Raw genomic sequence first — 144,179 nt, forward strand, 5'->3', positions numbered from 1 at the left:
AGCGCAGTCGGGGTTCCATTCAATTTCTATCCATTAAAAAAATATCTGCAATGAAGAAGAAACACATATTTTATTCCAAGCTGAGCTCTGTGCAGAGCACATATACAAGTGTATAGGTATTTTAATTTCATTTTAATATACCTTATAGTGTATGGGCATGGATATTCATATTTTATGTGAAGCTATAATGTAGACTGCGCTTTAATAAATAAAGATGACTCCGCGCCCCTCTAATTGATCCCGTATAAATCTCTACTCTAAACTGGAGCATGTCGGGTACATAATTGAAATTGGTTTAGTACCATGTTCTTGTCAATTCTGTTTACTAATATTTTATAGTGATTCAGTCTAGTACTTGTTTATTCAAGTCATGAATAACGAGTAGTGCAAATTGAAAGACCGTTATACATTTTTTAGTAGTTTTCTTTATGTTGGCACACCTAGTTAGTATAAACAAATTAGATATTATTGTAGAGTGGTAAAATTCCATTCAACTTTATGCCAATCAGTTATACGGAGGTCACGCAGGTCTTTGAACATTTTGTCTACTGATGGTTTTGTATATTGACTGCAGATATTATTACTTGTGGAAATTTTGCTGATTTTTGTGTTACTTATATCGTCATAGTCGTAGAATACTGACGGATCTATATACGTAATATTTGTCAGATCCGTCCGTCTGTTCATAGGCTACGGTAAATACTTACCATCAGGTGGGCCGTATGTTTGTTTGCCAACTCAGTGGTATAAAAAATCTGTCAGTATTCTACGACTATGACGTTATATTTAGTGTAATAGGTAATCTACTAAATATATATATATATATATATATATATATATATATATATATATATATATATATATAATTTGTATTGGTAGTACATTCTTACAGAATCATAAGAGTAGAAATAAGTGACTATAAAAATACGTGAATGATCTACAAATTGGGAAATATCCGTGAATCTTCAAGTTTTTAATTATTATACTTTCTTGAACATCATTATACACATAACATTGTCTCACACATGATACATGTATCATAAGGAATATTTCAACTTTGCTATCAGCTCTATGCAAAGATAAGGTAAATAGTAATACTTTATCTTAAATTCCATGGGTATTACGACATGACAACGGGTACTTTGGACGCTCCCATGAATTTAATAATAATGGAATGGCACCGTGACAGACATCATTTGTACTATATAACCACATACCGTATCGTGCGAATGTATCACCAATCTAAGGGGAAAAAGTAATAAACCGATTAAGTTTAAAAATAAATATATAGAAAATAGGTTGACATTTACAAGAAGAATAATTAAACAAAATAAAGTGTGATAATTAAAAATGTTATTTTTTATTTTACTCTTTATTAATGACATTAAGTGTGCTGTATAAAAGAAAGGATCTGTCGTGATTGTGTGATTCAGGAAAAAAAAAAGAATACAAAAAAAAGGAAAAACAAATTACTACCTATTTATGTTGTAAAAGTGTATTTTAAAACCTCAAATCTCTCCGCTTTACTACTTTTAGTGAAAATGCATGTGTTGGCAGAGACGTAACGAGATATAATGCCTACAGGTAATTGCGCCGGAAGTGATTATTTCACTATTCAGAGGTGTCTCTGTTTAGAAGCAGTTTTAAATCCATTACGCTTCAGTGTCGCACGGCAATTTTCCAGTAGCTAGTTTCTTCGTCGCCCACACACAGTCGTGTTTAACAACTAAAAAGAGCTAATAACTATTATCCGAAATAGTTGAGGCCGCGTCAGTGAAAATTATGATTAATATCTGTTTAGGTAACGGTATTATCCAGAGGTGGGTACTGACGTGAGTCGCTTGGTCGTAACAAATCTCGCACGCTTGACCATTGTGTTTCTACTTACTCTTGTATCTATTGAAATGCTTAAAGGGCAACAATTAGTTGATCTATATCGGGTAAAAGTAAGCTCGGATGATGCGTTGATGAGAGGTTATTTGGTTTGACGATTGAGTTTCTACTTTCTATCATTCATGACTTCTTATGTGGGCTGGGTCTTTTTTTTTATGCAACTTGAACGGTAAACAATCTGGCGGCTCACCTGATATAAAGTGGAATCGTCATTTATAAATAATATAATAATAATTATGTTTCACAGAGTACATATTGTCTACAGTAGGTATTTTTCTGGCGTTGGCATTCTTAAGGACTTATTTATAATTGCTTTGTATAATGTGATATAATTTTACCACTTAACTCTATAGATAGATGTAGAATTCTATTTGCGTGTTCATGCTACTTTTAAGTCTAATATTTCCAATACATTCAAATTGCTTTACATTCACACGTGTCTACAATATATTATGATAATATTATTTAAAATACTAATAAGTACCTATATTAGTTTTAACTTATCTTTAATATCTAAAAAAAATGTCATGGATTGTTGAAACAAAATTTCTTTTTAACTTTTTTAAGCGTATATTTTAAGTTAGAAATTCATAATCATAAATTCTGATGACATTTATAGCTCATAGGTGAGGACGTTTTAGTTCCGGTTCGATTATCATTGTGGTCAATTTAAAAAATTAATATTTATGATTATTTCTAGGGTTGTATATCTAAGATACATACTATTTATACATTTTGGGATGAATCGGTTAATGTATAAATCATTAATGAGTATTTCTAATTTTATTATGTAAGTATAATATTTATTACTATAATAGAAAACTAAGTCTAAAGATACGTAATGTAACATAAACACGGGTACAGATAGACATGTCCTAGATAATCTTACAGCTTTTGTCACGTTTATCGTTAATGTAAGCATTATCCATTTGCCTGTCCGTATAATATTCAATTTGAGACGAGAAGTCTTCGATAGATCTATCTTAGTAATTTAGACTAAAATATAGCCATTACGTTTGTGAATGGAGTAGGACTTATACTGTTTCTTAATTTAAAGAAATTTGGTGTGTTAACATTCATTTCAATATTATATAAGTAATCGAAAGATTTGTTTTATGTAAGTTAATAAAATGAGACATTTCGCAACATTATCGTACCTCTGTCCAATTCGTGTTTCAACCATGAAGCAGTTGTATTTGTATGGCTGTGTTTCGGTTTGAAGGGTGGGATATGGCGTGAATTTACAGGGTACAGAGGAATAACACCTGAGTCCTCAGGAATGGCAACGCATGGGGTGTATCATGGGTGAAACAGTATACTCTGTTATGTCCATGGTACTGCTCATGTCTATAGGCGACGGTTACCACTTTCCATCAGGTGGGCCATCAGCTTGTTTGCCATTCTTAGTCGTATAAAAAAAACATTCTGCGTAATGGTACAGTATAAAGTAATTTGTGTGAATTAAAGAAAAACGGATCGCGAATTTGATTCCAACAACAACTAACATAAAGTAACAAGCACACGTTAATATAACAATCGCATGGGAACGGGAAAGCTTTATAATACAATTTATTGACACACAACAAGTCTCCACCGCGGAACATTTATCATGCCATTAAAAATAAACATGAATTAACTTCATTGCGTCGAACACTTACAACTTTGTGGCGGACACTGGCTGAGAACACGGCGCGGCCTGGAGCACTGACAGGGCTCTATTTAATAATAATAGTTCTCCCTAGAAGATTATCTTTGCCAACGCGTCCGCCCTGAGCGGCCAGTTGGTAGCCCTGTCCGCCGTCATTATGCAATTGAAAGTTAGTGAATTATTACGCACGATAATAATCTCCATAAATAAATAAATGGAGCGACCACGCTGGGCGGCGGGATTATGTTCCGTATTCTCTCGAGGAAGTCTCTTGCTATAATGTAATACTGTTGGATAAAGAGAACATGCCAGGAGCATACTACTGGGTATTCAGTGTAATGGGTGTTGATTTATTGAAAATTGTATGTGTATAAGTGGTATATTAGGTACACTATCAAATAATAATGTATAGGATTATTACGTTTTTTGTATTGCTTTAAATATAGTATACTGTATATAATTTCTGTTTTGTCCGCCTGAATAAAGTATATAAATATCATTACCAATTGTTGCCTTCGTCCGTTCAGGAATCTTCTTCTTCATAAGCCTGCTCATTGTACTGGCTTCATTTCTTATTCGTTCACTGTTCAAGCTATTAAACACTGGAACACACTCCTGCTTGACATAAGATCTACCCTGAGCAAGCCGGCTTTTAAACACAAATTGAATTGCACCTATTTCTTAGTAAAATTACTTTCCCTTTAAGCTTCTTCTGCTGGTACTCTGTTTGAGTCAACTATTTGGTCTTCTATTGCAGTTATTTGATTTGTTATATATAGTAATATGTATTTATTTATGTATGTATGTATTTATTTATGTATGTATATATTTATTTATATAATATATTATGTGTATGTTTACACTATATGAAATTATCAAGTATTGCTTTATTTTTCATCTATTTAAAAAGGCATCGCCTACGTATTTCTCGGTTTACCCAAAGGTTGACTGACTGGTAGAGAACACCGTCCGGTGTTAAGTCCGCCAAATGTACATAGAATTTTACTGTGCATTAAAGTTTAAATAAATAAAATAAAATAAAGTATCCTATGTATTAAACTAGGATATAACCTACTCGTGTACCTACTTTCATTTAAATCCGTCCAGTTGCTGAAATTTGTTTGAGTTACAAACATCTAAATATGCCGATATTCAAACATCATCATACATTTTTATATTTATATTAAAAGTAGGGTCTATAGAAAATATTGTAGTATACTTTACTTATATTAGAAGTACATATCTGTAGTTTCGAAAATTGATTTGAAAATGACTATAGTATTTGATAATCTATATACTCTTAACAATGATTGAAATCTACGTGCTTCAGGGCCTTGAAGGTATTATATAATTATTCACATAGCTCATTTATCAACTCACTAAATTTATTAGCTTACAATTTTGTCCCAGTGAAATTATATAGTCACGCCTTGGCTTCTTATACGTTATAGTTCAGTAAATTTTGTTCTTGTATTTTTTCTCAATATAAAACACTAACCGTTATGAACGATTTTGCATGTGCAAGTTAGAATAAATAGTATAATAGAAGATATGTTGTATCTATAACCAAAATTTTACTGAAATCTGACATAATATCTTCTCAAATTTTCACGTTTATAATATTAGTAGGATATTTAAACTTTTTGCTACGATAGCAAAAGTAGATACTATTGACCGGTTGAAAAGTTCGATAGACATGTAATATATAATATTTACGGAATTATTTTCTGTAATAAGCATATAACATGTTAGGAATATGGGAAATTGTTTCATAAATTAAATCGAATACTCGTGATTGGACTGTATAGTAATTGGCGTGTAATTTGGTTTCAATGGATATTGCATTCCAGTGTTTCCAGCTATAACTGTAATATGTCCAATCTTGTACTAGATAGTACTTAATTGTTGTCCATAAGACACCTGTAACTGCACTAAAGTGATGAGGCTACACCTGCATTAAGGACGCAGATGTACTCGTACCTAAGTAATTAGAATTAAGGCGAATCGAACTAATATAATAAGGACAAATAATCACATCTGCTTATGAAAAAAAAATCAATAATTATAATTGTGGAAATATGATTTTTATATTTCAATAGTAGCTCTAGAAGAATAAATATTTTAAACCTCTACAGGAGGTAGGCTTTGTACAAAAATTTGCTACATATGTAGGTGCTTCTGTGTCATTTGTTTTTTAGTATTTCGTGTTTCAGTTTGTAAGGTGGAATACAGCGGTGAATTCACGGGGTTCGGAGACATAACACCATAGTCCTCTGGATAGTTCATTAGGATACTATGTGCGCGACAATATATTCTAAGATGTTCACGTCTTTCTACTTTCCACCAGGTGGACCATCAACTTGTTCGTCATTCCAAATTAAGTACATAAATAATAAAGGAAACGAAACTACATTAAATGAATGCCTATATAACGAAGGGAAGTACAGAGAAGGAATAATGTTTATCCTCAAAGAAAGAAATGAATACTGAGATGTAAGTTTGCATGAAAGTTGGTGACGATAAATTACATATGCGTAGTTATCTAAACACAAATTAATTTACGAGATGTTTGCAAATCCAGCAAACATTAAAATTTGAAAGGTATAATTTTATGAGTGTGTAGTTAAATATGCACAGTAAACATAGAGGTAGATTGCATTGAGAAATCTAGTCAAAATTACTAGTGATTAAACAGCGATTGAAATTGGTAGGTAGACTGCGCTCTAATTGGACCTTACTGGACTAATTTCATGTTTTGCTATAGTGTTTACTTACGCTGAAGGGAAGCAGTGTGATTTACCAATCTCTATATTTAAGAAATAGCGAATATTCCTTTAACGTTAGAGTATAGTTTATAGAATCGCTCATTAAACATTGAATTAAAATGTATCCTGTAAAATGTATTCTTTTACAAAGTATAAAGGTAATTACAAATGTTTGTCAGTAATTAACTTAAATTACGACTAGGTATTATAGGTATAAAAGATAAACATGATAAGACATATTTAAACGAGGCTATTATTATGTGTCATATCAGCCATTAACTGTGTACTGCTGAACATAAGTCTCAACGTATGGGGCGCTTTGCCAATAGTTGTTTCACTTGGCAGGCAAACTGGATTGCCAGCTTAGCAATTAGGTTTTGGTGATATTTTAAGAGGGACGCTGCTGCCCATCCCTCGACCATTAAGTTTCCTTAGTCGCCTCTTACGATACTTATGGGAAAGGAAGGTGTGGCCAATTGTATACTGGCACCATACGGCATTATATATATATATATATATATATATATATATATATATATATATATATATATATATATATATAATTTATTTGATATATATAATTTCATTGTAAATAATTATACTATTGGTGTCATATATATAAATACATCAAAAATTCGTCCAAATACTGAATAAAAGTTTCGTACAGTTTTACAGTAATGTCACAAACCTCGAGAAATATATTTTATCTATAAAATTTATCTATTAATTTTTTTGTTTATATTATGATAATTTATCTTTTAACGCGCCACCTCCCTATTTATGCTTTAATTCTTTCTACCCAAAGGTTGTCTGGAAGAGATTGCTTAGCAATAAGACCGCCTTTTGTACTACACTATACGTATTGAAAATTGTTTTAACAAATCATGTTATGTTGGTGCAATAAAGTGTTAAATAAAATAAAATAAAAATAAATAAATAATTTCACCCATTTGCTGTTTACTTACTACAAAACCCAAGTTTCCACTAAGAGCCGTATTAAGGAAATTGTAATACATTTAAAGTCGTCGCTTTATCTGGTAGGGTGTCGCACTGCACTGCATATGTCTGGGCGAGATCGCCATTTCAGATTATCAATCGTTCAGTATATATTAGTCACTTTAGTTTTTTTTAATTTTTAGATATAATTTTTAGATTTTATTTATGATTTTTTCGCTTGAGTTTGGATAGAAGTTAAGTTATAATAGTTATAGTAAAAGAGTTAAACAGTTTATTACAAATTTCGTTTAACCGTTTAGAATAATAAATATTTCAACTTCTATACAAAATTTTAATATGTATAAATATTAATAATATTTGTAGATTGCTACATTAGAAATAATAGTATTACAGTAGATGACATGAGATTTTTAGGGAATTATTTGTGATGCGGAAGGTATATTCACTTTATATATATATATTTAGCTGTCAATGAAGTATAGTCACAGGGTAGTTGAATAATAAATATCATTAATAAAATGGAGGTACAATAAGATTAGACGGTGACAGCAGACGGCGTGTTTGGAGAGGTGGACTAAAGAGAGTTGTGATGTGGTTTAAGCAGACCTATTTAAGTCTCGTTATTATAATATTAGTGAACAGAAACAGTATTTAAACATAAATCAGTAGTTCAATTTAAACATAATTAAGTGATTTCAGATGAATATATACAAAAGGGGTAAATTCAAACACTTACAATTTGATATACCTAATTATTGGTTATATGAAACACATAATATCACAGTTAATAACTATATATCTTTATTGTTGTAGTCCAAGTCCTTGATTGAATCCTGAAGTTACACGTAAAATATGCCTGCGTATAGCAGTGGCTTGATTTTGGCAGAGTTCCGTAAGCGATATAAAAATTCTCCTGGCGTCCAAAATTAGTTTTAGTCAAATATACATTTAAGTTGTAGTTTAAGCTATCAGGCAGTTCGTCTATTATATCAATTTATACTAGTAAATGTTCCTTTTATTTGCAAGACAACACGTAACACATGGAATTCCTGTGCAAAATATTATGTTTCTAAACCACTTGGTTTGTCAATTTCTATTTTTTTTAATAGATTTAATTTCACTTATAAAACATCTTATTGTTAACTTGAATAGTATGATGTATGAAGTTTGGCAAAAGGTCTATGTTCCGTGAAGGTCAAATAAGACACCGTTAATCAAATTATAATTAATATCTCCCCTTTCTTAGTTATGAATTAGCAATTCGGGTAAAGACGTATTTATTCCTAAAGGGTTACCCGTCCGATCAATTATTCCATATAGTTACGTGGCAGTGGGAATAGTGCTGGGCAGAGCTGTTCAATTCTAATTGAATTTATACAGGATACACGGCGATGAAATAGTTTATTGCTAATTGATCGAATATTCGTACTAGTTTATGATATGTAACGTTCGATTTTAGTCCAAATTCCATTATTTTCTCGATTATTCTATAGGGATTATGGTTGTTAAATAATAAGTTTCAATTTTAGATTAAAATAAATATTTTGAAATAGTTCTCAGAAATAGCAATGCATGAAGGATACCATAGGCATCACAGTGTATTCTGTGATACCCATGGTGCTATTTATGTCTATAGGCGACGATTTTATCTTTCCATTAGGTGGGCCGTCAGCTTGTTTGCTACTTTATTTTTTTAAGAGGGGGATTTTTGTGACTTTGTACAAAAGACGTTTGTCCCATTTGTGTTTCTGCCGTGAAGCAGTCGTGTTTGGGTTTGAAGTTATGAATAGCAACGTATGCAGGATATGTATGAATCTGTTATGTCCAAGTTACTGTTCATGGCTATGGGCGACGGTTGCCGCTTTCCATGGGTCGTCTGTTTATATGTCATTCTAAGTTGCTTAAAATAAGAAATAAAAAAGATACATATTTATTTATTTAAGTAGATTATTTAACAACGATAAATATTTTTTAGTATCTAAAGATTCCGGAAGAAATGTATACATTGAGAAGAGTTTAGTATTTAGGGGTTATTTAGTATGGAATAGGTAGTAAAAAATCAATGTTCACAAGAGGAAAAAACACGGCTTGCTTTTAATTAACACTCACTGTACAAAATTGACTTACGTTGCGCCAACAGACAAATAAGCATCAATAAGATCAATGGCGTCGTGCGGGTTACTATAAAAACTTAAAAGTTAATTACTAATCACTATAAAGCAAACATTCAATTTACAAGGCGGGTTAATTGCGTTGGCCCGCAAGATGCTTTGTAAAAAGTCAGCTAAAAAACCGTATCTTTACTTATTTCTTAATTATAGACCAATTCGTGGCAGAGACGCGGGCTTCGTGCTCGAGATCGTGGTTCTGTAATTTAAATCATATGGACCTTAACCAGGATGAAATAAAGTGGAAATTTCTTTATTAAATCCCAGTACGGTTTAACATCGGCCGTCTTGGCAAATGGTATCTCCGATAATTATATGGTTCAGATAGAGGTTATCATCCTTTTAATGCCATGTATACTATCTTTATCTATGGATCTGCACTAGTTTTATAGGTATTTTGCCAACGGAGAGTTTATTAGGCAGAAAATATCGGTAAATAAGTTTGGATTGATGAGCTCCAAAATCTAAGGATAAGACTTTCATTGCGGTTCGCCTTTGCTCCAATATTTGAATTTAAAAGAATTATTGCGATGTTAAGAAGAACAATCGACCAAGAATGATATATTTTTTTCTCAAAGCAATTCAGTATATTTTTAAACTCTTTAGATTTTTCTAAATTAAGTATTAAACTGGAATCTTTCTATTACCATATTATTGAATAATTATCACTTCTTAAAAAATACATGCAAAGTAAATAACTAATATAAAAGTAACGGTATGAGTGAACATTTTTTTATTGTATTGTAATCATTATATAAAAGGAAACTACTAAAAATAACATTCAAATTTTAATATGGAATTTTTTTATGGTTTTCAAGGATATTACATATTAAAACTTGAGTCCATCCAAGGTCTCGCACTCATACGCGGTAAAAAGTTGAAAGATCACATGTAGAGCCAAGACAGAGCGATTTCTTTGTTGTGGTAAATGGAATGCCAGGTTTTGCTCTACATGAGATCTCGCAACTTTTTATGATAAAAGAAGTGAGACTTGGCATTAATTATATTATACTGTATATTTTTTATATATTTGATAATTTTTATACTGTTAAAAGGATGAGTAAATAACTTGAGGTTAAAACTATTTTAAAATTAAAACACTCTCGTAAATATATTAAGTTTTTTGAGCCTGTATGCATAGTTAACATTAGGGATGTGACAAATAGCAAGCATAAAAGGGTATCTGTAGACGGAATTAAAGCAGAGCAATGTGAAAAAGCCAGACGTATAAATTTTGGTCTAATCCCACAATTGTGTGAGAGGAAAATTGGACGCAATTTTGTACGCACTCAGTTGCCCTTTTGGCTGCAAATCGGCACGGTTTATTGCGTAATGAGTGTAGGACGACAGCTAAAAGGCTATTTTGGATATGTAACAAATAGGAATATTGTTACTAGGCTCGAATTAACCAATATAAACTTCGTTGTAATTATATAATATAGGTTTCAGGTATAATAGCATGTTAATGTTGACTTTGGACATAATATAGTCTAGGCTATTTTAAAATTATAATTAGACAGTATTAGTTTAGTATATTAATTCGATAATATTTCAACAGGGTGCGAAATATTATATTACTTGGAAATTGGAGATAAATAAATATCTTAAATAGTTTGATAACGTTATCATTATGCCGCTGCTGAACATAGGTCCACCCTATACTATCCCACCAATAATTGTCACAAGTTACGCTCTGGGTTACCTGCAGATATAATTTCTTATATAACATTTGACATCGTTGCTCTATCTAGTGGGAATCACCCTACCATGTACTTACTACTAATGGTCAGTTACATTTTTACTAAAAAACCAGTTTTAATTATGTTCCAATAATATTAAATTAAAGAAAGAGTTACATATATTTAAACCAAACAGTAATTACCCTCTTAATTAGCTGGAAATCGTATTGAATTCTTTTTATTAGATCTGCTACGTTTATCCAACATCTTTGCCATTTGTCTTTGCGAAATGCACATGAGTGACAAACAATACGGCCACTGTGACATAATGCTGTGCCCTCGGCATCGGCTTAACACGGCCTCTTGTGTTCCTCTGTTCCCAGCCCGCCGTCCCGATGTCGCTGCAACAATTCCACTGGTTAGTACGCACCGTAAATGGTACAGGAATATAATGTATTGTAATTGTCTTCTCATAAGCGCACATCGTAAGTTGAATACCACTTACGATGTTCGCGATTGAGTTAGCGATACACGAGTAATTGACGTTTCAGTTTTTGCGGTGTTTCTCATTGTATTATTGTTTAGGATTTATGTCAACTGTGTAAAACTATTTTACATGTACGTATATTGTATTATTGCATTGTAACTACTTGTATTGCTTATTATATAAGTACATAGTATTAAAACTACATCTATTTTCCATTACACCGCGCCATATCTGTAAGTTTTTCGGTCTTGTATGTTAATGTGGGAATTACTACATTGATCTTTTTATAGAGCAGGGAAAAATTCAATGTCTTTACACATGAAAATAAAAATAACCATAAGAATTAGATGGAAATTAGGTTAAGATCATATTAAGTACTTTATTTTTTTTTATAAGTGCAAGCGATATCCTGTATAGTATACTTCAATGGCATTACTATTAGGAATAACCACAACCGCTCTGCTAAGAGTAAAGAAGAAGAATTAAAACAACATCGCAGGGGCTTAGAGAGTAGCAGAAATTTCTTTTTAATTGTACCAATTCCGATTTGACATGGGTTTGCAATTAGGACTAACTGCAGAACTTTGTCTAAAGGCATTTAGATAACATTTATTGTACAGTTGACTATTACCAGATTTCGGGTCAAAGTTAAAGAAGATAAGAGCTTAACGATTATTGCAATACCTATCTAGAGAACTAAAAATCTAAGTGTAAGTTCAACGTTGTCGACCGTTTTTACTTTCCTTAATATTCAATATAGAATCTCACGTACTAAATAGTTGTAGGTACAACTAGTATTGATGCTTTCTTTTGACCTGGAAACGAATAACGATGTTTGAAATTGGTCACCGTATTTTCGTGGTGGAGTGGTAAAAAATTGAGCCGGTAGCTGACATGCGAGCGTTGCGTGCTATGTGTCGATTTACGCTACATTTTTTAACCTCTAATATTTAGATGCTACTGCTGTTATTTGTAGCAAGTATTCTGTCCTTAATAACAAGATGCACGTGGAAATGGGCTTGACGAAAGAATTTTGTGTGTAGAGTATAATTTTTGTAGAGGATACTATAATAAGCTATAAGATAATGAGGATTTGTTTTTTTATATTGTTAACTTTCTGATGTATTGTTATACGTATTAAAAAAAGAGAATTGGTAATTTAGTAATTTAAAAAAGAAAGTTTTAAGGATACAGGTTTAGGCAATTTTTTTTATTAGTCGTGTATTTATACATGGATTATATCAATTATAATTAAATTTGGTAGACTTGTACTCGTAGTAGATATTTGGTATAAAAAAACAAATTAATGAATATGTCTTAGTGACGTGAAAAAGTCGCAGGCACAGTTTGTTAATAATAAATTAAATTTGTAGCCGATACTTAAGAGAACTTATATGTTCATACATATCTAATAATAATAATAATATGCATTGCTAGACGTGCCACTTAATGCATTGTTAACATTCCTAGAAATTTGTAAGTACTAAAGAAGTCTGGGAATATTCACACTTGTTTGCCAGTATCAAGTGAGAACTTCGCCTATTTGAATTGGAAATTATAAAGGCAGATCGTATTATGCATAACAACATAAAGTCATTAATAATAATTAAAACTTTATATACTTTTTATAAATATTGGACTTTTTCCATCTTGTTTATTTTTTCATACTAGTTTATTTATAATTTTTTTAATAGGGATGATTAAAAAAAAATTCAGACATTGAAAAATACACAGGATGTGTCGAGAGTAGGTAAGTAATTTTTAAGTCTCAAATTATTTCTATATTTTTTATATTTACTGCTTTTTATAGGGCGTTTCAATAAAAGTATACATAGTAATATAAAAATATAGTAAAAAAATACTCTCTGTTTTAGTCGTATTTTTCTTTATGAATCCACGTAATTTTTTATTATACATTTCTGTAAAGTAGCAGCAACATGACATTTCATTATTTACGACTGTATTTACTAATATGTATCCCAATCTATTAATATTAGATTTATAAATGTAAAAGTTTGTAAAGATATTTGGTTATTTGTTATTCAATCACGTTTAAACGGCTGAACATATTTGAATAACATTTAGTACAAGGCTAGGCTATATCCTAACTTAACACAGAAGATAACTTACTCTATACATGTATTAATAAACTCGAGTAAAGTCGCAGCAAACAGTGCCTTACAAAGGTGAAAGTGAATCTCTTTGTTAGAAATTGCAGTGTACATAATTTAATATCAAAATAAGTTCAACGTTATCAGTTTATATTAATTTACGGAACTGAATAAATATAGGTATTTATATAAAAATGCAATCAGTCAACGATCCTTCACTTATCTCTCAATGATAACGTTTATAATTACACATGCACACTGCACATAATATAGAATATGGTAAAAACCCGCAATATAAGAAAAATAGATAACAAATGATGATATAAGATAATGTATGAGTAGGAAGCAGATTATTTTGATGGGATGGAACTGCCTGTGCTATAGAGATACTAGTAGAGGTTGAAATAATCAGGATGAAGTTGCCTCATCGTGACGGATTCACTAAGAATTTAGCATAACATTTTCCAGGAGGATCGAATCGAAATTTGGCGATCGAATGGACAGGGTATTGCTAGCAATAGGATCGCTAATTTTCACTATTCGCCATTCTCTCCCCCAAGCTGGAGCCAGAAAGTAGGTACCAAGTTGTCTGTTTGGGTACTTCATTTGTGTTTCTTCCACCAAATAGTTGTGCAATATATATTTCCGTTTGAAGTGTGGGAATGAAATTTGAACGGTGACATAACACCCTAGTTCTAAGGAATAGTAATGCTTATGAGGTACAATTGACATTATGTGATGTAGATGGTATTGTTCTCATCTATCGGAGACTGTTATCACTTTCAACAACTTTAATGATACATGAAAATCTTTCAGGATCTAACCTAACAGTAGAATTTGTAATATCTATGCTGTTTATTACATAAGTAACATTCATAAGGCAGCAGACAACAATATGATCTGGTTATAAGACATTTACAGTTTATTAAGTTATTTACAGTAATTATGTGTGCATCGTCGATTTAAAAAAAAAAAAAAAAACTTCATGTGAATTTTAAATATCCCGGAGATTCTTTCATAACCAGAGTATTCGCTAGAGAAGCTTCCTTAAAAGTGCGTCGTAATTTCCACTGAGCATCGGTTGTTTGTTATTTCTTTGTAGTAGTAGACATAAAAAATGTGGTAACAATCTCGACATCTAATTAATTTGATAAGACGTTAAGATATTACAGATGGATGTATTAATTCATAGTGCACAACGTTTATCAGATTGAGATCTTATAAGATGGAACTTTGAGCAGACTCGCCTAAAAAACATGCTATAGTTCGCCTTCGCGTGCTATTTGACAAAAGACCATAGTCAGTCCCAATTCGGGCCGCTCGCGTGTTTTGTTTTTGCTCATTCATTGCGATCGTCCGATGTAAGCATCAACCGAGGTGGCAATTGTCTTTATTTAAGATTTATTTTATACTTTAAAAACACACTGCTTACGTATTTAGATTGACGTTATCTTTTTGATTTATGAACTGATGTAAAATCTAAGAGCCGTATTACATCTAGTTATTTTATGTTTACCTATTCATTAAAAAAACCCGTACATTGATGTTTTTTTTTTGTAACGAGAACATAAAAAAAATGAGTATGTTTTTCACTACTCTTGTTAATTAGTCAGAATTACATTTCCAATTATTTTTTTATTCTTATAATAAAAAGTCAATTACATCTTTTTAGTTCTGAAATATGCATAATTACATAATGCAAGGATAACATAACAACGCTAATGATTTTTTGCTCTTGTAAGAGGTTCGTTCACATCGTTTGAAGTGCATTGGAGCGTTAATTAAATTAAAACGAAATTATTATCGAGTAAAAGCAGAACGAGTGACGGCACGCAGCGATTTGTCACAGACGTGGCTTACGAATCTCTGTGTTACAATTCCCGTGAACGCGGGACTTTGGGACTTCCGCCCGCTATTCACAAATGACCCGGGATCGAATATCGGCCGTCATTCATCACGAAATCGATCGAGAATCAAATGTTTGTGGTATCGATTACCACGGACTTGCTTTTGTATTATCTGTATCTATTAAAAAAACTGTTCCGTCTCCAAAATGTAGATTATTGTGCACCGACAAGCGTAGTCGACGCTTTGATACGCATCATCTGTACGTAGGTACTCTGTTAGCACATAGAAAAGCAAAAATATTTTGAATCATAACACCGCTTCGCGCTCAAGAGACTCTCTCTTGACCACTACAATATTTTATATTTACTCATTTATTTGTACAGAAGAACTCGTTCCGTCTAAATGAATAAAATTGATTGCTTATACAAACTGTGCGCCCAAATACTCAGCCATCACAATAAATAAGGGCTTTAGAAGAAAAAAAAAGTATGGAAGCGTGGACTGTGCATGGGCGATGCGGAGGCGCGGGAGGGATCCAAGGCGGCGAGTCGGACTCGGGCCGACCTTGGAGCGCTCAAGACAAGTCGATTTTCTTATTTGTTTATATACAACACTACCTGTTCACGGTTGGAGAGGTGTGGTGTGGTGCGTGCATGCACGCGGTGGCACGCACACACCACGGCGCGGCACCTCGATAGCCGCGGCCGCGCGTCTTCGCTCTCATCCACCTCGAATCGCTCAGGTATTTTACGGCGATTTCTGTAATGAACATCGATTTATTGCGCCTACGGAATGCCGATCAAAATTTACTTTATAGACAAAACTTATGGGCGTGATTACAATTAATTTTATTGAAACAAGACACGCAACTGATGTAAAAAGCCAACCAGTATTAATACACTTCTAGCCAATCAAAAATAAAAACCGTAACACATTTTATGTTTAACATCATGCAATTTAAAACAAATATTTATGGTTTTGATTTTATAACTCACGTGCGCGTTACGTTTATCACATTTATAGTTATGAAATGTTAAAGTTTGTGTTTCATAAGATATACGATGATGTTTGGTAATAGAAAAACGTAACTGGATCCGAGAGAACATTTGTAGCCACGGAAGCCGATTCAAAATCCCATAAAAATATTTCACCTCGGCCGGGCATCGGCGCTACCTGATAAGGATACGCACTCATTTGTAGTAGCCTCGTGATCTACACTAGGTTCGATTCTTCTCACAATTCTCGTGTAAAACATTGTCAGTTTTATCAACTTAATGGATTTTAAGACACGTAGGTTAGATATGAAACTGAGATCAATAAAATAATGCCGATTTTTAAATTGTATTCCATATTATAATGCGATCGAGTGGTTTTATCCCATATTCGGATAAATCCTTTGACTTAATATATTGACGGCCATAAAAACAATCGAAGAAGATATGCTCAAAATTTTGGCAGGCGACAATATAAAAAAGTGACTCGCTTTATAAATGGAACGCGGTCGACTTGTGCTTTTTTTCTTTAGGGTTATATTACGCTGTTAAATATATATAGAAACGATAAATTGGTCTCTGGTTAGATTATTTTAATGGAATCAATTATCGTTTCTAGCTAGTTCATTGTAAAATTATATTAAAAGTGCATGCAAGTGCAGGGTAGGCAACGCGCGCGTAATACCCCTGGTATTGCAGGCGTCCATAGGCTACGGTAATCATTTACCATCAGGTGGTCCGTATGTTTGTTGCCACCTCAGAGGTACCACCTCAAAAAAATATAGTTTTATAACATGAAAAAATGGTTAACTGTTTAATAAACGCCTTTGTTTTATACAAAACATAATAGATTTTAAAACATAAACCGTTGAACCTTTTTAGAAGTATATCAATATTATTATAATGTAATGAGTTATATTTAGGGCAGAAACAAACATTTAAAACTAGAATTTTAATAAGAGTATATTAAAATCAAAGTAAATTGATTTAGCTATAAGATTTAATATATTTCACAGTGTAATATAGCATAATGTATTTAATAAATATAGCCAAATAGAATGCTTCGTGACCTCTCTTTAAAATAACTATTGCGATTACGGCTAGTGATTTAGACGGTCATTACTGGGTCGCCTCCACAGATGGGTCGTAGTTGAATTACAGTCTTCCCGATCTCTTTGTTGGTTTTGTAGCCGCCGCCGTTAGCTTGCCAGTAATTATGAGATCATGTTTCATGGTTATCTATTGATTTAGAACTCTTCCAAGTCTCAATTATGAATCATCGATTATCGTTCATATCGAGAGTTATGTGCGACGGTCCTCTATCATCAACGTTTTCTTCGATATTAGAGTTCATTAGCCTTTGCCTTCATTCTTTTATGTTTATAATATGTATTTTTATATTATTTATTATTCATATCTTTTGAATCTGTATTATTTCAATTTTGTATTCTGTCACAAATAAAAATGGTCTCCACCAACTTTTGTTTAGTGAAATTTTATTGTTTTATTAAAAGTAGTAATTGAGTCGTCATAAAAATAATATTGCAAACGTGACAGTTTGTAATGATGTGTAGATGTTTGGACATTTGATACTCAATTACGTTCTAATTGCTGTATAGATTTAAGTGAAATTTAATACACAAGTGGTCCAGATGTTAAATTAATACATAGGATACCTTGTAATAATGTAATAACATGTTTTCCGTCCATTTGTTTTTCATAGTAATTATGTCTCTAAAATGTCCAAAAATGTGTATTCATCGCACCTCTCAATTTTATAACTATCTGCTGTAGCATGTAAAAAATATAAAAAAAAGTTAAGTATATTTTATTGAATAATTATAATGCAATTAATTTATGTCAGTAAAAATAAGTTATTTCATATTGTGCTAGTATTAGAAAAAGAGTGATAGTGAATAAAATTTGTAGAGTTGCAGAGAGATCTATAATTTACAATTCTGATATCTCATGCCAGATTAGAGAACGGCTTGAGAAATATAAGGTGAATTCCTAAACTCGCTGTTATATTTCACCCTTGCTTACTTTGTTTGTAAAGGTTATGAAAGTATAAGTAGAGGTCAGCGTAACAGTAGAGTAACAGCGCTACTGTGGCATGCACATTGTGCATCACAGTAGCATTAAGCTGAATCAGGTACCCATTAGCCTCTTACTGTCAACTTAATTTTTTTTTTACTTTTTTTTACAACACAGTGGCAAACGAGCACGCGGTTCACCTGATGGTAAGTGACTACCGCCGCCCATGATCATCCATAACACCAGCGGCATTGCAGGTTTATTTAATTGTCATTAGCATAATTGTATAGTGACCGAAGCTATTTCTTTTTCTTTATTTATTTTGTTATTAACTCTTATACACTAATACATTCGCGAATAATTTAAGCATTTTGAAAATAAAAGCCGACTGATTATAATGTGTTGGATGAATTTCAAAGAGGAAATATTTAATATCCCCGAGGCTAAAACTCTTATTGAACAAGCAGTGCAGGGTCCTTATTTCTTATGTATACTACATGGTGTAGTGAGTACTGGCACAAGTGTAGAATCGCTCGCGTGACCGGTCGGACACGACACGATGCGCCCGCGCCGATCATCCTCTGACGTTCTCACGACACATTTTGACATTTCACTGAACAAATATAGAAGCCATTTTTGATCGGATTGTCAAACATGCGAAGTATGCGAGTAAATCGGCTCCTTCATTTTGCCGCGTTTACAATGCCTCTGCGTATATACGTGTGATCAAAAGGTCACGTTTATTGAGATTTGATGGAGATAAAATTTTACAGTTAACACGAAATTTTATTGGCGTTCCATCAATGTCAGTGTAGCGATGATAGAATAAGAAATGCTCGTAAAATCAGTCAAAAGGCGACCGCGTCTGATTTAAGCGCCGCTACCGTTGGACGCGCTGTCTATCCGCCGGGCAAGTTATACACGAAAAACTCAATCAATGCCCATGAAGTTTACAAGGCAGATAAAATTTAATTTAATGTTTTATCGATGAATGTGGGGTTGTGTGTGTGTATCTGTACACAGTAATTATGCGGCGGATCGGCCGGCGCGGGCGCAGCGCTGGTGGTCCATTCGCCCCCCTCCTTGCCGCTCCTCTCGCCTCGCTATAGAAAAGCTCTCTGCACCTGGGAACTCACGGCCGGACACTTAGTAAAGAATAGTGCCAGTATTGGTTTTCGACTTCGAAATATCGTAGAAACTTACAGACCATTGTTTGACATTTATAAACATACTTCAAGAATTACGACGTGTTGGTGTAGAGAAACGAAAGTATTTGTTTACAGACATATTTTTTTTTAGTTTACCAGTCATTTGAATAAACATCAAACCTTTCAATAAAGATATATCAATAAACAAATTACTTTACAACAAACAGATCTACCAAGGCTTTATCTGCCTGTTTGATGAGATTGTTATATTCTGCCTTTTTAACACCTCGTGTTTTTGCCGAATTTCCAATCCAGTTATTTAATTATCATGGATTATGAGTAGATTATTATTTAATTGATAATTGAGAATTCTATTAATTTTAAGGGCCTTTAAGAGAAATTACTTTAGTCTTCAGAAGGGATAATCGATTCCATAACAGGTACTGTTTCTATGTTTTTAACCTGTAATATATAAGGCAATGCCTAGAAATTGTAAAAATATATATTTATATTTTCTTTTTCTAAAAATTAAATAATATTAATAAGCAGGAAATTCCCTTAAAATGCTATAGAGAATTTTTGGTAGATTATACATATATTCGATACTAATTTTTAATAATAGTATGTAGGTATCTCCTTGTATTGGAAATTAGTATCGTGTAACATTTCATAGTTTAGACAGTTATTCTATCGTTGTTATATCCTGTTTGTTTTAGGAAAGTGTGAGGTATTACCTGCAGATTTTGAGGCGGCTGTGACAAGCTGTAGTTGGCGTCGGCTTGCTATGGCCCTTTTGTCTACTTTTATTTGCTGTCAGTCAAAACGTCACTCGGATGGCAAGTGACGACGTTGTAATGTTTTGTGAACGAGTTTAGTAGAGTTACCAGTCAAACTATATAGAGTTAGTCATAATAGTCATACCAAGTTATAAGTCATTAATAGTAAGCATGACAAATGAAATTATTTTTTTCATTTTACCATGTACATTTACTATATATACAGAGTAAAGAGTTTTCATATATACAGTGTAAATAGTTTTCACTAAAAAACGAAATCGAAATTTGAAAATAACTGTAGTTTTTTGTGTTAAATTGATTAAGTAAGCGTACTATTTGTCTAAAATATAAAAAAAAAATCATTTAAGGTTTCTTAAATACTGATACTGTATTTCAGCTTGGTACCTCAATTAAGTACCTGTAGGTAAGTATTTTAAGGTTGCTTTAACTTCAGTTTTACCTTTTAGCTCGACTTTGTAAAATAGTCGTTGATATACGAACTACGCTCGCATGGCTGTGTTTTAGTTTCAATGTATATGTTATTATGAATTGCTAATTAAATGGATTTTATTAAAATAAATATAATTGAGGTATATTTGAAATATATTTTATTATTATAATCAAACAATAGAAAAATAAACAACAACAACAATAATAATAAAAAGACTGCAATGAAATTATAAAGGGTTAAGATTAAAATTAGGTACTTATTACATTAGGCACATATTGTATTAGAATTTAAAAATAATAAATAAGAAGAAGTTTTCGCATTGTTTTTATTACGCTTTGCATATTGCTATTTTATTTATATGTATGATTCTTATGGGATGATTTATGGCTAGGAGGCGCGGCAGGATGGTTATAACTGGATGGGAAGAGCCGAAGATTGCGCTCTATGGCGTGCTGTGGGAAAGTTTATGTCCAGCTGTGGACTGCAGTAGTCTGATGATGATAATTATAATGTATCATTATTATAATCCATAAGTATCTCTACAGAAGCGCACAGTCTGCTACATATATCCCCTTTGCAAACATAAATAACATTAATATATATAACAGAGGTGACGAAATTTACCCTGTCATATATAAAACTATGTGTTTATATAGAATATATCCAGTATAGTGTTTATTGTTGGCGGAATAAGCCTTAGGTCAGTGGAACAATTAAGGCTCCCATTTTTATTGTTCGTTTATTTGTTCTGACAAAGGTTATGGCAATTAAGTATAATTGTTTTCAAGACATTTATTTGCTTTTGGTTTACTTATCGTAATTACACAGAGTTCATAAAAGATATTGGAAAATAAGTTAGTGAATTAATAACATATGCAATAAATAAATTGAATTGAATTGAATATGTGATTCTATATTCGATTAGAGATTATATACTAGTTGTAAATTGATATACTCGTAGGACAACCACATGAAAAATTTTACATTTATATAAATAGTACTATATTTATACAAAAAGTACAATTAAATAGGTTTTATGGCAATAGACAGAAGGATATAAGTATCTAAAATTATTGCTAACGCCTAATAAAAAATAAATAAAAAAAAAAAATATAAAAAAAAAATTAAACTATTCAACCTATACTACTGTTAGGTCTAGAAATACTCACAGGATACTAAATTCTGGCGTATTCGAACGTGTGAAGTTAGCTTCTATAATACGAGCAATATGAGACTGTATTAATAAATCTTTTTAATATATATGCATATTAGTCAGAATGATTAATGTATTTATATAGTGAAGTGGTATAATCGTTGATTTAATAAAGGTCGCAAACCAAATAGACCTGTTAAATTATATTTTTTTTTGTAACATTCGATCGGTGTCCATTAATGGACTCATAATAAAACAGACCTCATAAAACCGTCCGCTATCTCGTTATTGGTCTAAATTGGAGACTGTGTTCGCTGTTGGCAAATTGTCGAATAAACAACCACATAACATAACGAAAATCTAATCCAAACGACCTATATAGGCATATAAATTATCTAGACTAATGCCAATCTATTCCATTTTTTGTATAAATATGAAAATTTGTGACGATTTTTGTTTATAGGTATGTTTAATAAATGGCTAAACGGATTTTGACATTTAGCATATAAAGAGCATGTATTAAATTCAACCATATGATGATTTTATCTCGATAATAGACGTCCTATTACGAAGATAAAATCACGTACGAGTTGGTACTATTTATTTTGATTTATTATTTATCTTTGCTTACCAAGAAGTAGGAGCAATAAACACCCAATTCTTCTCCTTCAATATAAAATTTTGCATGGCATGCTTTTGTTCTGGTTATTGCGATTTTTTTATAACTGTCATCAGGCACTTATTTTAAAGAGGTTTACAGTTGGTGCAATAAAATAAGCAACCCTTCTAAGGACTTTAACGGGTTTTTGTCTGTTTACGTTTGCACAGAATCGTACTGGCTCTTTTGTTCGTTCCATTGTTTTTGTATTTGCAACTCTTTTGGCAATATGTATTGTGCTTAGGTAACTTATTACCCGTTAGTTTCCAGTTTGTCGCATTACTTTGTTTGTTGTATAGTTACAAGTAATGACTTGTTATAAAATTAACGTTTATCTTCAAAGAAGATAAAATTTGGACTGCGCATTATTTATTTTTCAGTAAAGGTTTTTTGCGTAAATAATAGATTTTTTTAATATGTGAATAATGTTTGTTACTAGTTATTCATAATTTCTTTTCACTGACTTTTATTTTCTTTTCAAATTGGATAAAATTTAAGAATATATTTTTTACAATAGTTTGACATTTTTTTTATACAACTTAGAATGGCAAACTAGCTGACGGTCCATCTGATGGAAAGTGGTAACCGTCGCCTATAGACATGAGCAGTACCATGGACATAACAGAGTATACTGTTTCGCCCATTATACTCCCTATGCGTTACTATTCCTGAGGACGCAGGTGTTATTCCTCTGTACCCTGTAAATTTACGCCATATCTCACCCTTCAAACCGAAACACAGCCATGCAAACACAACTGTTTCACGATTGAAACACGAATGGGACAGAGGTACCCAAGCAAACGACTTTTGTACAAAGTCTCTCTTTTAAAAATGTATGTACAATTAAAGTACAACTCTCCGAGATAGAGGCTCATATGGAAAAAGGATTCATAATATTGAGTGTTCGAAGATATGTTTGGAAATAGCGAATATAAAGTGTTTAAATCTTAGATTATATTATAAGCGTTTGTTATTTTCTGAAGTATATATTAATTAAGGTTAAAATGTTATTGCAAAAATTTCGTACGTGCACATTTTTACTTAGGTTATCTTGATTAAGGGTCCCGGATGATCGAAATACTTGTCAAGTATTCTTAACTAAAATACACGTAAGTCAATTCAGTTAGTACTTAAATAAAAATAAGGTAATAATTTCTATAAAACCATACTTTATTGTTACAGATTCCATATTGCTCTCGTATTCGCCTGATAGTAATTATTTTAATATTGCAGTTTGTAGTTTGTTGAATAAAATCGTAAATTAAATACGATATAATAATTACTTATATTACTATTTGACTACTAATATATTTTAAACAGTAATTTATTGCATTGTACTGTAAAATCTTCATTGTACGTAATTCATACAGAATACATTAAAACAATTTAATATACAATTTAATTTAATTGTTATTAGGAATTTTAACTGTGTTTAATATTTTTTTTTTCTTTTTAATAGTTAAATTTATAAATAAATAAAAAACATTTTATTTTTAAGTACATTCACTGAAAGAGAAATCCGTTTCTGTATTTATTTTAACCTGGTAGTATAGTTAGTGGGCATGAAAATTATTTAGAAGTTCAAGTTTACAAATTGTTTTATTTCCAAGTTAAACATCATGGCTCATAAGTAGAACAGAATGGGAGTTATCATAGAAATGTTTTCCAAATATCTCCGACTGAGTTTACCAACCATCTTGACTTTGGATGCTTCATTAAGTTTATACCAAGCCTATATTTGTGTTCAATAAATTCTGAATATAAACATTGAACTTAAAGATTGAGAGATTCGAAAATTCAATATGTATATACATATTTATTAGGTACGTAGGTAGGTATATATTTAGAGATTCGTATCGAATTTTAGTAGATGCAATAAAGTTTATAACTTTATGTTATAGAATCTATAGAAATATTTTGTTACTTTTAGAATATTGTGCGTATAATTTTAAATTATTCTAATTTCGAAGTTTAGGTATCGTAAAAAAAGAACAATATTTTGTTTCTATTTGAAAGGTTTTATTTTGATACAGTTAAATAGGTTTAGTTATGCAATTTTCTTCAAGGATTCTATCCAGGATCATATCATTAATCTCTTTAAATGAAATAACACTTAGTTCTTATTTTCTTCTTTCTTATATGTTTTTTGAAGTTCTTATGTTGTAAAATACAACTTTGAAAGTCTAAGATCTCAGTTCCTGTATTGATATATGTATTTCAGATTACAATAGTAGTTTTTAAATGTATATTTATCGTTATTATTGTTAAATCAACTAATTTTATACGTGTTCGTATACATTAGTTGGTATGATATGTGTATTTTAGTCGTAGTATGCAATTACGCAAACAATATAATGGTATGGTGTCAGCTGGGATGATGTCCAGGCGGGCATATTTATGGCTGCCTCGTATCACAAACAAAAGAAATGTCGAGATATCTTTCGTTATTATCATGTCGGAATTGCTTGCTGCAGTGTTTGCTGCTGTGGTACAAGTCATGCAAGTAAGAAATACACTAATAATTATTGTACAAAGTTTATCAACCGACTTCAAAACAGAGGTTCTCAATTCGGTTGTACTTTTTTATGTTTATTACCTCATAACTCCGTAAGTTCTAAACCGATTTGGAAAATTCTCTTATTATCTGAAAATATATACTTACAGATTGGTCCCGTAGAAATTTTAACAACTTTGGTTTAGTAGTTTTGTTTTAGCTCAAAATGACAATTGTTAATTGTCAGAAATGAAGTTGGTTTAATTTGTTAGACGCAGTCTATAATTATTTATTTAGTTTCAATTGTTAGTACAGGATCTGTTTTTATCAGAGGAAAACTGTATACAAAAGTTGTGTACATGAGTACCTCCGTTCTATTCTAGTTCTTTTTCCTAAAGCAGCATGTTTTGGTTTAAAGAGTGAAATTATAAGGTGCGGAGGTATAAGAATATAGTACTTAGGTATTGCAACGTAGTAAGGGCACTTTGGATGTCACAGTGTCTACGGTTTTGCTCATGCATATAGGTTACAGTTACTATTTGGTGATATATATTTAGGTTGACGGTGAACTTGTTTGTCATTCTCAGTTGTATAAAAAACAGTTCTTACCGTGGCATTTTTCCCTATCTAAATTCTCCTGCAAACCAAAATTAAGCAAATATCTTTAACCGTAGTAAATAATCGCCATAGCGTAAGAAGTAGGTTCACCCGATGATAAGTCTACCTACCTAGGTGGTAAGTCCACCTGAAAGTCACCACAGTGTATCAAGGTTTGCAACGACAGTTGTACAAATTGCACCTGCATATAAAAGGTCGCTTTTTTAATTAGCATATTTGTTAATGTATCAGCTGTTATTAAGCTTATCGTACCGGCCTTGCTACAGCCGCATATATATATGCCACGTGTAAAAGAAATAAACTTACATAATTACATAGATGAAGATTACGCTACTGAATGAATTCTGTCAATGAATATGTGATAGATGACTCTTTGGACAGCTGTCATTTAGAAAGATGCATGGTATCTAGTCTGGTCACACCAAATTTCTTTCTACCTCTCCGCAAACGGGTTCTGATTGTGTACAGATTTCCAAGGAGACCGACAGACTCAATTCTCTAACCGGCCTTTTTTAAATTTTAGCGTATCACGAAGACAAATCTCACAACGGATACTAGAGCCTGCTCTCACCGGTTTCTTTATCCTTTCCACAAAGGACGTAATAACCATATCAAACAGCGTGTCCCTTCGCTGTGTTGCATACATATAGCCTGGTACGCGGGACAGTGAGGCGACACCTCTATTGTATATTAAAATAAGTAAAGAAATACGTTTTGTTTCCGTCGGGGCGAGATTTCCATACCTAATGCTTGTAGCGGACGGACTATGAATACCTGACGGCATCTGAAAAAGGTTACGGCAAACGATATATATCCATTCTTATTACAGTGGGAATAAAGTTTATAATAGTGTATTAAAATTTATTACTGAAACCATATAATATTCTTACAATACACTTTCGAATGTTTTTTAGGGTTGCCTGTTGGATTTACTAGCACTTATTTGTTCCTATTCTATTTAGAAATCTCACAATGAAATCGATAGAGTATTTGTAGCGATATGCATAAATATGGTAATATATATATATATATATATATATATATATATATATATATATATATATATATATATATATATATATAAACATACTAATCAGCAATATTATTACATATATATTTATTTAATTATTAAAATGTTTGTTGTGAACGTTTGCTGCGCGGCTGCACGCACATAGGTAATTGTACCACGATAATTGGATGCACCCAAGGATGTGGCTGCTTCTAATCGCAGTAGCATCAGCTCATAAAGCTAATGCTTCACTATGAACGGCTCATTATTTCGGAGTTGGTAATATTTAAACGTCATACAACAGGTAAACGTCACAGAGCGGGCGCGGGTTGTACGTGAGGGGCATGAGAACCATCTATAGCGACCCCGCACATAATTTCAGTATTCTCCTTTGTGCTGCAGTCATTGTTATTAAAGTAATCACGGCCGCCCTCCATCATACTCCAATCGAAACATTATGGGATATAAACAAAAGAAAGAAAGAATTCAATGAAAAGCCATTATGTCGCCATGAAGGGCACTCCATAGTCTGTTGTCTCAATATTTTTCTTGGTGGATGGAGTTGACGCGTCATTCTCTCGCGTACGCTCAAAAACGCCGCGTGGAATTTTGAAGGGCCCTCGATAATGGCCGATATTTACGGCCTTTAGATAATGTTATTTAAACGGTGACTGAATTATTGAAAATGAAACAAAATGAAATGTCGCTGTGGATTTATATTTAAGTGGGTCGGTAGGTTTTTTTATTATTTATGACTCGTGTATGAACAATGAATATTAATGAGATACTTACACTGAAAGAGGAAAATAGCAGAGAATTTTGGAATCGGTTTTTAGAATTTATAAATTTAAAAAAATTTGTAATAACGTTAAATAATAAAGTTTAAACTAATTATTAATACCTGATGTATATTTAATGTAATGTGTGTAGAAGTTGTTTTTTAAATACATAAATAATAAAGAAGGATGTTGAAAGGGAAATCCTTAAGTTCCGTTTCAGTCTTTCTGCACAACTAAAGCTATCTTACAAACTCAGGAAACTTTTAAGCGCCGTCATACATAATAAAGCTCGCAGTTTATATTATAGAAAGCAATAACAGCCATATTATAAATATGTCAAACAGAACTGCACCACCATTCCAAATTTCACTGTTTGATGGTTGAACATCCAATGGGGCAAACGAGATTTCAATTCTACGTATTAAAACGTTTTTTTTTATAAGTGATCAGACTCTCTATAAAAATGTGAAATTTTAAAGTAAATTACGTGTACATAAATTGAATCAATTTTAGCAGCATTTATTTAATTTCCTACTCTCAATTTGTTTTGAAATTTTCGGAAAGAGAACTAAATAATGGATCGATTCTCGTTTAGACAGGATTTAGATATATGTCGCGGTATTGTTACCATCAACTGTCAGTCGGTTAATGCATTTATGGCCGGCCCTTTTGTGTTAGCATTAGAGAACTGGTAGACTTACGTGGCCGGATTAAAAAGGGTTTCTTCGGCTATTACACGCAATGCGACGATGATAAACTCATTGGAATGTGTCAAAAAAATGTATTATTGATTTAAAGAGCGGCACTTTATTTGAAAATCCTATTTACATTAGTCAGATTGCATTAACAACCAGTGGATGTGACAGTCACAAATAATTATTTAATATAATTAATATAAAAATAACACAAAAGTGAATCCTGTCTATTGCAAAATAATTATCGACTTCTTTTTTTATCTTCAATGGCAGAAGAAAAAAATAAAAAAACACTGACAAGCGAATTAAAAATCTTTTTTTTAAGTCGTTTACTTTAAAAATCGCTTTATAAGCCAGTAAACTGTTTATTAAACGTATTTGGTTTCGACAATTTTCACAAGTCTGGTATTCACCTAAATACGGTAATAATAACTATATAATTCAAACATTATCTTTCGACAGTCATAAAAACTTACAAAAGCAGCAAATTAAATAAATAAATGGTTAATTACAATGGTTAATTGAACTACATTAAAAATAAGTAACTAAACTCACTATTCTACATAATTAAACGTTTTAATGAGTAACTTCATAATATCTATGCGCGTTTTTTTTTAATAATTCTCATGTTATTCTCATATAAAAAACGATAGTGCAATAAAAATGTTAAATATATTCACAGAAGCAGCTCGGTTTTAAATGGAATGGTCATGTTTTGGAACTCATAAGAAAATCGTGCCCAACAAAAATGCCGTTTGTTGTCGGGCGATGAATTCTCGAGGATCTAGTCGTAAATTGGGAACGGAGTAATTCCAGATAGTATCGTTTGTAGGTAATTCAGACTTAGCCGAATTGTTTATTTGTTTTGTTTCTTTATTTATTGATTACACTGGTCTCTAATGATGGGACAGTTATTTATAAAATTCAATCATTGTGTTTGGTGTATTCAAATTCTAAATTAATTAATACGACAGAGGTATCTCTGGAATGATATTTCTTTTATTATTTTTATGGACAAAGATCGATAAATATGTTTTATTATATTTATTTATACTAATACAAAATTTTATTAATCTAATCTGCACATGTTAATAGATAATTCGTTGAAATCTGGTAAATGCTACATGTAATTTATAAATGTATATAATTTCAAATATTAATTAACTTGTTGATTCATTTTGTAATATAGTTAATATATTAGGAGCTCTAGATAATTCTCTAATATTAGATATAGAATTCTGATTTTATTTTCTTATTTTGGTAATATTCATTACCTAATTATGTTACATTTTGTAATATGCTTAATGTACCTATAAAATTCATTTACTACTTGTTATGTAGATATGATTAACAGTTCATACTAAGTAATAATTAATGCTATAACTTTCCTTTTGACGGCGACGGTAAATATTTATCTAGCTCTCCAACTAAACTACAGTTAATAGGTTTCTGAGTCATCCTTCATTGCGAAATTGCTCAAAGGGTTCGAATTGACAAAGACGTTGAAGTTTGTTAAAGATCTGCCACTATTTATGTTATTGTTTACAAGAAACAAGACAAGCCTTTGTTCTATGATAGAACAATTAAGTTGTAACACGAGTTATTTATTACTAGCAATTCCTTGACGATATCGTCATGCGAATTTCTACTGATATTAGTAGGTACGTGAAAATTTTAGCTGTTAAAGAGTTGATTGTTTTATTGTTTGATTTATTGGTAGTCTCATGTTATTGGTTGGTGGACCTCGAAAATGGTTCTGTGCTCTTGTTTAGCGACATGCAATAAACTCTGCGAACAAGGGACGTAAGTAACATGACTAATTTATTCGTTTTTGTTTGAAAGAGACTATGAGTTATATAGCTTTTATTGAATTTAAATTAGGAACGTGTACTCTATCGACGAGACGAAAAGATGACGTAAAATAAATTAAATCTTCAACACATATAGTTTTGAAATATAGATCAAAACTGGTATTTACTCATTATTTCTTCTTATTCCTTATAAATACTCTTCAGTATCCCGGTTTGAAGTATGTAATTTACTTTTTTTTTGTTATAAATTATTGATGATCGCGAAAACGATAATAAAGTTGCGATTTATATAATTTATATTATATAGTAAAGTGAAAAATTGCAGAGTCGTCTATTTTAATATAATAAATAATAACATAAGTAGAATAATAAGTATTTATATTAGTTAGATATATTATCTAAACTCCCAAATATCATTACAAATCATTGCCACATTTGTATTAGTATGTCTAATGTGGCAAATTATAATATACCTTTTATAATTTATAAGCTATAAAATGTATTATTTCAAATTATCATTATAAAAATATATGTCTGAAATATAAAATTTTTATGTAGACATTATTTAGTGTTTCTAATACCTAACTCCATCTTTACTGTTTATAAAAATACCTTATATAATTTACATAAAAAACGAACAGCGTCTAGTATTATCAGTTAAGATCCTCCAATAGTAGATATGTACGTACGGCGTGCTTTCAACTCTTCAATGCCAATGTCTAATCTCCATAGTGCAGCCATCTCAGGCTGTCGAGGTTGTATCTTATGGTTTGATCAAAACACGTCAAACAAAGCTTTATGAGTGTTTGGGCCTAGTGATCTGGTATACACGTTCATGTCTGTTATAAATAAATATTTATTCTCTACATTTGATCTAAACTGAGATACGTATTCGATATTTGCTACACTAATGTATTACATTCGAAGTTTGTACTTAATGTATATTAATTGGCGTTTATTTCAAAAGCAATTATTTTATGACAGTAATTACATTTGGGAATAATTGAGTTATACTAAACCAATCATATTATGTTGTATCATAGCAGGGTTTTAAACCCCCAGGATATGTTTTTATATGCATTTCAATAAAATCTAGTAGGACTTTAATTCTAGAAGCTATATAAGCATTCAATAAAAAATAAATATTGGATATTATCAGGTTTTTATACTCAAACATGTGTGATATGACTAACTCAACAATAAAGGGCTATGACCACAATTCAGAACAATTGAAATCTTAATGTAATAACTACCGGTTTAACTTACGTGTACCAAATTTTTTTTCGGTACTATTCGGGACTCTAAGTCAAGTTTAAGATTAAGAGTCTGGAATGGTCTCGAAACTAGTTGAGCTTTCTCGATCAAATTACATGTAAGTTAAACGTGTAGTTATTATATTAAAATATAATGTGTATTTATGAAACTTTTAACAATTAAAATCTTGGTCATTTAGAAATATTACATTTGCAATAAATATTTGTTTCCAAAATTACCCCTTGACTCAAATTTAGAAGATCATTAACAGAAAGGAGCATATACTGTTGCGTCATTAAGTTTATAAGTATATCGTAAACACATATATCTCTCTTTAATCTTTCAGACGATGACAGGTAGACAAACTCGTTAGATGTCTACATACATCTTCACAAACAAATAATTGAGCCAATTAAGATCAAAACGCACAAAAGAAATAATTTGAAGGCCAAATATTAATCAAATTCATCATCATCTCAGCCTTTAACTGTCCACTGCTGAACATAAGCCTCCCCCTTTGGAGGGTTTTGCCAGTAGTTGTCATTAATCAATAGAAGATGTAATATTCATAAGAAATATGAATAAGTGTTGAAACTCTCAATTACTTGACTGTTCCTTTTTTAAATATCTAATTTTATTTTAAAAGTTTTCGACAGGCATTATATTTATTTTATACTATCATTATGTATCGCACTGAAGAGAGGGGGTTAATAAGAATATGGTTTACCAATTTCATTGCTAAGAATACACTCCATCAGGCCGAATTATATCCGGGTCCTTCCCGGAAAACATTGTGGTTAATTACTGGTTAATTTGTCATGATAGGCTAACTGACTCGACTTCATCTTTACCTATAATCTCACTGTGGTACTCTGATAGCGTAAATCAATAGCACAGGCGGGCTTACATTCCATTTTTAAGTATTAAAAAACGATACTCCGCCTATTAAAATTAATCAAGCCGTTTAAACTTCGATAAAGATCCATACATCATATATATACGCCCTAAAACATTATTCTCCTTTGACAGTCGGGTAAAACGCCGCGAGTACCGTGTTGTTTTCAATTATACGCGTGGGTCTTACGACTAACTTGTCCATAATGTACGCCTGGCCTTGTGATGTACCGGAGGTTCGAACATCACTATGAGTTTCATATCAAGTTTTCTGTACCGTACACAAGAGTGCTGACTAATGCACTATACGTGTTCCTTTAAAAGACACGTGTAAATATTTGTCTATGGAATATATTATACGGTATTGTTTTATATCGACACCGTCGCGTCGGTCATAAGCGTCGACAAAAACATTGTAGGTATACAGTTACGAAACTAATAGATGTTTCTGTAATTAAAAGCATAATAAAATTCAGTCTATAACGAATGAACGAGAAATTTTATTAGCATTAAAATGTGAAATATTTCTTGTGATAGAATTGAAATGAAGTGAGCAAAATTTATGTTTCTCCCTATATCCATAAGCTACCGTTTCTTCTATTTCTTATTAGATGTTATTATTATTGCATTTATATTATCAAGAAATGTGAAAATTTATGAAGATGTTTGGATGCTAAATTTCCAGTCTGACATATCATGTCAACTTAATTTAGAATGTGGTCTATTTCTCCAATGAAAAGGAAAAAATGTGGCCTCCAGTGCGAAAAGCTGAGGATCGTATACGTTCGAAATAATTGGGGAAGGCTTATATCGAGCAGTGAATAGATACTGCTGAAATGCTAATGATGATGGTCTATCTATGTACTAAATTTTATCTAAATTAGTTCAGCGATTTAATATTACAAGGGTTGCCCGTCAATTGTTGAATGGATTTGTACGTAATTTGGCAAATAGAATATTTTAACCCAACATACGCTAACAGGGTCTCGTGTGATAATCCAATTCCATGCAACCACGGTCGTGAGTATTCGCTAATATTATTATAGACATGATTCCACAATCATTCTTCTAAGGAAATAAGTACAATTTTCTTTACAAATAAAAAAATATGACTGCTAAAAATCTGTTAAAAACGAACATACAAAGCGACACTGGTTATATTTTTTATTTAAATATAGCCAGTGTCATTGTAGATGGTGTAAGGATTCTAATATTAACATACCTCTAAATTTCTTCAAGTTTTTAAAAATTATAGTAGAATAAAGAAACCCACATACATATATACATAAACCCTAAAAACATTACATTCCTTGTTTGGGCAATCGCATAAAAAATGCTCACACCTTTTTTCCTCAAAAATAGGCGCAGGCCACAAAACAACTTATTACTCATTTCCTGATTCACTTCTTTTGCTTCTTTAATCAATCAATATCATTTATTTGCTCAATATACTTGTACGTTACATGTATGGTAGGTAGGTTCCCAAATCATTGAAAATTCTTTTTCTTTTTTCTTTGCTGTATGTTAATTAATTAAATTCATTGTTTAAAACTAGTCTCAGTACTCGTATTTATTAATGAGATCTCAAAATAATTTTGTTTCCTATTGAAAAATATTTTTTATTAACTAAGTCTAAAAAAATAATAATAAAGTACTAAAAAGAACAATTATTAGATACAAGAGACTAAGAGTGTTTAAAGAACTAATTTATGAACTAAATAACAATTCTTCATGATTAAGACACCGAATTCAATGATTTAGTCTTTAATTCGATTATAATTTTATACTTCACAATCGCTACGATAACGAAACATTGTTTTTTTTTTTTATTTCTCATTCATTGATTATTTCTGTTGTGTTCATTATTTCTCAATTTATGAGTATATGTATTTAATGAGTATAAATGTTGATGAGCAAGATATAATAGAGATAAATTATTTTAAAAATTGCATCCGTAAAGTTAATAATTACTTGCGTTAAATTTAATAGCCTAAAATTGAAATACGACGTGTATGTTGTTCTAACAGATAGTATTTTTATATGTGACTATTACGAGCATCATAAAACTGGACCGCTCAGTCTATAATTAAAACTGGTTTTCAATATAAACGAATAACTAATTCATAAAACTGTCACTCGCTTTTAGTCTTAAATCAATGTAATTATATCTTTAAACGTCTGTTATGGTTTATCCGCTGAACCTCTGGAGGCGATTGTAGTACACTGTCTATAGAGTTCTTTACTATGTAACCGCAGAACTGCTTCAGGCTACTAAATGCTACTATAGACATAAAATATAATGCTTTTTGTGTCTTCACTACCATCAGATCGAAACGCTCAATATTGTGCTTTCACTATGCGCAATAAGATCGAAAATAGTTTGTATGGAAATTTGAAAACTACATTCAATTTGTTAGGGAGAGTTTACACAGGACCCGAAGTGCAACGTCGGGACAAACATTAGGCTTTGTGCTGCTCATGGAAAGGGTAAATATTGGGCCTTTACTTCGGAGAAAAATGCGTTTTGGTAACTTAAGGGCCGATGTGTACTGTTTTCGTTATAGGAATTAGGAGCGGTTCGTGTTGTGTGCACGCCGCTTTGTTGTTCTCTATTATATAATGTGTTGTTTAAATTTGGCTACGTTTTGATCGACGCCGACGGCGAAAGCCGACAGAACTATAGGAAATTGATCGAGCATTAATTATCGGGCCGATAAAAAGGCACTGTTTATTTTGAACGGAAGCCGCTTGTGATGGGCAATTAAGTATTTTGTGATGAAAGCTTTTACGTGTGTCCTTTTAAAATATTAAATCTTTATATATGCACTGTAATTTGATAATTATCATTAAATATAAATTGTTTTAGTTATAAAATTTTAAATACAATATTAGTGTGAACAAATAACTGCATCCTTTTATCTACCATGTCTGGGATAACTGTCGAGATAATATTTTTTTTCAATAGCTATAACTATTGTTAATTAATTATTATTTTAAAATTTTCTGAAATCATCATATGGGATTACAATTATAATCTACCATAGATATAATTCTTGCTTTTAACTTATGTTTCATTGTGATATTGTTATAGGTGCGAGTTAATAATTAAAAAAAATATATGTGTTAATACTATGTTTTATGTAAAAATGATATCATATTTTTTTTATATATTTGTAACTATAACATTAGTTGTCGAGTTATTTATTATTTTAGTAAATAATACTTCCTACTTATGGATAAGCATTAAATAAAGTCTGAGCAGTTAAGTTTTAATTAAGCGATCAATGGTTACAGTGAGTGCATAAAAGTTTTATATATCTATAAAACGCGGTGTAATACCTATAAACTGCAAAGTTTATAGTCTAAACTTCAAACTTTATTTGTGAAAATAAGGATAAGGAAGCTAGTATACATAGCCCACGGAATATAGTGTTATTGGATAATAAACTCTATTATAAACATGTAAGGTATATTAATGTGGTCGTTACGTGTGGTCCTTCACACAGCTTACTAACCGCGCTGCGTTTACGCAGCTATTGCATAAACATGCTAAATGGTTGAATTGTTATCCACAGTAGGGTTACTACAGTTGCGCTGGAAACTGAGACATAACGACTTCATCAGCGTAAGGGGTCGAGTTACGCTTTAATTGTTATGTTTCTAATTTAATTTGATACCCGGTTTTTCTGCTTCTTTTATTGTAATTTATTATTATAATGCTAACGTTAGTATATTATAGTGTCAATTTATTTGAATTTTTGCTGATTTATTCGAAAAAGTTGATTATAATATAGTATTCTTATAGTATATTGTTTATTCAAAACGTTATCTGTTGATATGTGTAAGTAATTAGATATGATGAATAGGTCAGCTAAATTTTCTGACAACCTCAACAAACTTAATAAATAATTATTCAAATTTAAATTAATATTTTAAACTATATGATTATTTTATAGTATGACGCCATTCGCATCTTCTCAAATAAAATCCTTTAAAAAGCTTACCGCTCAACCAACGTTATTTATACTCTACGTGTACTATATGGAGAAATAAGGTATTTAAATAATTAATAAAATAAATTCCTTTTTTTAATATGCTATGTAATTTATCATGGGTATACAGCCTATAGGCACATACGTAAGCTTGGTTACAAGCCACCTTTCACTGTTCATAATAATATAATTACTAGGTATATTTAACTCTTATTATTTGCATTTTATTGATACTTACAGCAATTTTGAATACATATTCTTGTCAATAATGGTTGTATGTATGTAATTTACCACCTTGTACTAAAATATAAATAATTTAATTTTTTAAACTACCATCGAGTATCTCTGCATATCCTAAAGGTTGACTGGTTGCGAATACCTACAGCATTAAGTCTTCTCTTTGTACCACATTTTATTGGTCAATAAAGTTTAAATAAATAAATAAACTTTTTTTTTATATTGAGAACATTAAAAAATATACTTTAAATGAATTGCGCAACGTGAAAGAGTAATTGGGTGTATTATTAAAAAAATATCCGACCAATTTCATAAAGACAACCACCTTATTTAAAGAGTGGAGTAGCACCAATATCTCGGCCATAAAGTCGGCCCACTTTTTGTGTTAGGAAAATAAAAAAAAAAAATAACCATTCACACCATCGTCTTAAAATATTTATCCACTACTGAAGTTTAATAATAGCTATAATTCCGTGGTAGAATATGAATGCTACCTGAATATACAGGTTGGAAGATGTCACATCCTAAACTCACTAATTGTATTATTACGACTCTTATTGCTTGCCGCATTTATATTATCTAGTTGGATGGTTATGTGAATTGAATTGGAATTCGGAGGTGTTGATATATTACCATAAAGATTGATAACGGTCCAGCGACTGTCGAGTTTGTTCTTGCTGGTAGAGGCAACAGAACTACCTATTCAATTTTTTCTTATGAGTATTGTAAATGTTGCTTAGGATACTTAGATTACTTATAGGATATATATATTGTCAAGATTAACCGCCATATTTTTAAGAACTAAAACCTTGTACAAAACTATTTTAACTATAACACTGTTTTTTTTTTAATTTACTTTCTTTCCAATAGTCCAATAGAGAAATCAGAATAAAAAAAGAGACAAAACAGTTAAATAGCTAAAATAGCATTACGAGAGGTTTTTTTATTTCAATATATATTTTATTTTATAAATAACTTTTAGTTTACTGAACTCTCACATTCATAAAAACGTCAAACCTCTCGTTTTTATTATTAATTAAAAAAAAGTTTTATTTGCGATCAATCAGTATTTAGAATTAATCTATAATGCGAAATATTTAAATAGATAAGCGCTTGTCTTTCATATTTGTTGAGAATAATATATATAAGTATAAATATCGTGTATTAAAATGCAAATTACAGAAATACGAGTATATGTTTTAGCATCGATAGTTAAATTAATTATCACTACATAACGAATTAAATTAACGGGTGAAATGTACACCTCAGGGTTTACATAATTTGTTAATTAATTAGTTTTTAACACTACTCAAGTGTATCACGTAGTTGCGCTTGCGCATAATATATGTTAAAATGATAGAATATTAACACATTTACAGCATTCCTAATCCGCTATCAAATTTCTTGAGGTGTTAACCGCTCTAATGGGGTCCGCGATAAATCAGAGTGGACTCGTTGTTGACCATTTTAGCATAGAGGCACATCAAAACATATATTATAAAATGAATTTATTAAAAATAAAAAGTTTTTTTTTCCGATCATGAAATCGATAAACGCAATAAAATTCAAGAGTTACGCCTCAAAGCTATATTAAAGGAAACACCTTATTAAATTTCAGAAATGAAGTTATAAATTTTTTCAATACCTACGTATTAACATAAATTTTATTTTGCATTAATGTCAGACACAGATCGAATTGGTAATTGTTATTTAATATTGTGGTAATAATTTGTTTTTAAATGAATTGAATTCAGACATTTAAATAACGTGCTCCATGCTAGAAAAATTATAAAATCAACAAATTTAATTTATTTACTCTTATTATTTACTAGCGATTCGCCCCGGCTTGGCACATATATAATAGAAAGATAAATTTGTATTTTATATTATTACCTCATGATAATTTATCTAGGGCTCTAATATTAAGTCTGTGTTCATCGCTGACAATGTAGCTTTCTATAGGTGAAAGATTGTTTAAAATCGATTGAATAGTTTTTTTTGTAACAAACAAACATTTATTAACAGAGAAAGAATCAACAGCATCGCTTTTTGTAGTATTCTACCGGTGAATTTGTATATTTACCCCAAAAGAAACGGGAGTTGAAAAATGACAAAAAATCCAACCTATCCGTCCTGTTATTACTTATACAAAATGGAAAAAAAACAAGTCTCGCTATATTATTATAGTGACATCCCTTTTTGTTTATTTTTTTTCAATCCTTTGTATTGTAGAAATAATCCTAAATTATATAAGATATTGATATCAGACTTATAGAAATGTATATCTAATTTTGTCGGCAAAATTTTAGAATATAATTGTTGCTTTTACATTTACTTACTTACTTCTTATTACTTAATTCCGTGTCGTAACCGTTACACTTGTAATTATTTTTTTATTATTTAATTACAGGTTACCATAAGTACTTTTTAATTTAACTTTGTTGCATAATGTCCTCTCGATCCACTGCCGGCAATGCGACAGGCGTGGACAGGCCTTCCTTTTTCCGGACCAGAGTACCATTCCCACAAAGCGACATAATTGTATAAGTTTTATGTATAACAACGTCACAGTCACTGGTTTTTATTTGTTAGACTCAACTAACTATATATAGAAGGGGTAGATTCTAATTACTAATTTTTGTATAATATAATATCATCAATATAAATTGATTTTCAATTAATTCACTTCACTTTCTGAAGCAAAGTGACACTTCGCACAAAGATCGTCTGTGAGAACGTCTATATTTTACAAATAAAATTACATGGTATGAAGGCATAACATTATAGTTCTCAAGTTCTGTGATGTCTATGGCTCTGTTTATGGTTATAGGCAACGGTTATTCTTTTCCATCAGATGAGCCGTTAGCTTATCTGCCGATATGACAGATAGACAGATAAAAAAAGCATCGTCATCAACATAAAGTGTGATTTTAATTATAACATTATCTGTATTAATCAGATCTAAAAATTGAATACAGTGTCTATTAATTCTTAATGCAATTATTGATTAAGCAACTTATCTAGTATTTATATTTAGGTAACAGCTGCGACAATGTGTCTGCGTCTGCGCACACAGGCCTGTCACCGCTCGGCGCCTCACTCATATGTAAATTTATCTTCAAAGTGCGTCCTCACACTAACATATCGCTGGGCAGATCTAATACGGCGTTGCCGAATCGTTTATTTGTTACATCACTAAAAATAAAATCGTTTTATACTGAAAGCTTAGAGGTTTCGAAATAGATTGCATTGTACTCGTAAATTGGTTCCGTATGGCGCATGATCACAATGAAATTTAACATTTTTGTATCCAGTTTATACAGGAGTGTTGTTTTAATCTAATTTTAAAGTACTTTAAAGTAATGCTTTTGTTTTTATTTGTTTTATTATAACCTCAACATGGAAGATATCTTGCATTCATATTAAATATTTAGAGGCGCAACATTTGTCATCATTTCACATCAAAAATAGATCGAATGCGAAAGTGTCTAAAAAACTTTGGATGTTTGTTATTTAATCACGCTGGAATATATGAACTGAATAAAATGTTAACATACAAACAAACCGTTTTTTTTAATATTGATAATTTTTATTTTATTAATATGAGAAAGAGACTTAGCATGTATTAAATTTCATTTAAATTCGTTTAGTTGTTTAAAAGTGTATATATAATAAACATATAAACCATTTTTCGAAATTTACACATTTATACTCGAAATATTAGTAGCATAGTTTACTATTCCATAGAATTACAGATTGATATGCTTATATACATTTATGTTACTAAACAGCATTTATTTCTGGGATCTACCATGAAAAGAAATTCTGAATTTTCGGACTCAATTTCGTGTTTTCGTTCATACCGAAATCGGCCTAATAAGCGTTTAACATTTCTTTCATTATAAATATTAATATATAAATCCAAAGAAACGATATATTAACATTTTAAATATTTTTAAACACCATGTAAAATAAGTAATTTCAAAATAAAATTTGTCTTTTGTTCGGCACCGAAATTTCGGAGAACATTTCATGGTAGGCCCTCTGAATATATCGCGTGCTATTTGACGATCCCTACTGACACATTTGAGTATAGATAATTCTCATGAATAAAAATTTAACCTCAACTGTCGACAGTCGGTAGTGGACTGAGATAATAGGCTACAATTTACATTTCATCCGCTCCTGTTCTTTAAAACATATTTCATTTTAAATTTTAAATACAAACTTGGAGAGACTTTCAATGTTTACTTGTAGCGAGTTACGTGTAATACAAATAAGTATGTAAGTAAATAGTCAAGTAACGAACGTAATTATCCTTCCGAGAAGCGAGATGCGCCTTACAACGTGGGCCAAAGATGATCGTCTAGCATATTTTTCACTTGGAAGTTTAATTTAAAAAGTTGACGGGTAAATAATGGTTGCGTAACCTTTAAAAAATTCGACATTATTACGAGTAAAGTGGCCACGTTCTACGCTCATTAATTACATAGTCATTTATGCATGTAGAGTTGGACTTGGTCCATCGTCGCTGCTCTTTAATGAATTTTTAACAAAAACTTAATTAAAAATCGTATCTCATGTTCGAAGGAAATAAACTCATTCTTTGAACTCGCTGACTGACGGGCGAACTGACGGACCCGTCATTATGAGGAGCGACCATTTTAGCTTGACCCCCGGTGCCCCTTATTGTTAGGGTACGAAATTACAACCGCGGGCTAAGTGGACGAGCGCTAAAGGTCAAATGTGGATGGTAAAGTTATTTGTTTTCGAAATTTTGTAGTTGACGGTGCATGCCGTTATTGTTTATTAGCTAATTATTAATTTATTATCTCACGTGACGTTCTATGTGACAGTTAATAGGCATGTGTAAGCATGTAAAATTGACAAGTGTCTTGAAGTTATCTATTTCGTAAATAAAAAAAAAATACTACTAACTCGTTATTCGAAGAACTTTAAGAAGTAACAGTAGGTAACGATTCAATACTAAATGGAATTTTTTAATGTCAGATACTCGGCGGAAGCATCATCTTTTTACATGTTATTCTTTTTTCAAGCAAATATAAAGAAGGCGTTCTAATTGCTACGGCCATTTATTTCTATCTCAAGCCTAATAATTTATTTATTAAATTCAAGGTTGCCAAAGATCCGGTTAAAGAATGGAATGATTATTTTTAATTGTCACGATATTGGTTGAAATAATTATTCTTTTAATTTACGATTGGATTTGTTTAAATTGAAAATTGTATAATGGAGGATATAGAAACTACCTTCAATTTTAATTAATAGTATTTTTTTTTCAAATAAAAAAGAAATGAAGGTATAACTGGAAGTAACGACATAAAACTACAATTCATAACAAAACAGCCGATTTAGAAATATTCTTTTTAATTCAATTACAAACGAGTAGGTATACTCGTAACATTTTTTCACGTGCATACTAGTATTGTGGCAAAAAGTGTAAAAAGCCTTAGGTATGAAGATGCTGGCTTCAACAAAACCAACACGGGGCGGCCACAAATTGGCGGTGCAGCGAGACGGGCACGTCGTGACTGCGCAGGCGCGCCGCGGGCTGTCATAGCACGCATGGTGACAAGCGGAGCGAATTACCTAGCGGAAGATGTAGTTAGCGGAACAGACCCTCTAGGCAAGTGGCAAGTGAATCAATTGATGGAATTGTCATTGATAGTATGTCTATAGATAGAATGAGATTGCAATGACCAATATCTCATTCCACTCATGGTGTCGCTTCCGAAGATTATTCCATCGATGGATTCGCTTAACACTTGTAGGACTAGTTTATTTATTGGAGATACTTGGCGAAATGATCTGGGTGGTAGTTATAATTATTAGGAGCGTAGAATTTAATATTGAAAACTTTATGCTGAGTATACAGCTACACTTTAGAAATTAAAAATTAGACTCTTTTTAGATTTAAAAATAAAATAGAAGTGCTCAAAATAAATGATAAAATTTCTATTAAAAATTGTTAATGTAGTGAACGTACGCACTCGATATAGTTCAGATTCAGCCTCCTCTTACATATGTGAATATTTAAGAGATATAATGATTTTAATAATAAATAGATTTGTTTGTCATTTGTCTACTGTTGTTATTAGTGATACTGTGATTATATTTTTTACTGGTATTCTTCCATCATCGGGACTAAATAAACAGCCGACTTTAAAAGGAATGTTTTCTATTCGGTCGTGTTTATTTTTTTATAATTGTTACCTCATAACTCCGTCAGTTGTAAACTGATTTCGAAAATCGTTATTTCATCTGAAAGAATTTACTTATAGATTGGTTTCATAGAAATTTTGTCAAAACCCGTTCAATAGTTTAGTTTTTAAATCAAAATGGCTGGTTTTGGTATAATTGAAGTCGGTTTTTTTTGTGAAATGTAACTTAATTATTGTCAGTCAAAATTATTTTAACAGTGACATACTACTAACAAATTATATTAAAATGTTTTGTAACATACCTACAATTAAATACACCTACACTATTTAAATTTTGTTATTTATTTACCTCATTAGCTATATTGTAATATTCGCAATATTATGTCTATATGTGCTGAATTACAAGGCGTTAACTTTGAACAATTAATATAATTATATAAACATATTAATTTTAAAAGATCTATATTGTATATATTATAAATATTTATATTATAATATAAATATTGAACATTTACAGTATTAATAATGAAGTCCGCTGTTACAATAACAGCGCAACCTTATAAGTCCGGTACGATTATTTGCTCAGTAATGGTAGAAATCCATTAAACAAGCTTCTTTTAGTGATTGAACAACACAAAGACATGACTACAATGCATTTTTGAATTGCAATCGAACAATTTTCTGACACTAAATTGCGTGGATACGTTGGTAATATGCCATTTTTCAGTTTAAACTATAATCTTCTAGTTAATTTTTAGAACAGCAATAATAATCTAGTTTATCATTGCACCAGCGTATTACAAAGTAACGTTTACATATTATGATTTTATTCACTTTGCGATCTATTAAGTTTATTTGAAAGGTAATGAGGTATAAGATTTGAATACTCTATGAAATTAGTACTCTTCTTTAATCTTTGTATATGCACATATAAACTCCGAATGATGTTCGGATAGGATCCTTTTAATAAATACCACAAGTCAAAATGATTATAGATATTACATACCCACGTATAGTTGATAAAAATATGAGTGATATAAAAGTATTTGCTTGAGTGGGACCTTTTTTCTTTCTTGGAAATTTCGGGAAATCTATTCTTACCAACATTTTCTAAGAAATGTCTATGTGTAAACTTTATTTAGTTTCAGTTTATTTAGTTACTATTTTTAGTAGTTATGTTACGTTGCGTTGATTGTCAGTCAATCAGTCAGTAGTTTAATATTTCATATTTATTTCACCTTTTCATGTACACATATGACATAATTTATATCTACCTATTCAACATTCATAAAACTTAAGTGAACTAATTAACGGTGAATAGTAAAACTGCTATCTTAATTTAACTACTAAAGTTAAAATTGTTGCATACCTGTACTAGCATGAACTTTAAACTTTGAGCCGTTCCCATGTAATGCACTAGATCACGGGACTTGGGTAAGTAAATAACTTTGATATTAGAATATGTAACACTAAATAATACAATATATATATATATATATATATATATATATATATATATATATATATATATATAATATGTATACATATATACATGAGGTCTAATGGCGCAAATAGCACGGTTGTCAATTAAATTGGTGACGTACTGGAAAAGGCCAACTTTATAAAAGTATTCGTAACCAGTAAACGTAAGTAATAGAAAATTGATAACAAATTCATGAATGTAGAATTCATGCATCTGAGTATTCGTTATCCGTGCAAATACAACTGCTTTACGGTTGAAATACGAATGGGACAGATGTACCCAAGCAATCGACTTTTGTACAGTCTCCCTCTGGATTTCGGATTGTCCTTTTTGTTAGAATCTTTAATCAAATTAAAACCATTGTTAAAGAACTATTTTATTTGCATTATTACGTAAGTTTTAATTAGGATAGTTTATTCTTTATTATGTGTGATACATACAACTATTTTTTCCTTTGTACTCGTGCTGAGATCAAGCAATATTTATTTAAGTAACGTCATTGACTAAATGAAAATATGGCACAGAAGGCAGACATAATTCTAATAGCATTCACTAGCAGTTAATATGTTATAATATTTCTGATATCAATCATTATGATGTCTTTTTAATGTAACGTCTCTCTCTCGGTGTAGGGTTTTTAAAGTTAATAATGTTTAGTTGGGGGGAAAGGGATTGTTAGTATGGAGACTAAGAATCCCATTGCTAGCAATATACCCAACCAGGTCGACCTCCTCGCGGTTCCCCCTGGAAACTATCATGGTTAATTCCTGATGAATTCATCATGATGGGCTAACGGGCCTGTTTTCATCCTCACCCTTTCACCCTTCACTGGTGCTCCGTCAGCGTATCCCGTTAGCATAGGCGGAGTTACCATACCATTTTCACCCATCAAAAAAAAATGTTTAGTACCTCCTACACCGTGAAATACCGTTTCCAGAACACTCGTGCCGTCATCGGCCATACATATTGTTATCTGTTTAGAAAGCAGGTAAGATAAAGAAAACATAGGCTACTGAGATAAAGCTGTTTTGGATTATAAAGGTCATGTTTGTTTTTAACACCCACTGGAATTTAATTCTGATATTGTTTATAGACGCTATTTGATAGAAATATCATATGATTAGAATAGTTTAATATATATTATATATATTACAGTGTTATTATTAACTAAAATAAAATAATTGCATTAATCATGATCTAATTAATGTTAATTTTGTATTAGTTTAATTAATTTTATATTAATAAGTAGCAAATATGCAAATCCTTTAGGTAGGTACAGCGTCTTAGTTTAACCAAGTTACATTCTACGTTAGTTCCAAAGTTGGTTAAGGTATTTTCCCAACATTGCCTCTTGCTTGTAAGTGCCTAGTAATTTTGCCAAATATGTTACATGACATGAACTGCTTACATTCGAAGGGAGTAGAAAGTATTTGTTGCATAATACGCTAGGAATTGTCATTTATGTTGAAACAAATTTATAATTTAAAAAAATACTTAAATAGATTTTGTTTTCTTTAATTGGTAATAATGGAATGATAACCACATTTGCGCTAATGGTATACACTGGCAGAGCGCCAGTGAGGGTTGATAGAGGGTTTTCGGGGGGGGGACCACGTGGAAGTCGACCTGACAGGGTATATTGCTAGGAATGTGACTGATAGTCCGCATTACTAACATCCCTTTCCCCCTGATAAAATAGGTTAGAGGGGCGGGATATGACAATGAAATTACAGGGAGGTATGATAACATAACCCTCAATAATGGAAAGATGGCAACCCATGAAAGATTTAATTGGTTTTATTACGTTTTGTGACGTACAAGGTGTTATTCATGTCTATAGGTGACAGTTACTAGTTTCACCAGGATGTTTTGCATTTTTAAGTAGCATAAAAAAGAACCATAAGTCCACTATCATTGTAGTACTATGTATTATCGTACTTATCAGAATAACACATATCTGAACAATATATTCGTGTTAATGGACATAGCTATATCACACTGTTATCATGGACATCATTACTTTTATGTTTACATTATTTTGTGTACATTTCCTTACGAACGGTGACATTATTAAAATAAATTCGACGTCGTGTTATGTAGACAGGCCCATCATTCCGGCGGCGTTAGTAATTTTTAACGATGATTTTACAGCCCACGGAGAGCCTTTGACCTTACTATGCCTAGTAAAACAGTAAAATTTATTGTCGATCAAAACGTTAGTACAGGAACAATGATATTTCTGCGGAATATTTTGTGTGAGTTGAGACTTTATGGAAGGTTTTGTTAAATAGAATCGTGTTTGTGATTTCAATATTACGTATTATATATATATTTTTTTATACAACTTAGAACAGCAAACAAGCTGACGGTTCACCTGATAGAAAGTGGTAACCGTCGTCTATAGACATGAGCAGTACCATGGACATAACAGAGTATACTGTTTCGCCCATGATACCCCCATGCGTTGCCATTCCTGAGGACTCAGGTGTTATTCCTCTGTACCCAGTAAATTCACGCCATATCCCACCCTTTAAACCGAAACAGCCATGCAAACACAATTGCTTCACGGTAGAAACACGAATGGGACAGAGGTACCCAAGCAATCGACTTTTTTACAAAGTCTCCCTCCCTCCCTCTTTCCATATTATGTTTTATATATATACTACTATTTTTTTAATACGATGACAATAGTATATACAATTGGGGCACCAGTGGGGGATGATAGATGAGAATGAAGGCAAGCAAGTCAGCCCATCTTGATTAATTTACCAAGAATTAATCGTGGTGGCTTCCAAGGTGGCCCGCATGGAGGTCGAGCTGATATATCCTACATACACTATATTGTTAGCAATGGTGTCATCAATTCTCATTACAGGCAATCTCTCTACCCTTACCTTTACACATACACCATACTACTGGTGTACGTGTAAAGGTTGGGGGGAAACGGATTGTTACTAATGGAGTATAACATCTCTATTGCTAGCAACATATCTTAAGAGATTACGGTTTCATCTGAAAACCGTCGTGGTTAATTCTTGTGAAATTAGTTACGATGGGCTAACTGATCTATTTTCATCTTCACCTATCATCTCTCACTGGCGTCCCATCAGCGTATACCAATAGCGCAAGCGGGGTTCCCATTCCATTTTCACTAATTAAAAAATCGTTTAAAGGTGGTGCCCCCTACTGCCGAGAGTTTATAGACCATTTTTATTGTATACGTAGGTCTCTCGAAGTAATCAGACTTATTATACTTAGTAACAAATATGGAAACTGCTATTTATCGTCTGCCTATTGTAGAGTTTAAATTAGTTTTTTTTAGGTTACCAAAAATAGTAGGTACCTACTCAATATAAAAACTACATTTTATTATAATTAGAGTGTCAACTCAATTTCGTAATTTGATATTCAACGAAAAACTTTACATTTGCTTACTAATGAGCACGTCGGTTCAGTTATTAATTATTTAGACAGAATAAATAATAGAATAAAAATTTAGGTTTTATATAATTTCCCAAGTAGGTAGACAAAGTTTGATAGTATTTAAATTTATTAGCAAATCTTTTGTATTCGTTAGATATAGTTAATGTTACAGTTTACCACAGGGAGACTTTATAAAGAAGTCGTTTGCTCGGGCACCTCTATCCGTGTTTCTACCATGAAACAGTTGTGGTTGCATGGCTGTGTTTCGGTTTGAAGGGTGGAATATGGCAGTGAATTTATAGGGTACAGAGGTAACACCTGAGTCCTCAGGAATGGCAACGCATGGAGAATATCATGGGCGAAATAGTATACTATGTTAAGTCTATGGTACTGACCATGTGTATAGGCGACGGTTACCACTTTCCGTCAGGTGGGCCGTCAGCTTTTTTGCCATTCTAAGTAGCATAAGAAATAGAAAAAAAAAGTTTTCAATTACTATTACGAGTTAAAATAAGTGGTGAAAAAAAAACAAAAAGCATGATAAAGAAAATATACAGTGGAATATAAAACCTCCTTTTTTGAAGTCGGTTAAAAATAGTATTGAACATCGAGAAAAAAAATATGTTCAATAATTATTCGATGTATTTTAATGTATTCTACAATGATTAAACAAAAATGTAAATTTTTTCCGTTAATACTGTTTATCTATGAGTATAGACTGTCGATAAGCTTAAATATTGGTGCTTAAGTTTATCGTAGACACTGCAGTATTTAATTATTTAAATAATTTACCATTTCTTTGGAAATTTCACTACATACAACAAGCTAAGAGGTTGATTCTTGTAAAATACTTTTTATAAATTTTATTAATTCAGCTATGAATAAACTAAATTGCGTCAGTCAAATTCCGAATTGTAGTTTATTATATAGCGTCATTTTCATTAATTAGAAACATGATGCAAAGGCAGATTATATGTATACTGCGATATTTTTTTTTTACAACATAGGGGGCAAACGAGCATGTGGCTCACCTGATGGTAAGTGACAACCGCCGCCCATGATCACCCATAACACCAACGGCATTGCAGGTGTGCTGCCGGTCAAAAGCTAAACTGTGGTTGCTGACCCGCCTGCCAAGCGTGGCAACTACTGGCAAAATCCTCCATATGGGGATCAATATGTTCAACAGTAGACAGTTAATGGTTGATACTATAAAAAAAAAAATCATTTCACGAGGTGCGAAACCTTAAAATTTTGTATGATCGTACGTTTGGTATTAAAACAAAAGAATCACATCTTTTGTGTTTTATATAGTTGTGATAGTGGCCGATAAATTATAGTTAGTAGAGCAGCTCGAATGGTCAAAAGACATTGTTAGAAAGGAAAACAATGCTCGCCGTCAACTATGGACGGTAAAGTATGGCGTGAGAAAAGAAAGGAGTCCAATGTTATTTGATGAGCTTATTAAGGATTTTACATTTGCTAGTATCATTAAAATTCGAATATGCAGAATATTTAAAATAAAATTATTAATTACTAAAAAATTATGTACTACATTATTATGTATTTTATGAATAACAGTCAAAGTGGTCTCTCCTTATAATAATAAAGAGAGACCACTTTTAAGAAGGGTGGTAAAGCTTACTATTTCAGTGATATAAAAACGTACATGTATAAGTAACGATATTACTACTAGTAATATTACTTAGTACATAAGAAGTGTCACTTCTATCTAGATTATTCTTATGTTATGGCATAAAACATAACAGACACTTCTAATAAACCTTATCTCCATTAAATGATGAATTTGTTACTCCAAGAGTTTTATCTAAACTATTTTTAAATTATAATAGTCGTGGATCTTGTGATGTGTCAATTTATACCGCCAATAGCAATCCTCGTGGCGGATATTTTGGCATTCGATATTTAAATTTTCGCACATTGTGCTACAAAACTTTATTTTTATAAATTGTATTCTTAGGCAAAGATAAGTAAGTGAATAAAGTTACACGAATATAGAAAAAGTGAAGAAATAGGCATGTCAAGGTAGGAGTAATAATAATTCTGTGATTCTTACCAGTAAGGCGATTAACTGTGTTGTGTAGTATAAACGAATGACTAGCAAGCTTTCGCTGCTTTGTTTTGTTGATGTTATTTACTTTACATGATAACAAAAATCTATTGGACGTATTTAATATCATAAACTATCAGGTTTATTGAAAATAAGTTATAGTGTATGATAGAGGAATTTAAAAAAAATTATATACAATGTTGACTTGATTTTCTGTTGATAATTCAATATTGTCTAGAAAGTTAATATTTGAAAAATACGATCGCGGGCATATTCAATAAATGAGATAATATTTTTGTTTAATTAAATAAGGATTTAGGAACAAATTAATTGAACAGTTTAGGGACTTCAGTTAATTAAGTTACAGTATCAGTTTCTGAAGTGCTTCATTGATATAACCATTAATCAAAGACGCCCGACCTGAAGCTTTTTAAAATAGATGAAGTTAAAACTATTTAGTTTTTAGTGACGAGAACTATTATTATTATACTAATGAATGTTTGTAGGAGTTCATATTCAAGAGAAATAATTTCCAGATGGTGTGATAAATTACTAATATTATATACATATATCTTAACATATATATATTTCCCTACCTTTCCCGTGAGTATCGTAAGAAGTGACTAAAGGAATTTAATGGTCGAGAGTTGACCAGTAGCGTTCCTTCTAAAACATCATCAAAAGCCTAACTGCGGTTGTTTGTTAACCCGTTTGCCAAGCATGGTAACTACTGGCAAAACTCTTCTAATGGGGGAGGCCTATGTTCAGCAGTGGGCAGTTAACAGCTGATATGAAGAATGAATATATAAGTATATTATATACAATATACTTGGAATTTAGAAAAGTGGGAAGAAGTACCGCATTCGAGTATTCTGACACTTTCCTATGGTTGACTGGGAGAGAATGCTTTTAGCATTAAGTCCGCCATGTATACATATTTGTACAAATGAATAAATAAAATAAAATAAATAAACTTATTGTATTTAGAAGAGTAACTTTCAAAGTAAATCAAATCATTTGTAAATACATGGTCTTCTGTCACTGTTACACTCACATTATTTCCATTCACATAGGATTATACTTGTAATCGTTGTGACTGAATTTATTAAGCATTTTTATCTTTTTAATGATACTTAGAATGGCAAACAAGCTGAAGACCCATCTGATGGAAAGTGATAACCGTCGCGTAATGAAACGAGAAGCATCATAAATATCGTGAAATATACTGTAATGCCTTTATAATTCTATTTATTAAACATAAAAGGGCATGTATTGTAGTGTATGATATTATTTCATGTTATTCCCAAATGACAATATGTATTTAATGGTATTAAAAGGGCTACTTATTACTTATTTCAGCCTATTTACTACTTTAGTAAATTGGCTGAAAAATGAGTCTGAAAGGCGAAGTTAAGTTCGTCTGTATTTCATTATTCATGGTAGATACCTAAATATTTATAGGCAATAATTGCGCTACTATATGCTATGTCGTGTATTCCTGGTATAGATTGGTACACTTCTTCCTTTCCAGTGGGTCTTGTGAGAGGCGACTAAGGTAACATAATGGTCGAGAGATGGGCAGCAGCGTCCTTCTCAAAACATCACTAAAGTGAAAATTATTGACAAAACTGATTATTTTTTGTGGGTGAAAATAGCACAGTAACCCTGCCTGCGCTATCAGTATACACTGGCGGGGCACAAGTGAGAGATGATAGGTGAGGATGGAAACAGGTCATTTAGCTTATTGTGATGAATTCAGCAAGACTTAATCCCAATAGTTTCCAAGGGGAACCGCATGGAGGTCGAACTTATAGTGTACATTGCTAGCGTTGGGCCATTATACCCCATTACTAAAAATCCCTTTCCTCCAAAAAACTCCCCTTATTAGGAAGCCTTATATTCAGCAATCGATAGTTAATAGCTGATATAATAATGTAATAATTGCACTACTGTATGTTAATATAAGGTTTTCACGATAATTTACCACAATTCCATATTACTTTGTCAACATTGTCTTGGAATACAAGCGGGGTGTCGTCTCAGCACACAACCGTGCGACTGTCGCAAAAACATCTTGATGCCCAGTGTGCGAACGCACGAAAGACTCATTTACATACGGCGGACATAAATTCTCGTTTGTAAGACACACTGGCACTTTTATTGTGCAGTTCTTTGTGGGCAAAAAACTGACGGTTTTTTACATCGATAGACTACAACATCGCGACCTTTGATCGCCTCTATACAAATATTAATTCTTTGCATGTTGAGCAAGTGAGCTAATCGTTTTATATTGGATATTGCGGCGGCGCAGTAAACTATTGGTTAGTCAGCAGAATGGCTTTTATGTGGGTGGTATTTATTATTTACATACTTTACTTTTTATTTTGTATTCAGTTTAATGTTTAAGATATTTTTACATTTTATTCGTTACTTTATATACGTCTCATATAATTTTTGATTAAAGGACAAAATATAATATTAGAAAACGAATTTATTTATTACTTAATCCTTTATTTTCTTATTTATTTATCGTTGTGAACATTTTACTTAGGTATCTAATTTTTACATCGTATGTAAGTTAGAAAAATAATGTGCGTTAGCAATGGTATGTTTTAATTTAATTTATTTAATTTAAACAAATAGCAATTAATTCTGAACAAAATTTATTTACTGTCATTTTTTATGCGGTTTAGCTGGTTTTTTCATGATCAATTTTATTTGTCATGGTAGAGTTTGGCGGTTGTCTTACTGCTTTCTATTAATCCGTTTGTACCTATATCATTTCATGTTAATGCAAATTTTATTTGTTTTACACTATACTAGTATTTAGTGTACTCTCAGATAGAAGCACGTAAGCTCTTTCTATAAGGGGTAGCCCTTTTTCATAACTTCACAAACCAAAATCAAGCTCGATTACTCTCAACCAGTGCTGATAGGTCGTTACGTTATATTAATGACCTCCATTCCCATTGCATTTTATATTCAACATCTAGTTGGCTCGGCTAGCACTGCGTTGCAATATGGGATGGCATAATGTCTTATAAGAAATGGGTTGTGTTCCTTGAAAGTTATTTCTCTATGTACATTTTCTTCCTCATAAGGAGACGACACGATATATGCCTTTATAAACCTGGTTCGTGTATGAAAGTTGTGGGTAATGGAGTACGCAACCAGCTTACTGCAATTATGTGTTGTACCACATTCATATTACGAATATATTTGTAGTTTGTATTTTTTGTATTTGTCATAGTGGACGATTTTTATAATACGTGCAGTGCCAAATTTTGTTATATGATACGGTATCCATAATACATAAAGATCTACATAGAGAAAATATATGTCATTTGATTATTTTTTACTTTTCTGATATCTATTGATTCTATTAATATTATAGATGTGAAAGTTTGTAAAAATGTTTGGATGATTAGATATTTCTAAGTTTTGTATGTTTGGTAATGAAATTTAGCACACGGGTAGGTTCTATCCTAACATGTAATGTAATGTAGATTGGACTCTTTTTTCTGCGATTAGCCTCACATTTGGGCTGTTGTGCGTATAAGTCGTGGCTAGTACAGCCAACCCAGCTCTGCTCTGGATCTTCAAACGCCTCATGGAGGAATGTTGATGGGCTTCTCATTCCAGGATTACGTGAGTAGTCGTTTCTTCGGCTTCGAAACAGCCTCGACATAGAGGGCTGTCTGTGGCTCCTATTGTGTATAAATATTTGTTTTAGGACAATGACCCGTATATCCTATATATATATATATATATATATATATATATATATATATACATACACGCACACACACACACATATATATATCTATATATATATATATATATATATATATATAAATTAAGACATAGCATACTTTATGTACTGATTTACCTATTCACCTGGACAAAGCCACGAGAAACAGCTAGTTCATAAATATTTCATTTTTTTTCTTTCATCATTGTATATTCATACACCATCTTCCTGTAATTTTTGAGGTCTCTATCTCGTCGGGAGCGCTACCTTTACTTGTAAAAAATCACCATCCGATTTACATATGTAGACGTAAATTGTAGTAATATTTAATAATATGTGGCATTATTTAATTATTCTCCAAACATATGTGTTGACAATGTAATGTTAATGTACTGTTTATATTTAGTGAACCCATAAACGATAACAAACAGGCCCAGTTCATCGAAATGAGTAAACATTATATAAATTATAAATACAGGATGTGCAATGTAGGTCAGTTTTGTTAATTTCGAATACTAATTTTGCCTGCGATTTCTGTATGTCCTATTAATGTTATAAAGACTATGAAATTTGTAAAAATTTGTAATATATATAGGTATGTTGAGATGATATATTGGTAGACTAGTAATAATCGAGATTAACAAATGCAATTCTTTTACCGGTGTAAAAGAATGATAGTACGGGTATATAATAGTTCAAGTATATAATAAACTTTTATATATTTGATTATAAAATAGATGTAATGAGTTTTTCGCTATACTCTTTTCCTGCACTTATTATATAAACATGTCAGAGTAGAAGAAGGGAAACAAGAAAAATTAACGAAAGAAAAAAGAAGAGAAAGTGACGATTAATAAGATTGGTAACAGTACAGTCACGACATATTGTTGCATGTATCTAAAGACCACAGCAACTGTTGTTGGTTACTTTTGTGGTATTAAAAAATGCAGTTGACAAAAACTTAAAAGTTTAAATGTATATGTTTAAATTAAATGTATAACCGAAGGAATTTGAATGGAGTCTGATAGAATTATCTTTGAATTAACTAAAACTAGATAAAAATAGCTTTTTTTTACTCATGAAAATCATTGTAAGTATATTCTATGACAGATCGAATCTTTATTCAAAACGAACAAGATTCAATTAATTAAATTTGTTTCCATTTTAAGTTCGACCGTTGACACATGGTCGAACAAAAAGTCCATTTAACGATCCTCTGTTATTTGCGATTGTGAGCATCTCACAATACATATTTTATGTGTGATCATTAAAAAGATTTTAAATTTGATTTACAGCGGTCTCGAACTGATTGCCGCATCAAAATGTACTGGCGGCACGGAGTGCGGCTAAAATTGTAGGGCCATTCAATGAACAGTCGTTCATTTGTTAATTTTGTACACCGCCATAATATTTACGGCTGCTGTAAATATTATAGTCGTAAAACGTCCAGAATGCTCTTAATATTTAGCTCCCAGGAGTTGAGTCTCGGCCACACTGTCAATTATATACTATATGATTTTGATCTCTATGATATTGTTACACTTATTTACGTAACTCATTCGAAAATGAAATTTATTGTCAAATCAATAATGTATCTAGATAATATAATAATTATTTTAATCGTTCATTGTTCATTGCTGAAATAGGTCTCTCTTAGATAATGCCAAAAAGAGTAGCCTTGATCTATTCTAATATTCTAATATTTAGCAAAATATATAAATATTTTAAAAATATTATGTGTACAATAATGGGATAGTAATTTAATACATATAATAAAAAAATATTATGTATATAGCTATATGTAAACAAATTATTAATAATTTAATTACTAAATCGTCAATATTATGAAAAATGCTTTAAATAGCTTAAGCCAGGATGTCGACTAAGAGAATCACATGACAAATTATAAATTATAATTTTTACAGACATTTATCGCGATATATCAGTTAAAAAACTTGCAATAGAGCTGTCAAGTATCGCGAAGAGATGTACGACAGTATCGCGAGTGACATCGGTGTTCGCCATCGCTTGTTCGAATCCTGCGTCGTTATGAGGACATAAATACTGGCCGATCTGTTGCTTGTGTTCTCTTTCTTGGGGTCCTTGATAGATTTGCTTTTATAATACACGCGAACTGTAATGGTGAGTCCTTAGTATAATATATTCTCAAATTTTGGTACTCAGTTGAAGTACAAATTTTGAAAAAGGAACAACTTTTTAGAACAACGATTTTAGGTATATAGTTATTTAATTATACTATTGTTGTTGTCGTGATATTATTTTTTAGTATTTTTTTTATATACCACTGAGGTGGCAAATAAGCATACAGCTCGCCTAATAGTAAGCGGTTATTGTAGCCTATAAACGCCACTATATATTTATGTGTGGTTAGTCGTGAATACAATACGGCATTAATCTCCCTATTTGTACAAATATTATTGTACAATAAAGAATAAATAAATAAACTAATAAACTTCTTAATTCGTCAGATACAGTAATCATTTATTGAAAGTGTTTCACTAATTTGTAACGTTTTTATCAGTTCCTGAGAGGTCTTATTTCAGGAAAAATATTTTTATATTTTCTTAGTTTAATTGATGTCTGTATACGTATCGCCGTCAATTAAATTGAAAAAAATTATATACGTAAACATATATTATAATGACAATTCATATTTAATATCGTGAATGAATAAAAGTTACATCACATTGAAGCGAATGAATTGTAGGATAAAGATTTTGTCTTCGTGCTATTTCAGAGTTATTTAAAATCTTTTGAATCATGTCGCCTCTCGTAGTCTGTGTAGGAGTGGATCGTATTTAGATCGTTAATCGAAATGTAATAAATTAGGAAAAGCCGCGACAGTATTAATTCACATTCACCAATATTCTTTAAATAAATTAAAATATATATTGTTGAAAAATTAAATTCTCTACATTTATATTGTGGAGATTTACCATATGTAGAAATGCAGTTGTAATTGAGACTACTTTAACACTGTGTAAAACATCATAATTTGATAATACTTAATTTCTTATCTAAATAGGAAAGAGAAAATACAAAAATATCTGTAAACCAAAGATTGGACCAAGAGTTGACCTTTGAGGAACGCCAAATTGGAAGTGTATACTAATAATGATTTACATCATAATGATAACGATTTTAGGTATATCTTTATAATGAACCAACACTTAATAATATTTATATGAAAAGAACAACGTATTAGTGGGATATAGACATAAATCTTTCTTTTATACAATATTTACATTTTACTTAATATCCGCATGTCATAACTTATTCTGGCCATTATATGTTCATTAATATCCACCATAAATATATTGAGTTCATTCAATAAAAGTTAATTGTACAAAATACCAAAATTAGATATTGGGAAGACACATAAATTACTATGAAGAACTGTATTGGCATAAACTTGCACTAGATCCCATTATAGTTTAGAAAAATGTTTGGCGCGTAGGTGTAATATGAGAAATACCGGTTTGTCCCAAAACAGTTGGTGAACAAAATCAATGTGCACATATACTCGCTAAAAGATCGAGTTTACACAAGAGGACCATCGCTCATACGGTTATAGTTTATTCATGTAAATTAAACTTATTAGCTACCTGATACTCTTTTAGTCTTATCTAACGGAGAATCCTGTTGGACACCATATGAATTATATAGCTATTATGTCGGTTGTAGACGTCATAATATTTATTTATTTCATCAATTGAATGAGCTTTACAATCAAATTGAAATGCAATTTCTATTCCGAGTAATGAGCAAGAAGCTCAGCTGTTGCATTTTTTAAGTAAAAGTTAAGATTATAAAATAAAAGAAAAAGTGAACAAATAAAATGACTACTTCATAATGATAAAAAACTACATACTAAAAAACTACATATTACATAGTATTCTTAAAGAGACCATTTCCTATTCGAGTACACGTTCACGAGTATGACGGATGAGCCAACCATCATTGTGTTCCACCAACAACAAGGGAGTCCAACAACTTGGCCCATCACGCCGCCATCAGTCAGGACACTATAGTGGGCATGAATTGTTTCAAGATACGTGATGACGTCAAAAATATCAATATCAAAATAAATGTGATAATCAGTATCCAACTTATTAATAATTAACAATGTCATTTATGTAATTAATTCATTAAATTTATCTCAATTTCAAAAGAATTACTTGTTATTGAATAAATTATGTTAGCATCTACTCTGTATTTATTAAGTTTATTTTGGCTAAGCATTTTTGTCATTAATATATTTGTCTAAAAATAGTTTTTTCTATGTGATTCTTAATATCAACTTTTATATATGTCTAATAATATAATATCTTTATATATGTTACAGATTACACACAGACAGACAGTTGTAGATTTTTGTAGGGTTAGTTATTTAAATATCAATATATTTGATTACTGATGGAGAAAATTATAATGTAGGTATCATTTATACTTATATTATACTTTATAACCTGTAATATATAGTAAGATATAATTTATCTCAATAAAACTTGTTCTAGGCAAGGCGTAAAATAGAATGTTAAATAATGTACATAATAATAACTTTAGATTGTCCCATGCTGTGGACAGTTTCTGTTTATAAGTGGTATAATTTGCTTTTTAACAAAACATCAGTCGCTGACGGCACGCCTATAATACCACCAGTAACTTTTTGCCAATATGCAAGAAGAAATAAGAATGAAAACATAGCTTACATTGTACTGACATAAAGTGAATATTAAAGAGTGTAACGACAAGTTGCAGAAATATATTACTTTTTTACTCTTCTGAGAATGGTAAATAAGCTGGCAGTCTACTTGATCGCAAGTGGTAACTAGTAATCTTCTTTTACAATATAAATAGTAATATTTCCTAAGACGCGACCAGTGTTGTATGCAGAAATCCTTAGTATAATGATATAATTAGTGTGATATGGGATAATCAGTGGGTAGAAGAAAATACTGCTGCCTCGAAAATGGCGACATGTCATCGTTACATCAGTCTACTCGTAACCACGGTCGAAACGTCGAGATAATTCAGGTAAATTATCATAGTTTACATAAATGATCGCGCCAAATCCCGTCTCTTATAAAATATAAAACTATACTATGTTCTGTGTTGTGAAGAAGTAAAGAGCATTATATGTTATAATAATTTTATGTCCAATATATAAGTGTAAATAAAGTTTTATATACTATGCAAGAAAAGGAAAATTCGAAACATATCCTATATACTATATCAAGCCGCTTGGGATGAAGCTTGTGCCATAAAAACAAGGATTGCAGCTCGTGTTCTGCAGTGTGACAATTAGTTATAATTCATGTGTAAGAAATATATAAATAAAAAAATCTTGACTATGATGGCGTTGTGGAGTCATTATATAATATGATGATGTCAATAGTCAAAGGTATTAGTTTTTTAACAAGTTACATGCTCATTATGCACTTTAGATTTTGTTTACTCCACTATCTACATTTAGTACCGTTGACTCCATTTAGTTTACGATCAGGATAACAGAAACCTTAAATAGTTTTTAAGTACCCTAGTCAATTAAGGAGAAAGCCATTTTAACATTTAAAAATAAAAAGAAAGGCGTAAATCCAATGTTTATCTTATCCGAAACAAGGCACACATCTATAATGACGCACTTAAAGCCAGAATGTATAAGTTTATGAATACAGCTTCAATAAAACCCTAATGATATTATGATGTTATTATACAAACAAGTGATTTTGAGACTAATGACTGCATGGACGGAAGGTTATCTACCTTACAAGTAGACAGCGCGTAATTGCCGTTTTGGAGATAAAGCTTGCGTATTCTTGTTTATATTCTTAGACGTATTCACAGCTCAGTTTCACGGTCGTTGTCGATTTATGACATTAAGCAAGACCAAGTATATTGAAGGTTTAATGAAGTAAAAAGTCAGAATTGGTGTTTATAAATACGTTAATGAATACTGATCAAGTAATAGAATAGGTATCTTTGGTATTTGGTACATATCTAAAGTTTGTCTGACCGGTAAGGACTTGACATTAAAATAGAGAGAGGTGGATGACAGGTATGTTAATATCTGCAATGGTACTAGGCGCGAAGGAATCATAGGAAATGTACATTGTTATCGTTGAGGTGAGCATAACATTTAAACTTTCTAGGCTTTGCTGAGATCATTTGATGACCTGCTGCTATAATATGGGCCGCTAGATTTTTTAACGGCATTTACTACTACCGGAGATGTGATTAATAATTTGAATTGATACACAAAGAGACAACCCCTTGGCCACTCACACTTGATTATTGAGGTCTTTTGAGGTGGATATGAAATCACTACGTTATGATGTTCTTTTAGATAATATTTATTAAGAAAACTATAAAATCCTTTAACACTGATATGAGCGTTTTCGTTATTTAAAAGTTAGCAGAGTGAAATAGTCAATTTATTTATTTAGGTATTTGGTGTACATAAAATTTGTATCGTCGACAATTTCGTGTTTTCAAGTAACCTGAAAATTATGTCATTAATTTATTATACTAAGTTGTGCAGGCATGTTGGATTAAAGCTCATAAGCTTTATATCTTTATTATTTCTTCTACTATGGAGTACTATGAAATAGAATAAGACACGTTTAAGAAGTAACTTTTGAGGAAGCGTTGATAAATTGTGGGCAAACAATACAAACGGCTTAAATTAAGTATTGAAAACCTCTGCTTTGTGAAGTTACGAAGTGCGCTTTAGCGTAAATCCGACCAAGTTCCGATACCGTCGTAGTTAAATGAATATTCTGTCTGTCGTTTCTGCTCTGGTAGTTAGATGAGACACCTGCTTCCATCGTTAGTTCAAATATTGGACTTGTTTTGAGTTGTTTATTATAAACTTTTGTCTCATAAAATTGGAAACGTCTAAGTTACTTTAAAAGGTCTAAGCTCTAATGACTTCAAATTCTTAGCTTACATTTATCTCATATATATCATTATTACTATAAATATACCTATATTTCTAATATTATCTGCGTACCTTATGCTTTGTAGTGTACAATGTACTTAATTAGAAAGCATGTATAGAGATAATTTTTTGCACTGTAGTATATAATAAGTGAGGTATGCCAGGGGTGATCTTCTCTAGTGATCTGTCCAGTTCTAGTGTAAGGTCACACGAATATGTAACTCCAGCCTTCCAAGCTATTGCAGTTTGTGACCAATATCCCATCCAGAACTGCAGAGTTTTCTTTTCCTTTTTCTTCATAAATTGATCATTACTTTTTTACTAACTTCTTTTATTTATTCCTTCTTATTCATCGATTCTTTCCTCTATACCGTAGTTGGTGGATCCGTGGATACCAACAACTAATGCATTCCCAAGGAGGGCTGACGTCAGGTAGGTGGTCGGTCGTAAAACTAAAAGCCAAAACTTTGGGGAATATGGATAAAATCATATTATGCCGATCTAAAATAATTGGGATAAGGGCAGAACGATGATTATAAGTGAGGTAAAACGTAGAGTTTTAGAGTGTAAAAATACATATTTTTAAACTCTAAAACTAATACATATATTTTATATGTATGAATTCATTTATTTTGAAGTATCAAACAGAGTGCAAACCAAGAAATTATATATTCGTGTTGTTTTTTTAAAAAGTATTGAATAATGTATCGAATGTTGTCAATACATCATCAAGGTACAGTAACACGAAGTTTGAACAATATGAACAAAATTACATGCGATTAATATTGGTCGGTGAAAATAAATATTTCGAACTGACATTTGGTCTAAATTTTTTGTCGTTTTGTAACTAAAGACAAAAGCAATACACGCCCATGGAGCCGGACGAAACTTGAAGGGCGCCGAAAATTATGGACCATGTTCAGTTTCCGATGCATACCAGGACTAATGATTTGGAGAGATACCCTCCCCTTGAATGTAAAACGACTCCGCCCCACGAATGAATTGAAACACTGACTCTATATTTTTTTTATTTATTTATTAATTGTTGTTTTTTATCACTTGGTGGTCAGAGTGAGGCAAAATTTTTTACTGTGTTGCTTTGTGGAATAGGAAGTTTATGATGAGAATTATGAATTATAGCTTCTAAAAACTTATATAAGAGTCAATTGAAATGTAAATTATATAGGTATATATTAAGTTTTGCATTAACTGGTTTTATGATATACGACATAGATACAGAGTACGCTCAATAGATTCCGACTGGTACAGTCACATGCAATAATATGTTAACACTTTAGTATGTCGTTACAGTATTTAAAATATAATTTTGTATATGATTTTTTTACTACTTTGTGTGCTGCTTACGTCGTCTTTTATCTTTAATAAAATGGTCGTTAATATAAAGGTCAAAATAACTTTTACTTTGCTATTGTTGTATGTACTGAAATTGGTCTGATGAATAATTTAATTATTGAATATTGTAAAATAACGTAGCAGATGATTCTTTGTTCTTTCAAGAAATTGAACTTTGTGCTTAATCACCCTGACTTTGTTATTACGAAAGGGTGTAAATGCTTGTTTTTTTGCTTTTAATTAGATATCTACTTACCGATTTTATATTGAATAATAATAATTATGAAGCATAATAATCAGTTCGAGTTAATTTGTAATGGAAATTTGATGTAACATTTTATTATGATATTTTATTTGTTTGTATTTCTATATTTTAAAGAATTTCTTAATTTTAATAAAGCTTATGGCTTAAATTTCAATCTATATATTATATTGTTATTACACATGACTGTACTGTATTTTAAGCTTATAACTGTTACGATATGCTCCGATAATACACGTGTAATTTCTGTTACGTAGATATTTATATATGTTATGTTGTAACAACATAATATATTCATTTGAAGTCTTAGTAAAATTTTTTACTTTGATTGATTGAAAACCGAACAGATCGACTTTATTTTTATACAACTTAGAATGGCAAACAAGCTGACGGCCCATCTGATGGAAAGTGGTCACCGTCGCCTATAGACATGAGCTGTACCATGGACAACAGAGTATACTGTTTCGCCCATGATAACCCCCATTCGTTGCCATTCCTGAGGACTCAGGTGTTATTCCTCTGTACCCAGTAAATTCACGCCATATCCCACCCTTCAAACCGAAACACAGTCATGCAAACACAACTGCTTCACGGTTGAAACACGAATGGGACGGAGGTACCCAAGCAATCGACTTTTGTACAAAGTCTCCCTCTCGAATGTAGAAATCCAAAAGCATTACATTTTATATAGGAGCGCCATTAATTGAAAAATTTTGGATTTCTTCTACCAGAAGGAGTATATACAAAAATTATAATATATATATATATATATTAAAAATATACAGACATATTTTTATTTCAGCACTGTTTCTGCCGTGAAGTAGCTGAGTTTCTATGATTGTGTTTCGATTTGAGGGGTTGGATATGAAACTTAAGAAGGTATAATACCATGATTCTCAGCAATGGCAACGATAAATCACGTATCAATTGAGCTACTACGTTAAAAACTCCTTCCTATATTTGGCCTATTAAAATATTACATTCTTAATGTCCATTCAGCACACAATCGCTAACCTTGCCCGTATTATTCTCGGTTGGCTGGCTGGGAGTCCGTCCGACTGTAACGTTACTCCTCATTCCTCAAGCAGTGGCTGTAATTACCAAATTTTTACAGATCGTGTATCATTCGAGCCCCTTGTTCTGGTTTACGTTACACGGGTTATTTATTTAATGTATAGGGTCAATTGCTTGCTTCTCTTGTATAGGTATGTTTTAACTGTGCCATGTCTCTGACATAATCGAGCAATAGCATTTGTATAGCTTATATTTTTTATCTAATGATCATGTTATGTCAAGTTAAAAAATGTTAAGTGATTAAACATGTGCGTATTACGAGTATGATCTAATAGATCGTGTTTTATCTGAGGCAGGGATCAAGTCTTTGAAATCGACATACATGCTCTTGGCATGAAGCAGTGGATGTGTGTAAGGACAGAGCCCTTCTGCTTTTGGTTCTTTCTTACTCTACAAGGGGCGTGGCATGAAGATGGATAGAATAAGCCTGTGCTCATGTGATTCATTGTCAGCAATATTAGTGTTTACCTACTAGGGACCTTTGCGCAAAATTTCTTGTCATTGGTAAACTTTGATTTATCCATCATTATTTAGATTTATGCAGATAATGCGAAATTCCATTAACAATAACTATAACCGTAAAGTAAGAAATTAACTGTCATAGCTTCGTATTTAATAACAGTATAAAATACTTTTAAATTTGATATTAAGTAATTGTGTAAGAAGTTACTTTTATAATCATATAGGATAATAGGAGATAATGATAAGTTAGTTTATTAATGATAGAATAATGACAATAAAAAGTAATATAAGTGTCATTAAGTTTCTTATAGGAAGGTATTATTTAAGGTACTTATAAGAAATATTTTTATATTATCTTCTACATTTGTCCTAATGAACATGAGTATAATAATTAATAAAAAACAATAAAAAACACTTATAAAATAATTTTATTTATTTATATCCATATTATGCAATACTTACTGTACTTATACAATTGTATCGTTGTGTTTGTAAATTGCCTAGCTTATTTCCCATATTGTATAATGCAAATAAAGTATACTCATTCATTCATTCATTCAAATTTTGATGTCACCGCTATAGATGTAGATTATGATAAGTTACGTTTTAGTTACCAGGAACTTTGCTTACGTAACCCAATCTATTGACTCCCTTATATCGCAGGCACATCGGATAAAAGGTATATTAGACCTATAAAATAGCGGATGAAGTACGTAAAATGATACCGACAAATGATCGTAAATGCTTATAACAAACACCATTACTATTATTACATAGCATACGATGCGTGAGTCGTGATCACTACCAGTTATGTTGCTTCCGTTATGTGGTCATTCATGGTCGGCAATCCTACATGTGAGTCACATAATTTATCATTTAGATTTTAACCCGCCCTGCAATATATTAAAAGGATTTAATCGTTGTTTCCATGGAAATTTAAGAGTATTAAACTTTTTGTTCTACAGTTCATTGCAAAAAGTGGTATAAAACATGGCATGAGAAAGGAGGCAAACCTACTCAAGTTATTCTTAGAACAATGATGTTGTGAGTATATTACTGATATATCTTTTTAATGAGTCATAAAATGTTATGCTATTATGTTCGTGAATGTACTAGGGAAATGGATGGTAAATATTTAAAAAATACTAAACTGTAACTAGTAGTAAAGACTGTTTAGTATTTCTGAAATCAAAATTTCAAATAGGTATATAATAAATAAAGAAAAATTGGAAAAAATCATATTGTTCACTTATTAACAGGTTTTTTTATGTTTATATATATAACAAGCATATCAACATATCAACGTACCTATGTAATATAGGCGTTAAAGTGCATTTTTAATGGATGATAATGAAATTGTAACCCCGCCTGCGCTAATAGTTTACGCTGGCGCAGCACCACTGAAGATTGATAGGTGAGATTGAAAAGGCAGGTCAGTTAGCCCATCGTGATGAATAAATCTAGAATTAAGCATGATGGTTTCCTGGGGAAACCGCGAGGAGTTTGACCTGACAGGGTGTGTTGTTAGCAATGGGGCTACTAATCCTCATTACTAATAATCCCTTCTCCTCTTATAGTGAATTTTTTGAAGTTTGATATACTGTTCTGTTCATGTTTATAGGTAACGGTTACCACTTTCCATTAGGTGGGTCATCAGCTTATTGATTATTCCAAACTGTATAATTTTTTTTTCGAAACAAAGAATTACAGTTCGAGTTACTGTTAGTACTAGAAATACATGTGAAAATGTACCAATTATTTTAATTTCAAATATAATACGTCTTCGTATTGCAACCGTTGGCTCCGTCGGTGCGCCATAGTATATGTGGGCCCGTTAATTCGGGCAAAGGTCGCTTCGCTTTTGATTTTTATATTGCACAATGCTAAAAATTCACGCCTCGTATTTCTATTGCCGTAAAGTTTATCGAGATATTGCACAATCGAATCGAGTGTGATTGCGCAGCCCATAAACTCATGTTAACATTCTTTTTAACTTCCAAAAAGAGGGTTCTTAATCAAAGATCTCTCTAAAAGAGTATTCATAAATAACAAAAGTCATATGATATTTTGAATGATTGGAAATTTCGAGTTTTGGACACTGGGGATAATTCTCGTACCAATTTAGCTACTAAGTTTAAAACATTACACATTTCATAGGCATAATTATTACATTATTTATTAAATTGTAGGGTATCAATGGGTATTTTAGTCCGTGGGGAGGTATTGTTAGTAATGGGGATCTAATAGCCCCATTGCTAGCAATATATCAGGACGACCTCCACGCGACTCCTCCTGGTAATCATCGCAGTTATTTAATTTTTGAGAAATTTGTTACTATAGGCCTGACTTGCAGTTTTATATTTATCTATCAACACTCATTGATGTCCCGCTAGCGTATACCGTAAGCGAAGTTGGGGTTACCATTCCATTAAAAAAATTTTAGGCCTTAGGAATGATATAATGCATGAGGGATACCTATCATGGGCATCACAGCGATTCTATGATATCCATGGTATTGTTTATGTCTATAAGCGACGGTTACCATTTTCCCTTAGGTGGATCGTCGGCTTGTGTGCCGTTCTGTGCTCCACGAAAAAAATAGTCAGTCACTTCTTCTGCTTTCTTCTTCTTCTATAGATATTCTAATTTCGGAATCTATTAAGCATAGATACACCGAGCATAGTCCTTTCCACAGTTCGCCGAGTAAGTTGAAAAAATAATTCATTACCAGTTTATTATTTGAAGTTTGTTTTAGTTACTTCAAAAATATAATCATAATGAAAACGTACATCAATGGGCCAAAGATACTGCTGCGTAATAATAAATCAGAAAAAGGCGCCTGACCTACTCCCAAACAATACCACTGAATGCGGATCAGAATTGGTGGGTAATTATTTTGATTCCACGAGTTTCTTAAGTCAATTAATCATTGGATTTCGCGTGCACCGACCGGTTTTATTAATCGTATGTAATCGTTGGATGCAGTGTAAATGTGTTGAAGTGATTAATGCTTGCCGAATCAAATTTGATTATCTGAAAAGATCGGCCGACCATTGTATATGTGTTGCGTAAATATATAGTTATATTTTAAACAAGTTATATCTCGTGGTCTCGCCTGTGTTAATGAGGACAAAGTATTCTATAGGTTAATCTAGGATTATAGCATTAAATTTCTTACAAATCTGTTCAGCTGTTTAGAGGTGAGTAAGTTACAAACGTCTTTATAAATGAAATGAAGATAATCCAGGTAAATTATCATATTTTTCCTAAATAAACGCGTTAATTCCCATCTTATAAACCATTAACAATGCAACGCGAATGTCTAAAAGTTAATCTTTAAAAACTTTAACATTTACAATATTGTGTTTTATTATATATGCGTGGTAGTCGAAAATAGCTGAATTAGTAACAATACATTATTATTTGATACTAAGACGATCTAGAGGATTTTCGTAAATATTACTAGCCAGTTAAGAAAGATCACTATATTTTACGAGATTTCATACAAGGCTCAAGCTATATCTTTTGATTCGCTACGTTAATTCTCAAAAAATATTGTATAAATTTTACCGAGATGATTTTAGTATATAATTATAGATATATTTTTAGTTTAAAACTTTTTAGAAGCTCTTTTCTAAGTATAGTGAAAGGCTGGTCACATAGGTCGAAGAATCGACAACCGACGGAGAAAGAATGGTTCTTAAGTGGCGACCCTGTACAGGCAAATGCAGTGTAAGACGACTCCCCACTAGATGGAGTGAATACCTCAGATGCATTGCAGGGAGTCAGTGGATGCAGGTAGCTGAGGACCGTTTCTTGTGGCAGTCAACGGGAGAGACCTATGTTCAGCAGTGGACAGATAATAGCTGTGCTGGTGATGATGATAAAAATATAGGCATATATCCACCTACTATACTACAGATACTACAGACATACAGATTTATTAATCCTTATGATTTTATTAAAGTACATGTAGGTAGATATTGTGTACCCAATTATTTGACGGTTAATAAACTCGTCGAATTACGACAGACTTTGTTAACTTATGACCGTTGGATGATTTTTCGAAATATTTATTTCAGTTTTTGTGGTATACTTTGGTTCTTACGATTTTGTTATAATGTTATTTACCCCCTGCGTGCTGGTTTGAAAGACGTATTGCAAATTAAGCCGGCTATTGTTTCGTTTTAATATAACTTCGACATTGCTTTTATTATGGGATGGAATACAATTTCTGAATTTGGTCTGTAAATTTAATTATTTTAAGAATCGAATAATATTATTATTTGTTTTCTTTTTTTGTTTTTATTAAAGTAAGGCAACTGTAAAAAATATGCATTTATTTTTCTAAAGTGCAAGAAATGTTTTTTTTTTGTTTCGATATGTTTAACTTTTTAATCGAATATAAAAGACTAGGTTATGGATCGATTTATTTAATAAAAGTAAGACCTTTCAAGGCAATACTGTTAAAATTTGATGTCGATTTTTTGGACAAAGAAGTAAGATTGAGACTGTCATGCTGTACTATATTAGAAATTATTGTACCTAAGGTTGGCAACATTGGAAAATGTAATGGAGCTTTTTTGTTATGGCGTCCTTCAATTAAAGTGCATATTCATTTTATAAGCAGTTTTTTTATTATAAAGAGAAGTTATTTAAGCGTGCAAAGCACATATAATGTTTTACAACGTTATATATGCTTACAATCAATTTTAAACGTTATATACGTAGATTCTTATGCCTCAAAAAAGGGTCAACTTTTTGTCAGCTAATTGTCAAATTTGCTAACTCGTTTTTTATCAGCGTTCTATGTATTTGCGTATATAATGTATCTTGACGTATCTTTATTCTTGACATATATTTATTTATTAATATGTAATACATGTAAAAATTATAAAACAATAAAAATATAGAAGTCATAAAAGGAAATCACTGATAACTATTTATCATGCAAATTTATATGAAAAAATTGTATCACTTTTCTCGAAGCATTTGTATGGAGACACTCTATCTATATACCTAAAAGACCAACAAATATTTTGTGTACATTTGTCTGGATTGATTTAATGTACGTACATGAATACAAATTTTTTTATATAAATACCTTCTTTTTTAAAAGTTGTTATACATTTACATCACGTATATAAAACTTCGAAAGCGTAATAAAGTTATTATACTGTTGATTAATTCAAATCCCATCTCTATAAATAGTAATAAACATCTAATTCAGTAATTATAGACGCAACAAAACCTGTAAATGTTGGTTAGATTTGGTATCCGGTTGTGTCGGTTCGTCACGGAGGTGTAATTTGAGGAAATGTTGGAAAAAGTTAATAATTATAAATGAGTGTGGGGAATAATAATAGTTCATTATTGTTAGTAAAATATGTGTAGGAATGCGACAGACGAGTAATCAGCTAGGAAGGGTGCGGCGGTGGCTGTCATACTATTACTCACCTTCATGATTAGTACAATGGGGATATCTTAGATCATATCTTAGATCTAGATTGAGCGCTGACAGTCAAAATATGATAAAAAATGGACAACTTGTATTGTATTTTTACTGCTGAAGGATCCAGCGGTTGATCACGAACTCACCTGATGAAAAGTGACGATTTGGTCTAAGATGGAGCTCGCTGGCGCTCGAATAGCTTATTATTATTTGTTTTAAATTGGTCTATATTGTATATGAATACAAACATATTTATTAATCTAGTATAGTATATAGTAACTAGTGCTTAAGTTTTTTTTTATTGTTGTGATCTGTTTTATGTGTCTAATAAATAAATAAATAAATAAAAATAAATAAGACTGAGTGAGTTTTAGTTCATATTGCTAGCACTAGGATCACTATTCCCTACTGACAATTCTTGCTCCCCGTAGGTATTTAATTAGGTCTAATTGTATTTTTTAACATGCTTTCCTTAATTGTTAAAATTATAATGTATGTATTATATAATAAAGTGCAGGGAAGTTGGTAATGGTATTTGGAATTATTAGTATTATGAAATATTGTGAAGAGTTTAATATTTGAAAGATTTTACAACGTCTATATATTATATAAGCATAATTGCCTATAATGTCGTGTTGCATAATATGTTTATTAATTGACAACAGTGCACATATAAAATTCTATGACCAAGCAACCTTTTCGATTAATTTTAGAATCGCCTTTTCTATAAAAAATCAATAAGTACATTACCTATTAAAGACATAAAATATAGAATGAGATGGCAATATTTAACAAATGACATTCAAATAATAATAAACTTCGGAAATACAAGTTAGGTAGGAGTAAGTATCTACCTTATAATCTTTACAAATCATCCCCTATCTTTCACTTGGTTGCTTTCCTCATGCAATTCTTGGCTTAATGCCTCTAATTGTACAAAATCTGATTCAAGTTGCCAAACGACGTAGAAAATACTCTTCCACTTCGGGCAACAACAAACCGCCGCATCCACACAATTATAATCGTATTTCTAACGATGCGGCCAAACAACTAATAAAGTATCATTCACTTACCGACTCTGCAAAGAACAACTTTTTTTTCAATAAAAACAACATATGTCGTCATATTTCTCGTACCTTATTATAATCAGTGTCAGGTAAAATGTATACTGTCTATTGTGAATGTTTTTTTTTTTTATCGGAAATACAAACAGTTTCAAGATACGATTGCTACCTGGCTCGAGTGCGGATTTTCGGAATTTTTGTTTTGGAAAAAAATTTGATGCTCACCGCAAACATTGTTTTTGTTCGGCGCAAACTCGTGTTTTGAAGAGCAGGAGTTTTAAACAATTTTAAAGCTTTTTCTTAAATTTTAAATATTTTCTACTGTTAGGTCAACTGACTTATGTAACTTTTTGTAATAGTCTTATTTTAAATCATATATCATAGATTTTGATAGATTTGATTCATCTAATTATTAATTCTAATTAATAAGTTTATTGGTTGGTCTTCCTTTTTTTTTCATTTTTTCTGCTTTATTGTGAGTATAGTCATATAATAGTTGTACCATTAATTAAATAATGATAATTAATAAAATATGTATATAAACATGTACTTTTATTAAAAACACACAACTCAGTTAATGATTAAAAAAAGTAATGACTTTTCAAAACATTAAAAAAAGAACAGTTATTAAATAAAATTATTAGATATATTAGTCAACTTTTTTTTATACCACTGAGGTTGCAAACAAGCACACAGCCCACCTGATGGTAAGCGGTTACCGTAGCCTATGAATGCCTGTAATACCAACGTAAAGTAAGTTATTAATTGTATTATATTATTATGATATTTAGGACAAATGAAAAATGTTGATGATCTCTATCTCTATACACGCACGATGGGGAACCACAAGAATAACAAAGTTTTATATTGCAGATTCAGTCCGTATGGTACGCCCAATAACGACCCTGTTTTTTTGTCAAATATGTTACATTGCCGTGTTGGTTTTGCGCGAGTTGTGTCTTCTAAAACATATTAGTCAATGTAAAATGTTTGAGTTAAAAAACAATGACCATAAATCTTGGGAAAGACAGTCTGAGATGGTATGGGACGTCATATGGCGGTCGTTACGAATTTCTCTTTGTTTTTTGAATTGTTTACAATTAACTTTTTGCATTCTTATTTTTTAAATTGAGGTAAATTACACATATCGTTTGAAATTGATGGTTATTAATAGAAAAATGGAAATGCATAAACCTGTTAATTTATAACATGAGATAATACAATATAAAGCGTAACAATATTTTATAGCCAATGTAATATAATTGTTTATAATATTACTATTCACTGTAATACTGCCATTTCTGAAAAAATTAAATTAGAGATTTATTGAAATGATATAATGTGTGTGTGTGTGTGAGTGGTCAAGTGTTCATTGCTTAATCTTCATATATATATATATATATATATATATATATATATATATATATATATATATAAATATATATACATATATTTACTTTTTTTAAACAATTTTCTTTAGAATTGTAGTGTGTATTCCTACTTATTACAAAGGATTTGGCTCAACAATTAATATTGTCCTTAAAAGGACAAGGTTCAACAAATAATTTAGTATTAATAAAATATGACAACGCTGATTTTTACAATGTAAATAAAATGTGAAAGTCATGTAGAAAGAGCCACGCGCGTATTTTGTTTATCCATTCATAAAATTAGTCAACAATTCTCTTTTATTGATTGCTCAGTGGCCATCGATCAATCATTCTATTTATTCAAATAAAAGAAATTTTTATAATTTTATGTGCCACAGAGTTGTATCCGAATGAAGTAAAACGGTACGGATTTAAACTCAGTATACATACTAACAAGGTCGTAAACTTAACTGAATATATGGGAGATATTATGGTAAAGTTATATACATACACATACATATATATAATAAAATTACATATTTTAAGTACGTCAATAATAATTACGGATATATAATAATTACATAATTTGCATAAACAAATTTCGAACAAACATTGTTGACTAAATTTTCAATTTTTACGCGTGTGCCAAACAGAAACGTATGTTAAATGTTTGAATGGGAAAGAATTTACAGAATAATTGCAGTGGTACAAGTTAATGGAATAATTATAATTATATGGCCAAAGGAGCCGCGGCCACCCGCTGACTGGCCCGCCTCGCGCGATTGTCATGCCCGAAAAAGCAATTAAAAACGAACCTGCAGTAAGAAATTGCTTTGGATTGTGAAGAAAACGTTACACGTATTCTTTTTGCTCTCTATTTTTAATAAGCCGTAGTTTTAATGAGCTAATTTTTGGGGTTCCTCAATCAAGCGTAGAAGATAGTTAAAAATTTGCAATCCACTGATTAATTAGACGATATATTTTGATAAATTAATCATGAAACAAACTTACTGCCTCTATAATACACACCAACAATATTTTGAATGATGATACCGTATATGTGTTGATTAGAAAATTGGGTTCTGGTTGAATTCAAAGTTACGAACTTTGCAATATTATAAATTAAAAACATTCTGCCGGTTTAACGACTATCCAACAAACACGTCTCCAATTATAATTAGTAAATAATATAATAAGGTCTAATTATTTTATTTGACTCTATAATTCGTAGTTATAGGTCCACCATACTTGTAAATTCAAAGTAATTACCAGCTCATAAAAATTTGTTTACCGATAAGTAAGATAAGAGTCGTTAAAGCTTTTCTATTTTACTTAATATCTTTAGTTCTTTGGAATTCTGATAACTTTGCTGATTATAATATAATTAGACTACGAACATTTAATGAAGTTACTTGAAATTCCCGTCATTTAGTCATATATCTACTATATGTGGTTAAAAATGTAGATACATTTTTAATATTATTAATTTTTGTTTAAAAACAAGAAATTTAAAATCATTATGTTATAGTAAATTTGTTAATGTATATAAAGTATCAATGTATATAAACGTATCATAAAGAGAACTTTGTACCTAATTAGTTTATTTTAAGTACTCATGTTATAATGCAGATGGAACACATGGATATGAAAAAACCGTATATAAGAAAACGTTCGGTGAGCCGAACTCCCTCCAGATGGAGCAAGAATTTCCGTAACACAGTGGAAAGAAAATGAATGCAAAAAGCAGAGGACTACATTGGTTGGAAGCATTGCAGGAGATCTACATGTAGTAGGGGATCGAAATAGATTGATAATGAATGAATGAAAAATTAAAAGTATTAAAAAAAAAAAACCTTTACGTTAGTTTTCTTATTCTCTGATGGATAGACAAATAGAATCTAATGAAGAAAAAAATAATTTAAAACTTTCGTGTTATAGACACGTATTTTAAATACACTATTAAAATATAAAGTCGACAATAAAAATCTGTTCTGCAGGTATTATTTACCTCCCCATAGTGTATTTAAAATAAGAAAAAAATAATATACTTTTTTTTAGATGAAATGATACTTAGTTGTCAGTGAAATAGTTACGGAATCCTATCTTGTTTGTGGTCAGTACACTCTTGATCATTTTTATTTATTATAAATTGATAACCTCTTTCCATCTTCATCAGTGAATGCAAACGTAGTGAGAAATTGAAATAGCATTTATCAATGCGAATTTGAAACGCAATAAGTATTCTATTTCCATTAATTTAGTTGTACGAGCATGACGGTTGTACTACAAAATTTTGTTGCTAGCTTTTGTTGTATTTTTACGTACGGAAAATTAATATAGGTTATAATTATTGTGTTCGTTGCAGTTTCACTTTTTATATACATTGTGATAAATGTATTAGAAGCAGAAAGTGCGAATTGTATAATTATTCGTCAGATGTTTTCGTTTGCGTAAACATTGGCTATAAAAACTATTTCATGATTTCTATCTGATATCATTATTTATCTTGACTCGATAACTGAATTATTTCAAATTATATGTTGACTGCAGTGGATTGATAATGACTGAGATGATGATGATGATATGTTGGCTCGATATCTGAAATATACAACCATAAAAAATGTAAAAAGAGTTACAACTATAAAATGCGGGTATCTTGAATGTTACATTCACTGTAAGGCCAAAAATTGAATAATTTCTTTGACAACCCTATAACGGGTTGTAATGAGGTAATCAGAGAGATTTATTAATGGTTTTTCTTTTTCATAATTTTGAATTCTCAATTTTTACGATTTTCATATTTTATTATTCAAATTCCGTTACATACAATATAAGTTCGTCTATTAAATTAATTGTGTCTTTTTAAATATTCATTTTATTTACTTGTGTCTTCATACAGTTATAAAATATAGATACTTAAGGTAATGAGAAAAGTTTCCACAATGACAAACTTACTCCATAGGGAGATTCTTCAGTCAACATTATTGTTTAAGCGATAATATTCAGATTACAGATGTGATCTTATAAGCATCTTATTCTTTGGAATAAAATAAAGTATGTTGCGAATTAAAAGGTTCATTACTACGGTTTAGAATTGGTATTAAAAAATAAATATTACTTAATGATGTATATATTATAAGTATACCATGGCATATGGCGCAATTGAGTCTTAAACTAAAGGTGATAGAATGTGCTCTGGATGGCTGATAGAAAATTTGTACTTAATTTTTACATTATGCATTTTTATAGTATATATAATGGAATATAAAACGCCCAGATTAATATAAACAAATGGATTTATGAATGAAAACTGGATTCGTAGCTGATAGACAGCTAAACAAATAACATTAGGTTTCAAGCAACTATATAGTATGAAATCCATGTTTTTTTAGTTACTAAGAGTAGTATCAGTAAAATCTTAAATATTATATTATTTATTTATTTTAGTTACATGTATGTATATATGACTTATGCTAGCATTCCTTCCTAGTCAACTTCAAGGAATTGTAAGAAAATCCGAATATATATATATATATATATATATTTATATATTTATATCTAGTAGCCTAGATCAGGGTAAAAAATGCCTGGGGATCTTCTTTGGACATTGCTAAGGCTTTTGACACGGTCTCTGTTACTACACTTTTACATAAACTGGAGAAAAGTGGAATAAGGGGTACTCAGCTTGCACTATTTGAGAGTTATCTTTCAAATAGAACACAAATGGTTGCAATAGGCAATTATAGGAGTAAACCTCTTCCCATAACCTATGGTGTCCCTCAGGGCAGTATTCTTGGCCCTACTTTATTTTTAATTTATATAAATAATCTATGTAAACTGAAACCCCTCCATGGTAATATCATATGTTATGCCGATGATACGGCTCTCCTTTTCACTGCAGATACTTGGGAGGAGGTATTTCGTGCTGCAAATGAGGGAATTAATGAAGTCACACAATGGCTTACTAATAATACTCTATCTCTAAATACAGAAAAAACTAAATATCTTGCATTTTCCATCCGGGAGTCTACTCAACCGTCTGTTAATTTATGTATTACTGCCCATACTTGTTTACCATTACATCTAAAAAACAATAGAACATGCTCATGTAAATCTTTGGAAAGAACACAGCTAATAAAATATTTAGGTGTATTTATTGATAATAATTTAACATTTAAACAGCATATAAATAAATTAACTTGTAGAATTAGGAAACTTATTTACATTTTCAAACGTCTGAGGCAAGTTGCAGATATGAAAATTCTAAAACTAACTTATACTACATTGTGTCAGTCCCTTTTGACCTACTGTATAGTTGCTTGGGGTGGTGCTCCTAAGACAGTTCTAATAAATCTTGAGATTGCACAGAGAGCTGTTTTAAAGGTTATTAATTTCTATGATTTTCAATATCCCACAAACTTGCTATACCAAAAATGTAATGTTCTTTCTGTCCGTAAATTATATATTCTTAATACTATAAGTAAACAACATTCTATATATCAGTTTGATGCAAATATTTCTGAGCATAAAAGAAGAGTTAATGATGTTCAAGCTTTAAAAAGTTATAATAAATTTCACACATAATTTATTCGGAAGTTTTTATTATTTTTGGGACCATATTTATATAAAAAGGCAAATAAGGAATTATCTATATATTCAAAAACTAAACATATATGCAAAAGAATTGTTAGTAATTGGCTATTAAGTAAGACATATGATGAAACTGAGGATTTGTTATTAGTAGTATGTTAGGTTATGACTGCCATTTTAAAATAACTCATCCATTCCATACATTCACAAATTACACAGTCAAGATTTCATTTACAAAATATTATTTTGGGCAAATTAAATTATTACCGTATTAGTACCTTAACTTGTATTGTTTCTTTATTTGTATAATTTTGTGTCATTGTGCCATATAGGGAAGAGCACTGCTTATCCTAAAGTACAGGATTTACCTATTTAGGGAGCAGAGTTTTACCTATATTTAAAATGTAACATTTATTTTTGAAATAAATTATTATTATTATTATTATTATTATTATATATATATATATATATATATATATATATATAAATAACAAATATACTTACATATATGTACACTATATTATACACTATTTTTTATTAACTTCAAAGCCGAATTTGGCTTACTCAGATACTAATTATTTTTCAACAACTTCTAAATATCAAACTTCACACAAATTAGTCTTAAAAAGTCATAAGTAATGTATACAGAGCTACTCATTTCGACTTTAATTGGACTGGGACCTCGCATCGGAAACCTATGACTGGTCTGCTAGTTATATTGCTAGTAAAATTGAGCTGTCAGACCGTGTGTATATTAACAAATGACTCTCTATGAATATTAATAAACTATGATATATATTTTGTTTGACTAGTCGTTTGATTCGTGGGTTTTCTTGTCGTGTTTTTATAGGTTACCATCTGTTTTTGATTAGGATACTGTGATTATTGATACTATGTAATTAATATTCACGAAATGAGTATCGTTTTTATGTTTCTTCAAGTTACTAATAGTTGTTACATTTTTTTACGCGCTATTTCATCCGCATAATCCCGATTTATAAATTCACCGTGGTTAAAACAGTTTGTCCTTTTCTAAACAAAATAGTTCAAATATTACGTATATATTTAAATTCATGAGCGTTTATCCAGCCGTCAAATCATCAAAAAATCTAATTTTAATATTTATAATATTACTAGTTGTATCCTGCGGTTTTAACTACATAAATCGATATAAAAAGCATTTTATGTTTATAGTTAGGATATAACCTATTCGTGTACTTTGTTTCATTCAAATCTGTTTAGCAGATTTTGTGAAAATTAATAACAATCATTCATCCTTACAAATCTTTTGTATTTAAGAAAAATAGTATTAAGATCTAGTAAGAATTCAGCATTATGTCAGTCTTTTCAACTATGAAGTATGGTAGTATATGTTATAAACAAGCTTTTACGCTATTTCGTATGCGTGGATTTGTAAATAAAAAAAAAATTAATAGATTATTTCTAGACGGTGCATCAAGATGAACTTAAACATTAGATTTTAAGTTAGGTCTTCAGAAAATCCCATCCAATTTGGTGCAGTACTTTTTACGTGATGCGGGAATAACCATACATATAGATTCGTAGAGAGACAAATTGAAATCTACTGGTGTAATCAAATATACTCATATTAATTTTTCTTAAATTTCTCCCAAAAGCTTTTCTAAAGACATTGTATAATTATAATTTCATTATACTAGTAAGATTAGTTGACCTGAAAAATGTCTTATTATATCTTGAAATCCCATTTTTTTCTCTTAATATTATATGTCGATATGTACTATACACAAAGACAGAATTCGTTTATTTCTATGTGTATGCGTTTAATAACAAAATGGATTCGATGCTCGCGCAGCAACCAATGATTAATAGTTTCATTTGTTTGCTGGGGTATTATTTTAAGAAAAACAAACAACGTATCCTTCTAGTTTCTGAGGAGTATACACAATTTAAGCGATTTCATAAAGAAGGAGGCGTTAATAAATGAGGATCTTCATGGTTCAGTGGGCATCATATGTTGCTTAGTGTAAATAAGGTTCGATTCTCGATCCGGTCGATTTAGGATTTTTTTTAACTGTCGCTGTTCAACTTTATGTTTTTATGATTCATTGCTTAGTTTGTTATGATAAAGGATATCCAAGTTGGAAGACCTGGCAATTAAGATCATTATTTCTTTGTCTTATTTTGATGGGACCTTTATTTTGTGTTACGTTATATTTATTTGCCGTATGGTCCCGGCATATAATGGGATACATCTTCCTTTTCCGTGGGTGTCGTAAGTGGTGATTAAGGGAATTTAATGATCGAGAGATGGATAGCATCGGCCCTCTTAAAACTTCACCAAAGCCTGACTGTTGTTGCTAACCCGCCTGCCAAGCGTGGCAACTACACGCAAAATTCCTTTTATGAGAGAGCCTGCCCGCTAGACTGCCATAAAGAACGGTCCTGAGCCACCTGTATCCACTGACTCCCTGCAACGCATTTCAGGTCGTCACTCCATCTAGTGGGGCGATCGTCCCACACTGTATTTACCTGTGTGGTGGTCGCCACTTAAGGACCTTTCTTCATCATCGGTTGTTGGTTCTTTATTCTTCGGAGGTTTACGTTCAGCAGTGGACAATTAACGGCGGATATGATGATGTTAAGATGATATTTATTTGCAGTCGGAGAATGATGACTAATATGGAAGACTTTGGAACGTCTGGTAATAAGAATAGTAGGCAATTTTAGATTGTTGGCAGTCGCACACGTAGATACTAATGATAACGAAATTAAACAAAATAATTGTAATCGATTAACCAGTGTTCCTGAATTAGATGTTATTTCGCAGAAGTCCATGTCACTAGTTGGCTGGTGGTAGCGGAATTAAACAAAATAATTTTAATTGGCTAACCATTGTATGTTTATTTAATTAAAGCTAATTATTAGTTATTCACAATAGAATCAGTAAGCGTAGTAAGTCTTCGTTAATTCTGCATCGGTTTTAATGATTTTATTTTATAGAAATTGGCAGAGTTTACTTGCATGTAGGTATTTTACTACTACTGCGCCTTCTTATGTAAAGCATGCCCATGGATATCAAGAGTTATTTGGCAGGCTTTGAAGGTAACTGATTGTTGATTTATTTTTGTTTAACAAAGAGGTATGAACCGGAAAGTGAGAAATAGATTTCTCTTATTATTGTATGCCTGTTTTATATGTTACTTTGATGTTTTTTTTTTTGCTAATGTAACGCCATCCAGCAAAACTGATGACCGAACCCTATCTTATTCCCTTAACGGTTCGTGTAACTCTTAGTACAAATATAGTTAGTAGTCGGAGCACGTGGATAAGTAGATTTACATGTTCCCAGCACGTGACCTTATTTTGAATTTTACTTCGGTCTCAGATTACTCTTAGCTTGTCTCAAGACAACGTTTTCGTGGAGTCATGCATGGGGGTAAATATAAACTAATATTTGTGGATGTACTGCTTTGAAAAGTGAATTTTTATTTTGTTTTCTATCAACTTTATATTATATAATTGTTTTAGTAACATTGTGTATTTAATGGATTTATATTATCAAGGCCTCTGCTTGTATTCCATATAACATCAGCTTTTTGTCCACTACTTGATACGCGTGGACTTCAGAAGTAGGGAAACAAACGAAGTAGATCACTTCAAGCATATCAAGATAAAATGTACACCGGTTTCTAAGTTATACCTTCAGAAAAACAACTGTGAAAACCGCTTCTAATTTGGTGCAGTAGTTTTTACGTGATGCCAGAATAAACAATCAAACAGACGGAAAAATTTAATATAAATTATTGTTTTGGTAATTTTTGGTCTTAATAAGCTCACATATATAATTTTTTCTTAAATATTTTCTATGTAAGTACAAACATTGTCTAGTTAAAATTTTATAGTGTTAGAATATATATATATATATATATATATATATATATATATATATATATATATATATATATATATATATATATATATATATATATATATATACTTTATTAGGTCGACCACTACGGGGTTCTCCCTGAAAATCGGGTGATAGATGAGAATGAAAACAGGCCAGTTAGCTCATCATGATGAATTTATCAGGAATTAACCATGATAGTTTCCAGGACCGCGAGGAGGTCGACCTGGTTGGGTATATTGCAATGGGATTCTCAGTCTCTATTACTAACAATCCCTTTCCCCCATCTATTATCTGTCACACGGTGCCCTGCCAGTGTATATCGATAGTGCAGGCAAAATTACCATTTCATTTTCACTCAAGAAAAAACAAGCTAAGGTAAGAGTTTTAGTTTAGGTCGTCATCAAGCCCCCTTCACCACTTTCTCCAAATAAGTTTTTATAAGTATTGGAATGTCACGAAAAAGCATCTAAATCAATAGTCACACTTATTTTCTTTATTTCGTCATATTTAAAAAGTCACTTCACTTTCGTAACGGCCCAATAATAATTTGATTGAACTAACTGCCTTCTTATACTCGTAAGTGCTACCGTGCGTATCGAGTGTCTATTATTTCTCTATAGTGAAAGTATTTTTTTTTTAACAAATATAGTACTTACCTAGCAAATTCTCAAGACAGTGTGTCTTATTTGTCACTTCACTGGTACAATCATTTATGGAAGAAAGAACACTTATTTCTTAATATTTACAGTGACTTGTTTATTTTATTTTTATGCAATACAACCCAAAATAGTTCACCTTATAGAAAGTTACCGTCTTTTATAGAGATGAACAGTACTATAGAGGCATTCACATTTGTAAACTCACCAGAGGGAGATTTTGTACAAAAGTCGATTGCTTGGGTACCTCTGTTCCATTCGTGTTTCAACCGTGAAGCAGTTGTGTTTGCATGGCTGTGTTTCAGTTTGAAGGGTGGGATATGGCGTGAATTTACAGGGTACAGAGGAATAACACCTGAGTCCTTAGGAATGGCAACGCATGGGGGGTATCATGGGCGGAAACAGTTTCCTCTGTTATGTCCATGATACTGCTCCTGTCTATAGGCGACGGTTACCACTTTCCATCAGGTGGGCCGTCAGCTTGTTTGCCAAAAAAATGTAATTAACATTATTTTTATTACGTTTATCATCTAAACCGATGGAAAAGCGATAGTTAGTAATGGCGTCTAAAAAATCCATTGCTAGCAATATAGCAATATTGCTATTAGGTCAAAATCTACTCTGTTTCCCCTGAAAACTATTGTAGTTAAAACAACTAATAATAATTATATATTGTTATTAATTAATTAATTATTGTATTTAATTATTAGTTCAGAGATTATAAGGATAAAAATAATATTAGGTCAATTGGTCCATATTGACAAATTTCACAGAAATTAACTACGATGATTTCCATGGGAATCGCGTGGAGGTCGACTTCATGTGGCTGTTAGATCCCATTACTAACAATGCCTTTTACTGCAATCCCCATAATTAGTAATACAACGTCTGGTCGACAACCACGTGGTTACTTTTGAATTCATTCGTGGTCCCTCCCTAGTAAATTAGTAGTGATGGCTTAACTAATCTGACTTCATTTTTTTCTATAATCTCTTATTAATGTTTCGTTACACTCTGTAGTCCCGGCATAGAATAGACTACCCCTTCCTTTTTTATGGGTGTCATAAGACGCGACTAAGGGAATTTAATGGTTGAGGAATAAATAGCAGCGTCCCTCTAAAAAACCCCCGAAGCCTAAATGTGGTTGCCACAAATCTGCCTGCCAAACTTGGCAGCTACTGGAAAAACTCTTCTTATGAAGGAAGTTTAAGTTTAATAGTGAACAGTTAACGGCTGATATGATGATGATGAATGCTCCGTTAGCCTATACCGATAGCACAAGTGGGGTTACCATTCCATTTGTCCGGGTGACCGAGATAAAAAGTAGTCTGTGTTTACTTCACGCCATACTACATCTATATCAATTTCATGACGACTGGTTGAGCTGTTAGGTCAATTGAAGAACTTTTGCCAAGAGCTAACAAACAAACTCACTTTCACATTTATTGTATTAGGATTCATCAAATGTGTTTAAAAATAAGATAGATAGATAGATAAACTTTTTATTTGAGCCAATTATGACACACGTAAAATTTACAAATGAGTTTATACAATAAAATTATTAACACTTTTCAAAATATACAACAAAAGATAAAATATGAAAATATGGTTTCGCCATGTGTGTCGCAGTGACCCAAATAGGCTACAGCTGAGTGATGGTTTTGCTTAAAAGCAAAGCACTGATTTTCAGCTGCAGCCTGAAGTTAGGCTACACGGACGCGTACAACAAACCCAGAGTGTAACCTGTGTAACAGCCAAAGTTAAAATTGTATTATATAGATACATATTTATATAAATGATGCATAAATATTTTATTAATTAATTAAACATACAATATAAATAATTCACCACAATAATTATTACGTTGAAAGCAGTCGCTACCAGGCGACCAACCCAAGTATTTGTTTAGTTAATAAATGCTCCGTTCAGTATCTAGTATTTATTTGTAATTTATCTTTTTTCAAATCTTCTATTTTTTTTTAATTGAAATGATTCAGTTGAATGTCTCTAGTTAGCAAAAAGTGTCACTGGCCGTCGGGTTGTTGTTGTACAGATGAAGTCTCTGTTTTTTGTGGAAGTAAATTTATTTGTTTATTTAACGTTTTAAATGTTGAGTGGCTCAGATGTTAAAGTAAATAATTACACATCAAGTGTTGTTGAAATATATATACATCAACTAATTACAATACAATTATTGATAAAAATTATCAATAGGAAGTTCAAAGCACTACAAATAACTTGGAAGCCACTTGTCTGTGTATATATTTTTTAATCTGTGGTAAACTTTTTATAGACTTTAGTGGAGCCAAATACTTTATAGTTGTAGTAAAGTTGATTAGAACGGACTTAAATAAGATCATGATACTTGTCTTTTGACCCGTTAAGATATGTTTGAGTTAAATAGAAAGTATGATGATAACTTGCACCTGTCCGTTATTAGAACGGTAATTGGTTCCGTTAATTAATTAATTAAGTAGTCACGATTATTTATTTTATACACAAACTATGATATACTTACATATATTGTAGTAGATTAAAAAAAAAAAAACTATTTAAAGTGCTTGTAAATAAGACTATTTGAATAAAGATGTTTTGAATTTGAATTATATATTGTACTCATATATAATTTTATACGGGATTATCAGTTATATTTTACCAACTTTAATCTTAAATTTTTTCTTGTTATAAAGTGAATACTTTTTTGCACGTACATATGTTTCATTACGCGTTATCTTCGTTAATACTATACCAATTATGATTAGCTATTTAATGACAGACGGGAATATAAGAATGACTGAATTAGACAGGTATTAATTGTCATTTTAATAATTTATTGAAATTAAAGTAACTTTCTGTTTATTGCATTAGCTTTAGAATTATATGAGAAAGTTAGATATTAACAAATAATAATTTAATACAGCTACCAAAAAATGGCAGATTTATTGTATCATCATCCTAAATAATGAACTATTTCTCTTAGTCGAGTCTTATTAGTAGGTATATACATTACACATAATCATACAATAAAACTATTATTACAATCTTCAGTTAATAATGAATAAGGTGAATTCTAACAATTTGATTGACTAACTTGCTCCTTCTGTAGCCGTATAAAAAGTGCGCACAATTACTACAAGTCAAAAATTAAAAGATAGATGATTTATTGAATTTTTATACAGCTGCTTAGTTAACCAAATGCGTTAAAGTATTGTCGTTAACTCAATAGACGATGCCGGTTAAAAGGTCAATTCAATAAAAGATCTGAATGCTATCGCAAACATTTGACACTGAATCGATTGTGTCGATTTTGACAGTGAATCAATTTGAAATACATGAACTAACAACTGCAAAATAAACATGCGTTTATTTGAATTATTTATTTTATAACTCTATTGCATTAGTTATAAGACCTAAGATCGTACACGAATACAAACAAACGAAATGGGCAACAGCAAAAACGCGTTGTCCAAGCCGAATGTAACAAATATCGATTGTAGTGGAGATAGCTGTAGCAGTGTTGTTGAATCGATATAGACATGGCGCTTTGATTACTCGATTCAATCGAACTCGTATAAGCACTCGGGCCTCGAATGCCGCAAACCGTGTTGTGGATTGCGGTAATGTCCGATACCTATCTTTGTCGGCTGGCCTGTCGAATCAGCCGATCATTCGAGTGTAACACATTATTTATTCATGTTGGGCAATTGATATAAGTTGCGTCAGTGTATACGCACTATTACAAGTTTGACGGGAAAACGGCCAAGCTGCATTTTATAATGAGTGGATCACCTAGACCTAGAGTGGATTATCATATTAGTCATACATCTTCCCCTTGAAAGAGCGAGGGGAGGGGGGGATGCTAGTAGTTGCCGCGGTTAGCAGGTGGGTTGGCAACACAGTAAGATTTTGGTGATGTTTTTAAAGGAAGTGTTTAGTAAGAAAGTGGATAGATTTAAAGGAAAAGGTAGACGGACTATGTGTAAAATGATATGCATAAAAGAGGTGTGAGCCCAGAAATGATAGTTGTCAGGGATTTGGGGAAGAAGAGACATACTGCGCTTACTCCAAATAAATGGATAAAGTCAAAGACATTATTCACTATCAGACATTATTAACATTATTTAGATTTAACACTGTTAGGTATATATTTTTGTATATTAAATATACATAGAAAAATACATTAGAGTGAGTTTGTTTCTGAGAGAATCTCTAACAGACAAATATATATTTTAATATTTTTTTATATCCTACTTTGAACTTCTTTGGGGAAGTTGTTTAGTTTGATAATAATCACTATGTCGCTGGGTTCCAGGTTAAATTACTTATTAATTAAATTAATAAGTAATTTAACCTTATTAAATTATTATTATAAAATTACGTTTAATTAATTAATTAAATCAATTTAATTAAGTATTTTGTAAATAGTTAGTATAAATTTAATTAATTAATTTTATAAAAATACAATTAATAAAATATAATTAATTGTTTAAATACATTTAATGAATCGTTTGAATAATTTTAACTAATTAATTATTCTAATAATTATAAATCATTAAATATTTTTTATTAATAAATTTTATTTATTAATAACTGAATCAGTTTAGTAAATTTATTTAAATTAATTCGTTTTTTATTAGGCACTTTAGATCTACTATCTACTATAACTTTCATGTTCACATCTTTCCTTGCCAGTGCAGGAGCTTTGTATCAACCATGATATCTTCTGAATTTTATATCAATCGCCATAAGGTTGAAATCGATTTATCGACTCGAACGGCACGTCTCTATGAGTAATAGTAGAAGGCGCCAGTAAATACATCAGTAATTATCCTTACGGAGCTGCCGTGCCTGTATATTACGTGTAAAGACTGAAATATATTACAATAGTAATAATTGTAAAATCATGGACCCCTAAGGTTTTTAGTCACGGTTCATGTTGATACATTTTAACATATTGTTGCGGCTTATAAAATTTATAGGCTATTTATCTGCAACTTAGTGGGCGTGGTATTTCAAATTGGTTCGTTGAAATTTTTGTGATCTTTTAGTATTAATATCATTTATTTATTTATTTACACTTTATTGCACCATTTATAGAATAGTAAATACATTTAACTGTAATGAGAAATGATGCAAAAGGCGGCCTTATCGCTAAGCTTAGGGGATTTTTCGAAAATTTTCCTTAATGCACTCTTCCATGCATATTATACTACCTCATACAATGAAGGAATTAAATTGTATAATATGATTTGCTCCATTGATTCTGATAAAAGATTTTACGTCGAGTCTAATATTAACTCGAATGTTTTTTTTTTAATGGATGATAATAAAATGGTAACCCTAACGATATATCCTAACTGAGCATCAGTGAGAGATGATAGATGAGGATGGAAAGACAGGTAAGTCAGCCCATCGTGATGATACACGAGGAATTCAGCACCATGGTTTTTTTTTTACAACACAGGGGCAAACGAGCATGCGGCTCACCTGATGGTAAGTGACTACCGCCGCCCATGGTCACCCACAACACCTACGGCATTACAGGTGTGCTGCCGGCCTTTTAAAAAGGAATATGCTCTTTTCTTGAAGGTTATGTTGTCGTATCGGTTCGGAAATACTGCAGCTGGAAGTTGATTCCAAAGAGTGGTTGTGCGTGGGAGAAAGTGCCTTGAAAAACGCACGGTGGAGGACCGCCACTCGTCCAGATGGTTAGGATGAAATTTTAGTTTATGGCGGGTTGTACGATGGTGAAAATCTGCAGCAGGTATCAATCCGAACAATTCTTCAGAGCACTCCCCATGATAAATTCGGTAGAAGATGCACAGAGATGCAACATCTCTACGCAGCCTCAGTGGGTCGAGCCGGACAGTAAGACGCCGATCGTCAACAATTCGAGCTGCCCGACTTTGAATGCGGTCTAACGGAAGGAGTTGGTACTGTGGCGCTCCTGCCCACAGGTGAGAACAGTATTCCATGTGTGGCCTCACTTGAGCTTTATACAGTTTTAGGCGGTTTTCTGGCGTGAAATACCGTCTCACTCTATTGAGCACCCCCAACTTTTTGGAAGCTATCTTAGCTTTTTCCTCCAGATGACCGCAAAACTGGACGTCGCTAGATATATCGACGCCAAGAATCCCCAGACTCGACTTATTATCAAGGGAAGTGCCCCGAAAGTGAGGAGATACGACAAACGGTGTCTTTTTTGCGGTGAACGCGCAGACTTGTGTCTTCTTAGGGTTAAAGTTTCCAGGGAATCACGTTGAGGTCGACCTGATAGCGTATATTGCTAGCAATGGAGCTAGTAAATCATAGTTTATTACCATTGAGACAGTTATAGACATACACCATTTATAGACAGTTATAGACATTTACCAGAGGGAGACTTTGTACAAAAGTCGATTGCTTGGGTACCTCTGTCCCATTCGTGTTTCAACCGTAAAGCAGTAGTGTTTGCATGGCTGTGTTTCGGTTTGAAGGGTGGGATATGGCGTGAATTTACTGGGTACAGAGGAATAACACCTGAGTCCTCAGGAATGACAACACATGGGGGGTATCATGGGCGAAACTGTATACTCTGTTATGTCCATGGTACTGCTCATGTCTATAGGCGACGGTTACCACTTTCCATCAGGTGGGCCGTCAGCTTGTTTGCCATTCTATGTTGTATAAAAATAAAATAAAAAATAAAACACGTATTCTTAAAACGATTGTTTGGGTGTCATTGTTCGTTTCTATGTAAGTGACAGACCTCTCATAATAATAATAATAAACATAGACTGTCAAGTGGACAATTAAAGGCTTAAATTATAGAGTAAATCGCTGTCATTTGCTCAATTTTCACCTATTTCTACTGTGAATTGGCAATGTTATATTCGATCTGAAGGGTAAAGGTAGTTAGGAACTTAGTTAGTTAGTTAGTACTTAGGAATGGTAACGTATGAGGAATACCACAGTAGCATACTATATTGTGTTGTCAAAGGTGTTAAACAATACCTTTCTAAAAGATCTAAAATCTATAGGTAACTGCTACTGCTTCTTTTAGTATGGGAGTTAAAACCGTTTACTATTTCTAGTAGGTAATATGTATGTACACTTTTTTTTAAGAGTTAATAATGGAATGGCAAGCCCAGCCGCGCTAACAGACCACGTGGAGGTCGACCTGATATATTGCTAGCAATGGGACTGGTAGTTCGCATTACTAACAATCCCTTCCCCCCACTGTGTATAATAGTATTTCATCAAGTACTTACTTATGAAATACCTCTTAACAATATGAAGTTCTTAGTCTATTTAATAAATAAATAAACCTTGGTTTAGTTAGTGCAATTCAAAACGTACAACAATAGTGTTGTTATTAGCATCATTGTCACATAAAAACGTTTCTTGTAGGGTCACTACAGTCACATCGATTGCATGTGGTTTGGGTACATAATGTAACCATTGCGTAATCCGATCACGTGTTATCCAAATTGACCCACCTCTGAAAGACTTTAATAGACTGAACAATGTGGCCCAACTTCAACTTACAATACCTCCTGTTCAACGCAACAATACCCCCACACAGAATGTCCAAAATTCACGATAATCACATCCATTTAACATACATTGCTTGTTGGCAACCTTTTTACTTCATATCAACCTACACAAAACTTTAAATGGACGTCGTCTATTAAGTGTTTGCATAATGCGATGTTTATGGAAAGGTAAATGAGTGCCAGTCGAAATGTCTGATTATTTGGACGTTTTGACAGCTGACCACGCTCGTTACCACTGTCGCCGTGAAAGGCATCGGTAATCTAAATGCAAGGCTAATTGAATACAAAAGAAGTGATAACCATGGAATGCACTTTAAGGGTATTGTTACGTAATAAAAATAGGTTGATGATTGAGCAAACGTGCTTGTTTTATCATTAGCTCAAGCTTTATCTTGAATATTTGCTCGATTTAATTCAAAGATATTGTGTAATACCTAATGTATTGTACGCTAAAAATAAATATACTCACGACTGTATCTCTAATGGGATAGATAAAGGTGATTATTGTTTCTTATTGTTGTCGTCATATTAGCTGACTTAATTTTGTAAACTTAATAACTTCAAATTTTATGACTATTTAAATTCAATTTTCAATTCAACATTTGTAATAATTCTCACGAAAAAGGGATATTAGTCTAAATTTTCAAAATAAATGAATTCTTGAATATTGAATGGTTTTAATGGGAGGTCGATATAATATTAATAAAATAATAATGGACCAAAAAAAAACAAGAGTATGGGAAATATTAACACTACAGAAGAAAAAAAAATATGTAAAGAAATTTAACATCACGTATCATTTTAAAGCGCGTTGCCATGCAATCTGTGGAGTGGGTTGCAAATATCATATTTTTAATTCAGTCTATATCTTGGCGACAAAGAATTGCTCGGGAGATCTAAGGCATCACGACACTATCCTACCCAGAGTAGCCAAGTTTCACTTGGAAAAATGTGGGACGATTGACAATGCTAGTAAAATCATGTATGAGATAATTTTCAACGAAAAAGAAGTAGGTTCTAATTTTGTTTGTTGTACTTTTATGTTTATTTTTTAATGGGTGGTAATGGAACTAACTGCGGTTGCCAATCCACCTGCCAAACTCGGCAACTACTGGCAAAATCACCTTATGTGAGAAACCTATGTTCTGTAGTAAACTGTTAATGTCTGATATGATGATGATGACTGGAAATTCTGCCTATTATTTAGAAAAAAATCAGCCAATATTATGAGACTGTATAAGGTGTTACCAAATTATCAACATTCCCTTTAAGGGAATATAGATAATTTGGTAAAATATACACCTATAGGGAGGCTTATGTTCAGCAGTGACAGTTTATTTATTTATTTGTTAAAAATTTTTGACCAAAATAAGGTACAAAAGGCGGACTTAATGCTAGTAGCATTCTCTAGCAGTCAATCTTTGGGATGCAAATTACAAACATGATTATCGTTATTGAAAAATGTATACCTATACAAAATAAGTAATATTACTACTAGATATATAAAGTATACTTTATATATCTAGTATTTATTAGTTATTAGATATATAAAATATAAGTAATATATGAAAATGAATAAAATATAAATGCTGATGATTAGTTACTATTGTTGTAATGACTTCATAAGGTGGGCAAGAAGTCTTGAACATGAACAGTTAAAGGCTGATATGATACCACGTATTATAAAGAAATTATTAAAAAATCAAAATATCTCGGTACTTTTGAAATCTTCTGGTGACACTAGTTTGGTCCTTGGCAGTTAATGATGCTATTAAAAATGAAAGAGGCGGAGCTGAGCCTTTTTAAAACCTTCCTTGTGTGTCCTATCTTCTATGGAGTCTACATACGCCTTCTATTATATTGGGATATCAGGGAATTCCCTTTTGATGATATTAAGAAAAATATATTTTCATTTATTTGAATAAACATTTGTTCAGAGTTGTATTTGCCTCAGTTAATGGAACTATTTTTGAGTTAACCAATAAGGCAAAAGTTTTGTAAGTACATAGGTATTATAATTGAATGTAATTACTGGTTTAACTTACGTGTAATTTGGTCGAGAAACCTCGTCTAGGTACAGGCGGTGACAATTATACGGCAGGCGAAGAAGAGACTATGAAGCCCAGCTGTTCATATTTAAATGCCATCTTGCTTATCTATGACGGTGTCGTGGGTGCCTATGCTCAGAGAGCCGAGGCAGGTAGTTAGGCGAAAGCGATCGCGATCACTTCACAGCTGCTCAAGACTAAGGATCTCGGATGGCCCCGAAACTAGTCGAGCTTTCAAGTATTTCATTAACTTATGTATGTGTTTTAATAATCTTATAAACAAGAAAAATATTTTTATTTTGTTTCTTAAGGGAAACGGCTCTGTCAGTTGTTATCAAATACTTAGAGCGAATTCGAAATTTCTAGAATACAAAAAAAAACCTCAATAAGTTAATTAACATTACAGTATTTTTTAATTATTATATCAAAATTTTAATAAATGACATTTAGTATGGTGTATGGTATGATTAAAGTTACATTTTTGTATGACAATATGTCAGTGTGAACATCTGTCTAAGGGAGCTATTATACTGTCATACAATTTTTTTACATCCCATATTCTTGTCTTTGCAAAATTTTGTGAAGTTTTTCGACCTACGTAATTTTGAAAACGTACTTGTATATCGAGTTGTATTCTAGTTCCATTGGTAAAGAACAAATTTCATTAAAATCATCCAAAGTATTGCCATACAAATAAGCGTTCATATGACATACTAGCTTTTTATCCGCTACTTTGTATACGTTTAGAAGCATTTTTAGGTTGCGTATTGAGATAAAACATAATTAAAATAAAATAGTGAAAATAACTTTTCATTTAGTATAGTAGTTATTACGAAACTCCGGAGCAAACACATAGACGGACAGACAGACAAAATTTCTAAAAACTAATTCATTAGCTTCTATTGTTTTTACTAAACCCTTTTCCATCATATTTTAAATATTATCCGTGTGCTGACATCGTCCAGTTATAATTTTATTATATTAGCAAGATGATAATATATGATCCAATAAAAATAACAATAAGTGTAATAACCCTCTAATAAAAACTTCGTACGAAAGAAATCGTATGTACAGACAGTAAGAAATATAATTAACACCTTTCATACAATACAGGCCACTTTGCAACACAACATTCACAATTTACTGACTTTTGCTGCTGACAGTAGGATGTGATAACAGAGTGAATAACTGAAACCACTTAGCGCACTTAAAAGGCCTGTACACAAAAAAAAAGTTACTTCACTCAAAGTGTTCATTCAAAAATTATGTCTACATTTTGTGTAATTTATTATAAAAAACAGGATAACAATTTATATATCGTTTTAGGACAAGTTTAAAAAAAAAGGTTACAAAAATTTTTTTATTGCAGAATGCAAAAAGGTAACGTGTTAGCACCTGATAGCTTATCCAAATTTAGAGAAATTTTGAATGAATCATTTTTAATAGTTACAAAAGAGGGTGTCAGAGGAAGCGATAAGATTCCTACAGTGCGCCGAACCCAAAATCATTGTTTCATTATGGTGATATCTTATCGTCCTAGAGTTGTGAATGGCCGGTGTTTAAAATATAGAGTATATACATACATGTATGTATACACATATATTATACCAACCTATTTTCGCTGTTTAAATTTAGTTCTAATAATTTTCTTCTTTTTTTTCTGTTTTTTTTCCCTTTCAGTCTTTTTCGATCTCATGTATTTGACTCGTTTGTTCTAGGTTGTTATGGGCTTGATTTAAAACATGGGAGGGGGGAAAGGACTGTTAGTAAAGGGGTTTAGTAACCTCATTGATGGTCACACACCCCACTAGGTCGAACTTAATGCGGCTCTATTTGGAAGCTATCGTGGTTAATTTAAGGATCTTATTTATATATTTAAAAAGGTGATAAATAAGCATACAGCCCGTCTGATGGTAAAAGGTCACTGTAGCCTAAGGACGCCTGTATCAAATAAAATTAAAGAATTGTATTTATTATTTATAATATTTAATATATATAATATGTTACTGTAGGATAATTTGTTTATATAATAATTTAACTATGTAATTCTAACTTTACAGGTTATAAGCCTCTTAGTAATAAATAGAAGTAAAGCAGAAGTTCTTACAGTTTCTTTAATTTAGATATCATACTATTAAATCGTATATTTACTTATTTTACTTTATATTTGATACATAACAAATAATATAACATAAATACCCAACTTTTGTTAGTCCATTAACACTTATTTAAATATAGCTTCTTTAGGACTTCCATCAACAATAATTGTGATATATTTTATATAATGATCACGTGGTTCACTATACTTGTTCACTCTTGGTATGTCAGGGAGCTCTGCTCTGTTCAACGGTTAGACAAGAAGTGCCTTCCCACCCAAACAACAATCTTTTATATTTACAGGGCCGAATTTGAGTGAACAAGTCAGTGAGACCACGTGTTCTTACAATTTCATTACTTTTTTATATAAGTATCATGATAATAAATAACTATAAAATTAATTAAAATATAAATTAGTGTTCTATATACATTACAAGAATAATTTATTACCAAATTTGGAATAATAACAATTTTAACGTTTTATTATATTTAAAGTGGTTAGTCTGATTTTTATTAATAAATGTAGGTACACATTTTAACACAAGATGTTTAAGAAAATTAATATAATTTAAAATAAATATCTAACACCTGCAGCACTTCGGATGTCATGTGCGCGTTGCCGATCCTGAAGAAACCTTGATGTACCCTTTTTAAAGAAATCTATTCTGTAGTCTTTAGGGAAAACCCAAGCAGGGAGCTCATTCCACAGTCTGAGCGATTGCGGGAAAAAATTCTTTTGAAACCGCACTGTACGTGTGATTACTTAGGTTCAAGCGTGTAAGGATGAATTCCTTGACAATGGCGATGATAGTACGATGATAAAAGGTGGTTGTAGGCATCATTTTAAACAAATTTTCAGAACACAATCCAAAGTTGAGAGTAAAAGGTAAGTATAAATAAATAATAAATGTCAGAAGGCTTCCTATTCTCTGCACTCATAGTGTTCAATCGTTAAGTATTAGTTTAAATTGGTATACCGCACCCGCACCAACTGCCATTCACAAGATCCACAATAGAAACTAATGATTCCTGTTTTGGAGTTAAGTTTTTTACGTGTGAATACAGCATCTGTTCAGTCTGACGCTCTTAAGTTAGTGATTAATTAGTGGCACTACGACATTAAACTGGATGAGTTTAGAATGTAGATTTGTGTTAAGAAATGATATATATTTGAATTAAACTATTTAGTATGTTTAAAGGCCAAGCAATAACTATTTTGTTTATATAAATTGAAACTGTAAACATCCTGCCCCCTCACTAGATGGAAAGTGGTAACGCTCTAGGTACCTATGCGTTGCAATAGTTAAAGATATTAAATGAGTTTGGTTGGCTAATGGGCTAAATGGGCTAATGCCCATCTAACCATATCCCATATAATCAGTTTATCAATGGGTCTTAAACCTATTGGTCAAAAACAATAAAAGAAACCAAGCGTCATCAAATTGAAAAATATTGTCTATAAATCATATCTTAAAATTGCATTTGCGAAACAACAACACATAAGTCACTTAATATAAAATTATGTCGTCAACACACCCATACAGCCGTTATAAAACAAAACCTATAGATAAATTTACGGCTTGTTTATGATGCAAATGGCATATCTAAATCTACGCATAGCGTGAGAAAGACCAGTCAATTATCCAATTTACATCATCTATGTATAGTTTATTTGGTCAAAACCTTTCGACAGGTATATTGTCCGTTTTGCAAACATATTGCCCATCGGCTAGCAATTTTAGCGTTGCGCCATCTATCACGAACGAGAATATACTAAAGCGCAACTCGTATAATAATAGCTTCTATCTAAAACACTTGGGTCGCGTCACTGGAAATTATGATTAATATCAAGCTAGTTAACGGTTAGATAGTTAAGCACGAACTGCAGTAACGAAGCTATTGCTCGCAGCACGGATGTCCGAACTCATACTATATCATCGCATCATTTGTTTGCCCAACAACCGGTCGGCCGGTCTCTCGCTACCGATTCAAATTCATAATTTTTCAATGAGACTTTTTGTATGGAACGGTCCGTCTCGCTGACAACTGCACGGTATTAGATAAGATCGGTTTGTGCGCCATTAGCCAAAGTGATTGACGTTGTTAGTTTGTTGTCAGTAATTTTGTTTGAAATTTAGAGCGGCGCGATGCCTTTTTAGTTGATCGATATGTGTAAGAAGAATAATGTTGACACGTTAAGTTTATTATTTTATTGCATGCAAATTGATGTACTTTCTAGATAATTCTTTTATGTATGTATATTAATTACGATATTAGAAACATTTTATCTAGTATCTATTTCATGTAAACAATGAGGTATCTATTGGATTTTAGGTGAATTCCTATATCTATTATATAAATTATTTCGCTCTTTAGCTGCAATTGAGCTCTATTCAACAATTGTCATTCTTTGTTCTTTTTTGAAAGTTATTTTATTATTAATTCTTTCTACATATCAGCATATTTTTTTTTATTAATTTAGTTTATCTGTAAGGTATAGCGATAACAAATAACCGGAATAATACAAATTTCTATTTTAATTTGTATTCAAACAGTGGGAGTGTCGATTTTATGTATTCTGGTGTTATTTTTTGTTCATCTAGAGATTTGTAGTTTGATAGAAAAAATGCTGATGACGATTTTTTGCGAGTGGATCGTTATTTTAGAATCAGGTATCCATATCTATTTCACAGATCGCTTGTTGAGTAGGTGATTTACTTTAGAACTGTGAAATAATATTTAGCATTCGACCGAAATGAACTCGAGATTGGTGCCCGTTTCTTTTAATATAATTCAAATGCGAACATTTTATAGTTCAGTTTTATGTCTATGTTCAAATCGTTATCATAAGATAACATTAATGCTTGTACTAATCAACTTTATAGCACAAAACTGCGCAGTAAAAACTATTTAAAGCATAAACTTATAAATTTAATAAGACTTTGGTTTTATCTCAAACTGTATTTTGAAGTTGAGTAAATTAAATGAATTATACTAAATAACTATACTAGACTTTTAAAATATTAGCGAAGCTGTTCTTTAAATCGACAAGTGGAAGTAGTCGTTATTATTAAACCACTTGCAAACTCCTTTTGCAACTGGTTTAAAAATAACCTTTGTTTGTTTGTTTCTAGCGACTTCAAAAAGAATGAGCTTCTCAATTTGGTAAATGTATTTTTTTTATGTTTTACCTTATAATTTCGTCAGTTATAAACCGATTTAGAAAATTCTTTTTTATTTTTAAACTTCCTGATTTATTCTATAGAATTTTTATTAAAATCAGTTTAGTAGTTCACTTTTTAAATCAAAATAATTGGTTTTGTCACAATTTAATTTGGAGTTTTGTGAAACATAATCTTAAATTATTTATTTTAAAGTTAGAATAATGAAATTATTAGTCAATATAAAGCCTGGGTCTCATATGACCACCCATGCCAAACATCCGATTCCGGACAGTTCCAGTAAAAATAGTCGAACATTATAGACAAAAATACACCCAATTCAATCGGGTTTATTTTACAATTAAACTTCTAAATTTTATTTAAGAAATAACAATTATATTAATTTTGTCAGGATTGAAGTTTTTATTTTTGTGGCCTTCTTGTTATTGTCACTTATGTATATAACAATTTTAAAGCATAACAATACAGTCACAGATACAAAAGTATTACTTTGTACTCGTCAGAAATTAATCAATACATCTGTAAGTGACAGGCTTGTGACAAATAGTCGAGCTGTCAAACGGTGACGTCATTGTTAGAGAACAATAAAGCATGAACAATAATTGTTCGACGACACTAGAACATTGCATAAGTTATTCTGTCGAATTATGAAACAGCAGTGACCAAGAATATCGTGACTAGTTCAGTGTGACGCAAAATGTAGGTGGTACGGTTAAGACAAGTAAGCTTTAGAACGAGACCTCTTATAGTGTCTATCTTTTTTCATAAAATATTGTTTACATTTTTGTACTAAATAATTAGATAACTAATATATATTTCACTGTTGCCGTGTGGCCCTGGCATAGAATGGAACACACCTGTCTTTCCCGTGGGTGTCGTAAGAGACGGCTAAGGGAACTTAATGGTCGAGGAATGGGCAGCAGCGTCCTTCTTAAAACATTAGCAAAAGCCAAATTGCGATTGCCAATCCGCCTGCCTAGCATGGCAGCAATTGTTCCTTATGACAGTCTATGGGGAGGGGGCGAGGGAGGGGCTATATTCTGCAGTGGATAATTAATACTTGAAATGATAGTGATGATATATTTTACTGACCGGGATAAGGATAAAAATATAAAAAGGTAAACCTTTTTATATTGTTATCCATTATTTTTTCCTTTAGTGTAATAAGGTCTAAGAGACAAATTTGTTGTTCTATGCGTAGATTAATCCAACTTTATTACGGAGCTGTACATGTATACGTAGTGATTGATCCCAGTTGACGAAATGAAGTAAGTTAGTAATCTTGTAAGTTAACCAGTATTTTTCTATCCCGCTCACTCCCTTTTGGCTTTGCGGGGTGGATAACTGCAATGAAGTGATAACACGGCATCGCTAATCCGGCTACGACTACGCTCCGCATTCAAGTTACGAGAATATTTCACGACTAGAACTGATTCTACTTGTCATTATCAGTTATATCATATCTTGTGTTATTCAAAAAGAAGGAGATTCTTTATTCGATTGTATTTTCTTTATGTTTGTTGCCTCATAACTCTGTCAGTTCTAAATCGATTAGAAAAATTCTTTATTATTTAAAAGGATACACTTACAATTTTAGATCCCTTAAAATTTTTATCACGTGATTGAATCCATGATCATCGATAGTCGCGGTGGTATGTTATGCTGCTGCATCACGAAGGTTGTCATAAAAGCGCCCAATTACATTACATTGACTCTAAAACTAACAAATGTCATCAATGTCAATATTGTCATATGGGTTTTGAATTTAATTATTAGTAGTACGGCAACGAGCCATAACCGGCGATGAGTTTACTGAATTATGAAAGTGGCTCTTGTGAGCTCTTGTGTACAAACATTGAGAAATGGTTGGTGGCTTCATAGCTAACTGAAGTGACACTTGATACCTTTAATGATTTCGAAAGTAAGTTAAGAACGAACAACGGGAATATTTAATAAATAAGAACAAAATAAAAATGTAAGATTAGAGGCTATATTGGATTGTATTTTTTTATACCTTTATAATTAAATTATAAGCGATTTATAAAAAAAGGATTTCTTTTTCTAATTTTTTTAAATGTTATAGGCGTACGATATCTTCAGCGACTCTAATATGATATTAGTGTTTTACTGCAATCGATGGGTTTTTACAAATACAAGAGTAAATCCGTTAACTCACGTATTTCTTTCATATTATTTTATGTAACGTAAAATATTTATTGTGGATTCAAATACTGCTTGTTGCGAAACGAAATTTACCTACTTGTAAACAAGATTCGGAATTCTGAATTAAAATATTTTAAATCCAACACGTCTACGAATTATCTTGTTATACATCAGTGCATTTTATTCGTTTTAAATAAGAACAGAGAGATTACTAGTTAATGTTAATTCTGAAACGATTAAAGTTGTTTTTCTATTTTTTTAAGGTCTACTTGTAAATCTTTAATTCAATCTTAAATTAAATATTAATAAGAATCTAAAAGGAGGTAGAACCGGTCATAGATCCAACATGTAAATAATTGTAAAAAAAAGATACTGAGATAATGACGGTTATTACTCTGTGAAGATAGATGACAAGTTGAGTTGCCATTTAAATACATAGTAACTAAAAACTTAATTTGCACCTGACAACATAGTATGCATAGTGAATTATCCGACCTATAGACTAGAGAATACAAAACGCAAAATAAATTATTATTTATTTGAATGAGATCACTTGTTCAATCATATTATAAAAACAAAGTATATTAAATTAAGGTAGTAGATTTAGGTTGATAAACTACAACAATCTCTTACAAAGGTGAGATTGAAGAAGTTTTACTACCTGAAGTAAGGTCAAAATACCATTTTATTACGAGTATATTTTTATAGTCCTTAATGCTTTTAAAATATTATTTGAAAATTGATCTTTATTATAATATACGTAGAAAACATAATGTGTTTCTGTTTCGGGAAAATAATAGGCAAGTTCTTGTAAAATACTTAATGCAATTTATATTTACTAGCTTTTACCCACAACTTCGTCCATTTGACCGGGATACGTTGTTTGACCGGAATAAAAAGTAGCATATGTCCTTCTTCATCCCATATAGTATGTGTATACCAAATTTCATAATGATTGGTTAAACCATTAAGGCGATAAAAGGCAACAAACAAATTTAATTTCACATTTATAATATTAGTAAGGAACTTAGGATTTGTCGCAGCATTTATTCAATTAAGCACCTATTTATTAACATTCCTTCAAAGGAAAAGGTTCCAATTACGTTAACCTCAAATCCTGAGCACAGTCAGTTAAGTTTTGTTTTTTTAATACCTACGTAGCTTGTTTTGCTTCATTACAAATGAAGTACCAACACAATAGCTTAAGGGCTGTTGACGTCTAACGAAGGTATTTTTAGTCTATGTTGTTCCTAAAATAAAAAGATTTGAAGGTGTTATTGTTGACACTATAAGGGGCTAGAGGGAAATGACATATAATAAACATAATGAGAAATAGAAAATTATTAGAAATTGTATATATTTGTATTGTAATCATGGCGTATATTGAAAAACAGGATACGTAATTAGATATTTATATATTACCAGGTAGGTAGTTATGAGTAATTTGGTACCATTTTTATACCAGAAGGAGACTTTGTACAAAAGTCGTTTGCTTGGGTACTTCTGTCCCATTCGTGTTTCAACCGTAAAGAAGTTGTGTTTGCATGGCTGTGTTTCGGTTTGAAGGGTGGGATATGGCATGAATTTACAGGGTACAGAAGGATAACAACTGAGTCCTCAGGAATGGCAACGCATAGGGGGGTTTCATGGGTGAAACAGTATACTCTGTTATGTCCATGGTACTGTTCATGTCTATAGGCAACGGTTACTACTTTCCATCAGGTGGGCCGTCAGCTTGTTTGCCATTCTAAGTTGTATAAAAAAAAATGTGTTTCGTAATAAAATACCATATCCATAAAATCAAATAATATGAAGTAACGTATCCAATTTTTATTATAAAAACGCTCAATGTATTTAATTTATAGATTTACAAAATATTGAGTATTCTAATAAGATTAGAATATTTATATTTCTGACCTGCGGCTCTTCTAGCAATATTTTATGACATTAAAGCTGTTGCCAACAAAGTTGCATAATCCTTGTCGATGCGACCGGTGTCACTCACACAAGAAGTGTTGATTGTATACATCTGAAACAGAAATAGTTTTAGGAAAGATATACATTCATACAACCACATTATTTGGGTAGTAGATAATAATTAAGCGTAAACACATCTGTGAAAACCTTTAAAGTTTTATAAAACATAAGTTTAATAAATACGAGTATAACGTTATGTAAAAAGCCGTAAATAAAGTATGACTTTATAGCTATATGTTCTTGTGAATTGAAATTATGAAGTCTTGCTTTTTTTTTATTATAATATCATTGAAGTAACTATTAAAGTAGGATATAGAGCATTTCAGTAACAGATTTAATTCAACCATAAATAAGCCGCGATTGAGTAACAAACATTCAAATATCCAAATATATATATACTAGCTGACCCCGTAAACGTTGTTTTACAACTTATTGTGAAATATAAAAATCGCAATTAAAATACAGGGATTGATCGTAAAACGATGAAAATTTAAAGTTGTATGTATTTTTCAATGCTAAATCATAATAAAATAAAAATGGAAAAATTTGTCAAAATAATAGAAAAAAAAATTTTGGGGAGGGTCACCCTTATCATCGACGGGTATGAAAAATAGATGTTGGCCGATTCTCAGACCTACCCAATATGTACACAAAATTTTATAAAAATCGGTATAGCCGTTTCGGAGGAGTTTGGTAACAAACACAGTGACACGAGAATTTTATATATAAGATATATATTATAAAATTTCATATTACTATTGCGCCTAATTAATTGTTGTAAATAAAACCTATAGTTTACGAGTACAATAGTAATTAATTATGTTTGCTTTAAGGCAAGTAGCAATGACTATTTATTATTAAAAAGTAGGTCGGGGATAGTGTCAGAACATACGCCCACACTGACCGCGGCCACGATGTATGTATATTGAATTTTTTTTATCGATTTCAAAAAAGAAGATTGTTGTTATGATTTTATTTTAACTTATCAGTACGTTACGCTATATTGATGTTTATTTTCTAATTGAAAATATTGTTTAATTTTGTTTCAAAGAAATGTGGTATAGTTATTGTTTTTTTTTATTCATTTTAGAATCGCAAATAAGCTGATGGCTCACCTGATGGAAAGTGGTAACCGTCGCTTATAGAAATGAGCAGTACCATGGACTGTTTCGCTCATGATACCTCCCCATGCGTTACTATTCCTGAGGACACAGTTGTTATTCCTCTGTAGCCTGTAAATTCATTGCCATATCCCATCCTTCAAACTGAAACACAACTGCTTCACGGTAGAAACATTCTAAAAAGAAATATTGATTCATATAATGATAGTTTATACCGACTTACTAGTCTAAAATGTATTTACTATCTCCCTCGTTTTACCCATTCTGTGTTTAGAATTTGTATATGTATTTATACACATGTAGTAAATAAATAAAAAGGTAAAGTATGCCAAACCAATTTGACACATTCATAGGTCAAATATAAAACACTATATGTATAATAATGTTCAAAATAAACTATTTCCCGAGACTGATTTGTGGCGCGCGACGTTTGTGACGACTACTCATAGCTCAGGGCTGCCAGATTCGCCTTTTTATTTCTTCCCAAATTATAAAAAAAAAATCCAAAATTGTATGGTCTTTATTTTTCTTAAACAGTCAGTCAGTAATATTTTGTAGTATCGAATTGATTTCACTAGGTTTTAACAAATGACCATTTCCCCCAAAAAAAAAAAAAACAATAGTTTTTATTTAAATATATATTATTATAACATAACATTATTATCTACATACATGTATATGCATATTACTTGTAATATGCAAATTAGCTTTAAGTTATGGCACTTGTGCCATAACTTAAAGCTAATTTACCAAAATTTTTTATAATTTTTTTTAAAACATTCTTATCTCAAAAATTTCTCCAAGGCCCTAAATTTTTACTCAACACAAAATTAATACCCGATCTGGCAACACTACCATAGTCTAACTATGGACAGTTATTATATTTTTTTTAACAAGAAACTGTGTGGCACACTTATGTTGTTTATTTTGTGCCTGATGATAGGGACTTCAATTTACCACATGTCGGCATCATAAAAAATAATATACACATGATTTGACGTAATTTGTATCATGTTATGACGAAAGGTTGGTGTGTTTAAGAGTAATTTTCCCCGAGACGCTATTAACTGGTAACCGATTTTTTTTTGTCTTCAAAAAAAGTTAACGAGGATTAGAATAAGGTTTGGGGCTAGTTAACGAAGTAGGGTATCCCTAATAGATTACAGAATTTATAAAAATATTTTTTTGGGTTTTTTTAAAGAACTATGCATAAATATCATAGTTTTTGTGTTATCTAATTATTATTTTGTAGCGCACTATTAGAATTTTAGTTTTTTAATTTGAGTAAGAAAATAATTATTATTTGTAATATTTTTTTAATTATATTGATAGGCATTACAAATTAAAAAAATTTATAATATTAAAATTGTTGTAATCGATAAAACAAGAATAAATGATATAATAATAAAATAAAAAAAATATACAATTTCGCATACCAGATCAGATAATATAATAGTATAGTTATTAATACTTAATTTTTGAAAATAAATAAAAGATTTTTACTACAAATAAATTACTTCGAAAGCCTCTTTTAAGATAGTTTAATGTAAATAATTTGAAATAATCCTAATTAATGATGAATTATTATTATAATCTAAACCTTTCACATTAGAAACATGTGATCCAACGAAAATGACAATTCATAAACAAATATTGTCTAAATCTTCTTATGGCGGGCTTGAAAATTTTGTCTATTTATATTTTTTTATTCTTTCATATTTGCCTAAATTTAATTTATATTCAAATAAGACTTCCTTAATAGCCAAATCTTAATGCCTCGCCTCGATATTATTACACTTAGTATTAATAAACGACAGGGGATTAATCGATTGTGAATAGAAATTACTTTAAGATGTAATATAAATATTTGGTTATACATAAGTGTATAAAGTATACAATTTATGTGTAATATTTTTTATGCTTCATATGACGAATGTAATAGGTTATTGATTTCTATTATTAAAATTATACGTATTATAACTATTAGGGACTAGAATTCAGCAAATTCGCAATCACAGTTCAAATTTATGAGAGCGTTCACGACGTCGCAATTTCGCGAATCGCCCACAATCTAATTTAGAGTTTCCTATGCCATTCTTGGAAATACGGTAGCCGATCTGCTTCATTATAAGAAATTAAGATGATAATTAGCAGTTAAGAGAAATACCACATTTCGAGTTCATTTAATTTATCCACCGGACGCGCAATCAGATCTTGAATTATTGTGTTATTTGAAAATAAATTAATAGTAAATAGCTTTTTCAAAAAGTTTGATTGAGTTTGTAATTCTATTTTAAATTCTTTTTCCATTTTTGTTATGTAATTTAACAGAGGATTCTACTTTTTATATAAATAGAATTGATTTGTTTATTCATTAAGTATACCTGAGATTGAACCTGCATAATATATTCATACGATTTCTTTATGGATTGTAAGAACTCTTATTAGATGGTGATAAGCATGATAAGATAATATGGCGGCAGCAGCATCCTTCTTAAAATATCTCTAAAGCCTAATTGCGGTTATCAAACTAACTTCCAAGTACTAGCAAACCTCCCAAGGGGGAGGCTTATGTTCAGCAGTAGACAGTTAAAGGCTGATATGTTATAAAATTTGAAATGCGAACGGGGAATCATATATCAACACAAATAAAAACAGCGGCTTCTGTTTCAGCAAATTTATTCTAAAAAAAATATTAACATAGGTTTTAATAAAATTAGCGAATATAAGGATATATATCCAAAAAATCAGATAAGAATTCAGAATCTCCTATCTCCTTTAGAATATCGCTTTAAAATTACTTAAAATCGAATCCAGGGTGGCTAATATGCTGTAACCTGTTTTAGCACTGCAAAACGAAAGTCGTCGGTAAAAGACAAAAGATCCCGTAAATTCATTCATTTCTATTTCAAAGTAGTTATGTTTCGAACAATCAAATATCCTGCACAATAAGACAGTAGGCGTTCGTAAAGCAAACATTTTAAACACCAATCTTAAAGGACAATGTATAAGAGGAAAGTTAAGTACTGTGCCATAAATTTAACTTGTCATACATAAACCTACATGTTTACAACGCCCATTGTGGGGTCAAAGTTAATTTATTTCTTTAGAAACAACAGGGAAGAGTTAGCTTGTATGCGGACAACATTTTGTGTCCACTTTATTTCAGAACATTGTCACTGTCCCCAAGTTGACATGTGCACATGCCCGTAAAATACTTAATTTGTTGCCCTCAAACTCAAAAGCCTACATAAATTGGAATTGCCATAGTCGATATATACGTGGCTGACTCTCCAAAGTAAGCAGGTAATTTATAGTAAGTTCAGAGTAAAGAATTAACATTTCCAACCTAGTTTTTTATTTGAGTATAGGAGTCTGGGATTCTACAATAGTATGAAACTACCTTATTTTTAGCAGATAATTACTGCATTTCTCAACCGACTTTAAAAAGAAGGAGTTCTAAACTGATTTGGATTTTTTTTATCATAATTGGTTCTGTAGTTTAATTTTGGAATCAAAGTAACTGGTTTTGTTACAATTGAAGTAGGTTTTTTGTGGAACACAATGTTTTACGACCGACAATAGCTGCAGTTCCGGCTTCGAGAGTAACGTTCTCAACATTTTACTGCCAATGAATTTACACTATCATAAGGCCATTGTTTAAATCATATAACCAAAGCAGTCTATCCATTGCTACTTAACTATCCACTATTTAATGGCTCGTCAAATGCTATAACGTCAAGCGTGATACGCGGATTACAGTTTTGATAAGACTAAAAATGAAATTATGTCGCAAGAGTTAGCGGGCGTTGCATTTCGTTGTTTATTGTTGAATAGTCATTATATGTAAATCGTCGAGTCGTGATGATGGGTACATAGATAGTGACGTGCCCTGTTTCGCAACAACGGAATGATAATTGTTTCTAAGGCTTGTCGTGTGGGTGCTGAGAGCGGTGAGCGAAGCACCTGCTACGTATAATGTTTTCTTAGATTTCTTCCATAGATAGTGGTAGATTTAATATTTCATAAACGTGATCTTTAAAAGGCACGCTCTCGTGTAGCCCTGCATTGTTAGCTTTAGCTTGGTAAATTGGGGCTTTACTTCAAGATTAGGTATTTAGTAAATAATTGGACGTTCGAATTCGTTCAGTGATCTGTAGAAAGAGTTATGCTTGAAGTTTCATAACAGTATTTGAATAAAGAATTCGTATACTGTCCGTCATCCTTGCTAAAACGGACTTCACTCATAGACTGTAACAAGCAATGGCCTTGAGCTATTACATCCAAAGGCTCTTTGAAAGACTACAGAGGTTTTCTATTTATTTAGTAATAATGTCGGTCTATATTAAACATTCTTTATCCTATAATTTTCATCTAGCTCATATGTAATAACATAACAAACTTCGTATTGCATCAAACAGATTTACCAGTACCTATAGTATAATATAGAATATTGACAGTGAATATATTACAATGCATGTGTATATTCATTTATTAAATGTATATTTTATATATTTATTTATGTGATATACTGTATTATAATTATTTAGATGTGTGTAAAGTATGTGTATGATTATTTGCATACGTTTTATTAATATGAGCTATTGTTTATTAGATATTATATTATTATATATTGCTTGCGCCAAATAGGTAACTATTTGGCGTTTTCTTCATTTTCTTCTCTATCCAATATATCTAGGTTGTCTAGAAAAGACTGCTTTATAGATAGCGCCACCTTTTGTACTTTATAATTGTTATATATATTTTTGTATTATTCTTTAAGTAGGGCAATAAAGAGAAATTAAATAAAATTATAAGTAGAACTACTTGTATTTTTAAAATTGCTTAGAAAAAGTATGTCTAAGTGGTCAGAAACAGCATATGTGTAATAACAAAATATTGAGAGGCTTAATTTAAAAGTTGGCGCTGCACTCGGCCCAACAGATTTGGCTTGTTTCCGATATACCCAGGTGTTGAAAAGTTGGCTGCTCTGTCACTAGAATTTGGCTTCTCTACGTGGACTAAATTATTTTGGCGTACAATTCTGTTTGAACAATATTAGGGAAATATCCAAGAAAACCCGGCAAAATGCGAGTTAGACTCAAACATTTGGGATTAGTATCTCTATCTTTACGTAAAGTCTGTAGAAAAAAGTAAATAGATATCCGGGGAAGGCAAAGAGAATTAAGTGCTAATGACCTTAAACATTTGTAAAAGATTTTTTTTTGTTTTCTTTTAGATAATATTACGAATCGTATTGTTTTTAGTTTGGGTAATAATTTATAGATGCTTTTAATAAGTTAATTTTTTTTTTCAGTTATATCTGCGATCAGTCAACAATTATAAGCAGATGTGTTGTTTGCGGATAATAACAAAAGAGTGTGCTCCCCAGCGAGAATATCTACTTATACAGAATTTTTATTTTTATTTATTTTTTTTTGGCTCTGTCCTTATTTATATCTGTATAATTAAAATGTGTAGAGTTTATAACAATTTATAAAATTTGTATTAATTACAGTGTTTTATTTATCTATAATAATTATACATAGTTTTATCATTGTCGACTGTAAATATTTTAAATGTATTTTCTTTCTGTACAAAATGAAAAAATTGGATAGAGAATAGCATTTTTGGATTCACACTTAAGAGGTTCTGTACCATTGTGAATTAAATAAAATTATTGCTTATTTTAACACTGATGAATATCAAATTTAAGAATATTTGGAATTCTTATATTGAGAAGAAACAATGGAAAGATATTATCAATAACATAAGCGTATCTAAAACCCGTAGAATATTTTTGATGCGCGTAATCTGCGAAACTCTATCGATAAGTTATTTCACTGTGAAGTAATGTCAAGGTTTATATATAAGTGTATTGTTTGCAATTTGCAACTCAAGTAGAAAAGAAAAAAATCCCTAAATATTCGATTATTTATTGTAATTATCACTATACTTACCTTTTTTAATTTTCTACAATAAACAATTACATCAATTAACAAAAATTTACATTTTTTAATGATTTCAGTAGCTAAAGACAGTGTCAAAAGCTTAGTAAGAGGTTAAGACTTAAAATTATCAATTCCTTATAGAGATATGAGAATTATACTTTTGTTATAATTTCTATAATTATGCTTATTTCTTTGAACAATTTAATAAAAAAGGAATGAATATAGTATTAATTTATAATTTATTTTGTTAATAATATTTATAAAATTAATGTTTTTTTCCTAAATAATGTAACTTTAAAACAAAATTGAATTAAAAATACAGTGTTGAATTACTTTTTGAGTTCTCAACAAAAGTTTTAATAATAACATTGAGCAATAATTGAATGGATGCCATTATTCAGTTGTCTCTTTGGACTGACGTTAACAGTTGATAATCTTGCTCTACATGTGCTAATTAAAAGCACGTTCCTTTATACAATGATCGCGGCTGTCCCTTCAGGGAACATGAAGGCTTAGTACACAAGCCTTTCTACCAGTCAATGACTGACTACCGGTAGCGAGTTGTAAGGACCACGCTTTAGTCTTTTGAATGTGTATTTGTTCTGCCGCAAATCATACCAATTGACTTTTCGCTGCGACTCTTCTCGTAAAGTCGATATACATTGCTTTTCTTTATGGCTATTCAATCCAGTGTCTTCGAGAATAAGCATCGATGCGTTGCAATATATGCGATACAGTTACACTATTACTAGTAATGTGGTAATTCAGAGGCGATTCAGTGATCGTACGATGATAATCGCGACGCGGGCCTCGGACATTTCTTTTCTTTTATCGCGGACGGTTGTTGCAGATAAAGCGGCAATAAATAATCGTGAAAGGACATCGGCGTACGTGCTCTCGGTTTCACATTTCATTTGTATCATCGTAATTATACGTTACAACATATGGTAGTTTTATTTATAAGGGTACCATTACAGATAATCGTTAATTGGTAATGATTGTAATAAATTTGTTTCAATAAGATATTTACTTACTTTGCACTAGAGGTGGGTAATATATAGAAATATCTATATATTTTAGTGACAATATCCATGTATAAGCCTAATTTGAGATATATGAAATAAAAATTATCCAATATATATATATAGTGTAATAAAGAGTATAGAGTATCAAACATTTCATTACTTACATTTTAATACAACATATATGTAATACATATATATAATATTGAAATGAAGAATCTGATTGAAATGAATGTAAATATTCGACTTTATGGTCGCCATCGAAATGGATGATGATTTTTCCACTATAACTGAGTAGAGGAACCCAATATATAGATAGCGGTACTGATAGCGATAATACCCATGCCTACTCTGTATAATATTGCTTAACTGATCTTTAAGAAATCACAAACAAAGACAAACGTAAAAAAAAGAAAAAGTAAAATATATAAGTTTGATTGTCTTCACAACTAAGTTACAGTTGCTTCTATCCTTTTACATTTATACCTTTTCTTTATTTTTACATTTATCTGTATTTATTTTTCACATTTATTATAATGAAAATTATGTACTTCTTCAGATATTAAGTTCGTATATTTATTCACACATTCTAATAATGTTAACTGCCCATTGCTGAGCATAGGCTTCCTCCATAAGAGGACGTCTTGCCAGTAGTTGCCATGCTTGGCAGGCGGGTTGGTAACTGCAGTTTAGCTTTTGGCAATGTTTTAAGAGAATTGTTGCCGTATATTTCTCGACCATTGAGCTCCTTTAGTCTCCTTTTACGATAACCACGGGGAAGAAAGGGGTGGCCCAATCTATGCTGAAACTATATGGCAAAAGGTAAGTATAAACATATATTCTATATCTGAATATTAAATTGTGTTCTACCAGATAAATTATATATCTTTTTTAATTAAAAATGGCTCGGAAAAACTATAACAAGATTACTACTATAATTTGACAGATGTAAGGAAGGTTTAAATTTATTTTTTGTTTTGCGACCCATGCCGGTTTTTAAAAAGTTCAGTGTCACCACTAGGATACTTTTTATGTTAATAATTTTAATTTAAACATAAGAAATAATTTTACCGGATAATTATTTTATAGGTTAGTGTGTGAGTTCTCAGATGTTTGCAGTATGATCTAATGAATAAAATGAAAATAATGTTACATATTTATCTCCATATCGTACCGTTATTTAAAAGCTTTTGTTAGTATTTTGCTATAATATTTTATACTATATTTTAACGTATATATTTTTTAATTCAAAAGAGCAATTTCCCAATAGAATACAAATTTTTTACAAGATATACTAAGTAGCGGCATTATTCTAAGAATTGTTCGGCAGTTTCGAACGTTCATAACATTAGATATAATCGGAGATAAATACGTCGCGGTACGACGTTTCAATTTTTCGTAGAAACGGTTTCGAGATATCGATAACAGAATGTCCTACGGATATTATGCGCGACACATCCCTGTCGTCGCGACTTGTTCCTGTGAATCAAAACTCTTGTAGCTATTCCCCTCACGCGCCTACTACGTAGGGCTGCGACCCTTAAACATTTTTTTATTAGAAATTAATAAATTAAAATAATAATCCTTTAAAAATATTAAAATACATGGCCAAGCCTTATATTGCAACATAACTACACAGTAATAAAATGTGAAATCCCATATATCCCGCCAATTTAATATTTTGTTATAAATTAGGTTTATTTTCAAATTGTATATCAACATAATGATAAATTTATTAAATAAAAAATATTGATACTTCAGTAAAATTACCATATATCATTACTTCTAATTCCAGGTATGTAGAAAATCATTTGGTCATGAATGTATGACGTGTTGATTGATTTATTAATACGTCAAAATGAAATGACTATTATTTATGTGCGTAACTTAAATTGTCAGTACATGTATCTTATATATTTTATTATAGCTTTTCGTCTACGACTTCGTAAGCATGGATTTCAGAACTTCTCTTCTAGATGGCATATCAAGATATATATATCATATTATAAATTAAAATTTCAGGAACACAATTATGAAAACTGTAGATAATTTGGTGTAGTAGTTATATGCGATCGTGGTAATATGTATTAATTTTTTATTTAGTAGTAATAGCTAATAAAGAAAATTTCATTTTAGATATTGCAGTTTTTTTAATGAAATTTATACAGATGGCAACCCTATGATAGGTATATAATATATATTGCAATATACCTACTTCCAGCCCTATTTTCATATAAAAATATCCATTTACGATACGCAACATGCATCATTGTGTTTTTATATTGAATCGGTATGCGGAATATGTACAGTGGCGTCATCTGTTACTTCGGAAGTTTTAAAAAGTGGACGTGACAAAGTCACGAAACAAGCTGGCTATTAAATTTCCCAAGTTTTTGACAGTTTATGGGGGTTATATTTATTTCGTACTAGCAATGCGCGCGACTTTATTCGTGTAACCGAGATTTATTGATTAACCGGGATAAAAAGTAGCATATGCCCTTTTCCATCCCACGTGTACTCTAAATTCATGACGATTGGATTAGCTGTTACAGCATTGAGAGATATCAAACTAATATAATATATAATCTCACATGGGCCGCTAACCTCTGTTGCTAACAACTCCTTTTACTTTCGTAAAACATTACTTACATTTCTTGAACAGTTGAGTAAATAGCGGGTAGTTATCAAGTCCTTTTTGGTTCGTCGGCCTTTAACCTTAATTTTGCGGGTCTTCATAGAAACTGTTCTTAGAAACTGAATATTATAATATTCCTTGGATCTCATAACAGTGTATAAATTTGATTGTTTAGAAATTATTTTGTCCATAAATTACTGAAATATTTGGTCATTAAGTTACAAATGTAATATAATTTAATTTTGACTATATATTTAAAAGAAGAAGGGGAAGACCGAGAAATAAATACGTGGGAGAGATAAGAGAAATACTAGGAGTACATGTCGTATAGAGAAGTCAAAGGTATGGCCTGGAATAGAGCTGGCTGGAAGAGAATACATGAACAGTTGCACCGACAAGAGGAAACTTTATTTAAGTTTAAGTAAGTAAAAAAATAAATAGAGACTTATTATTGACTAACTGTATCTTGCGGTTTTCCTCGTGTAAATCAGTATATAAAGGGTGCTATATGCTAAGTCAGAATATAATCTATGCACACACTCTAAATTTGGTACACGACCAAGTTTCATTCAAATCCGTTAAGTAGTTTTACCTATCTTTGCAAACTTTCGCATTTTTAATATTAATAGAAGTTAACGATTTCTATTTTAGTAAATACTTCAGATACAGCATCAGATCTTAAGTATGCAATGATATTTTTATGATATATTATTGTGATGAACGGAACACGCAAAACGGCTTAATTTCGCAGAGCATATAAGAATTAGAGTTAAACTGCCGTTTTAGTTAAACCAGCGTTGTTTGCCGTTAGATATAAAGAGTGTATTGCTTAATAAAAAAACATTTAAACGAATAATGATTATTAAAAAGTGACAACGCGTGTTATAGGCGATACAATTAAGTCAATGTGTCTTTGAGTTTTTCGTTTACTTACACATTCATTTCGAAACATTTATTATCGAATTAATTATAGAAGTGGTAACGGTACTGTTGCGTTCGATAGTATCAGAAATAATCACCTCAAAGCACCAAAATCGAAACCAATCACGGCCGTAACTAAATTAAGGGGCTACTGTCAATCACGGCACAGAATTGTCGCTTATAATCCAGTTCGAGCGTCGTCTAATCTGTCCAACGGGCGGCTTCGACTTACAATTACAAGCTTCTTATTACTGTACTCTGTGCCGATAGGATTAACTAAAAGGCGGTTATGTAGACACGGATCATGTGCGTCGGTGCCGATCGAAAGCTTTAAGTTGGTCGGGTAATTAAGAAATTGCTGTCTTCTACAAATTCTCTTTGAACTATTTGGAATGGTAAGCGAAACCGTCGTCTGTGTATTATGAATAGCATCAGTAGGAGTGACTTCAATGATAATTCTCATATTTTGCAATGCTTGAGAACTAAGAAGTTACGCCTCTGTATCTAGAATTGTTCAGTGCTATATCATCATCATCATTATCATCTCAGTCACTATCTGTCCACTGTTGTACATAGGCCTCTCCCATAGACTGCCATAAGGAACGGTTCTGAGCTACCTGCATCCATTGCTATATTGTTTCTGCTAAATATGAATAGATTAATGAATTATATGTTTATAATCTATACTTATAATAAATCTGTAGAGAGGTCAATTCTGTATATGAAATATATTTCCAAAATAACTATCAGGGGGTGATGAGTGATCGATACTGATGCCAAAAATGCAATCAGTAAAATTTTTGTCTGTCTGTCTGTCTGTATGTTCGTTATAGAAACAAAAACTACTTGACGGATTTTAACGAAACTTGGTACTTTATTCTTCATACTCCTGGGCAGGTTATAGTATACTTTTCATTACGCTACGATCAATAGGAGCAGAGCAGTGAAGGAAAATGTTGGGTAAACGAGAGAAGTTACTCCATTTTTAAGCTTCTGTCGCGTGTGCAGCTTTAATGGCAACTTTTTAAACTGTAAAAATGCCCAACCGTGCGACGCCGGGACGGGCCGCTAGTACATAAATATATTAAGTATAAATTTTTATATTTCTTCAATTTAAAAATGCACCGCCTACTTATTTTTCGTTTTGCCCAATGATTGTCTGGTAAAGAGCACTGTCCGGTTTTAAGTCCGTCATATGTACATAGTTTTACCGTGCCCTAAAATTTATATAAATAATTTTTTAATAACAAAATATTCTGTAGAATGTTTCTATCAGACTACGCTAGTGGAGGATATGGCCTGTAACTCTATATATTGTATATTGCAATTAATTTTGCTCAAATCCATTCAGTCGCAAAACATGTCATTTTTAGTTTTTGTTTTCCATTTTGCTTGGAAATGTGGCCAATATGTATTGGTATTTAAGACGTTGTACTCTATGCACTTGGTGATACCTTTATTATGACTACAACTATTGGAATTGGTTCTAACTACTTCACTTAGGAAGACGGTCGTGAATATTTTAAATATAAAAGAAGATTTATCTCATATATCATAGTAATTTAGTTTATAGAATGACAAGTTGCCATTAATAAGAATTCCGTCTCTAATAAGTAAGTAGTTACTAACTTATTTACCGACTTAGAAACCATTACTAATTTTTGCGAATATCTTAAAAAGATTAATTGGTAACAAACTCACACCTAAATTATATTATACAAATATGTATTTTATTAAAGAGGTACCCCAAATAATGAGGCCCATATAATTAATTTGAATATAAATTATTAGGTTATAAGAAACAGTATAATTACACTATACACGATGTGGCTATCAAGAACGAAAGTTCTAAATAGCTCTTTAAGATGTAAATTAACTTCATTAGTGGCTTCGTTAGAAACTTCATTAGAAACTATAAGTATACTCGTATGCTGTAGGTATTATACTCGTATAGTAAACTATACACTCTAGTGTGAAAATAGTTTGGGATTAGCTTATAAGCTCTGTTTTGGCTAAGCGAGATTCACAGTAGATGTTGTAAAGCGAACATCGTTCGGAACAGTTGGCCAAATAAAACGAAACGAAACTTAAGTATTATATAATCTGTATAATCAATTAAAGTATTTGAATTTCGAATGTTTAAATTTAAATATTAATTCTAAATATGTTGACCGCTATCAAAACATTCTCGTTAACCTAAAGTTAAGAGGCTTTGATGCATTCTTATGGCCTCGTCCGGTACTCGTGAGGCGCGCCGACCAGTAGGAATTTAAGATACGATCGTACCGGGAGCTTAGAATTTTATGTGAGTTATGGCGCAATAAATAAATGTACCGTTGTGACACCTAAATACGTCATCGACTATTGGGGACTTTGTTCGCTAAACTGTTTCTTTGTTTGCGTCGTGAGAAGTTTTGCCAGAAATGTGCAAATAACAATCAATATAACATTGATAACGGTCAATAAAAGGCATGATTGTATTTTGATAACAGTATTGTAGTGAATCATGGCAGAATAGATAAAATATCCAAGCTTAGAGTTATCCGAGGAGCGGCAAGTGGTTAAAATAATATACTGGTAAATAAGGGGTATTAAAGAGATTCTGTAAGATAAGGAATTATTTAAAATTCTTCCGGTTGTTATTTTAGTTACATATTTATATGTAGCAAAATTTTTTTTTAATATTTAAAATACTTGATCATATCATTACGCAAACAAAATATGTCATTATTAAAAATAAATAATAAAAAAATTATAGTTATAAATCAATTAAAAGATTATAATTTATAAAAGCAACCCAAGAAGGTGGAAACACAAAGAGGAAGCATGAAATCAAGTAGACAGTCGTATAGTCCCAACCGTTTAAAGACGACACATGAGATGTCAGCAGAAAATTGGATTTTGTAAAATAAATATGTCGCATACAAATTGCATTTCGTATGGACATTCTCTAAAATATGCTTATTGATATCAAGAATAAGGTGCGAAATTTAACGCGATCCAATCTCGACGAAAAGTTAATTTGAATTGCGACTTAGCGTTCACAAAAGATTTAATCTTAGTTCACTAAGGCCGTGTTTTTTTTACGCAAAATCTTATTTATTCATACCTCTACAGCGAAGTCTCTCGGCTGTTGACAGGCAGGTAACATGCCTTGTTATAATATTTGAATGACATTTCCCGTTTTTAATTTAAACAATCGTCTGTAGACAGTTTTAATCCTTTTGTTTCCCTTTGTTCAAATAATAAGCGTGTAAACCTAAGCTTTGATACGTCAAGCAATGTAGCTAGATACGTAATTTTGTTATTAATTGCTCTAATTTTTCGCATGTAATCTACCTATTTCTATCATTAATTTTAAGTGTTTTGTGTGTGTGTGTGTGCGTGTGCGTGTGCGAGTTCGTGTGCGTGTGCGTGTGCGTGTGCGTGTGCGTGTGCGTGTGCGTGTGCGTGTGCGTGTCCGTGTGCGTGTGCGTGTGCGTGTGCGTGTGCATGTGCGTGTGTGTGAGCGTGTGCGCGCGCGTGCGTGCGTGCGTGCGTGAGTGCGTGTGTGTGTGTGTGTGTGTGTCTGTGAGAGAGAGAGAGAGAGAGAGAGAGAGGAAGATATAGAGCGTCGTGATTAATATGACATTTATTGCATTATCGTATACTAATAACGTATAAGTTGCAACGAAATAATAAGGTAGAAAATAAGCCTTATTTATATCTGACGTCTGATTTCGCAGGAGGCTGAGGATAACCGTGCTTAGTATTATAATCGGATTTAGTAGGTATTTGTTAAGTAAGCTCAAGAATGCATAAGTGAGGTTATAAAAATCAATGGCCATTTTTATGAAAGGGCTTAATACGAAAATAATGTAGTTCGCCCACACTGACTTCCTAAAATACAAAATCGTTGTTACTGGACAACAGGTTAATGCAAGTTATTAATGTGTCAGAAGAGTAAATTTATAACTTCTTTATTATAAAACTTGCATAATTTATACAATATATCGTTTGTGCTAAACGGATCAATTCAAGTTTTATTGAGAAAAGTGATTAATGATTTTTTTTTGTAAGTATATTAATAAGCTATTTCGGCATATTTCATCTATTTTTGTACGTAATTCTTTAGTTATTAAGTTACGTATTAATTGACTGTTTTATTTGATATAGCGGAATAATGTATTAAGAAAATTTGTTCATTAGATAATAATAATTATTATCATCATCATCGTCATCATCATCATTATATCAGCCATTATCCGTCCACTGCGGAACATACCTAAGCCTCCCTCCCCCACAGACTGCCATAAAGAACGGTCCTGAGCCACCTGCATTCACCGACTCCCTGCAACGCATTTCAGGTCATCACTTCAGCTAGTAGGGGGTCGTTCTTCACTACGTTTACCCGTACGTGGTCGCCACTCAAGAAACTTTCTTCCCCATCGGTTGTCGGTTATGTAATGTATCAATTAAAATTAAGTCGAATAAAAATTTAAGTTAAGCTATAAAGTAACAATATATATTATTTTTGTTTTTGTACGTTTTCGATTTTGGAATAATTATTTAATATTAATTTTTTTGTGGTAGTGTGGTATAGAATAGGCCACCCCTTCCTATCCCGTTGGTGTCGTAAGAGTCGACTAAAGGAGGGCGAGGGATGGGCAGCAGCGTCCCTCTTAAAACATCTCTGAAGCCTGACTGCAGTTGCCAATCCATCTGCTAAACGTGGCAACTATCGGCAAAACCCCCCAAAGGGGAGGCTTATGTTCAACAGTGAACAGTTAAAGGCTGATATAATATGATGATGAAATTTTTTTTATATTATGATTATCGTTGAAACTAAAGAATACTATTTTTTTTTCAATTAAGTTATAAATAAATTTTATAAATAATGATAAAAAAAAACATTTTGAGATAGACGTGCATACACTACACCACTTAAGAGGAAACAGCTACTTTTTAAAGCTGTCTACAGATAAAATATGCAATATAATAATTATTAAATGAAACAGGAAACTGATTTATAAATTCATCGTTCTAAACAAACAAAAGAAAAATGTATAAAACACGCTTTGTTAAGTATTAAGACCACTCTTAATCATTTCGAAATTCGTTAAGAGACCATTTCGTTGGTTAGTTTCTTTTTAGTTTTAATAAGGCTGTGATTTATATGACAAGATTTATACGCGGACGAAATAAATGTATCAGATTGGTTCGGACCCTTGTTTTATAAAGCAAATTCCATTAAATAAATATCTCTTGGTACGAGTACAAACTTTTTAGTAAGAACTCAGTATTATACGTGTACTTTTGTTTGGTTAATTTTTGTTTGGTTCATTTTTGTTTTGTTCATACTGTTGTTATATATACTTAAATGCGAAACGACCATGGATGTGTTTGTCGTTGTACCGGGCAGTGATCATTTCATCGAATGTTTCCTTTTGGGAGATTTACGGTCAACGATGTTAACACGACAAAGAGGGATTGCGACTTTTTACTTTTTTTTAATTCATTAAAAGAGACGGCGTACAACGCGAGCATTAAGATCGATTGGTGACCTTTTTGAACAGTTAATTGCACTTATAATTAAGTTTATCTTATTTTCTTATAGCTGTATATATACCTAATAAATTTAAATAAATAAAAATTATAATGTTCAGAAATTTAATACGAAAGTATTTTTAATTTTATACGCATTCAAATAGTAGATTGCCAGTAATTAATGGTAATTAAATATTGATAATATTTTAAATTGAAATACTTATAATAATTTAATACAGAATGTGTATTTGTTATAATTTATTTATAGTGTTGACGCATCTTATTGGGCTACGTATATTAGAGTATTTCGCCAATTGCGACCAATTAAAACAATAAGCATAAAATGGAACGTCGTAAATTGAAGTCAAGTTGTAAGCTAAATCTGTGAGTGTAATAATCGGTGACGAAATTATATTGCCATGTGTTTATTATTAAACTAGATGTGTCCGCGACTTCGTTCGTATAATTTATTACACACAGAGTAATATAGAGTTATATAGATTAATATGTATGTGGCCTTTACATACATACTTATAAAATGACATGTATTATATGTATGTATGATGGTTTGGAATGGTTTTAAAATTATTAGCATTTTTTTATGGAAGTAGTCTATCATTGAAATTAAACATTTTCGTCAAAGAAACGTAGGTCGAAATAAGTCAAAAATTTCGAGTTTCTCATACTAACGCGGCGCGTTTAACTGTTGACTTACTGATGAGGGAGTCAAATTCTTGTCATTTTTTAATTACCGCAATTTCTTTCATAAAATTTTCTGGTTTTCTTACGCATGGATAGATTCTTAGTTTTACTTTTAGCGAATAAATATCGATTTTGATTTAACGTTTTATATTACTAATACTTTATATCATCTAATTAGAGTCTCACTAGAGGGAGACTTTGTACAAAAGTCGTTTGTTTGGGTACTTCTGTCCCATTCGTGTTTCCACTGTGAAGTATTTGCGTTTGCATGGCTGTGTTTCGGTTTAAACGGTGGGATATGGCAGTGAATTTACAGAGTACAGAGGAAAAACACATGAGTCCTCAGATACGGCAACGCATTGGTGTATCATGGGCGAAATAGTATACTCTGTTATGTCCATGGTACTGGTCATTGTTGTTTATTTAAATCCATTCAATAGGGTGATTTTTAATGAAATCAAATTCAATATGTTATCTTGGGGGGGGGGGGGGGGGGGGAAGGGATTGTTAGTAATGGAGACTAAGAATTCTATTGGTAGTAATATACCCAGCCAGGTCGACCTCCTCGCGGTTCTCCCTGGAAACTATCATGGTTAATTTCTTATGAATTCATCATGATTGGCTAACTGACCTGTTTTCATTCTCATCTATCATCCTTCATTAGTGCTCCGCCAGCGTATCCCGTTAGCGCAGGCGGGGTTACCATTCCATTTTCACCCATCAAAAAAAATATGTTACCTTATTTGTTCATCCTTTTATTACCTTACCTTATTAGCATACTTATGTATACTAATAAGGTAAGGTAATAAAAGGATAAGGTAATAAATAGATGTTATCATCTATATGATGTGACCTTAATTTGATCCTAACTCAATTGCGTCAAAAGTTTATAGCCGACATATTAACTTTATACTGTTGTCATATATCGTTCAGTACTCACACATTTAAGACGAATTAATTTACATCTTATTTATAAATAACCAAAAGTTATTAAGCTAAAAACATAACCCCCCCTTTTTCGGCAGTCGGATAAAAAGCGGTCAACCGGAACAGCCAATACAAGGATATACATATATATTAAACGTAATAAAGACGTCGTATGTGAAATGTTATCTGATAAAACAAACGGTCGCTGCGGCAGCGCTTCCGTTTCCTTCCACTAACTCACCGCAGAGTTCCGCCTTTTGCCACAGAATGTTGATGAACGTGCAAACATACGAAGAAAATAGTTTCAATCTACATTGAATTAGTATTCGTGTCTAGGATTCGATGTTATTCGATTACTAATATTATAAATGTGAAAGTGATTTCGTTTGTTACTTTATGGTGCCATAATAACTCAAAAAATCATTATACTTTTATCTTCTATCCACATTTATCCGGTTAACCAATATGTCACAGTTATGCAGACAAAGTCGCGGGTAAAGGCTTCTTTATAACATTAGTAGATTTTTTTTGTTGACAAGCTGATGGCCCACCTGATGTAAAGTGGTAACCATCATCTATAGAAATGAGTAGTATATAGTAGAGTAGTATTGTGGACATAACAGAGTATACTGTTTTGCCCATGATGCCATCTTATTAACTTTTCAATGTTTATCAGTATTTTTATTGCAGAGCAAATGTACTCGTTAGCGGAATTAAACATAAGGTTGTGTTCCTTAAAAAAAATCGACTTCAGTTGTGATAAAACTGAAGAAGCTTTAATCGATTTAAAAAAAAATATATATTAAAAAGATTTTGACAACATTCCTTTGAGAGTATATATGCTACAAATATATAAAGATTTTTGGTTAAAAAAAAGTATTTCCCAAATCGCTTTACAACTGATCAGAGTTCTGAGGTAATAGACATAAAAATATAAATGCGAATTGAGAACTTCTTCTTTTCAAAGTCGGTTGACAATAATAAACAAATATTGCAGAAATACTAAAGCAACCGATGGGATTGAATGTACACGTACTTGTAGGTTACCAATGAAATCGAAAAGCCCGAACTACTTTCGCCGACCTTGTCCGGGGAGATATTGATACACAGTGTATATCTAATTGCGTATTGTGCAACTATCTCGGCTACGAACAATCATGTAGTTGCTTAATTTATTAGATGTTCTATTCTAGTCGCCCATCCACTGAGATAATACGCACCTTTTATATTATTCACACGGATTGTAATTATCTTTGTAATTAAAACACAGTAATAGTGACTTTTTCCATTTTATTCTTTTTTTTATTTTCATTCGATAAATGTGTAAATGATAAAATGATAATTCAGAGCATTCCTTGAAACATTTTTTAATAGTTATTTTTATATGTGGTTAACTTTTATATCTAATTTCATTAAATTAAATTTAGACATTTTAAAATGTAATTATTATAAATACAAATATTGTTACAAGAATGAGGGTGAATGATGAGCCCTTTGATATCAAGAAGATCTAAGTAATTTTTTATACTTATAATATGTTATAAATATTGTCCTAAATCTACTTACGCGGCAGTAAGACTTGATGTTATTGTGTTTATTAAAAAATAATATTTATATCTATTACCCTAAGGTATTACCCCAATGTATTATCCCATCTATAGAAGATCTTGCTTAAATATAATAAAATCTTTTCAATTTAATATTTTTATTTAGGTAAATAATGGCATTCATATTTTAAACAGAAAATGAGAAAATTATGCACGAACCGATAAAAAAGTAATATAAAATGTCAAATAAGAATCAAAACGAATCAAAAACATAGTATGATGTCAATATTTGTATGATTTATGACGAATATTATAATATTTGTAGCAATAAATTAAAATAAATGATTGTATTATTATATTCCAGTGGCTCGGAACCAATAAAGTTTAGAGGCCATCGGCCATCATGATATTTAAGAAATTGCGATTGTATAATGTTCATAGAATACTTTGTTTTATTTCCGACTTCAATCCATTGCGATTAATGCTTGTTTTATTAGAAGTATTGGTTAACAACTCGCTGTGGGTGCGTTAGTTTCGATATTTTGCAATGATCGACTTCTAATGACTTATATCTGTGTACTGTTAATGACTGTTAGTCATCGATATTTTGTACTTATTTTACTGCAGATATAATAGAATTGCAACTAGATAATGTCTGTATGTACATAGAACATAATAAAAAAAAAATATGTAAGGGGTTTTAGTAAAAACGATGGTTGTTAGAATATTTTTCTGCCTGTCTATCTGTCTATATGTTTGTTACAGAATCACGTAGAAACTACTACACCAAATTAGATGCGGTTTTCACAATTATGTTCCTTAAAGTGTAACCTAAATTCTGGTATAGATTTTGTACATTGTTATACGATCTAGAAGTAGTCTATTTTATTGGTTATTTTTGGCAGGCGGGCTGGCAACCACATTTTGGCTTTTGGTGACGTGTTAAGAGGGACGCTGCTGCCCATCCCTCCATCATAAGTTCCTTTAGTCGCCTCTTACGACACCCACGGGAAAGAAAGGGGTGGCCTATTCTATACTGGGACTCACACGGCTTAGTTTTATTGTACGTGTAATTTATATATTTTTTATTACAATGACGTGAAATGATAAACGTCGAATTATATTACTATTAGCTTTTACCAGAGGGAGACTTTGTACAAAAGTCGATTGCTTGGGTACCTCTGTCTCATTCGTGTTTCAACCGTGAAGCAGTTGTGTTTGCATAGCTGTGTTTCGGTTTGAAGGGTGGGATTAGGCGTGAATTTACAGGGTACAGAGGAATAACATCTGAGTCCTCAGGAATGGCAACGCATGGGGGGTATCATGGGCGAAATAGTATACTCTGTTATGTCTATGGTACTGCTCATGTCTATAGGCGACGGTTACCACTTTCCATCAGGTGCGCCGTCAGCTTGTTTGTCATTCTAAGTTGTATAAAAAAAAAATCTCGCGACTTCGTTTGCGTGACCAGGATATATTCACTAATCGTGAATAATGGTACGATAAAAAATGATTCTCTATCCATATATACTATTATATATAGTATTGTACCACATTTCAAAGTGATTGGTTATGCCGTGAAAGTGCTAAGAGGTAACAAACAATCATAATGTTTGTCTTCTTACCAAAAAAAAAATAACTCGTATTTATAACATCAGTAAGAATATATTCACATCATCATCATTGTCAACATCATCCCCGCTATTTTCTGTCCACAGCTGAATATAGGCCTCCTCCATAGATTGCCATAAGGAACGATTCTGAGCCACCTGCATCCAATGCATTTGTGGTCATTACTTCATCTAGTGAAGGTCGTCCCACACTGTGTTTGCTCGTACGGGGACGCCACTGAAGATCGCACTCTTATTAAATATTACTTATAATATAAAAGTGAGTTTCTTTGTTACCTTTTAGCGCCTCAGTGTATTAACAAATCACTATGAAATAACATACATGTACTATATGGGTACTGACTGACTCTCTGCAATGCATTTGAGGTCATTATTCCATCTTATGGGGGGTCGCATACAGGTATACATATATATATATATATATATATATATATATATATATATATACATGTAAACTAATAACTGGAGATGGAAGATATTCCTTTTTTATTTTATCAATAACTAAAATGAAATCAAATTTTATGTTCCACATATCTAGTAATAATATTCAGAATTTTATTACTGTGCATTCGTTATAAATAAAGGAGCCGTACAAGTTTAACGAAAATTGAATAAAGAAGTTGTCAATATATTACAGGTGATGTTACGTAAAAATGACATATTAAGCGAGTTCAAAGTGTGTGTCTGTTTGTGTACGCCCCAGCGAGCTGTCCAGGGTAATATCGTAGCAAAGATGAAAATAATATATCAGGAAGAAATAAGTGCATTTAGGGTAAATACAGACGTCTCCATGTCACTTAAATTTTTATTATTTAAAATGCCTATGTTTTCGTCTAGTAAGAAACATTTCTTATTTTTTTTTATTCTAGTTGTGATGATTTTATTTTTAAGAGAATTGCCCATTTTAAAATATATGAAAATAGTATTACTACTTATTCTCTTATTAGACTGGGACTTTTATCACTCGGCTTTTTAATTTTAAAGAGTTTTCAATATCATAACTCACTTTTCTATATAGTCGGATATATTTCCCGATGCATATGTATATAGCCATCTTGGCTATATACATATGTAACGGGAAATTAATGAACTCACTGTGTTTTTGTCGTTTTTGCGTGAAAACGTTTTTCCAAGAATAAAGGAGATCACTATATGAATTGTTGAAAGAAGATACAGTGAGTTTTGCCAGAATGTGTTGGACAATTCAGAAGAGAGTAGCAGCGAAGAAGAGAGTCCGTCACAGTCAACAATAACTGCACGAGATACAGCTATTCATTTCCGACAATACTATTGACAAAAACACAACAAGTTCATTAATTTCTCGTTATATATACGTATACGAATTGAAAAATTAACATAAGTTTTAAAAATAAAAATCATATTATTGGATAAGCATTATAAAGTGTCATTTTATCACATCATTTTTATATTTATATTGTTTTGTATTGTATTTCTATTGGTTAATAGAGCTTTAATATTATTGACAAAAAATTATATCACAGATTATCTGTTACTAAATTATTTGTTCATTATATTACAATTTTGTAGTTTTAATAATAAATTTGAATATATAAATATATTAGTAAATATATATGTGTATATTTTGAATGTAAGTGTAGTGGTAGTAGTAAGTGTAAGTTATAAGTCACTTTGTATTTAGGTAAGCATATGTGATGTTTCTTAGTACTACTAAGTAGTATTAAGAAATAATAAATATATAATAATAGTAAGTACCAGTACTAAACTATTTTTACTTTTTATTGTACGCACACTGGCCGCTGGTAATTAATGTTCCTTTCCATTCAAGGTTTGCTGGAAGAGAACTCCTACAGGGATAAGCTCGCCTGTTGTACATTTTTATTTTATATAAATTATAACAATGTAAATTTTGTCTACATAAATAAAAAATAAAAGGAAATATATTTTTGAATATTTTATTTTGAAAAAGAATTTGAAAAAAGCAATTTAAAAATTATGTTTTAAGTTCAAACAAATGTTATGTTTTAAACAGTAATACTATTAGTACTATTATGAACGCTATTAGGATACACTGTAGATTTACAAAAAAATTGAGAAGTATATTGCTGAAATTCGTATCGTTAGCATTTTTATTTTAACGTGCTCTTTTCTTCAAAGCAAAAATCAAATCGCTCTTTGACCACGCAAGAGGAAGTGACCTAGTGGACGTAATTAAAAAGAACGTTTTACTTGTCATAATTGAAATAGTTTATATGAAAACGGGTTGCAACAGGAAAACTTATGCATACATGAAATTGTGAACGTTGAAATTGTATACAGGTGTGCATATATAAAATGCCCCGCTGATGTCAAAGAGCTATTTGTCTTTTTCGAAATCGTAGCAACATTTCACGGCGATGTACTCACATTTTATGTAGCCCCGTTTTTCTATTTTCCTCACTTGATGTATGGGACGCATCTCCTTACTTTTGAATAACATTTCTGTATTCCCTTTTACGTTTGTTGCTTTAAAAATGTATTCCCTGTTAGGGGTGCGATGCTTGTTGTGTTTGCAAAAGAATTATTCAATACTATGAAGTTTCGGTTCATATGTTTTCTTTGTATTAAAATCGAACAGTTTTGTAGATACTTCTACGTGTTTAATATTTATAATCCTTGAATCCAATTTCATTTTGTCTGAAGTTTATAGGAAAGTACCTTGCTGTACACTGAAATATTTACTAAAAGGAGATATTTCTTTTTCTTATTTTTACATGTATATTGAATAATGTTTTTCGAGTGTGTGAACATACATACAAGTATGTAGCTTAAATGGCTTGAGGAATTTTTAAAGTTTTTTTTTTGTGTTTTATTTGTCAGTTTTTAATAAAAGTTTTAGCAATTGATTGGGTTCATCTCTATGCTAGTTTCATATTAATGTTATAATTAAAAATTATATTACACCTAGTTAATTTTATTATATTACACAGCTAATAAAACATTCTTTAAACACATTCTATACTTACAGTTATATCTGTTTCTCAATGTATAAGTATCATTGATTATCATTCATCACCTACAAATTATTTCTTACAAGAGTCTTATTTACACAACATATCTATATTAGACCACACGCGGCGGAGGTTTTTGCACTTTCTTATTACAAACTAGCTGTAAACCGCGGATTTGTCTGCGTGAATTGGAATGAAAAATATTTTCATCTATCTTTATATTATTTATTTATTTCTTATTGCATTCTATAATATAATTAGTAGATAACATTTTAACTTCAATTATGGACCCTGTTGGGCACAGCAAGTAGAAGAGAAGAGGACAACACTTTTTTTCACTTTAGAAATAGTCTAAGAATCTGTTACAATATTATCCAGTCGTTGAAAATGTATCACGATAGGTACGTATTTTATTATTATTATTCATTATTTAATTATTAATTTTAATTATTTAACTTTATATATGTATATAGTATTATTGTTATTATTAATTATTTAAGTATTGGTGTGTATCTATTCATATTCATATTGTAGAATTAATTAATAAATAGTTTAATAATAAAATTTCAGCAATGTCAGTTTTAGCTATGTTTAAATTTATATTTATATATAATTAATTTATATATTATGTATAAATTTAAATCAAATCCGTTCCCGAGTTTTGTGTGATTGAGTTGCATACATTTAAATATTTTTACCAAGGTAACCGATAAGTGCCAGACGTACACCCAAAACACTGAGTAAAATTTTGTATTTGAATAGTTCATTACGATAATTCAAAATTTTCAGTTCACATTGGTGAAAATATCGCGTTACAAACACACAAAAAGTATAGATTATGTAGAAGTAATGAAATGTAAAAAATGTAGCATGTACTGCGAAATGTCAATCATAAATGTTTGGAATGTATTAGTTTATTTATGACAACATGAAGCTTTTGTGAAAATGTTGCATGTATCATACATATTATAACACCACATTTGGCATATATATTGCAAATAAAATTGTATTCTTTTTTATTACAAACGTTATCATTAAAAGGCTTATGTTTTATCATGCATTGTCAAAATTGGGTACATTCTCTTTTTGAAAGTCGTTCAACAATGGTTGTCAAAGGTCACTGTGGTGCATTCACCTTATTGTTTTTGATATATTAATACAAGTATACGTAGAAACGTTAACATTAATTCATCACATCATTCGTCACCCGACTGAAATCAAAGCCGCCATCTGAACAGAAAACAGCACCTTTAAACGGGTCGTCTCAAATTACGACTGTAATATATTACAATTACGCTTTAAGAAGCATTGAATGGCCGTCCTGATACCGATCAGGCATTTCATCAGTGCGACAGTAGGTAGCTGTGGCTACGATTATCTCTCGGAGGAAGCGATCGCGTCTGCTGATCTATCTTTCGTATGCCAATTAGCCAATTAGAGAACGCAAACAACGCCAACGGACTCCGATAAGACGTTTTTGTTCTTGCACCGATCGTTTCCTTTATTCGTTCGTTAAACTAACCGAGAATTCAAGTACCGCGGGACGGCTCGGCATTTTTCAAGCGGCTGAGAGGTCGCGACAGTAATTTGTTTGGGTTTGATACAAGACAACGTCAGTTCTATTAGAGAGGTAAGGTTTATTTTCTAAATCTTATAAGAGATTTTGTAATTAGATAAGTGTCAGTCGATAAAATGAAAACGTTTAGTTTGCTTCCCTTTTATTGATTCATAGAAGTCTTTGATATGTTTTCGTGAGGGGTCTATTCTCATATAATATATCAAATAGCGAAGGACATTCTACGCAGCGCCATCTAGCCAGCTAGCATAAATATATTTAGACACGTAATACATAAAAAACGCAACTTTAAATCACACTATTTATAACGCATTATTTTTTTCTAATCGCATGCTTCTTGTTTTTATTGATTACTAAAAAGAAAAAAAACATGCTTTTGGCTAGGGCTGAACCAACCATTTTCCATCTCTTTCGGTGTTTTCGAACATTTTTTCTTAGTATATTCATTTTAATATATTTTTAACATAGGACTTTATATTAAAAATATCTGGGAACCGAATATTCTAAGTTCATCTTATTAATGTTATTGTGTTTATTAAACTTATCCTCTCTTGTTATTTTACAAGTATTCGACAGTTATTAAATTCGTTAATTTATCTATTAGTTTCAGAATAGACACTAAAGTGGAAAGTTTCATAGCTCGAGCTTAATTTGCCAGGTAATTAGGTGTCACAGAGTTGGTGAGCAGAGACCGACAGACATATTATTATAGTAAAGTTGACGATACGTGAACGCTCTAAGTTAAATCCTAATCACTTTCAATGATCGCTTATAAGCTTTTGAATGAGACGTCAGTTTAATTTGGAAATGATTAGTAGGCATGACATATGTTGGCATCCAGTTGAGATTATTATTGGCAATTCAAATAAGATTTGTTGTTTTGTATAATATTTTTTTGTACTTGTATTGAGATTTTTTTGGTTTTGCAGGTCGCGTGGATAACTGAGATACCCGTTATCGCTATTAGATATGGGCGACGGGTCATTTCGAAATATGGGAGATAGAATCAGGCATGAAATTAAGGTCAATTGGATTGGGATATAAAAATGCAAGTTTTTATTGATAAAACAAATAAAAGATAATGTTGTAATAAGAATTAATGTGATGAAATAAAATAAATGGTTATAAAATTATTTAACATGGATTTTTTGTACTATTTCATTATAATTATTTGCAATCTAAACATATTTTGGAAGATATTGAATATACTTTAAACTGATTTGAAATTGATCATATATACCTTGATCCTACTTGCATGAAGGCGCATACAACGTTAGCTATATTATTGTTATGAGAAATAGATGCACAATTAATAAATGATATATGCATGAATTAAAAAAAAAAAACATTTTTATTATTATTTTATCCACTGTCTTAAAATTTTTTGATATTTTTTAACATATCGTCTATATTTTATTTTATCATACTTAGTAGTTTTGGTCTATATAGTTTTTTATCATTATAAGAAAGTTTTATGTAGTTTATAAACCAAGCTACAGGAGATTAATTATTAACTCGTGTATACACCCGAAAAACTCTCCATTTTGTATTTGCCATGTGTGTGGTGGGCTAAATCCTGCGTTAACGAACCCCGGGATGTAATCCCGTCGTCCCGGGACTTGTCCGGGCACAATTAACAAGCTCTAGTATTGTCTAGCACAGTATATTAGCAGTTAGCGAGGGAATTAATGGAAGTACATCTCATAATAGATACGGAATTGTTTGTACCTTTTAAATGTAGATTTTTAATGATATGTATTTACAAGAATTTTAAAAGAAGACAATTTAAAAAGATGAAATGAATTGAATTTAGCACGAAAATATATTCTTTTGAATTATTATTATATTTAAACTTTTTATTATTGTTGTATAAATAAAATTTTTGATATTTTTTTTTATAGTTTATAATAAAAGATAAAATATAAATATGTTTAATTTTGATATTAATTGAAAAACATTTGTACTCTTACAATAATATTGTTATAATAATTATTCGAATCGTTTCGCAGTTTAATTTTATTTTAGTAATACATTGTTTAAATATTGTAAAATAAAGTTCTCAGTGTGTATTAATTCGTATTATATCATTAGATTTTTTACTAAATAGTAAATTTATAATTTTTTAATAAATACTATTTTATAAATAAATTTATAGATAAATTATGTGAATGGTGATCAGTGGGAAACTATATTTTAAATAGCAGTTCGGCTCGGATTTGCGCGGATGGATAGAATATAGAAAATGATAGGTATATAACATATGTTATTCATTGATACATTATCATATATAGTTTTTACTGAAGAAAGAATTTTTAAAATCAATCGATTTAACCGATTGAGTAGTTTTTTTTATTAATCCATTACAAACAAACAAAACATCCCTCTTTGTATAATTTGTATAGATATAGATATATATTTTGATGAACTTACAGTTTCAATTATACATAAGTAGAATTGTAAACAAGTTTTTAAAACAATAAAATTTGTGCATCTCCGTAGATTATTACTGAGGATTTAACTCTTGACCCATTTCACTTATTCAAGCCATTATGAAAGGATTACTTACAAATAATTGGCGTTTCAGTTGATTTCGATGCAATTAGTTGAACAAAGACGAACAACCAACGAACTATTGAACAGTTCCTCGCGAATATGTATATTTGTTTTTGCATCACATCATAGTCTCCATTTATAAATGACATTAAGGGGCACTCCAGTGTCTCACACCCACTCGAATATTTAAGTGCCCTCAAATGTCTAAAATTTTCTTTTTGATCATTTAAAAGAAAGTGCACCTATTCAAATGAAAGAAATCACCATTATAGAAATTAGAGAAATTGTGTTTTAAGGCTAAATTATTGTTTTCTTACTGCGGCAAACAAATATCTGTATGTCACGACATAGCGTACTTTATTACATTAGTCACAGAACACAAAATAAAATGACATGTCAAATCAAAGGAATATACCGTTTCCGCATCAAAATACGACATTTCATCAAACATGACGAAAGTAATTCGTCGCAGTGAAATAAAATAAGTGAAGTCAAAGAATTTACGAGTAAATCAGATCGTTCGTGCAGTTCGCGTGTGAGTTGGCGCATGGCGCCACGTTGCCGTGTCGACGGTTCTTTTCATGTCGGCTTTCAATTCTATACACGAATAACGATTATATTTAATTTATTAATCATTATTCTGTTTGCTTACTTCTATTGAATAACAAGTATGATGAATTTGAATAGATTAGTTTAATTAGGTAAGAGACGATTAAGCTTCCACCAGGTTATGAATACTACATTCCATATCCACGCATGCTTAAATTAATAAATTAAATAATAAATACTACTATTAATTTCTTTTTTCTAACGAATATTTGTGGATAATTCAAATATTAGTCGTATATATGACTGGTTTTTTCGCGATGCTAATGATACTGGTTTTTATTTATTTGAATTAAAATTGCTACTTACATTACACCAACTGTAATTAAATTAAAAAAAATCCGAAACAATACATTTCCATCAAATTTCTAAGGATCATCCCAATTAAATGATTCTTAACATGAAAAATTGCATTGAAATTAATCTAACAAGACTATAAGATATATACTTAAAATAAACACATAGATTGAGTTGTGATCACAAGTGATACTAATGCAATTTAATTTCTTATTTTAAATTCCCGATCGGGACTTAACGCGACGTATTTACAGGGATTTATTTGTTTAAATGCAATATGAATACTATGAGAACAGTGTATAGGGTGAATATAGATTATAATAGTAATAATGTGAGGGTAGTTGAAGAAACTCCGCGAGCTGTACCGTTTCATTATTTGTTACTGTTAATTTCAGTTCTGCTGCGACTACGACGTTGTGCATTTCACTTCGAAACGTCGGCAATAAAAATCAGGTATGTAGGTAATATCGGTAATACCTGTAATCATGTCGCGTTAAATTCCGATCGTGGATTTAAAAACATATTTAAATTAACGGGAAACAACGCGAAAGTTTTTTTCTTCTTTTTTGTTAGTCACTTTTGTCAGAGTGGTTGTGATTGTGTATATGGTACATACGGTAGATTTCCATTATAGATCTCCTTGCTCTGGATTGCCTGTCTAGCGATGCGTCTCCACGTTATGCGACCAGTGGCACGGAAAATTAATTTACATGCTTCTAAACTTAATTTCAAACTTTCGCGTTATTTACACATATTTAAATTCACGATGGGGATTTAATGTGATGCGATTGCAGGCAAATAGTACCTACATTCCTGATTTTTGTTGTCAACGTTATAATATAGATTATAATACCATGTCATGGTCATGGCAGAACTGAAGTGAGTGGCGTTTTTGGCGGTAGCCTGTGCAGTTTCTTTGGCCACCCACAAACTATCCTTTTTTACTATTGAAGGGTTCTGAATAATAGTGATCCACTATTATTATGATTAGCTCACACTCATTTTATATCTAAACTTCATAAAATAATACAATGATTTAGATCTTGATTATGTTCTTATATTTATTATTTGAAAGTGTACGTCAAAATTATTCCAAGTGTTTACATATAATTCAACATGGTTGTCTCTTAAAGAAACAGGCACGTCAACAGATTTACGTTTTTAACTCATTTGAATTGGATAAATGACTAATATTTATTCATATGATTACCTATTTTATTTACCATTGTAATATCATTGATATAACAGAAAAAAATGCAGAATCAAAATGTGTAATCTAACATTAAGAAGCAGTACTGAGAAGGAAGCCAATTCAACTATATTATGAATTTATTTCTAAGCATTGAGATGTACTTCGACATTTCTGAAGACCTTTATCGCTAATCGTACCAAAATGTTTTTTACAAAATTTACAAATTATGACACCAAGATACAGTGTTTCATATTTAAGTGTAAGTATTCAACTTCATTCGAATAGTCTCCCGATTAAACGACAAACCTACTTACCTACTTTCGTTCTGGTCAGTAGTATATAAATTTTGTGTGGTATGGTAATGTCAATTTTGAAGTTTATATCAATCCTACAAATTGTTTTTAAGGATGGATGGATAATTACTACTCTTTCACGCAAAAACTACTGAACGTGTTTGAATAAAACTTGCTACAAGGATAGATTATATCCCATCTTAAAAAAAGTACATTTTATGTACTTTTTTCACGCCAGCGAAGCCACGAATAACAGATATAATAAATATATATATTTTTATATAGTATAAAACAAAGTTGCGTTCGAGTTTCTATTTTTCTTCTTTTACTTAATTACTAAACCACGTAAAAGATACTGATACAGGTTTCATTGTTGTATAGATATTTTTATGGGTGGAGGTGGGGATTGTATTTATCACGTCACATCAGCCGTTAACTGTTTAAAATAGACTTCTTCTCCCCTCCAAGAGGGGTTTAGCCAATAGTTGCTATGCTTGAGTGGGTTGGCATCCGCAGTTAGGTTTTAGTGCTTTTTTAATACCCCTTCCCTTAGTCGCCTTTTACGCCACGCACGCGAAAAGAAGGGGTGGCCCCTTCTATGCCGGGACCACACGGCCATTTGTACTTATGCTAACCTACAGGTCGCTAGTATTTTATAAAACAGTTATATTAATACTAACAAACATTCTTTACTGGACTTTAATCGCGAATGCCTACTATTTCTAAAGCAGTACTTACACTGGTATAAAACTAGTAAAACTACAAAGTAAGTGCTCACTTAAATCTGAGCGTAGAATGCCATCCCATTACCGCATAATTATCGAATATGTCAACGGCCGGGCATAGTAACGTGTGTAAAACTTCATTTGAATAACTCACTCGACAGCATACGATGCATTGAGTTGGTTACATGAGGGCCCGGCGGCTACCTTTGTATGTTTTCACCCATTGTATAAGATTCTTCTAGTCGCTAGGGCTGTGATAGGTCCATTTTGCACGAGTTCGATTGAGTAAATTAGAAAAAAAATTAAACCTTAATGTCAGAGGTATTTTGTGAATTGTTGGCGTTGTATAGGTAGGTACCGATGACTTGATTGGTATTTTGATTCTGATATACATTATTGGTTTTAGTTAAAACTGATTTATGATCTTAGTTTTCATTGGTTTTCATTGTTACAAAATTTTTGCTTTATTTTTTTTTTATTTTACAATGTCAGTTATTTACATAAGTATCAAATGAAGCAATAATTTTATAAAAAAATTGTAAATTAGTACGCTATTAGCAGTCACTCATGTCCTTTGAAAATCACAAAAACGTTACTTCTTATTGCCACTGTTATCTATACAATGGTACGGTCAACATTTCAACTATCATACTTAAAGATATAAACGATAATGAAGTAAAAGAATAAAGTTGGTTTTAATTTGACACGATATAAATAATACGCAAAAACTAAAGGTAAACTATTTTAATCATGTACACATAAAGAGTGCCGACTTTTCATTTTTCGCTATCGACAAATGTTATCGATACCATTGCAGCACGGTTGTATGACAATAATTTAATGAGGTGTTCCATGCTTTTAAAAGAGACAAGAAGGTGACTTTTTTGTTCATTGATACAAAAGTACATTCAATGTGAATTGTTTATAAATTATCTTAAGTGAATGTGTTATTTGTTTCTTTTATACGCCAGTTACTCGGTTGTATTAAGCGTTTATGGCGAGTATACTATTTTTTATTGGGAATACATAATGAGATAGTATACGTGTTTAGTATGGTTATAGTAGAATTATATAGAATAATAATATGAAGCTCCCTCATATAAATGTATTTATTAGGCAATAGTTTAATATTCCATAAGTAAACGTGGCCAGAATATTGGTATGTATTATTTGGGAATGTAAATGTTTATACATATAGTAGCTGTATACATTCATTTTTAGAAAGAAATAAGAGTTAATTTTCTTTCTAAAAATTTGTTTATGCAATTTGAAGTGATAGACAAACTGACGGCCTAGTTGATAAAAAGTGGCAATTAACCATCACTTATGGTCAAGAACAGCTTCATGAACTTCACAGAATGAATACACTGACTTTTTTTTAAGTATTTTAAAATGACCAACATGCCGACTGTTCATCTGATGAAAATTGGTAACCGTTGTCTGTAGACATGAACAATACCATGGATATAACAGAGTATACTGTGTCGCCTAATAATATCCTTTATGTGTTGCTCTGTAATTTCACTGCCATATCCTTTCAAACTGAAACACAACCATGTAAACAATTGTTTCACGGCAGAAACACGACTACGGTACCGCTTATGAGTTGCTACTCGTATTTCTGAGAATTAAGTTCTCTTTGATGGATCGATTTTTTAAGAAACTGACGTTGTTATTCAATTTGTATATCTTGAAAATACCCACATAATATAAGATTTAAGTTTTTCAATTAAGTTTTATAATCCATATACGGAACACTAAACAGAATCGCTAGATGTTCAGATATACAAAATTGTATAAAGCATTCTCTTTTATTGGTATTTTCATGGAATTAATATCCCATAAATAATTATATTTACTCATGAATTTTAAAATGAAACCTAGATGGTTAAGCACCGATTATGGTACCGTTAAGCAAAAGGAATTTCATATGAGAATATTTAATAAATAATAATGTATCCAAGGAAAAGATTGCATTGTTTGCCGCTTGGTTGTAGAGCAATTATTGCATTTTATACTTCACAAATTTCTTATCGAGTATCAGAAAACGTATAGTCAGCACCGAAATTGATGATGAGCTCATTCAATTGTTCACAACTTATATACATCGATGCTATATTTTTTTTGATGGGTGAAAATGGTATGGTAATGGGATACGCTGGCGGAGCAGCAGTGAAGGGTGATAGATGAGAATGAAAACAGGCCAGTTAGCCCATCATGAATTCATCAGGAATTAACCATGATAGTTTCCAGGGAGAACCGAGAGAAGGTCGACCTGGTTGGGTATATTGCTAGCGATAGGATTCTCAATCCCTCACTAACAATCCTTTTCCCCCCACTATATTAATAACTGACTGCATAATATAATTGTAAAAGATATTAAATAATAAAAGGCAAAATCCTTTAAGGGGAAGGCTTATGTTCAGCAGTGGACAGTTAAAGGCTGATATGGTGATGATGATGATGATATTATAATTGCATTATCTTTAATGACGAATATTAATCTATACTAATATTATAAAGAGTAATTTATTTTGTTATATATTTGTTTGTTTGTAGTGGATAAACTCAAAAACTGCTCAACCGATTTTAAAAATTATTTTATTTATAGAAACATATGTTATATGCGAGTAATATAGGCCTATATTATTAAAAAAAAATAGAGATATCTTCGAAAGTTACAATAATGTAACCCAAATTGTAAGTAAAAAATTTGGCTATTAAAACTATTATAAAATACTAATTTATCTTTCTATTTATCTACCCGTGCGAAGCCGTGGTAGATACCTAGTATATATATATATATATATATATATATATATATATATATATATATATATATATATATATATATACATATATTTCAATTTAATTGTCAATGGCAAACAAGCTGGTAACTCATTTTGTTGAAATGTATATATGTACCTAGATATGGACAATAATACAATAGATATTACGGTTTAAACGGATTGATTGAATTTATAAAATCTGAATGATATTCATCGACTTCTGATGTTAACTGTATAAAAAAAATAATACAAAACATATTAAATGTCATTTCATAATATTAACTGTCCCTCGTGACTGTTTTGCATTGTGTACAATTGCATTGTACTTGGTTTTTGTAAAAGATATTAAATAATAAATCTACATACATACATATCTGTCACGCCTGTCTCTCGTTAGGGTAGGCAGAAATAATGAAACACCAAATGCTTCGATTCAAACAAACCTCTTTCACTTCTTCCACATTCACCAATACTTTCATACACATTTGTTGTACGGGTACTTTTAATTAATTAATAATAAATATACGTTACCATAAATACAAATAAACATAATACAGTAATAGACATAAAATCTTACTTTTCTCTTTTTTTGGAATGCTTATTAAAGAAAAAGAGATAAAGAAAAAAAGGAAAAAAAACAATATAAAAAGTAATAATAATTTGTGTTTAGAAATATAAACATTCAATTAATCCGCCAATTTGTTTTACATTATTACATTTACATATTATCTAAGGATATAGATTATAATAAACCTATCAGTAATCCTAATTTTGCTTCAAATATTTATCTGTTAACAACAGGAAGCGATGGATTAATGTCACAGGTTTTCTGACACTTCAAAAAATATACTTGCGCCGTTGAAACCTCAAGCGGTACGTAATTAAATATACTTATACAAAAAGATAATTAGTATTAATATATTCCGGGCACGGAGGTGACGCCGACGCGACACTATTTAAAAAGTAAAATAGAAAAAAAGTCAATCCAAAACACTCAGCATAATAGTAGACCTACATACTTTGAATATAAATTAGCAAAGCGCTAACAAAAAATACTTACCGTAGTGACGAAACCGGATAGACAAGCGTATCGGATAAGGGATTTATGGCCTTATTACGATTGTTTTCTATTAAGGAATAATAAAATTTAATTTTACTTTCGAGATACGTGATTGCATGTGTAGATAGATTCAAAGAAGGCATGAAAAGAATTAAAATTAGAGAAGAGAGGTAAGAGAAAATAAAGAAATTTTTACTTTATAGATGTTAAGGATGGTTTCAAGTATACGACTAGACTTAGACTATGCTATGTTTGATGAACTATAGTGACCCACTGTAGTTCATACCTTGTGACTTCAGATGCAATCCCTTATGAGATGAAGTTCTTGTGTCACAGTGTTCAGTAAATTCATTGTAATTGTCATCCTTATTGTTTAGAATCTATTGACAGGCGTACCTTTTGTTGTAGTAGTAGCAGTTGAAGTAACAAATTGAATGCAGTGTGCAAGCAAGGTTGTTTGATTGCAGAATCATATTGTTTGTGTTCTCATTTCTCTGTATGGTAGATGGAAAAGAGATGGTTATGAGGACAACTTTGCAAAATCTCTTTGGTATAATTAAACGAAATAAACTTAAAAAAGCAGGTCTATAAATTAAATAAAACGGAAAGGGTCCACGCATATCGAGACCTTTTAAGAAACCTGTACACTTGGATTCCATTCCATGCCATAGTTAAAATGCCAGGGGAATGGCTATTCATTAACGGGCGCGAGAATGAAAATACTTCAGGCACTCTGAATATTCCATTGGCTGAGTGGTTTGTATTGTCTTTAGAAAAATGCACTGGTCGGCGCGGGCGCTGGTGCTAAATTATGTCCGAGCAAACATTGACAAGTGAGCTTCGCTAAAACTATTTGGATTCAGTCTATTGTTTAGGATTTTTTTATTATTTGGTTTATTATGTGGTTTACCTTCTTTTAGACAGCTGAAAACTACAATGTGTGTAGAAAATGTGAACCTTCACACATACGTTGAGATATAGAAACTCACACCAATTATATAATGTGCGGTCCCGGCATAGAATGAGCCACTCCTTTCTTTTCCCTTGGTGTAGTATGAGGCAACTAAGGGAAGGCGAAGGATGGACAGCAGCGTCCCTCTTAAAGCATCTGCCTAACTGCGATTACTAACATGCTTGCCAAGCGTGGCAACTACTAGCAAAATCCCCTTAATGGTGGAGGCCTATGTTCAGCAGTGGACAGCTAACGGTTGATATGATATGTAAAGATATCTTTTATCAGATAACTGTATAAAGGTAATTTATCTGCTTTTTAACATTATGTGCAACTATTATATTGAAACTAATAAGAAGCTTTGTTAGTCTTTACTGTGTGATGAGTTCATTATCCAATAATGTATTATCTGGAAATGTTGTAAAACTTGTAAAAATAATTTGCTCAGATATGTATCTATTTGAACAAGCTAATTAGCCCATTGTTTGCTTGTTATAGGCATTACTTTAGAACTAGTAACTTCGCATAGTGATTAAATATTGTAATGCAAAAAATATCCGATGCTTACATTGCTGTCTACATTAATGGTTGTGTATAACAGGAAGAACTTATTAGCTTTTAATGGCTAAGAAGAAATATGCAACAGAGAATTCTAAATCCTATTTAACATTTGCATGAGTTTACATAATTATGCGTAGATTTCTACGTTTTTTTTTAAGCTTTATCATGAAAGTCGGATTACCGTTTGTTAGCTAATTAGTCATGAAGGCCAATTTTAAAACTAAATCAATCTTGGTTTTACTATGTTAATCAAGTATAAGAGAAATTACTTGACTATTTCCAAAAATGAAGTAAAAAAAGCAAAAAAATACTATTCATTTTTTTATATTATATTTATAATATAAAAAAATGAATAGTATTTTTTTATTTATGAGTATTGTACCTACATCATATAAAAGCATAATAAAAGTATTTTAGATATATATTCTTTCGTTGCTCGACTGCATTTGCGTACAATTTTCAATTGACTTTAAAAATGGGGAATTTTTTTTATTGTGGATGTATTTTTTTGTCATTTACGCGATATCTTAACCAATTCTGCATCGACTTTAATTTTTTTTTCAAATCACGAAAAAAGTCGATTTCACAACATAGTAAATAAAATAATAAATTTTGTATTGTTTATTTTGTTAAAACCAATTGTTGGATGATATTTTACTGTTTATATTATAATAATTTATTACTATAATTTTTTAATTCTTTTATAAGTAGTCTAAACCATCTTTAGATATTTTAAAAAAGTTACTTCAAACATTTGACCCAGAACAGTAAATTGAAATAAATGACAAAACAATCTCCTCATTCCAGATATTTAAATTCAATTCAATATAATTAACTACATCGTGTCAATGTAACACCGAATTAAAAGGACACGCGAGCCATTAAGAGCGTGTAAAATTATTCAGCATCCTGTCGGAAGGCGATATCACAAAGTTAGTTTTGCATATTTAAAGAAACGTTTCCTTATCGGGCCTCATCGGCGGTTCGCAAGATATTTTGCTCAGGAAAAAACGGTGCTAACTAAAGGCCTGAATTCTTATACCGGCGTACACATTAGGACAAAATTAAGTGCGGTTATATGTTCACCTGTCACATTAAAATGCCGCTGGCTACTTCGCACCGCTTTGAAAGAAATAAACTTGGGTAAAGCTATTGGCAGTACAATTATTTGGTTCTTGCGTTTCGAACCAAAACTTACTCAGCCTTGCTGCTGTAATTTACAGAAGGTAATGATGTGTACTTGCAGATTGTATACATATTTCTTTCTCACTGATACCAAATATACTATGGTATGGTATGTATTAAAGTCTGAATATGTGTATAAATATAGGTATGTAGATTTGTTGTTTTAATATATTCTTTTATGATTCTTAGAATGGAAAATAAAACCGTTTGAGTATTATATGTATATGAATCAGTTATGTTTTTAAGTACAATATAGTAAATACATATATTAATAATAGAACGAGTGTAATTTTTTTCACTTCACTTATTTCAATTTATCTACAGGTTAAATTTGAATCATATTACAATATTATACTGTATTTGTATATAAGTAAGTTAGATAATAACGTAATATTATATAATAATTCTGGTGTAACTGTGATGTGAATATTGTAATCGATGTGCGGCGTGATAAAGATGCACAAAACTAACTATATTAGAAGAAAAAAGAAAGAAGAAAAGTTGATAAGTAATCGTTTGTATTTATATAGACATATTATGCACAAGTATGAAGAAAATATTTTATATATAATATTAAAATGAATAAAGATGGTTTTAAGGAGACAAAAAGACTCAAAAAGAAATGGATGGACTGTGTGAAGGATGATATGACCAAAAAGGGAGTTATTACTGAAATTGCTACAAACATAGACGAACATGATGAATGATGAACAAGTAATGATGATGAAACTACCACAACTAATCAAGTTTAGTCTCGTATAATTCAGCTGACAGGAGCAAATAAAATCTGATCATAAAACTTGAACGAGATCTATGTATACATGATTATTTGTTATAATATATCTTGTTTCTTAAACACGTGCTGAATTTAAAATTTTTGCAGCTGCAAATATTAAATTAAAGTATGTTATTTTAGTAGCTTTTTATCTTTCGTAGATTATAGAAAATAAGTCACGTTCCGTTTTCAAATGAAACCAGCATAAAGCTAGAATATTAGTATTGAAGTCAGTAATTATAACCATTACGTTGAGCGTACACAATACTTAAGGATAATAATTTTGCGTAAAGTGATTATCTCGCAGAGAGAAATACAGTATGTACTAGCTATTTGGACTAATGACTTACGTAAATGAATATCGTTTAAGTACATTCACAAAATTAATATATTATTCTCAATTCTAATAATATAGTCATTAGTATTTAGAATAATAATAATATAGTTATGATTGAACTAATTTCAAAGTGACAATAACTGTTTTTACAGTCAATGATTTTTACAATAAAGGTTGTTTAAGTTTTATCATCTTCATTGAGAGCTGTACCCTGCGGTTCCAGTATAAAATAGGCTACCATTTCCTTTTCCGTGGATATCGTAAGAGGCGACTAAGGGAATATAATGGTTAAGGGATGAGCCGCAGTGCCCCTCTTTAAACATCATCAAAGCTTGCCAACTGTCCTTCCGAGAGTGGCACCTCTACTAATGAAACTTCCTTTATGGCGGAGGTTTATTTTCACAGTTAAAAACTGATATGAAAAAATTATTATTATTGACTGATCTATTGAAATAATAATAATTATTATTATTAAATCATATTACGCCGACCTCAAACCGATGAGGTCAGGAAAATAATGATGATTTTGATGAATAAAAATTGTTATTGATAGGTAATCTTTGAGTACTAATATTAGATATGTGAATAAAAGTTTATAAAGATGTATGGAAGGATCTGTTATTAAATCGTGCTTAAGTAGTAGAATAAAGCTGAATGAAGTTTTTTACATGGAGAGATCACATCTTAGATTAATACAAAGGATACACTTAGAATAATTTGTATAAGCAAAACCGTGAGTTAAAGCTAGTTTTAAATAGTGATGATACAAATGAACTAACCCATTTTTGGACGATGACTCAACCTCTACAGAGTCATTTCCGTGGCGAGTCAATTCGTCTCGAGCATTGAGATCAATTAAAACGTACAACGGTCCAATGGATCGGTACGAGATGGAATCCCGCGGGAAACGATGGCACCCGGGTTACGCTACTTGCTTTAGAAAAAAATGATCATCCTCCTTTTTTTCTAAATTGTTCACACGACTTTTACCTTTTTAGCTATGATTTTTATTTTGTTAACGTAATTAGGTTAAAAGTTGTCATTATCTCTAACGTACCATTAAATACATAGCTCATATGCACGTTAACGTATAACACATTAAGTACACATGAACTAGCATAACCATAATTTATTTTTTGTTTGCCACATAGTCGTTCAGGTTCAAGTTCAGCAGTAGACAGCGATAGCATTAGCGATAATGATTCTATCAATAGATTTGTTTTTGCTTTGTTCAGAGGGGCTGGATTTGGAATCATTGAATAGATCTGATAATTGAATTCATAGTATAATAACGAATTTATTTAATCATTTTTAGTAAACCTGTACTGTACTACTGTTAGTAGACCTTAATAAATTAAGAACAAAAACAAAGAGTTTGGTCTCATTGGATTAATTTTTACCAATCTCATAAAGGACACACAAACAATCTGTAGGTGCGGTGAACATTTAACGTGAGGTTTATACTAATTTCGATCGATTAATTGGTTCCCTGCTAATGCCTCATTTAGAAGCCAAACACGTTTCGCACCATAAATGCACGATTAGACTTTTAGTGAATATTGGCATGTGGCAGGTTTACTTAAGATGTAAATAGAATAAAAGAGAAAAAAGAGCACCGAACAAAAACTATTGTAGAATTAGTAATTGTTAGAATAGAACCGGATAAGTTTAAAAAGAACTACCCAAGAATAGGCACTACTTGCACATTTGTGAAGGAATCGGAATTTTGCGCAACAGTTTCTACTAAATTGATTAGATCTACAATGAAATAAAATTATATTGTTTTCTTCGGTTTATAAAATAAAAAAAAATGTGTAAAATCACTAACAATAATGATAAATGACAATTAAATAAAATGATGATATTACAATGTTTTGATTTAGATACAAATTTCTTTTAATAATTTGCACATAGATGTAACTTCAAAACTTATTTGGCAATTTTGGTGTTACAATTTCGTTGGCATTAATTTTAATAAACTAGAGCTTGGTATTAGTGAAAATGTATGTGTTAACGAGTGTACTTGTTTGTTTGAGTATGTCTTTGCGTCTTCACTATTATTGTAGGCAGAGATACGTTACTGTTTTTTGTTGGACCATAGAATAGTGACCGTTATAAAATATTTATGTACCTTGATCTTTCAATCAATAGATTTATAAAGTTTATGAATTTGTATGGTGATACATAAACCAACTATCACATGTTATAGATCAGAAAGAATGGGAAAAAGTCAGTGTATGCTATGTTAGTATATAGATCAAGTGAATTAATTAAAGCTCCAGTTAAACTACAGTTAGCTAGAGTGAACAGAGCTTGTTGTTCCTAAGTTTCAAGGGTACCCATACGTTTTGCAGTGAGAATGGACATTTATGAGTATTATGTGTATTGTGCATTAATTTGTTTACAATTTTTTTTATTGAATTTACCAAGGAAGAGGGTTCTCATTCGACTGTACTTTTTATACATATCACTGCTGATTATTGTATTATATTATACCACTCTTTAGGGTCCCTAAGTTCTAGAAGGCCTAGTTTCTCAATTAAAGGAGTCCATAGTTATTTACCTATTTTTATATTCAAGTATCTTTGTCCTTCCATTATAGATTCATCTCGTATATTATTTAAATAATGTATTATCAAACTACACTACGTGAATAGAAAATACGAGATCAATCTATAATGAAAGATTTAGCCCTGCAGCTATAAACGTAGGGCTTGGGATTCAATCAGATTTTTTGGTACCAGTATAAAAGGCTTAACTACTGGCAGTAATTAATAATTTTATTGTAATCCGTTTAAATAAAATAGTGGATAGAAATGAATGGGCTGATAATATTTGCAAATCTTATAATCTTTGGGTTGGGTTTGAGTAAATTTGTGTAAAGTAGTGTTAGTGGCTACCTCAATTCTGATAAATCTTCTTATAATCTACAGAACCTTGATGATGTTTATAATGATATCAACCGTTAACTGTTCACTGCTAAATGTAGGCCTCTTTCTTGGGGGGTTCTGCATATAGTTGCGATACTTAGCAGGCAGATTGGCAACTGTAGTTAGGCTTTGGTGATGCTTTAAGAAGGACACTGCTCCTCATCCGTCGACCACTAAGTTGGCTTAGTTGTCTCTTACGACACCCACGGGAATGGAAAGGGTAGCTTATTCTTTATCGAGACCACACGGGATTACAGAGCCTTATGGGTCCTATATTAATTTTGTTACCATTGAAGTACCTGAATGAACTTAAGTTTAGTACATTATATTTTAGCAAATATTATAATATTAGCACGATATTTTTATTATATTTCATGCATACAGCCCAGTACATAAGGAGAAGTATTTTAAACTATCAAATTACTATATTTTGTATATTCTCTTAATTACTGAGGGTTAATTTTAAGTCGGCGGGTAATAAAAAAAAATAAGATGTTAATATTTATTAGGTTACTTATAAATGATTTAGAGGAAGATTAGGTACAAAATAAAATATAGACATAGTTAAATTTTTAAATATTGTGGCTACACTATTCTGGTTAATTTACACATGTAAACACTGTAAAACTCAATTGTCAACGATTTTATGTGAAGTAACGTTGTAAATTGATCGCAGAACCACTTATCGGATATAATAACAGTGCATGTCATGCCTTGCATGTTTTCAATGATTGAACTAAATAGACTCACTCTGTTATGGTATTATTTCAACCGGTTTTAGCTAGTACAGAAATCTATGGAATTACGCTTTTGCATACAAAGGCGAACACATAAATTTGTATATTTTATACACATGTCCAATTAAATTACGTAAATCAGTAATTATGGTTAAGTTTGACAGTGCATAAAGATATATTTTTACCTGAATTCAATATAATTAAGAGTGTACTCAAATATTGTATGAAAAGTAGTGTACTTATTTATCCATCTTCATCCAAAATTCTACGCATATATCTAATTTTATGACATTTGGTTGATTTGTATAGGCGTCATGAAGTTACAAAGTAATTGAGTGATTTTACATTTTTTCTAAGTTTATATTTTTGTTAACTCTTGGGATAATTTAGGATGGAGAAGGACATAACATATTTCTCAACTCGGTCAATCAACCTATCAAGGTCACACGGAAGTTGCGTGAAAATAAAATTGTTTATAATATTAATATTAGCAAGGATTGTAGTTTACCGTTAAGTATATTTTTATTAGAAAAATGTAATTATTAATGATATCATATTATTATTATAATTAAAATAATTACATTGAATCTATCTTGTAGTGTAACACAACATGGTTTAATGTCATTAATTTAGGCTAGTATCATGTAATTACAGCGTGCATTGCCCATGAATCGTATATGAAATGTCATTCCAATAATATAATTAAGTTAATTTTACTGTTTTGTTCTTCAAATTTTAACTATTGTTGCCAGTTCAAATGTTAATTATTTCCTTTAGATTGTAGAAAATATTTTTTAAAACAATAAACAATTTTTAAAACAATAGCCTAAAATATAAAAGTGGATTCCAATTTAACAAGTGAACACGTTGGTGTAAAAATTAGAAAGAAAGAAGACGTTTAATCCAATTTTGGCTTAAGGTTTGATAGAAAAAGGAGGCCTACATATTCCATATGATATTTAGTCTGCATTGATTTATTGAAATCTTTAAAATACAATAGATTTAGTAATTGAAAAATAAATTGAAATGATCGAATTAATAACCTTATTCATCAATTTGA

This window comes from Galleria mellonella, unplaced genomic scaffold, assembly GCF_026898425.1.
Source record: "Galleria mellonella isolate WM207_F2 unplaced genomic scaffold, CSIRO_AGI_GalMel_v1 utg57, whole genome shotgun sequence".
In the NCBI taxonomy this organism is placed as follows: Eukaryota; Metazoa; Arthropoda; class Insecta; order Lepidoptera; family Pyralidae; genus Galleria; species Galleria mellonella.